We start from the raw sequence: 121896 nt of genomic DNA, 5'->3' as shown, positions 1-121896 counted from the left end.
CTCCGGGGAGGACCATCCTAACTGCTCCAGGCTGCCCTCTCCTGCCCTCTCCTGCCCTCTCCCGCGAAGTGTGCGGTACTGCGCGGGCCCGCGACAGGGACACGGGGGACTGCAGGGAAGCCTCCAGGCTGTCTGAGCCCCGAGCCGAACCCACCAACTCTGCGTTCCCCTTGGCTTTTCAGGACTACTCCCCACATGGAAGCAGACAGAGCCCCGTTTTCACATCCTCCAAAGTCCCCATCAGAAGCCAGAGCCCACCGGCCTTGTCCAGGCAGGGATCCAGGGGAGCCCCGGAGAGGAGGGGACAGTTCTGGAAGCTGAGTCCCTCCAGAGCCAGGTCCATACAGGACCGCAGCAGCTTGTCCACGGCGGCCCACAGACCCTGTGCCGGGGCCTGGACAGCCCTCTTCAGGGCCATTGTCTGCTCTCCCCCAGGTTCTGGGGAGGCTCCCGGTCCCCCGACTGTTTGGGTTTGGCTCCTGGGGGCATGGCAGGAGATGAGGTGGGGAGGAGAAAGATGGGCTACTCATCCCCCTGGCCCCCTGCAGGGGGGGCTCAAGGCTGCTCCCACCCCACCCCTTCCTCTCCCTCTCTTCTCTGCCTCTCCCCCTCTCTCTTCCCCAGTCCAGGAACCATCATCTCCTGTCCTTGCCCCTCAGGCCAGGTAACCCCCTGCCCCCTGTTCCTTGCTGGTTTGTGCTCACGTTCCCAGGTCTCCGGCAGCATGGGATGAACCGTCCTTGTCCCGCTGAGCGGCTGCTGTCCTCTCTGACCACCCTCCCATCACACAGCCCTGCTCTCCCTCAGGCACCCTCGCTCTAGACCAGTGGTCCCCAACTTGGCCTGGCGGGGGCGGGGGGGGCGGGGGGAGGAACCAGCATCCCCACTTGACCCCAGCGGGCGAGGCTGAGGTTGGGTTGCAGCCCGATGCTGCTGGGCTGACTCCCTCCCTGGAACGTGTTCCCATCTGAGCCTCTGAACCTAACCTGACCCGTCCCTCTGCCCCACGCCCCGGCATCCCACAAAACCCTATTTCTTCTTTTTCCAAACACCTGATAGCTTTTAAAATACTGCCCAACCACCTTTTCCTTTCCTGTGTCCCCATCCCACTGCTAGAATGTAAGCCCCAGGAGGGCAGAGATCTTGGTCTTGTCAGCTGTCCCTAGAGGTGCCTGGCGCCTAACCAGCCCCCGGGGTGCAGTTGCTGGAGGATTTCGGCAGCAGGGCCTTTCCCTTTCCTGGCCCCCGTGACAGGAGGGTTTTATGGTCTTGGGTGACTTGCTTATTGTTCTCTCTCCTTGCTCTGGATCAACAGAGACTTTGTGGGTCCTGCTTACTGTGTATCCACAGTGCCTAGAATACCGCCCCACCCCAAACTCACATTTGTTGACTCAACTCTGCACTTTGCACCCTCATTTGCGGCTCATAAGGTGTACTCTGCTGCCCTCTGCTGGGAAGACATGGGAAAGGCGTCATCCCAGAGGAGGTGGACGCATTCCGGGAAGGCAGGGGGTGGACCGAAAATTTGGTTTGGAAGATGATTGAGCCAAGGTCAGACCAAGTGGTTAAATATTTCCCTTTTGCCATTGTAACACTGTTGAACTCAGATAAAGCCGACTACATCTTCTCATTCTTCCCGCCCTTCTACAGTCTACAGCTGGGCAACAGTCCTTCTGGATGTCATCCCGTTATCTCCATGAATATACTTATCTTGCAGGTCATGGGTCTCGATTTTGGGGTTTGATTACTCATGGTCGCTAGACTTTTTGTCCTGGGGGATGGTAAATGTGGCCAGAAAGTGACTGCTACCACAAGGTCAGGTTGCTGCGAAGGGCTGGGGCAGCCAGGTGAGGGCATCCTGACAAGGCTTACTCCATCTTCTTCTAGTTCCTGGGACTGGGGAGAGGGGTGTGGGGGCCACTCAGCCCCTGTCCCCTCATCAGGGTGTGCCTGGTGCAGAGCATCGTGTGTCCAATTGTCTTTGACTTCTTCAGGAGGTTCCTCCCTCCAGATTGATCATTTCTCCTTTAGGCACAGATTTTAACATCATGGACCTCACACTCTCTGGCCCCGTAGCATCGTGGTGATTAAACTGGGGCGCGAAATTGTTGGGCTTGCACCTATTGGCGCAAGACTCTCCCAGTGGCAAATCCCACAGCACATTCATTTTGTGAAGTCACATTCACACCTAACCTCTCTATGGCACAAACAGATCTCTTAACACTTCCTTTAAAAACATTCTGCCCCGGTGACAGAATGTGGTTCAGCCAATGCATCCCCACTTCTTGGTGAGAAAATATGGTCATTGTTCCTGGCTTACTTTTTTTCATATTCTGTTATTACTCTGGTGACATGAGGTATTTGTGTGTGTGTCTCCCACTACTTGGCAGTCCTTGATAGAAAAGACTGTTCTTGTTCATCCCTGGTATCTAGTGGTTTAGAAGAGCTCAATAAAAGTTTCTTTAATAAATGACCTTTGGGGGGGCGCCTGGGTGGCTCAGTCGTTAAGCGTCTGCCTTCCGCTCAGGTCGCGGTCCCAGGGTCCTGGGATCGAGCCCCGCATCGGGCTCCCTGCTCCGCGGGGAGCCTGCTTCTCCCTCTCCCACTCCCCCTGCTTGTGTTCCCTCTCTCGCTGTGTCTCTCTCGGTCAAATAAATAAAATCTTTAAAATAAACAAATAAATGACCTTTGGTCCACTTTCCTCTGCTGTCCCCTCTCTCAAACCAGAAAGCAGCTGTTGGATTTTCTGAGTATTCCCATGAGCCCCAAGGGACGGCATGGAAGGCTGGGCCCCGAGGGTCAGTAATATAGATCTTGTCATCCATTCCCGGCTCTAAAGGGCCTTCTGTCTCCTTGTTGAAGAGTCTCTCCTCTTTCCCCGGTGCCTCCGCCCTTGTGATGTTTTGATGCAAAGGATCCACATCCCCCACCCCGCCTTGAGAGGAGATAAGAGTCCCCATGGGGCAGGGAGACTCGAGAGCCAGGATGCCGGAGAACAGAAAGGAAGAACCCAGGTACCAGGAGGAATGCCCCAGACTGTCCCCTCCGCACCGAGCGGGAAGTCAGGGAATGACTCTGGGGCTCACCAAAGTTCTGTGGGGAAAAGGGAGGAGGGGAGGGGCGGGGCGAGCGGAAACAAACTGAGGGTTGCTGCAGGGAGGGGGCGGGCGATGGGGGTCGCTAGGGGGCGCGTGACGTAACGAGCGCTGGGCGTTATATGCAACTGATGAACCACCGAACTCCACTCTGAAACTAATAATAATTAAAAAAAGAAAATTATTTTTGGCTTACAGAAGAACGTAAAGCATTGTCAGTATGTGCTGTGGTGTTTTAATTCTGATTTTGAGTTGAAAAGCACACACTTCTCCACATCTTTTTATTCCTCTGTAATGAAGTGTAAAAAGAACGCTGGAAAGTAGGACCTGACATTTTGCTCTACATTAAGATTTTCTATGTTGATGACAATTCCCACCCTCTGGTCTCGTAGCCTACTACCACCACAGCCAGAGTCGCAGGTGACCCTTTTGCTTTGTGGATGTCCCCACACATCCTAGCTCTCAATCACAAGCATTTTTCCTTGCCTCTCTCACTTTGCTCACGAGGACCCCCCTTCTGATGCTCACTCCAGTTTCATGCTTCCAATTCCAGAAGCTTCTGAAAAAGGGGAAGATGACGGGCAGTGGGGACGGCAGCGGCTGAGGGGGCACCAGGCTGCACAGTCCGGCCTCTGATGGTGGAGACCGTTTGATCCCACCTGCCCCCCCGACCCCAACATGAACAAGATGGGAGGGGGAGATAGGGAAGGGCCCCCATAGGAACACCCCCCTGACTTTCCCCAGGATCAGCAGCAGAGTTGAGAAGGCTCAGGTGTCCCCAAGACCTGCCATCCCTCTTTACCTTTGGGAGAATCCGTAGGGTGGGTTCGCCAGGCTTTGTCCAACTTCCGCTATTGTTCATGATGCTTTTCATGAATTTCCTTCATCATATCCTCCCGCCCCCAGAAGAAACCACCAGAGAGAAGCAAATGCAATATCTCTGATTGTATTTCAAAGTTGCTGACTATAGACAAACTTTGCTGAAGAAATAAAAATCACATGAGATACTGGAATTAAATCACGTCTATACGTATGTGTTATGTGTGTGTGTTTTTATGTATATGCCATACTTCATGTTTTAGAATTCAGAATTTAGCTCATGAGATACAAAATTTGTAAAAATTTATTGCAAGCATGTCTTAGTGTGAAATCAAAAACTTGACAGAAGGGTCGGCTTTATCTTCACCAAAGGGATGGGGCGTAGTCGTGTGAGATCCCGAGGGCTACAGAGGTGCGGTTCACGATAAGATTAAAATTTTGCTCCTGAAGATTCTTCACGGAAAACTGTAAGGAAAAGCAAGATAAGCGTGCAAAGAAATTTTCAAATAAAAATCTCAATCTTTCCAGATTCCTTGACACGGAGTTCGCTGTTTCTGATGGCAGCTATCCCTGAACTGGGAGGAAGTGGGAACCTCCATTTGAGAAAGAGGAAGAAGGAAGGCGAGCAGCTCGGAGCTGGGGGCATCCTCCAGAGAGAGGCAAGCGTCTTCACACTTGGGTTCCTTCTTCATCGCCAACAGCCTCTGCCCGGGAGCCGGGAGTCAGGGCTTGGCTTCATGGCTATCTTCGGCTCCTCTCGAGCAGGGATGTCTTGCTCAAGCCCACAGCCTGGGGTTAAGGCCACCTCCTGCCCACAGAACGCCCTCTGGGACCTTCCAATGTTGTGAGCTGCCTCTGGTGGAAGACATTCAGCAACGGGCAGAGTGGTCCCTGCTTTCTCTGGAGTCCTGTCCCAGTGTTGGGCAGCTCTAGACACTGGAAATCGCTCTCCCCTCGGAGCTGAAGCCTGACTCCTGGTGACATGCACCACGTGGAAAAGGGGACTAGGGAGTCTGGAGACAAACGCCACGTTCCCTCCTGAAGTCAGTGCTTCACCACCCAACTTAAGTCACCCCGTTTTCCCAATTGCCCCTACCATCTTATTTCTATGGGGACCCACTGTCCTCGACTCCAGGACCCCCTAACTGGTCGTCTCTTCTTGTAGGATGGTGGCCTGGCCTGGACTCATGCCTGGACTGGCACAGGATCGAGTGCAGCACTTGTTCCACTTTGGACACCGTACTTCTACTGATAAGTACTGGTAAGTACTGATAAGGGGACACACTGTAAAAAGCCACAATAAGCTATGTATGGCATTATGCTGAAATGGATGAAAGTGACTACAAAATGCTTCAATAAAACAATCCCAGAATCCCACAACTCCAGATCTTAAATTTACACTTAAAATATGTATGCAACTGTTCTGTTCTTTAACAGACACCACATACCCTGCATCCTTCTTTTGTTCATTCCTTCTACATTCTATTCACTGGGAGAAAGCTCTCAATTATGAAACTCAGTGCATTTTTATTTTTTTGTTATCAAACTAAAAAAAAAAAAAAAGTGGGGCGCTTGGGTGGCTCCGTCGTTAAGTGTCTGCCTTCGGCTCAGGTCATGATCCCAGGGTCCTGGGATCGAGCCCCGCATCGGGCTCCCTGCTCCGTGGGAAGCCTGCCTCTCCCTCTCCCACTCCCCCTGCTTGTGTTCCCTCTCTCGCTGTGTCTCTGTCAAATAAATAAAATCTTAAAAAAAAAAAAAAGCAGTTCACTCATTTCTCCCACTCCCCGTCCCCTATCTCCGGCAGCTACAAATCTGTTCTCTAGATCTATGAACTTAATTTATATATATATATATTTTTTTCTGGATTACACATATAAGAGATCATACAGTAATTTTTTTAATTTATTTTTATTATTTTTTATTTGAAAGAGAGCAAGCAGGGGGAGTAGCAGAGGGAGAGGCAGAACCAGGTCCCCCACCGAGCAGGAAGCCCTATGTGAGGCTCCATCCCAGGACCCCGGGATCACGACCTGAGCTGAAGGCACACGCTTAACCGACTGAGCCACCCAGGCGCCCCCAGTATTTTTCTCTTATTTCATTTAGCACTAACTCCCTCAAGGTCCATCCACATTGTCACAAAAGGCAGGATTTCATTCTTCTTAAAGGCTATATAATATTTTATCTGTTCATTCATCGATGGACACTCAGGTTGCTTCCATGTCTTGGCTGTTGTAAATCATGCTGCAGTGAACATGGGGCTGCACATACCTTTTCAAATTAGTGTTTTCATTTTCTTCGGATAAATACCCAGAAGTGGAATTGCTAGATCATATTGTAGTACAATTTTCTTTTAATCTCTATGCCCAACATAGGACTTGAACTCACGACCCTGAGATCAAGAGCTGCATGCTTTACTAATGGAGCCACCCAGGCACCCCCTGGTAGTACTGTTTTTAATTTTTTGAGGAATAGATGCACTTTAGAAAGACAGCCAAGGCTAGGGAAAGAGCTAAGAGCTAAAATCTCATCTTCCCAGTGAATGATTTTTTCTACCACTACTTTTGTTGAAGTCGTGACCCTTTCTTATTGAATGAGGTGGGACGTTTTAAGTTAACTGGGGACAAGCAAACCCTCACACCGGTTGTCAGGCTGGAGAAGGAGGTCAGTACCCTATTTCCTTGGAGAAAATAGAACCAAGTATAAGCCACAGGGAGAATGGAAGGAATAAAAATTTTGTAACCGCATGTTGGTATTTATAAGAAACTTTCTTTCTGCTGGGTTATGACTTCTGGGAGAGCTTTTGGGAAAGCAGAGCTTTCTGCTGGGTTATGACCTCTGGGAGAGGACCACTTTTTAACTTGTTCACACGTGGTGCCATGCTTTCCAGAAACATTCTGGAAAATGGGCACCTGTGCATAATTGGCACCAACATAATTGGCTCTCGGGGCAAGTGTTTTCCAAAGACACTTACATGTAATTGACTGCATGACAAATTGGCAGTTTTTGGTCAGATACAGTCTGGCTCCAGCCTTCTGAGGAGGCTGATTCTGTCCTTTCTGGAATATGCCAAAGCCATATCTGGTGTCTTTTCTGGAATATGCCACCCCTATACCAACCAAGGTGTCTCGTGCCTGCCAGGGTGAGTGCCCCAAATTTCAGAGAAGGCATGGGCTGCAATGCCAGCTGCCACCTCCATCTCGTGGGTGGGTCTGCCCGCTTCCCTCACTGCCCGATGCTGAGGCCAGGTTCCCGAGGACAGTGGCACTGCACGGCCATGCATGATGACCAGAGCCTCCCAGCTCCTGTCCTGGCGTCTGCGATCTTCTCTGCAACAACCGTAGAGTTCCTTCGATTCTGGTGGCTGGGCCTTGTCTGATGGAGCCAAGAAACCGGATGTCTTTGCCCAGAATGATCCAGACACCAAGGTTTTCCGATGTAACTCACCTGAGTTTTGAAATATGGCCTTAGTATTATAACGTTCCCCATTGACCACAGTCAGACCTTGTTCAAAACTGAGGCTTTGGGGGCAGCAGAAATGTGGGGAGAAGAAACAACGTGAATGAAATAAAGAAACTGATCAGGAAGGAGGCAAATAGAAGCTCACCCACGTTCCCTTCTCTGAAGGCTTCCCTTACCTAATTCTGAATATTGTCGCAGTCCTGGGACTGGGACTTAAACCACATGAAGCTCAGGGCATCTGGTCTAAGAGAGCTTTTCTTTGGAGAAGCATCTCGGCTTTTGTTGTTTTATTTTCCACAGGGATCAGGAAGCTCCTTATTCTGTTTTTTAGGCCCTGCAGCAAAGCGATCCCACAGGGGAGCGTGCGCCGCTGAGGCAGGCCCCAGGTAGGTCTCACCGGCCAGGGATGCACAGGTGCCCACCTGCTCCCGGCCTTTGCGGAGGCTGTGCCAGCACCCCCTCTGGTGACAGCCACTTCCTTCCCCCGGCACCAGCAGGCACCAGCTACTAAAGCAGCCAAGCTGAGGCCTTCAAACCCACGGGGATCCTGGAGCCAGGTGGATTTTAACTGGAGCGATTCCCCAAGGCTGTGAGCCTCACATCGGTGGGGCGAGGTCCCCCTGCTTGCAGGTTTTCCTAATAAGTACTCCACGTCACTTTTTCCTCCTTCCAGGACAGAAACTCTTCCCAACCCTGCAGGGGCTCCACTAGAAGTTTGCTGTCTGCTTCAAGCATTCATCTGAAAACAGGCATCTACCACTTAAAACCCAGAGCACTGAAATGGTATAAGTCCCCCCTCTAATTACTTGGTAACGCAGAGTCACCCACCCACCGTCCCAACGGTGCCTCTCTGGGAGGATGTGGAATGCAATGCCGACTAGAAGAAACAAGGAGGAATCCCGTTTGGCAGGCAGGTGGGGGTTTTCTCCCACACAGGCACCTAGAGTACAGCTGTGCTCACAGGGCTGGCTTGTGCACTTTCTCTCTGTCAAATAAATACATAGATGATTTTTGGAAGATTTATTTATTTGAGAGGGAGAGAGAAACAGCATGAGAGGGGTTGGAGAGGTAGAGAGAGAGGGAGAAGCGGACTCCCCGCCGAGCAGAGAGTCCTATGTGGGGCTCGATCCCAGCATCCTGGGGTCATGACTTGAGCCAAAGTCAGATGCTTCACCGACTGAGCCACCCAGGCGCCTCTAAATAAATAAAATCTTAAAAAAGAAAAAAGACTTAACCGATTTTTTTTTTTTTAACTGCTCAGGGGCATAGGATACTAAAAACAGTCCCAGATCCTACACACTAGATGATAGAACGAGAAGTCAAGTCTTAAAAGAGTAGCCCATACTTCTGTCCCTAACGTTGGAAAGAAATTCACATGTTAACAAAAGGGATCAGCATCTAAATAGACTTTTATTTTTTCCTTTACTTATTTGGACAGAAAAGAAAATTCATCAGCTTTCATCAGAGTCTCCCCAAGTGTTGGAAACACATTAGACTCAGAAAGAGTGGACCTCGTAGAAAAGCATCACAAATTAAAAATATATTTCTCCATGTGGTAAAAGTGCTTTCAATCCAATTAAAGGATACGGCGAAGGTGTTCTGAAACACAATTGAAAATGTGGCCTACAATCCGTGGCATCGAATTCAAACCACAGGGCGAGGGGGATCCTCATGAACCTAGGGTACGGAAATGACATGGAGCTGAGGAGCATGCTGCCGGCAACACCTGGAATCAACTGAGTGTGAACAAGGAAGAAAGTCCCAAAGCCTGAGTAGAATAGATTTTGCATTTGTAAAAAATGAGGGGGCTACATAAATTGGGGTGCGGGGGGGGTCGAGTAACTCCAGAAGTCACTCTTTCTCAGCTGTGGGGGATGGTCAGACCAGTGGGCGAGCCGGGCTCAGGCCTCCCCCGGAGACACTCCCAAGGAGCCCCGGATGCTGTGGGAAGTCAGCGGAGCCCTTGCTGCTGGCTGCTGGGTGTGCAGCTCTCAGTCCCCGGGCGCGCGAGCCCCCGACCCTGCGGGACATCACACCCGACGGAGCTGGGGGCCCCGGCCCATCGCAGGGCTCGGGTGTGCTGGCCACAGGGCCCCGAGGGTGGACACCGCCAGGTCACTGCACACGGGGCCGGGGCGGCGGGGGGTGGGGCGGAGCAAGCGTCCTCCCCAGACCTTTTGTTGTTTGCTTCAGCAATACTACACGTTTTCGAAACAAGGAATTCTACCAATGGCAATGTCTGTGACAAAGCATAAGGCCCACAGACCCCCCCCCCCCTCCCCAGGATCCTCAATGGAATGGAACCACGTCCGTTCTGGAAGCCAGCTGCCCCCTCCAGCCCGGTACAGTCACAGGGCCTGGAATGCCGAACTGTGCTCATGCAAGGAGTCACGGCTGGGGTGGGGGAGGGGGCGGTAAAGAAGGGGGATATTTTCCTTTTACAGAAGATCTTAAGCAACAGTAAGAAAATAACCTGAAGATATATTTAAAAATAAAAAATAGCATCACACATCACTGCGGTTCTGTTGGCATTTCCCCTTTCCCCCCACCCCCCGCCCCGGGCCACCAGCCAGAGAAATGAAATGAGTAGGGACGCCTCATTTATTAATCAGAATTGGCAACCGCTCCCCCCATTTCATCCCTGCATTTTCACGGCACCCAGTTTGTTTCTTGTTCTAGGAGACCCGTTCTAAGCGGCTTGCACGGGGCAAGTGCCAGAGAACGCTCCAGTCTCCTGCACACGCCCGACCGCCTTAGCATGACCTGCTCGCTTCTGGTCACCTGCAGACACGGCACGAGGTGGAACCCGGTCACACACGTCTTTACACCCTCACAGAGCAGGCCCTTCTAGCGGAACACACTACGGCACATCCCATCCCCGGTGCCTCTGGTGGCGACAGCCTTCCCGGGTCCCCCGTGCTGAGGTGAGCTCCATGGGTGTCCCGAGGATGCGGTGCCCCACTGGGCAAAGGCCACCGACAGCGCCCGGGCCCGCATGTAGAGTCTGGGTGCGGCGCCCATCCCGGCACCGGGTGGGCAGCTTCTGGAGGGAGGACGTGCTCTTCTTTGAAGGGGAACCGGGAGAGCAGCCGTCATCTGACCAGGCCCACCCTGGGCCCTGTGGAGGCCGGGCCCGCCCCCTTCCCCCCCCCACCCAGGGGCGCCCCAGGGCTCTGGCTGGGCAGGTCAGAACGGCAGGCTCTCTCCCTCCTCCTGCCTCCCGGACCTGGTCCTCACCTAAGCCTGGCCGCGGTGGCATCAGTGGGCTGGTGAGGCCTCCTCCAGGCCCAGCAGCTCCCTCACCAGTCTCTCGCCAAATTGCGCCCGGCTGTACCTCTTCACGTGGTAGGCATCGGACATCTTGTAGAGGATGTAGGCGTTGTTGATGGCGATGCTGACGGCGAACCAGAACACCTGCTGCCAGGTCTTGTTCGGTTTATGAGAAATGAAATACCTACGAGGACAGAGGGATAAGAGAGGCTGACCCCAGGGGTTCACGGGCACCCGTGTCGGGGGCGGTGGTCCCAAAGGGCCTCATCACGGTCAGTGCTGCTACCGAGGGGCCGCGGGGGTGGGAGGCAGGCTGGGGGCTGGCTCCCGCTGAGGCCCTGTCACACTGAACTTGACCTGAGACTAAGAAGATGAAAACCATTCCTATCAGAGGACTGGCTGGGAGTGGGGTCGCTGAAGGAGATGCTGGAACAGGGAGCCAGGCCTTCCGTGGTGAGGCTCAGAAGCTCCGACCCGAGCTTTTCCCAGAGCCCTCCTTGGCTGCCGTGTCCCGGGCACACTGAACTGCCTCCGCGTCCCAAGGGCAAGTTCACCCTCAGCTGCAGGCGTCTGCAATGTGTCCCCTCCTCCCGAGTGCACGTCTCTTTGCCACCCCCGCCTTCCCCTCAGGTCCAGGACGGATGTCACCTCAGGGAGGCCCTTCCAGGGCCAACCCAACTTAGGACTCATCCCTGCACTGTGTCCTCCATCGCATCTTTGTCTCTGCACCAGACTGAGGAGTGTTTGAGGGTCAGTATCTTCACCACCACCAGCCCAGAGCGGTCCTGAACGTGTTTATTAAATCGACGCGGATTTCTTTGTAGTAACCGCCTGGAATCAGCAGGTGCTGAGCACACAGCTGGCGTGCAATAAACATTTGCTCAAGGACTCCCAATGGAGTGGGGCTCCCCTCCGAACCTAGGCTCAGTTTTCCAGGGAGAACCGGGTCCTCGGTTTTCTCTCTTTGCCATGAAATCCAGCAGATTCCCCTCCAAGCGGACTGAGTAAACGCCCACCTGTCTTTGGGGTTACTCCAACTTTGTTCTAGGTTGTGAGGCTCGACCCTGGCAATTAATAGTCACATTCAGGTTCACTAGCAATCGCTTCTTGAGTTCCTGTTACGGCGCTGTGGGTGTGCACCTGCTACGGGCATCCAAAGTGGAAAGAGTTATGTAACCTATGCTGGAAACCAGGGCTCAATGTGATGGGGCCGCAGCTGTGAGGGACGGGCGGAGGGCAGTCTGGCCGGGGGACGGAGGGTGCAGGCTAGACCCGAGTGAGTGGAAGGAAGGGCCCCTCGGGGCAAGGGTGGTGGGGGAGGAGGCAGGGTGCCCGGACGGGAGGGGGCTGCACAGGTGAGCCCAGAGGCCAGGACGAGGGCTCAGGAGTTTGTCTCACAGGGGCTTGCTCCGTTCATTCTGAAGCTGGGGGGTTCCTGAGCACCCAGCAACCTCTAGTCCGCACCCGTGAGACCGCAGGAGGCCTCCCGTGGCTGCGAGCCGCCTGTTCACTCACTTGCTGTACTTGTCATCGTATTTGCAGATGTAGCTAAGGTGCGCAGCAAATGCCTCCACGGCCAAGGGGCAGGGGATCTCCCCACTCTTCCTCTTGATGATCACTCCTGCGGGGAAGAGAGAAGCTCACAACCCCTCCCGAACGGTCTCCTGCACACGCCCGCTGACGAAGGTGCCTAGCTCCACCCATGCAACAGGGACCCGAGGGGGAAGGGCAGATGGACCCCGGTCCCTAAAAGCTCCCGGGGACTTGAGGAGAACATAAAGTTAGGTGAGTGTGTAGGGGTGCTGCGGGCACGCGGGGTGATGGCAGGCCCAAAGGTGGCTTGAAGTGGCACCGGGGAGGGCGCTACACCTGGCAGGGCCTTCAGAGAGCAAAGGGGAGATGCAGGACTCACTCTCCCCGCCTTCTCCCCCCCCACACAAAGGCTGCCGAGGTCAGGGAGCGCTCGAGTCCTTTCTGTCTCCTCTGCCCGCCTCCATCACAGCAGAAGGGCGGAGTTACAGACCCAGAAGAACGAGGAGCCCCCCACCCAACGAGCCCCAGGTTCCCCCTTCCGTGCATCCCAGGACTTCTGGGGGGCCCCTGTGGACTAAGGGAGGGAAAGTGCCTTTTGCATCCTGCCGCTCCTGAAACTCTGCTCCCTACCCCCAACCCCAGGCCTTCAAATGCCTTTGCTCTACTAAATGCAAATGGGAAGGTGTCCAGGGGCACTGCCCACTGATCAGGGTGTGAAGAGCAGAAAGAGATCAGTTAGCCCTCCTCACCCTGCTGCCCAAACCACTGCGGGACCACCTCGTTTCCAGGACCCGCCCCACGGGACCACAGCTGCCCTCCAGACATGACGCGGAAGACATGGAAGAATGCTTTCGTCCAAGGAGCCGTGTGCGCTCAGGTTTGGCCGGGATTTGCCACCATCTCCTCTGACCAGCCTCCCCCCACAACATCAAGGGATTATGAGAACAGCACCGTTTTTTGGAGTGTGTTTTTTAAAAGGGATCAGTCTAAAGGACTGTGAAGTTTTCACGCTACTTGAATGGATACAGTTGAAGTACAAGAGGGGTGTCCCCTGCGGGCATAAGGGGCTTCACCTAGCATGTCTCCTGCCAGCTCACCAAGGGACCTACAGGAGACAGGAGTGTAGGGATCCATTTGCACAGACTGAGCCCTGAGCTGGGATCTTTCTGTTTCTTTTGGTCCCTGTCCCCCAGCCATGCCCCCAGATACTGGTTTTTCACACCAAGAAGTCCCTGGAGAACTTGAGGTTGGCAGGGCCCCACCCCTAGAGATGTGGTCTTGGGAGGCCTGGAGTGGGGCCCAGGCAATGCATCTAGCTCTTGGAGGGTCAGAGGGCCTCAAGGCCCAGGCTGGGGGCTTCCTCCTGTCCAGAGGGTTCTGGGACTCTGCACGGAGATGCTCTATTGTCTGGTGATCCAGCCACACAGGCGGGATGGGCATGTCCTGCAGCCTCCAAGGAGGGCTGTCCCTCTCCAACGGCACCCCTGAGTATGCCTGTTCCTGGTCCCTTATCTCAGCCCACCCCAGCCCAAGACCGATCAGGGAAGCATCCTAGTCTCACACATGAGCCCAGGCCTGGGCAGGTCTCCCAGCTCCGTTTTCGTTTGTCCGAAATTACAGTTTCCTCTGAGTCTAAAGAGGCTCGGGCCCCATGAGGGCTCCACGGAGTGCACGTGGATACGGACGCATCAGATCATCCCTATACAGGAAGAGAGTCCCCTCCGTTCTTCCCCAGATGCGGAGGGTGACTCGCTCTGAGTCACCCAGCTTTCCAGGCAGTCGGGCTCACGCGCCAAGGGGCTCAGGGTCGACCTCGTCCCTGGAGCTCCCACAGCCTACAGCTCCGGCCTCCTGGGTGACCGCCGGGGCCATAGTTCCTTGAACGCCAGGGGGGACGTGCTCCAGCCCTTCATTCCCTCATCCTCCTCATGGTTGTCAACTTACGAGGCTTTCTGCTGGAAATCTCAGCAGAGTGGCTTCAAAGCCCAGGTCTGCGCTCATCTGCTTGAGCATTTCCCCCATTTTATAAATCAACCTCATCCTTGGTGATATTTTGGATTTTGAGATACTATTCCAGCTAGAAATGTTCCGTAATATCCTTTTCTGAGGACCAACAAGCTTGGACATGGGACAGGTTGACAAGACGCTGATATTGACTGGCGTTGCTGACGTCATCTGTACGCGGCCCACAGGTGCCCTGGGCGAACCCTGCGCATTCACAGCTGTGTGGAATCTCCGTGCACACACGGAGGTACCTCTGCGGCACCAGAGATCGATCTGCCCGGGTGGGAGAAACACGTGTGCTCATGCGCAGTGGCAGCCCTGTCCACCGCCTCCCAAGGCTATTCGCGGCGTGGCTGATGTTCGTTCTGCCACTCCGTGAGGCTGAATGAGTCAAGCCCTGACTCAGTCCTACACCCGCATTCTGTGTGTGAATCGGTCTCGTGGAGCCTGAACCCCAGGTGGGCCAAGACTCTGGTAGGGAGAGGACAGATCCAAAACGGATTTCAGAAGGAAAGCAGAAGGGTTGGGTTCTCCATACGGATGTCCCTGGAAATGTGACTTTTAAGAAGCCTGTGCACATGCTCACGTTCTCTGAAAGAAGGGACGTTTTTCCTTAGAATCCAGAAGAAATAATAAACCGATTCCTAAAATGTTCCTCACCAGTTATATAGTTACTAAAATTGGAAATTCTACTCAACTTTTAGAAGAGCATGTATATATATAAATATAGGATCATAGCAGGAGAGAGTCTAAAGCTGAAAGGCAGTCTTTACAATATTTGAGACTTCATCCTCTGGGTGATATTTTTAAAAAGTAGAAAAAGAGTTTTTCTATAAATGGTTCAGGCACAGAGGCAGGCCTGCTTGGTCAGCCAACACTTGCCACTTAATAAAAAAAAAAAGAGTAAAAACCCAACTGATGCCAGAGGGTTACTGTAAAGAGCACAAAATCACACTATATGACAAGCAGGTGATCTTATTATACTCATTCAGCCTTGGCACAAAGCAGGGACTTTCAAAGCTCTTATAAGAACAAAGAACGTGACCAACAGATCTTGCCCGTGCAGAAGGAAAAACAACTTGAGGTTAAAAAATACTAATCATAAATAAAAGCAAAAGTAAAACAAATGCAGAAAAATACTTGCTATAGGCATAAAATTTGCTTTCAACAAGACAAGCGTCTCAAAGGACAAACTGAACACAACACGAAGAAATCACTGAAAATTGTCCAACAAATTCCCAAAGAGATGCTCAACCTCCCCAGCAGTCATGCAATTTAGATTTAAAATTCTGTAGCATTTTCACCCCCCAGACTGACAAATTTCGGGGAAAAAATGTGTTGGTAAACGCAGGAGGAGTACGGGTCCTCTCAGAGCCCGTCATAGTGTTAAGAATGGTCTTTCAACAACATGTCATCAAAAGCCTTCCAAATGTTCAGACCCTCTGGGCCAGCTACTCTACTCTCAGATTTATTTTGAGGAAATGATCAAAGATGTTCCCAAATGTATGGAGATATTCACTACATTATTCATATAAAAAATGGATCATTAATGAGGGGGCAGAGAAATTATGACATTAAAAAAAATGAAAGTACATTGAAAGGAAAAATATCTCCCTTCATTAAAAAAAAAAAACCAAAAAAAAAAAACACTGTAAGATGTAGACTAGTGAAAGGAATCCCCCGTGGGGAGGAGAGAGGGGCCAGCCTGGGCTCTTCACACCGCCTCCCTGCCTCTGGGTGCTCCCGCTCCCAAGCAGGCCTGGCTCATGGGCGTCTGGGCCACCCACCCTGGGGATGCTGCCAGAGGGGCTGAGGCATACTTCCTGGGAATTTTAAGGGAGTCTAAGATTTGGGAATTTGTGATTTTTTTAAAAAAGATTTTATTTGAGAGAGCACGAGAGAGAGAAAGAGAGAGAGCATGAGCCGGGGTAAGGGGCAGAAGTGAGGGGAGAAGCAGATTCTCCCACTGAGCAGGGAGCCCAACGTCAGGCTCGATTCCAGGACCCTGGGATCCTGACCTGAGCTGAAGGCAGACACTCCACCGACTGAGCCACCCAGGCGCCCAGGACTTTGTGATTTAGAGTACTTTAGAAATGGCAACTACAACTGAAGGAAACACAAACACTAAATTTTGGCATATTTAAAGATCAAGCCTACCAATTTTCTCTTCTTCCCCATCAATATCCTCTTTGCTGGTTCCCTTGGTGACAGATTTAAGGCTCTCAAACCTTGAGATTGGGGTTTTAAGGTTTTGTCATCTTCAATAGTATTGCATAATTTATAATTTGTTATGCACAATTTGGTGGGAGGGAGCTCCTACAACCTCTTCCTGAACTTTCTCTCCGTGAATGCTCTTGCCCAATCAGGAGAGTACAGAAGTCCAATTCAAAGTCTGGCCTTCAGCTTACAGGGTCAATTCCAAACATTTCCTCTAGGTGCCCTTCACACAGCCCTGGAGAAACTGGCAACTTTCCATAGCTCTCTACACATAAGTCCCATAGGCTTGCGTCGCTGGGTTCTAACCTCCACTGAAACATGATGACTTACGTGTGCGCGCGGGGGGGCGGGATGGAATAAATGAACGGCAGGCGTTAATTAAGCACCCCCCCACAAACGTACCCATCACACAGATACACCACACACACACCCACATACATGCCCCCACTCTCCTCCCCCACAACTGAGCCTCCTACAGAGTTCCTTCAGAAGAGGAAAGATGTCTTAATATAAAGGAATACAGGGGATTTTAAATACACTATGCAAACGCAAATATTTTTGTATAGTGCCCCGCTGTCATTTCCATTTCCCTTTTCAGCAGTTTACAAGTGTTTCAGCTGTAGCTACTTTAACTATAGACTCCTTGCTAAGTAAATCCCTTTGTCATGAATGGATTCTAAACCCCCAAGAAGATTAATGACAGAATCACCTGAACGCCCCAAAACACCAGTGGGTAACCTCTAAGGACGACACCGAAGTGATAAAACAGTGGATATTTTCCCCTCCCATCAGAACAGATTCTTCAAAGAATCCTAGATGATCAAGTGATCGGGGAAATGCCATTCGAACACGGCCAGTCACCACGGCCACGCACAAGCCAGGGGACCCACAAATCCCGCCGCCGTGGCTTCTCTCCCAGCTGACAAGCCACGCTGAGCTGGCGGCCCGCGGGCCCCGGCAGCTCCTGCACGCCCCCCGACCCCCGTCGGATGTGGCATGGTTGAGTGGTGGGCTCACATGCTGCCGGGGAACGGGGGCTACCCAACACCAGAGCTGCACAGAGTCCCCCCGGGGCCCCACCTTGCTGCACCGGCGAGTAGGCATTGGTCAGGAAGCGGAAGTGCCCTTTGTTGTACCAGCAGATCAGAGACATGTTCCCCTTCATCTTGATGCGGTGCTGGCCCCGGGCTGGGGGGGTGGCCGGGTTCGTCAGCATGGACAGGGGCAGGCCGGTGCAGTCACTCTTCCTGGAGCTGAGCAGGCCGCAGCAGTAAATGTCTGTGGGGAGAGGGACACAAATCCGTGTCCACACGGTCACGGACAGCCCACCGGCACGAAGGACGGGACCGCCCCGTTCTGAGGCTGATGCTTGGGAGACGGGCCCCCTAGAAGTCCCCGTAGAGGAGACTGCTACAGTTCGGGGACTTCTATTCCCAAAGGTGCTGTCTCTCCCAGGACTTCTGTAAGTACCTGTAAGATGACACGCGAGACCATCGCATGAGCAGTGAATTGGCAGTACCAACAGAAGTCTCGTCGTTAGAGCGCTCACAGTGCTGAGCATGTGCACCTATCATCCCATCTGCTTCTATAAACTTCTGGAAACTTCTACACTCAGGTTATCCTACCCACATTTCGGAAGAAGAACTACAGCTCCAAGAGGCCCCCAGGCTCCCAGCTAGGAGGGCAAAGGCAGGGATTAAGCACAGGTCTGTCTGCTGTCCAAGCCCCTGACCACAGTTATGACCCCCTAACACTCTGGCCAAGACTGGACCAGCCAGGGGCCCCGCCCTGTGCTTGCGTGCACAGTACCCAGGGGCAGCGTGCAGGATGGAGCCCCCGTTCCCTTGGAGCTAAGTTAAATGCAGAGGAAAGAATCACCAAGCAATATGTGCCAGGCCAGCATCCTGCCTCTCAACATAAAGCCTCTCGAGGGAGGGGTGACAGTGTGGGCTTTAATGCACAGAAGTTTCCATGGGGGCAGGAAGGATTATGAGCACAGGCCAGTGTGAACAAGGAGACCTTGCTAAACTCCGCCCTGGGCTCAAGGCCTTTCCTGGCCCTCCCCACGCACAGGCCTGCCCCACTGAGTGGGCCACGGGGAGCCTGCTCCTCCCTGCAGCCAGCTCCAGTCTGGATGCCTGCAGGGGGCGTGAAGTGGCCCTTTTGACTGAAGTCACTGGGGACGGTCTCATCCCCGGGTCTTCAGTGAAAGACTGAAGTTCACCGAAGACTGACACCCTATCGTCAGTAAACTGAAACATTCTGTAACCCGTGTGCATACTTCCTTCATCCCTGCATCTGCACCCCAAGGCAGTTCCAGGTACCCCAGGGCTTTATGGCCACGCACCCACCCCGGGACCGGACCAGGCGGGCAGGGATGGCAGCCCAGATTCTCACCACACCCTCATTCTTCCCGTGTGGCTGGTAACACACATGAGGGCCAATTGTCTCCACCTTGACTTCCACGGCCCCTCTTCGCATAGTCTGAGCTCTCCACCCTGAGTTCTCCCTGCCGGTAAACCCCGAGCCCTGTCGGGGCCTGGACCTCGCAGAGGAGTAAAACCCAGCAGGGCCAGCAGAGCACCAAGTCCAGGGGCTGCTTCATCCTTGCCGTGGCGGAGGTAAAGGTCAGAAGGTGTTGGCTCCCCCCCATGACTCGAGAGGATTTTAAGGCCAGATGTCTGATCCGTTGCTAAGCAATAGGTCTGCAATTCCAGGGGCTGCCATAGCAGAGCAGAGGCTTTTTATGTTTCTCCCGAGTGGACTAGATACAAATCCCCCAAAAATGGGAAAAGCAAAGGATAAGCAGTCTGCTCTCGGGCTCCCTAACTCAGTCCAGAGCTTTTTCTCCAGCCCCCATTTCTGCCAGAGCCACGAAGGTTTCCCGATCTTTCAACCGATGAACAAAGCATCTCAGCACCAAGGATACTAAGAATTTTGAGGCCCACTGCACTGCAGCCTGTATTAATCTACATAATTCTCTGTGACGTCCTTGTCAGCCGGAGGGCCCACATTACAGGTGGGGGCTGAGTCCAGACTTCCAGGCCTTCGTAGGAGCGGCATCTAGGCGCTACAGAGCAAATGTGTACGTTCCCCCCAAATTCCTCCGCTGAAAGCCTCATGCCCCAGGGGAGGCTGTTAGGAGGCGGGCCTTTGGGAGGGGCCTAGGTCATGAGGGTGGAGCCCTCGTGAATGCGAGGAGTGCCCTCAAGAAAAGGGACCCCAGAGAGCTTCCGGTCGCTTCTATCACGTCACGGGAGGTCTGCAACCTGGAAGAGGCCCTTCTAGCACTGGCGCCCTGATCTTGGACTTCTGGCCTCTAGAACTGCGAGGAATAAATACCTGCTGTTTATAAGCCGCCCAATCTGAGGTACTTTGTGAGAGCAGCCCGCATGGACTAAGACACCGGGAGAAGCCCTGGAATGGCCCCGGTCTTACAAGGAAGGACACAAAGGGGCCCCGGGCAGAGCGCAAGCCTGTGGCAGGCGTGCCTTCAGATCTCTGGGGCCCGGTAGGGTCCAGGTACGGGGCAGGCACAGCACGGGCTGAAACTGCTGTGTTCCCTCCTGGCCGTAGCGGTCTATGGGCCATGCTGGTTGCTACGCACCTGCACCCCCGAGGCCTCCCCACCACTTCTCCAGGGGGGCAGCGGCCACGCTGGGACCGGCTCGCCACACAACAAACCTTGCTTTTCCAGCTCCTCAAACAAGGTCAGGCTGGTGATGCTGGGCCCCGTGAAGATGATGTAGTTCTTGCCCGCTGCGTTACGGCACAGGCTTCGGGCCACCATGCTGTGCAGCTGGGGCTTATTCTTCAGTGCGTCCAGCCCATCGGGGCCCCCGCCTTCCTTCAGGTGGACGTAAATCTTGAACAGAAACACACAGGAGTCCGTGAGCTCATGGAGTGTCAGGCTGGGGCCCAAAGCTTCGGGAAGTACAGGCTGCCCTCACTGGGCCAAAAATGGGTGGGAAAGCCACCTCTCCCTTGAGCCACTGGTTCGGCAGCCCCTACCACCCCATCACCTCCTCAGCCCGCAGAGGCCCCAGGTCACTCCCAAGGCCACCCTGCAGCCTAGGCAGCTGGTGGCTCTGGCCAGGACTTCGAGGTTTGGACATGTCAAGGTAGAGAAGAAAAAGGTCAAACTATTACAAGTAATGAATCTGGCAGCTGAGGTCAGTGCAAACACACCCCCCAGTTCGGAAGCATGGAAGGGACTTCAGTTTGCAATAAATAAAAGTTTAAGACTACCTTACCTGTAGGGATAAACTGGTCCATGTACTTTCCATTTGAACACAGTTGTTTTTTTTGGGGGGGGGGGGGAGAGGGAGGAGCAGAGGGAAAGGGAGAGAGAGAATCTTAACCAGGCTCCACGCTCAGCACAGAGCCTCACGGGGCTCAATCCCACGATCCCGAGATCATGACCTGAGCCAAAACCAAGAGTCAGGCGCTTAACCAACTGAGCCACCCTGGCGCCCCTGAATACAGCTCTTTAATTCACAAAGTCCATCTGTATTTACTGTTGCCCTTATTCCTTACCGAAGCCACCACACGGGCAGAAGAGGAGTCAGGATCAGGGATTAAAAACTCACCTGAGGTGCTAAGGACCAGCAAAGAGGACGTGCTGGGATTAGCAAGCCATGTTTACACTCTTTGTCCCATGAACATCTTCTAGGAACATCACCAAAGGGGAAATCAACAGGTAATGGGAATGGATTCCAGAGTGCGGTCCTCCCAATGACTGACCGAGTCATGAAGAATTTATCATATGGGTACCAACTACCGTTCTCCTTAAGGAGAAGAGTTCTTCTTGTGGAATGTTCTAGATGCCTTTACTGGCAGCACTTCACGAGCTAATGGTGCTCACCTGTGCCTGTCAGGGGCCCCGGGGACAACAGAACTGCCCAGTGCAGGCCTGTCCATGCAGACAGCCCGTGATGCTCTGCTGTGAAAAACCAACATGGCCCCAGGGAGGACCCAGGCCTGTCCACAATACCCGTCCTTGGTCAGATGACTTGGATCATGTGCAAAATACAGGGTCTGATGTTCCTGAGCCAGATGAGGAGCAGGTGAATTTAAGTCTAATTCCAAAAGAAGCTCATCTTCTGAGGGCTGGTTCTGTCCCAAACACTCCCCTGAGATGTCCTCAGCGAGGACCCTACTTTCTTGCAGCCTCGCAGGCAATGGCTTGATGATATAGAACACCTTTTTAGGTAAGACTCTGACATTTCATTTTGGGATCTCGATGCCTTTTACTACCTCAATTCCCAGAAGAAATTTCTTTGATAGAGAAGCAAACACAGGGATAGAGAAGCCAAGCTCCGCCTCTGTCACACGTCACCCGTGATTCTGGCTGAGCCAGGACATTTCTCAGAACCGGTCTTCCCTCCTTCAGCAAGGCCCAATTCTTGTGGCTACTACCACGGGTTTCCGCACCCACTGCTCGGATTCATACCGACCTCTCCCAGATATCCTACCTGAAGCCCCACCGTACCCACACTGGGCGCTGTGTATCCTGAAGTCCACCGTAGGGACAGTTAGTTTTGTCCTACGTGTCATTCCAAAGGAAATCCTCCAACCAAACCCCAGGTTCTCACTAGGGAGTGGGATGTGTGTTGTGGGAATCCCTCAGGTCCAACCCTGATGACACCACACGTGGTTTCCAAGGGCTTCCCTGAGGCATGGGGGCGGTCACTGGCTTACTCAGCCCAAGGCAGGCAAAGTTTAACAGGACTACGCGTAAAATCCTGCAACCCAGTTCAAAAAACAACTGCATCGAGTACAGGATGCAAAAAGAGGGACTGAGCAAGAACAGTTTTAGAAAACAAACACGAAAGCCTTTGGAGATGGTCACTGGATACCATGACCAGCCAAGTTAACGGGATCTTGGTTTGTTAATAACATGGGTGCTGACCATCTTACTCTTCTCTGGCCCAATCATAATCAGTTCTTCTAGATGCCACTTTTTACAAGGTGTTAGGAGAGGGGTGGTGGGCTGGTGGCTCACTCTGCTGGGCAGCCATCACAAAGTACCACAGACCGGGCAGCTTCAACAACAGAAATGCACTTTCTCCCAGTTCTGGAGGCCGGAAGTTTGAGTTCGAGGTGCTGGCAGAAGCCTCTCTCCTTGGCTTGTAGATGGTCATCTTCTCCTCCATGTCCTCACATGGTCGTCCCTCTGGGTCCTAATCTCCTCTTCTTGGAAGGACACCAGTCACATCAGATTAGGGCCCACCCCAATGACATCTTTTTAACGTTAATTAGTTACCTCTTTCAAGGCCCTATCTCTAAATATAGTTACATTCCGCAGGACTGGGGGCGAGGACTAAAACACATGAATTTGAGGGACACAATCTGGCCCATAACAGAGGGGATGACGCTAAACTTGAAGGAGCACAGGAGTCCAAGAACCTCTTCTTTTGGCCAGAGAGCTGTCTTGTAAAATGACGATTAAGATCTTTCTAAGGCAGAACCCAGGTGATGACATAAAAATGGCTAGAGAACACTCCGTTCAAGCATCAGAGCCCCCGAACGGGTGGCTCAGAGAGGCTCCAGGCCAGGCCCAGTGGGAGGTTTGCACAGCTAACCAGGGCTGGGCTTGACAGCTGCCGAGGTCCCTCCCAACACTGAGATTTTCAGATTTCCTTCACACCCTTAGCGTTTAGCTGGGTCTGAGCTTCAGATGCAGGGACACATGTCGGGGTCAGAGAGAAGAGAGCCACACATGCACCAACCTCAGGTCCCCCAACAAAGCTGCATAGCAGACAAGGCCCTCCCCTCATACACGTGCAGCCCTTCATTCGTGACGGGATGAAAGACTGGCACAAGCAGGCTGAATCCTATGTCAGAACAACACTGCCCTGCTTGAGTCCTGACAGCAAAGAAAATACTGATTATCTCCTGGGTCTTATAATAACCTAGAGTGGATCACGTCTTCCTGATAGTTTCTTGCCGGGAGCTGTCCCGGCTGGGGCACTGGGTGAGCCAGAGACTCATCTCTGCATTTGCAGCACTAAAGTAAGTCCTTTGGGGGCGCCTGGGTAGCTCAGTCAGTTAAGCGTCAGCCTTCGGCTCAGGTCATGATCCCGGGGTCCTGGGATCGAGCCCCGCATCGGGCTCCCTGCTCAGCGGGGAGCCTGCTTTTCCTTCTGCACCCTGCTTGTGTTCTCTGTCAAATAAATAAAATAAAATCTTAAAAAAAAAAAAATAAAGTCCTTTGGAAGGCGGATCGTCCGGGTGCCTGGCTGACAGGCTTCAAAGCATGGTGTACCTTCAAAATGTCATCTCTTTGATTCCCAGACTAGGTTCAGTTGCTCAGACTGGTGTGCTCTCCCTTGCTCTTTGCATTCTGGAAGCGTGCACATCCTCGGGGTGGGGCGTGGGGTGGCACGCAGGGGCTGCCCGGCCCTGCCACGGTCCTGCCGGGGTGACACTCGGAATGGAACCAGAGGGCCTAACCAGGGAACCGAGGACCTCTCACATGCGCTCGAGGAACTGGCCACTTCTACTCATCGCAAGACAAGTAGGGAAACACGATGCAAGTCGCTGAAAGCGAGGGAGGTACTTCCCAGCCCAGCCAAGGCAGAGGCGGCCAAAGCATCACCAGCAATCTGCAACCCTTCCCAGTAACCAAAGCTGGAAGCCATCCATCCACTGAGATCACCTCGAAAAGCAGCTTCCCCACTTCCAGGGCCGAGGGTAAGGTGACGGGTGCCACCATCGGTACAAACGCCCGCTTCTCTAGAACCGAGGTGGTGTCACGGCTGTGTTGTAACTTTCACGGGCCCTTCTGCTTCCGTGGGAACTCTCTTCCTCCACACCAAAACTACATTTTACAACCGCACTGGCGTAAAGACAAGTACATTAATAGGATATGTTAAAGCACCTTCTTCAACTTGAAAAGTGGGTTTTTTTTCCCTTCTGATTTAAGGGAAACAGAAACGCTTTCACGTTTTCGTTTTCCCTGAAAGCATTAGGGGAGTAATTAGGAGAAGGTGTGCGCATACCAGGGACAGCAGTCTTTTGAGTGTCTTAGAGTCCTGCCTACTACCCACATACTGCTTCAAATGCATTTCTATGGACCCGAAGAACTCCAGCACCATCGCTGATAGATGGGAATGCTGCTCCATCTTATTAAAGCCAGCAGAGTGCTGACGATGTCAGCTGTAGTCCCCGGAAAACAGATGGATTTCAATGTACCACGTATGTGGACCAATAGCAGCACCATCTTCCCTACACCCGAACCCCCCATATCGGTGAGAGACCACTCATCACTGCTGGGAATGGTCAGCTGGTACAATCCTTTCTGTAGAGAAATTCTGTAGTATGAATGAAAAGCCTTAAACACACTTAGGCTATTTCACTGATGAGTTCCCCTTTCAGGGATTAAATCGAAGGTAACAATCAGAAATGCACCCAAGACCATATACATACATATACATACACACAGACACACACACACACACACACACACACACACACACACACACGAGACCATGTTTCTCTGATATTTTTTACAATGGCAAAAAATGAGCAACAATCTGGGGTGTCTGGGTGGTTCAGTTAAACATCTGACTCTTGATTTTGGCTTAGGTCATGATCTCAGGATCGTGAGACCAAGCCCTGCGTTGGGCTCTTCGTTTAGTGGAGTCTGCTTCTCTCCTTCTCCCTCTGCCCCTCCCTGTGCTCTCTCTCTCTCTCTCAAATAAATAAATCTTTTAAAAAAATTAGCAACGACCTAATTACCTCACATGAAAAGGAGGCTGATTAAAATTATCATATGCAGGTATAATGGAATACAGTGCAATGTTTTAGAAATCACAATCTAGAAAAATTATTTAGTAACATATTAAAAGGTTCATAATATCCTCCTAAGTGAAGTAATGAGATTATAAAATGGGGTGCTGTGTGTGTTTATATAGATATGTTGACTCTATCCTCAAGTGGCTATTTTTCTACGTTGGAATTATAGACATTTTGAAATGTTTGTTTTTAGATGCCCAACATGTAATACAATTTCATCACAAAATGACTAAGCATCACTACAAAAGAACTTCCCTATCAGGATTCTCAAGCACAGGTGCATTTGGAACCTGCGGTATTTGTTTCCCAAGACAACCCCAATCGAAGTCAGTGGCCGTTAAGAGACCCCGTGCTAATAAGCACACGCATGCAGAGGGTGACCGTTCTCGGTCACCAGGGGCCAGCTTCTTGCTCCCCTGGGAGACACACGTTTCCCCAAAGGCCAGTGGCATGCAGTCCTGTTACGCGGCCATCCTGGAGTTGCGGAGCTTAGTCTGTGCACACAGGCATATCCTCACATTCTGGCCAGTCTCCTCCCAAGGAGCAGGTGCTCGGCCGCTCCACCACAGGGGCAGGGGGGAGGTATGGAATCAAAGGTCTTCGCGGTCCTATTAGGAGATCTGGAGGAAGACTGAGGCCCCCAAGTGACAGGAATCCATATCCAAGGACGGTCCCAAATTTGGGGCACTCACTGCTATAAAGCTCACTTTTTGCTAGGTGTAATTTCTTAAAACATTTAATTAAAGTACAGTTGACATATAATACTATAATATTATAGCATAATATTATCTACTATATTATAATACATATTCTATGCTATACTTATACTATATATAATTACTTGTAATATACAATTATATATATTATACTATATTATACTGTTATATGTAACATACTATATATAATAACGTATTAACTTCAGGTGTCATGACCATCACAAGAAGTGTGGTCACCATCCGTCACCACACAAAGTTATTACAATATTCCTGACTATATTCCCTATGCTGTACTTTTTTCATCCCCCTGACTTATTTTATAACTGGAAGTTTGTCCCTTTTAATCCGCCTCACCTATTGCTCCTATCTCCCCACCCCCGCCCCTCTGGTGTGAGCTTATTTTTAAAGTGAATATGAAATAGGATCTACATTTCAATAAGTAACATATAAAGTTGTAACTTCCAAAGTCCCCATCAAGGGGCACAACTCAGAAGAACGGTTAGCTGGGCGGTCAAAACCTGGCCATGAAAGGGCTCAGCCTGACACGTGCGGCTCGTCTGCGGGTCGTGCTTAGATTGGGTGTGCTTCGATTGAATTACTTCAGCTGGTCGAAGATGTCAATTAGTGCTCCTTAGTTGAATAAGTCTATAATTCTATGAAAAACCCATCACCTTCAATGGACTCTTATCCCCAGTGACCGTTGTCACAACTGCGGCAGACGCACACATGAATCGTGTCCGGGTTCGAGAGCCTGCCCTAAAGAGCATGATGGGAGAAAGGCAGCATCGCTGGACATCCACACACGCGCTCGTACTCTGTGCGGGGCGCTCTCTGTAGAAACACCCTTCCTTAAGTCCTGTAATTCCTGGCTGGCGGGCCTCCCAAAAGTCCTGTCTCGCCTTACACGCATCTGGAGGGAGCATCCTTAGCCTAAAACAGTCCCACCAGCACGCAGAGGCAGAGGGCATCACCCACCCCGAGAATTCAGAATTTGCTGCCGAAACTGTACCAACTGAGCCACGAGCTTGTTTGACAAGTGTCTTTAGGGCAGAAAAATGTATCGTTCAATTGCCAAGCTTTTCCTTTAAAAAGGTTTTTCTTGCTCCTATGATTAACTTTTAAATATATAGATTTATTAAAAAAGAAAATTAATACACAGCATTACACTTTGCCCCAGAACGTTACTATTAATGTTGTGTATTTTAGAGACATCACAACAGAAAGGATCGTAGGAAAGATGGATTATAGAGGCACCTGGGTGGCTCAGTCGTTAAGCGTCTGCCTTCGGCTCGGGTCATGATCCCAGGGTCCTGGGATCGAGCCCCGCATCGGGCTCCCTGCTCAGCGCGAAGCCTGCTTCTCCCTCTCCCGCTCCCCCAAGTGTCCCCTCTCTTGCTGTGTCTGTCAAATAAATAAATAAAATCTTTTTAAAAAGAAGGCAGTATAGGTTATAGTAGTAACACGGGGGAACACAGGACTATGTCAGCCCACTTGTGCGAAGCCCCAAGACCTGCAGAGGTGGGGCCTAGTTCCTGTGCCCCTTCCCCACCCCACCCTCTCAAAAGAACATTGGTGACAGCTGCAGAAACTGATGGATTGAGAGCTCATTAAGATGCACCCATGAAGCTGTCACTGGGGTTTCGGCACTCTCCCTGTCTCGGGGAAAACCTGGTTCGGCGGTGCTGGTCTTGACCATCGGAACAGAAGAGAGTCCGGTTTCCCTGTTGCTGTCGTGCACCTGTCGGAGCACGGCAGATCTGGGGAGGGGGAAGTCATTCATCATTAGGGTCTGTGATCCTCTGCTTGAACCCTTTATTCACTAGCCATGCAGGAAGCAGGTGGAGGGTGGCGTCCTCACAGCGGGGAAGCAGGGCGCGCGTGCACGGTCTGTGCTCCCTGACACTAGGCAGAATGAGCTGCCGGTGATGTGGGAGGCTGTCCACTGGGGCATCTGGGGGCGGCCACTCATGAGAGCTGTAAGATGTAAGCAACGTTCACTCGCCACGAGAGGAATGGAGTCTGCCACAAGGAGGCAAGGAAGGCAACAGTGCTGGGTTCTGTGGGCAAGGGCTCTGCTGTTTACTGGCTTGTGTGATTTGGGGCACAGGACTTAACTGCTCTGAGCCGCGGTTTCCTGTTTGTAAGGATCATTTATACTCTATGCACCTCAGAAGGCCATTGTCTGTAAGTGAAGGCTGTGTGTAAAGGTGATTTCTTTTTAAAACAGCAAAGCTCTATACCCACGGTGTAGCCTCTGGACACACACGTGGCTGTTTTATTTTAACCAAAATTAAGTAAAATGAGAAATTCAATTCCTCAGTCATACCAGTTACATTTCAAGTACTCAACAGTCACACGGGCTAGTAGTTGCTATAATGAAAACTTCTACCGGACAGTGCCGCTTTATGCCACCCTTGGTTTATATTTTCCAGCAAAGTCTGCAAATCACCACCTGATTGCTGACTTCCTGCCACCAATTTTTCTCTCTCATTGCCTCCTACCTTGACTGTGGCCAAGGCTGTCTTCCTCTCTAGCTGGACCTTCAGCACGACTGACCCTTGCAAGAACGGGCTCAAATCTCGGTGAGGCATGGAGCAGGGATGGGTGCTAGCATTCTGGGGGCTCTTTGCACCCACTCACGTCAGTGCGGTTGTAGAGTCTAGGTTCCCTGGGGAGAAGGCCAGGGCTCGATCTGGTCCAGTTAGTGCCTGACTCAGTGCTTTATTGTCACCTTTGAAAAAGCTAAGAAACCCCACCCAAAGGACTGAGGAAGAGATGAGTTCTCAGTTACTTGCTTGAGGACACGCAGAGATGATGTGACAGATGTCTTGTTCCCCAGCCAACTCCATCCAACCCAGCCAGGATGGAAGCTTGCGTCCTCCCCGTGTGCAATTAAACATAGATGGACAAACGCCCCGTCCTGCCCATAAGCAAAAGCCACTCTAGTTAATTAATCCCACTCTGATCTTCGCATTTCAAGCTAATCCAGTTAGTGACAGGTCAGGAGACAAAAGATTTCATTCACTTAGAATAAAAAAAGATGAAAAATCAAATAAGGACAGAAACCAGTGCAAATTCCTCAAATTCTTTCAATATAAAAAGTAGGCCTCAAAATAAGAGAGATCCGCGACAGCCGAAGCTAAGACATCAAACAACAATCAAGTTGCGTAAGAAATAGATACGTGGTTTTTGTCTACAGTGAGGAAAATTCTCTCAAACAGCCTGGTGCTTAAGAGGGTGGGCCCTGGGGTCAAAAAGGCTGCGTTTAACTCCAGGTCTACGGCTTTACAGCTGACACCCTGGCAAGGGAGCTCACCTCACCGTGCCTCAGTTCCTCGCTGTGGAACAGGCGGGAGCTCACATGGTTTCTGTGAGGAGAAAACGAATAATGCACAGAAAGTGCCCAAGCACAGAGCCCGGCACGTAGCAGGCCCTCCGCCGATGCCAATTACCCTTTTCTGAACGCCAGAAGAAGCTGTCGAGACTCCACAGATTAGGCTGAAAGGAAGAGAGATGCTTCCAGATCAGCTAGTCCCCCCACAACATGGGGTGCAGGGACCTCAACGGCAGCACCCCTCACAGATGCACATCTGGGCTCTGCCTGGACATGGTGGGGGATGGGCAGGGTATGGGACTTGGTGGTCCTTAAGCCTAGGAGTTTCCATCCTGAGTTCTGGCTTCTGAAGCCCGACCACCTCCAGTGAATGTCAGTTCACTGAGCAGGAAACCACGGCTTTGCATTCAGAATGGTTCTGTCCCTGCTCAACACGGCAGCCATTCAAACCCCAAGAGTGCCCGGCCTCTCTTTTTGGGGGGCAGAGCATCGTACGTCCCTCACTAGGGCTGTGCTCATCTGTCACCCCCTTCTCGGGGCTCTACTGCCTGCCAACAGCCCTCGCTGGGAGCCCTGGGTCTCACACTGCACAGGCAGGTGGCCTAGTTCAACACATTCAAATAGGAGAAATCTGCTCTTTTTGACTGTACCGGTTTGGGGTTTTTTTTCCTCAAAGAATCTCAGGGCTCTATGGTCACCGTGGGTCAATATAACATTAACCAAACTGTTGGCCAATCTTTCCTACTGGATTCTTAATCTTTCTGACCCAGTAGAGACAGAACAACAGTCCCTATAGAGACTTCTGATCCCACAGAAAGGTCACAAGGCTTCCAAGATGAACTTAAGGTCTCAGAATAAGGAATTCCAACCCGTAAAGGACAGGACCTTCCCCCGAAACTGGAAGTCTCACCTTCTGTATAAATCTCTCCTTCCTGTCCTCCCCAGCTCACAAGGGAGGCTGCACACGAGGGGACAGGTAAGTCTGTCCCCTTGGCGGGTTCCCTTTCTCAGAGACCCTGTGCAAACGGCGTGAACTAGAGGGTGTGTTGAGGCTAGGGACAGCTCTTGGCAGACCTGTGACACAGGACACAGACGATACACTCGAGTGCACCATAAGTCCCTAATCAGGAAATGGCAGTGGTTCCACCAAAAAAGAAGGCATTAGCTCTGGTCTCATATGGTACAGAGCGTTTAGAGCCCAAGGAGCGACTGCGTCTCAGGATGTTCAGAGCCTCCTTTATGTGACTCCCTGCCTGCTCATTCCACTGCTAGGGAAGCCTGGAATCAAAGGCCTAAAGATCCTCTCTGAGTCTATGCCAGGCTGTGGGCACGGGAGGGGTAAAAGGGGCCTCCATTAGCCTTGACGACTTTCTACCGTAGATGTAAGTATACTACAATCCCCCTGATTCTCCTTAAATGGACATTTGAAAGGTGAGTCAGAGAAACACTTTCTATCTGGACACCCATGTCTGAGAGAAGAGAATGCCCGAGCTGGGTCGTTATTTCTTCCTCCCTTCCTGAGAGGGCCCTGGGGAAGCAGGAGGCGGGCTGCACAGAGACCGCAGAACAGGGAGCCCGCCAGCCTTTCGGCTCCCGTTTCTGCTCCACGGCCTCTCAGACTTGAATCTTGGGGTAAGTGACTTACTCTCTGGGAGCTTCTGTGTTCCCTGGTGTAAAGTAAGGACAGCAGTATACTGCTCAAAGGCTTGCGTCAGGCTCAGCGGGTGCGCCTCAGCGCCTGGCCTGCAGGGAGGGATGGGGACTCCTGTTTCAGCCCCCCACCCCCTGCTCCACAGATGCCTTCTGAGGGCCCTATTCTGTACACCTCGGGGAGCCTTTCTTAGCCCCCAGGTGCCCGCCTATGGTCCCGTTACACCGTACACACACTTCTAATGCTGCACCTGCTACACTGTATCTATGAATGGCTTAAATACATCTGTCTCTCCTATGAGAACACTTACTTCTAAGCCAGGTGAACTGCAGGAAAACCCTCTGCGGTAGAACCAATGTATATATATATTGATAGACATATAACAAATATATATATATGTATATAGAACCTATATATATATATATATAAAATCACTTCTATTAAGAGAGATGGATATTTATTTTGAGACCCACAAGATTATGGAGGCTTGGTAAGTCCAGCGAGACAGGCTGGTAGGCTAGAGACCCAGGTTGCAGGTCAAATCCAAACCCAAAGGCATTTTTCTAGCAGATTTCCCTCCTCTTCCAGGTAGATGAGTTTTTTTTTTTTCTATTAAGTCTACAGATTTGTTAATCTCATCCAGAAAACACCTTCACAAACACATCAAGAATAGTGTTTGACCAAATATCTGGGTACTGTGGCCCAGCCAAATCGACACACAAAATTAATCATCACAACCTCTGAGCCCTGCAGAGATCAGGCGGTAAAACCAGAAAGGCCGAGTCAGGAAGGGAGTGACATGGAGCAGGCACTCCCCAGCACCTTGCATCCTGCTGAGCCACCCGATGACAGAGTGACTGAGGTGCTGTCCCCGCATGGGATGCAGACAGATGGTGATGGGGCCCAGGACTGCAAAGCACATCCACTGTCCTGGTCACTCAACTATCTGTAACTGGGAGTCCACAGGCCCACAGCTGGAGCCTGGGGCAAGCCTGACCAGGGGGAGCGCGACAAGCTTGGAGGCACAGTGTTGAATACTCAACCAAACCAAGGCTCCGGGGACCCCACCTCCGGGTCCATCAGCATCCACAGTGTATGGGGAAAGTGCCTTTGCTCACGGGGAACTCACTCTTTCTACGTGCTAGTGTATCATCCCCCAGGCTAAGACCTATGCGCCCAGATGCCTGGGATGATGAAAAAGTTCTGGGAGTGGATGGTGGTACTGGCTGCACAACACTGTGAATAAACTTCATGCCACTGACTAGACGCTTACAAATGGCTAAAATGGTAAATTGTACATGCTGCGCATATTGTGCCACAATAAAAAAGATAATGCTCCTTGAGGACAGGCCCACGCCTTTCCTTAACCCCCACAATACACAATACATAATCCATTCCTCACCATTCCTTCTATTAGAGTTGACCAGATCGTCAAAGACGAAAGGCTTGGGGCCTACCGGCGGTAACTGACTTCACAGAGCAACGTGAATGGCCCGGAGCGTCACAGGCCGGTGTCTCCACATGCGGATTCACGGTCAAGTGATTGGTGCGTGGCAGAACACCGAGACAGACATTTTGGATGGAAGGACCTTTAAGGTGAGTGGACCTGCAGGACTGCTCCACGGAGGCCAAGTGGGAGCCCAGGTGCAGCAGCCTGAGCCAGCACCTCCATAAGAGCTCGCCGGAGGAAGGTTTGGAAGAGAGCCACCAACACAAGGGTCCCACCTGCTCTCTGCAGCTCCCAGAGCTCAGCGGCCTCATCCGCTGCTTCTTCCTCCTGAAAACTTTTTACCCCCACCTCCTGCACTCTCAGAAATGAACAATAGGAACCCCTTAACTTCCAGAATGAATCCACATAATCTCTCCTTCTACCTCCCTCCTATCACATCCTTCCCTACAGTCCTTTCCTGGGAAAATACTGAAAAATACCGGAGTTCTTCTAAACAGCCATCACCGTTAGCAGTAGTAGTAGTATTTAAAGATTTTATTTATTTGAAAGAGAGCGAGCACACAAGTGGGAGCGGCAGAGGGAGAGAGAATCTTAAGCAGACTCCCTGCTGAAGGTGGAGCCCGACATGGGGCTTGATCCCACGACCCTGAGATCACGACCTGAGCCGAAACCAAGAGCTGGATGCTCAACCCACTGCACCACCCAGGCGCCCCGTATTATTATTCTTGTCTAGCCATTGGCTCCCCCTCCTCACCCAGATGCCCTTGCGGGGAGAAAGGCCTCACATCTGAGGCACAGGATGAGCTGGCTGTGCTGAGCTCCTGATTCTTTCCCACCAACCTTTCCTGAGCCACAGAGAAATCACTGACCAATGTGGAACTTTCTTCCCCTCACTATCCCTTTACCCAGAATGTTTCAAGCGGAGCTAACCCTCAGCCTGACCGTGCTTCAAAAGGATGCAGTCCAGCCAACGAAAGTGGAGTCTTGGTGCAATGAAACAGCCAAGCCGAAGCAAGACCTTGGTTTCTGCTAGAAACCCACCTATACATCCACTGTTCCTTCAAGACATCAGCTCAGTCTGTGCCTCAGTACCTGGAAGAGAGCTGTCTGGCCAGCTCTGTGGGCCCAAAGTGGTAGGCCCTGGGTCGTTTATGTCAGTGCGTAATGAACCACCACAGAAGCTCAGTGGCATGTGGAAAAGGTCCCAAAGCTCGTGGGTTTTCAGGCCTCAGGGGTGGAGCCTGGACACTCTCTCATGGGCAGAGCGGAGAAGCCCAAGGAGAATCCTGCACGTCTGCTCTGGTTTCTCTATGCATCACTCCAGCTTGCATCCTGCTGGCCGCAGCAAAACATGCAGCCAACCTCAGAAAGCCATGGGTGGGCAGACTGCTACCGAGGGAAAGCAGCAGAACGGCAAAAGGCCTTCCATGCCGGAAGCTGGCCTCAGTCTCCCACAGGCTCAGCAACTGGGCTTCTCTGTCGACTAGTCATGGAGGAGAAGAGTGTCTTTGACAAACTAAAATGAAGACACTGTTCTTGTGTCTACAACCCCACATGGCATTTGCAAAGAGGGGAACCACAGGACCTTGCAGCAGCAGGGCCCTCGCTGGTGAGGGACCCTACCCCCTCCCTCTGTGGGGAGGATGCTCGGATCCAGAGCCATTCTGGAAACTGGCTGAGTTCATTCTGGAACTGGCAAGAGCTGGGACCCCTGCCAGCCCCTCAGGACGAGGAGGGCAGAGGCAGCCCAGGATCATGGGACAGAAGCAGCAAGAAGTGCCGACCCGGCACCGCCCAGCACGAACCTCAGCAGGCACCCCAAGTGGGCACTAGGGAGGACAACCACCCACCCTCCGGCGCTCGCGCCACAGGCTGTCGGGAGACACGGGGGATGGAGGCGAGCGAGCTCTTCCGGGGAAGGGGCTGCTCCACCCAGCTTTGCTCGCCCCACCTACCTGCCCAAGCTGCTGACTTTCAAAACTCATCAGACCAGGCTCAGGACGCGGAGAACCAAGGACAGGGGAACTAAAGAGAAATGTGAAACCAAAGAGAACCATGCCCAGGCCACATGGTGGCTCCCGTCTGTGCTCCGGCTTGTCACAGGCAAGGTGTCCTTCCCCGCTTGCTGCCAACCACAGGCCCCTCCCCCTGGACCGGGGAACAAAGAGAGGCACTGGGGATGGTTCTCGCTCTACCCATCATGGGACAGCCTGTGGCCGAAGGATAACCCCTTGTTGCCCCGGCCACGGCGCAGAGCCCGACTGCTGCTTGCTTCTGGCTTCTAAGTGCAGCCCCTCACCGGGCAGCAGAGTCTCCTAGAATCACAGCGTTCTAGAAACAAAAGGAAACTTCAAGGTACCCATCCAGCCTTCTTATAGATGGGGATTTTATAGAAGTCGGGCAAAGCCTGTCCCGGGGAAGATCTGTGGCCTTGCCAGGTAGTTAGTGGGCATGATTTCCGGCCACCGAGTGCTCCCAGTAAAAAGGCAGTGGTGTAGACGCACGCACGCACGCAGAACCCACGCGGGAGCATCTGTTCACAAGCCACACGGGCAGATGTCTGAGAACGCAGGGCTGTGTTTCCACGTCCCAGTGCCTGGCACAATGCTGCAGGGGACAGGTCCTCGGGAAGTACTTACTCAAAGGAGGACCAATGTTCCTTAGGAGGGTGAACCTCCCTCCCCTGTCCCCAGTGAGCGTCACTGCAAAGGACACTACTGAGGTGGCAGGAGCTGCTGGAGGCCGTGCAGGGACAGAGGGGCCCAGGCTGCAGATCCAGAGTAGATCCCGCTCTGGGACAGGTCCACTGTGGCAACTGCCTGAAGCCTATGCCCAAGCGGATTCAAATCTGGGCTCCAGCTGGGGACCAGCCCCAGCCCAAGCTGAAGGTCCCCCAGGCCTGCAGGGAGAGAATGGGATGCTCCTTCTTAGCAGCCACGTTTGCCTGAAGCACGTGCACTTTCCTTACTGTGGTGAGGAGATGCCCAACTGAGTCTTCCCACGACTCCTCCTCTGGCTCCGGGGGGAAGGGAATGCAGAACCCCTGTGCCTCGGGTCTGGGCCAGCAGCCGGGCGAGGGCGGTGAGGTGGGGTCAGCTGGGACCGCAGGGCTGGCAGGCCTGACAGACGGGAGAGGGTGTCGCAGGCGGCATGGCAGGAGAAAGCAGCCCGGGGCCAGGAGCTGTCACTTAGGTGCCACATTCTGGCGTTGGCCAGCCCCCAGCTTCTCCTTTTGTGCATGCCGCACCCTGGCTGATCCCGGCAGCCGAACACCTGACATTTCCCCCCTCTACTGAAAGCCACGCCCGTGTCTGCCTGGAGCGGAGCAGAGCCTGTGCTCCTGGTGGAGGCTAATTTAACCAGCTGGCTGTTGGTGGCCCCTGAAGAAGGCTTCCTCAGTACGGGATGGGGGGAACGGGGTTGGGAGGGGTCTTCTGGGACCACCACACAGCCTGTCCTCAGAGAGATGGTAGTCACCTCTTGTGACCGGCTCTTTTGGTGAAGCTTCTGGCTGACACGGTCAGGGCCTGAGCCTTGACTGGCGTTTACCGTTGTTATTGGACCACAAGGGCTGGACAGGACAGGAAGAACATGCGGGACAGTGTTGGCTGCCCCAGAGCCCCCGTGAGGAGCCCCAGCCCAGCCCCCGCCTCCGCGGCAGCTCCTGGGGAAAGCCCAGGGAAAGGGTGAGTGAGCCAGCTCAGCAGTTCCCAAATGAGCCGAGTCCCCTCGACTGGCCTCCCTGGGCCTGTCCCCGGGCTCACCTGGATAATGAAGCCAGTGGAGGAACACTGCCTGACCCAGAGGCTGAATTTCCGCTTTTTCCTCTTTCGGAGTTCCCTCTCCGTGCACGTGGCAATGAACACAGGGTCCTCGTCAATCAGGGGTTCATGTAGCACCTGCCAGGAACGAAACAGCAGAGATGCTCACAGAAGGCAGCGTGAGCTCGGGGGTGGGGTCATCAGATCTGCGCTCAAATCGAGTCCCTGCCTTTGACCAGCTGTGTGACCTAAGTCACTTTACCTCTCTGATCCTAAGTCTCCTCATCAGTAACAGGGTAACATCTCCATCAGTGTTTTGGGGAGGACAAAGCAAGAAACCATACGCAAGGGCCTGAGCATGGGCCCTGACATACAGCAGGTGTTTAGTAAATGGAAATTTAAAAAGTAATTTTATTTTTATTTTACGTATTTATAAAAGAATACATATTTAATGTATTATTTATATGTTTTAATGCATTTATAATTATCCTATTATGATTACAATAATAATTATCATTACCATTGCCCAAGGTCCCCAGTGCAAACTCTCACTTGGTAGAGGGATCTCCAGGGGTCCTGACTTCTGGCTGGGCATGCCCACTTCTTTTGAGGAAAGCCCTTTCTGACGGACAGCTGCAACTGCTAAAAAGTCCTTCCCCTCACGGATTCAAAATCTACCTACATTTACTCTGACTTCGGCCCCTGTAAGAAACAAAGGAAAACACACACTATTTCTTTAGGTATTCAAGACCACTCTCACACTGGCCTGCAACCTCCTTTCTCCACCAGGGCTGAACAATGTCTCCTTAAAATCTGCCCTGAGATGAACCCAGTGCCCTGTGGCCTTGTCGCCACGACCCGGCCTCCGGCCTTCGTCCACACTGTCATGTCCTTCCAGACACGGGATTCCCAAGACAATTTTTAAACTTATTTCACCTATTTCACTTTCTTTAAGGTAACGTGGTTGTAAGATGTTTTCAATGACAAGACTATAAAGTAAAAAGAAATGGCCTAACACAACCAGGCTCCACAGGGTGGTCAAAGTTTCGCTTCTTCAGGCTAAAGCTTTTCTGGGGAGACTTTTCGGTAAATTTAGGAATCTGCTGCACTTCTCCCCCTGGTCCTATTTCAAGCTTAATTATGAATTGGCATACGTGTCTGAATTTCATTGAAATGAAGAATATGGGAAATGATAGGGCTCCAAGAACCCTAACCTGACGCCCTAGAGCAAACGATGGTAGAGTCCGGCTCACCGCCCTGTTGTAACTAAGAGTCTTATTGAGATCTGACATTATTGTCAACGGCCACCCCTGGACTACAACAGCAAATCGGACAAGATGCAGCAGAGACCATCTGGCCATTGACAGAAAAAGTGTTCTAACCCCTGCTCTCCACCAGGGCTTTTGGAACTTTAATGAACCAACCAGGCACCCGGGATCTCCCTGAAAGGCGAATTCTGATCTAGTCTGTTTGGGGCAGGGCCCGAGCGTCTGCATTTCCAACAAGCTCCCAGGTGATGTCAGAACACGCTCTGACAGGGGCGGACTGGAGGACAATCCTTAGCAACCTGTGATTTGGACACTAGCCTCCCGTCCTTCCATTAGCACTCCCCTGAATTGCATTCAAAAAACAACAGACTCACAGTGTTCAGTCTGGGCCCCAGACTGTTCTGTTGTTGGAAGCATGCGGATATGAAGCCTAGCCTCCCCGTCGTATGCTCATGAAGGGAGGCCAGAGAAGCTGTCTGACCGCAGTGCCTTGCTGACTCTGTGGGCTCATAAAACATTCAAAGCCCCATCTGGAACCACTGTAGAAAAATGGACAAGTCCCACACAGTGTGGGGACATTGAGCTGGGGGGGGGGGTGGCGATGGTAGAAAGAAGCCCTTTGGCTGCCTGCCTGTTCCCTGCTCAAGTCCCCCAGCTCAAGAAGCAGGTCCTACTCAGCCCCCTGTGAAGGACAGTACATAAAACTGCCCTTGCTCCCTCCTTCTTCTTCAGGAAGCCAACATGCCTCTAGTCCGTGCATATTTATGCAGAATCAGCCGCACATTTATGTTTCATCACCTGCCTCACCAAAGCAAACTGCATGAAAGCGTTCCTGCCAGAAAACCACTCCCTTCTCCTCCAGGCTGCAGGCCGGCCCACAGCTCTGTTACCCAGCTGTGTTTCCTGAGTCCTCTTCTCCATATGACAACCTCATTTTGGGGTGTGGAGTGGTTATGGTAGAGGAAAGGCAAAGCATCCATTTACCTACTTGCATAATCCCTTCCCGAAAATATTCTTCTAATGAATCTGCCCCCAGTTTTGAGGAAATGCGGTGTCTCCCCTGCATTTGTGTATAAACATGCACGTGGGCACACACAGGACACCAGGCCATGTGGGTTACTATTAGACTCTGAGAACCATCAGGTTTCTGAAGGCTCTGTGAAAGTTCTAAACTCATCCCAGAGGGTCACATTTGCTGGAACAGAAAGGCTCCGGAGATGGCAGGGCAGAGGGGGTGTGTGGTTTGCCTGGCAAGTGCACCGTGTGTTTCGAGGGTGGAATGTGTGTGAGAGTGCAGGATGCAGAGCGATGCCCGGGAGCCTGGAGCAGATCCAGCCACACATGATGGAGAACCCTGCCAACGGCCTGTGGCAGGCAGAGTGAAGACCTTTCACGGGGGCCCTGAGGCTCCGGTGTGGCAGATGGCCACTCTCAACTGAACGCACTGGTCAATCCCCTTCTACTTGAATGAATGATCCAGAGTCTAATCAGGGGCTTTTCACAGAGGAGGAAAGGTGGAAAACCAGGAAACCTTTAGAATTTCCGGCTTCCCCATCAAGGATCAGAACAGGAACCTTTTCTACGAGGCAGAAGCATCTTTGAGAAGAAGAGTAAGTGTAGGAACCAAGCACAATGTGGCTGATGCTGGGGGCCGAAGGAAAGCGCCCCCACCCCAGGGCAAGCTCACAGGAGGCTACGGTCCAGTTCCACATGGAAAGGCTAGTGCTTTCCGGTGCGCACGGGGTCAAGCTGCTTATCTGCAAAGGAAGGGGTACAAGCACTTATAGGAACCCCTGGCTAACAGGAAGGCCTAATCATGTTCAAAATCAATCATACACTGCAGTTCATGAGTGCATCTCCTTTGGTTGACCCTGCTCCTGTCTGCTGATCCAGGGCTGGCCCAGCGGGGCCCACAGTCAGGAGGGAAATGGAAGAAGAGGAGAATTCTGTGTGATTATCAGCCAACTGGAAAACTGGTCCAAGGGATCTTTTACTTTCCTGCTGCCTCATGTCCCTGTCTGTGGGGTGGTATCCCGGATATTGTGTTTGCCCGGGTAAGATGCACTTACCACCCTTCCCACCCCACTGCAGCCTGGACGCCAACCTCTTACAAACATCACCACCCAGGCCCCTGGCCCAGTGTTGGACTTGTTTTGGCCAACCTGGAGGCAGGAGCAAGACATGGAAGAGGCCGCCCGCCTGCCTGCACCGTCACCTCCGTGTTCCTACGCACACCCCCTCTCTCCCCAGCCCACGGCTGACCTGGGTTTCCCACTGTTGCTACCAGCCCAGTGATGTCCCCCCAACCCTGACCCCACGGCCGTTCACGGTCCCCGCATCCAATCCTCTCCAACTGCCCATCTAGAACACAGGACTTGCTTCCTCCTGGGGTCCTGACCAACAGAGGGCACCGGATACAAATGGTAGCAAAAAGAAAACATAACTTCACAAATACAAAGGTAAAAATAAAAATGAAATACAAAGTCTATTAAAAAAAAAAAAAGTAAAGAGGAAAAAAACCCCCAACATGATGAGGGAGCCCTTCCCCAAACTGAGACTTATCTTAGGACCTTCTCTCAGCCTCGTCAACTGGATGCAAAAAGATGTGGGGTAAGAATAAAGAAAGTGTGTCTCCAGGCTCTTGGCGGTCCTCGCTGCACATCTGAGCCATAAAAGGGAGGAGGGCAGAACTGCCCATGCGCGCTGCAGTCCAGCCACTGCTGGCTCGGGAAGGTGCTGGGCCCCCTCGGGGCACCCATGCCCAAGCTGGGAAGGGACAGGCTTACAATCTCCGATTTTGCTAGCAGGCACTGCCTTGTGCCCACAGGCTACCCCAGGCTCCAGACACACACATGCATGGTGATCAGCCTGGGTATGGGTCTCAGGTATCCGACACCACAGTTTCTGAAGGCAGGCAGCACAAGGCCAGCTCACCACACCACAAACAGGAGTATAACCCTGGATAAGCCTGGCCTAGTCGAGAGGCTAGAAGATCCTCAGCAACCTCATCTTTACGCTGTTAAGTATCAATCATCCAAGCAGCTGGTTGTTTGATTCTTAAGAGATACTCAGCCGGAGCGAGCCCACAGCCTCTTCCAGGAACTGTTCAAAGGTCTGGCCCCGAGGATGGTCAGAATACTGTTCTTTTCCCCTTGCATCCAGCCGGCAGGGCTCTGATTTGGTTCATTGTCAACCAAGCAAATATTCAGTGAAACAAAAAAATAACGTGCCCGGCCCTGTATTTGGTCCTGCGGGGGGGGCCTGTGTAAGGCAGGGCTTGTGTCCCGAAAAGAGCCCACCTCCTGTTTGGAAGGTAAGAGACACACCTGGGGACAAGGAAGGATGGGAGTCAGCTGCCCTATAAATAGTGGGGGAGTTCGGGAAAGCGGGACCAGCATGAGAACGCGGGCCTCGCACTGGGCCCTGAAGACTGGGTACATCTGCTAAGGCAGAGAGAAGAGAGAAAAGCTTCCGGTAGTCAGAAAGAGCATCCACCTGCAAATCGTAATGAGCCCAGTATATTCACAGAACAGCACGGGGGGACGCTTCCAAAGATTGTTGAAAGGCTCCCACAGCCCTGAAATAGGGCGCTATCTTCCCCCACAGAAACCCTGTGATTTTTAGCTGTGCAGGGAAAAAGGCAAGACACAGAGTCAGGGGAAGGGAGAACATCAAAAAGAATGTGAGGGTTATGAAGAAGGCCCTTAGAGGAAGAGTAGGCGGGCCGATGGCTCTTCAAATGTACAAATAAAAATGATGTCGACTTTTGTTTCCACACTGAACGGGTCAAATGGAATTGGGCTCCAGTGGGCCAAAAACTTCCTCAGGTTTTAGTTAGAGGCATCCCAGAAATAAGCCACCTCTTGAGTTTGCTAGACCAGTAGAGAGCAGTTTTGAGGACAGTTCTGAACCTCGTATCTCCCCGCAGCCAAGGGTACTAGCCACCTGTCAACACCAGAAGGCAGGGTCTCAGGAGCTGAGAGCAAACAGAGCCTTCTAGAACCAGGGAGGGGAGCTGGGAAGGGGGCCATCACAGCTAGGTGGGGGGCTCTAACAAACCGTGGTCCAAAAGCCCCGCCTGTGCCACGTGGACCCCAGGACCTGAGTGACTGCCAGTTACCTGAAGAGTGGGTTGAGATTCTGGCCTCCTTCCCTTAGGCACCTGCAATGCTTCAGCCCGTCACCACCAACAGGGGACTACATACTCATAGAACACAGGAAAGTTACTATTAGAGGTTCTTCATAGAAGAAAATTCACCTTAGTCTGGAAAACATATCATCTGGAAAGCCAGCGCCACTAAGCGGAGGGAGGATGCAGGCAAGGAGGAGGGAAACGGGTCAGAGCAGAACCCCGCTTTCTGACCTCTCTGTGGCGGGGAGCTGTGAGTCTGGGGTGGGGCAGGAGAGGGGCAGGAGCGCCCTCCAGGTGAGCGCTGCCGTGGGGGCGGGGGGCCCGGGGCACCCGCACACGGGCCTCACCTGGGTTTGGGAGGGCCTGAAGGCAGAGTCGAAGCCGTTCTGCAGGGAGTCGAGGAAGGGCTGGACCTTGTAGAGGCCGTGCGTGGTCTGGCTGGAGCGGAAGGCCACCACGTGGAAGTACTTGAGGATCTTCTCGAAGCGGGCCTGGCTCATGACAAGGGCGAGGCTCCGGTTGCTGTAGAAGCCTCCGCTCCAGATGCTGAGGACCGACTCGCAGTGGGAGATGCTGGTGGAGATCATGTAGCCCAGGAACGCCTTCATCTCTGTCAGCGTCACCTCGGCCCAGGCGCCGTCGCTGCCAAAGCGCTCCTGGAACTTCTTGGCATACATGTTTGTCTGCACCACCATGTTCTTGAGCACGTTGTCCGGGACGAAGAGCTGGAAGAAGTCCATGGCACTGGCGCCGGGGGGCATCTTTCGGGTTGGACCTAAAACAGATGTGGGCGGGGGTGGTTCGTGGCGACAAGCAGGGCAAGCAGCCGGGGCGGGCGCTGGGGGCTCCGCGGGGTGCACCTCCCCCTGCGAGCCGGGGTCCCGGGGTCCCCCCGCCACCGCGCACCCCGCGCTCTCGCCCGGCCCACACAGACACCACTCCGCAGGGAAAGGGACGCGCGAGGGGCGGAAAGGCACTGACGCAAAGACACACCAATCCAGCCCAGGAGCCTGGCCGTGGCTTTCAAGCTTAAACTTTCTTGTAAGGCAAGGTGACTTCTCTAAGGAGGCTTTCACCCCTTAGGGCCTGAAATGCCCACCCAGGTGAGGCTGCCATCTTTCTGTCCTGGAACTGGACACATGGCAACTTGAAATTTATTGCTGAATCAATCTGAAGGGGCTCCTTTAGATAATTTCACCAATGTAATAAAAACCTCACAATTCTTGACTAATGCAGGGACAGCCATTTGAAATACACACACACACACACACACACACACACACACACACACACACACACACACACACACACACACACACACACCCCCTTAAGAGATACGGCTTTCAATTCCATATAGTGACTTAAGCCAGGCTAACAGTATGGAGGGACAAGTGTTTTTTTTTTATTTTTTGTTTTAAATCTCTTTTACGTAATCTCTATACCCAACCTGGGGCTCGAACTCATGACCCGAGACCCAGAGTCACATGCTCCACCGACTGAGCCAGCCAGATAACCCTTCAGGAGACAAACTTTGCAATTTCTAATAAAAGCTATGCGCGTTCTTCAGAACTTTAACCATCCCCCACTCCCAACCCTCTTCTAGTACTGATTTAGGCACTCTGAAAAACAAGTTTTTCACAGCAAAATAAGAGAATGACAAGGCAGTCCAGGTTTTAGATGGGATAGAGTCGGGAGCCGAAACCCTGAATTTACTCGTAGCTAACTGCACAGTCTTAGATAAATACTTCATCTGCCCCACGTAGAAAATGGAACACCTGCTTTGCAAGGTTGTTTTGGAAACTTGGAAACCTTTCCTGACACATTAGCAACAGAAATCCTGTGACTTGGGCTGAGGGCTTTCGAATGCTCTAACTGCCCTCATTTTATAGAAGAAAAAACTGAGGTCCAGAGAACCAAGTGGTCACCATACTCACGGTCACCAACAATTTTTTGGAAGAGCATTGCTCTTGGCCGAGAGCTGCCGTGACACTGAGGCCAGGATCTAGAGGGGCCCCGGGTAGCAAGAACAGCCTGCGGCCCCACACCCACTCTTAGTGGAAATCATTGTATTTCAGCGAAGACTTACAGCCTCCGATGGGTGAAGCCATAAATTATTCAGGGATGGCTCTCAAAGAGGAGGAAAACCAGCATTTTAATTGCTCCATCATGCTGAGTAAGCAGAATGGAATTTTCTCTTCCAAAAGTTATCTTTAAAGTAATTCTGCCTCCCAGGCTATTTCAAAATCAATTCTCACAGCAAACGCTGCCCTGGCCAACTGGTTCAGGAAGCAACTGGGAAGTAGCCGGCTCCCGCTTATCTGTTTAGTTTGGATTTACAAGCATCCTCCACAGTCCCCTTCGGCTGTTGTGATGCTTCATATTTGAGAAGTGTTGGCACAGGCCAGTCACTGGGAAGGAAGGAGCCGGGGGGAGAAAATGCCATTCAGGAGATTCAATCTGTAGCACCAACTTTGTAATATGACCATTTAATAATACGGCCCTGGGGGTGGACAGCACCCCCAGCCAAGATAAGCCTCTCTTACATTTGATTCATTTATAGGAGCTTTTCCAGATATTACCCCATGTGATCCTCACAACATCCACGTGAAGCATCATCCCCTTCTGCAGGTGAGGAACTAGAAGCTCAGAAGTCCAGGGACACAGCCCCAGGTCACTCACATCTAAGCGCCTTACAGTTACGGTGACCTTCATCCCACCTGGCCCAGAGCCAGTCCAAGAGCACCTGCTGCCTGTTGTAATTATTTAATAGTGTCCCTTCTGCTCTCACGAGCGGACAAGGAGGCACGTGGCTGTATATACACTGTGCACAGTGTATATACACAACTTAAGCCACCGAGTCTTCAAACCCCACCAGCTCCCTCCACCTCTGCCGTGCACACATTTCACAGTGGGTGATGTAGGGTTACAGTGCACAGCCAGAAGAAACTCTGAAGGGATAGGGAGGAGCTGCATTGTAAAAAATGCAAAGGCAGCACGGGACCAGGGGTGGGCATGGGGGGCAGGCTGGTAGGGAGGACCCAGAGGAGGAAGAGCAGTGCCCTTGGTGTCTGGGCTGGGGATACAGGGCTCTGCATGTTGATGGTGTCGACGATGCATTGCCAGGTCATAAATTCATATGATCGTCTCCCTCCTCTCCCCCCGTCCACCCCCCTCCCCACCCCACCATGTCACCCCTCAAGGCCCCATCACCAACACCCATCTGGTTCCCTCAGCCTACAGGGGATCCCCTGCCCCCCAATCCCAGGATGTCACAGCAGGCCCACAGACCCGGGGTAGCGTTAAGAATGGTTCAGTAAGGGGCAACTGGGTGGCTCAGTTGGTCGAGCACCCGGCTCTTGGTTTCGGCTCAGGCCATGATCTCAGAGCGGTGGGATGGAACCCCGAGTCGGTCTCGGTGCTCAGTGAAGAGTCTGCTTGCAATTCTCTCTCTCCCTCTGCCCTTCCTCCCCACCCCCTCTTCTCGTTAAAATAAATAAATAAATCTTGAAGGAAGGAAGGAAGGAAGGAAGGAAGGAAGGAAGGAAGGAAGGAAGGAAGGAAGGAAGAAAGAAAGAAAGAAAGAAAGAAAGAAAGAAAGAAAGAAAGAAAGAAAGAAAGAAAGAAAGAAAGAAAGAAAGAAAGAAAGAAAGAAATAAAGAAAGAATTGGTTCCCTAACACTCAGATCCTGCAGAGATTCCTCCCACCACCCCAAGCTAGGAACCGACCCCTCTTCTCAGGAGTGACTACAAACGCAGGTGACCTGTGTAGAAAGGGGACTGTAACACAAGGGCAGCTGTCAGTGAACACCTGAGTGTCATACTGATCCTGGGAACAGAAAGGGGTAAGAGCCGATATTTTCTTCCCGGGAGTCCTCGGTGTAAAGACGGGAGCAGGCGGCAGGCAGTGACCCAGGGATGTCGGGTGGGGGGGGGGAGGGTGCCCACAAGAGGGACCTGAGTCCAGATCCTGGGGAGGTGGGGTCCGAGAGGCTCCCTGGAAGAGCCACACAGTTGGCTGCCAAGTCATCAGCCCCCCATGTGGTAGGGCAGGGAGGCTACAGACTATCTCAGGCAGTGAGAACCTCTCCTGCAAAGGCCCTGTGACCAGAGCAAACGCCCCGCGTTTAGCAGACTGTGCAAGGGAGAAGCCCGGCTGCAGACACGGAGGGGCACAGGGCCGCCGCCCCCCCCCCCCCCCGCCATGGAGCGTGCAGGGCTGTGAGCGCCGGCGGTCACGCTCATGCTGTAGGAGGAACCGCTCACTGCTGCATGCGCCATGTGGGGAGGGCCTGGACTGTTCCTGCAGCCAGCGAGCTCAGGCGGGGTCCTAACTGAGGGGCGACCACAGCAGCTCCCTCACCTCTGTAAGTGTGATGGGCAGGGGAACAGACCAGAGGTGAGCCGCGGTGCTGCAGGTGACCCGAACCCTGGGGCCAGGGCCTCCACCGGCCAGCGACCCTCATCAATGTATCCTTTCCATTTGCACCAGGACAAGAACTAGGCTGGTATCTTAAACCACACGTGTCCACACTGCAACTCCAGATGCCTCACAGTCCTCTCCCTTTTTGCTCCTCCCCACCAGCCCCCGCCAGTGACTTCAGCCAGAAACCTGAACCACCGTGGATCCCTCTCCTCGCCGCACCCCCACATCCAGCCCCTCAGCACGTCCTGCCACCTCCACCTCTACAGTGTGTCACCAACCACCCACTGTAGTGCTCTGGCCCAGGCGGCCACCACCTCTGGCCTAGAAGACAAACACGACCTCTCCCAAATGAGTCATAGCAACGAGAAATTTTTTTTTTTTAAAGAATATAAACCAGATCACAACGCTCCCCTGCTTAATTAAAACACTCCTGTGACTTCCCACTGTGCTTAAAAAAGCAAATGCACATTCCTTATCAAGGGCTCAGGGCCCTGCATCCCAGGCCACTCTCCAAGGCCAGGCAAGCAGAAGGTGTGCAGCCAGAGCTGGGGGCAGGCCCGGGCCCTGGCAAGACCCCTCCACCCCAGGGCCTGCATCCACGCAGACCCATCTGCGGGACACAAGCCCTCCTGGGGCTCTGGCTTCCTCAAGTGATGAAGCCCACCCAACCACAAGCAGACACCCCTGCCGGTCCTGTCAATCTCCATCCCAAGAGGGCTTCCTTCCTCGCATTTATCATAGTCTAGGATTGTTTCACCAAGGACTTACATACTTGTCTGGGTCTGCCTCTGCTGTCCCACCCTCTGGCCCAGCTGAAGTGGGATGGCCAAGGTAAAGGCTGTTGTGCTGCCCCCAGCCCAGCTCACGGTAGGTTGGACACACCCACTGACAAGGTGGATAGAGAGTGGGGGAGTGGGGAGGGCAGACACCCTGGCCCATTCAGGAGGAAGGGCATCTTTGCTGAGCCCCATGGGAAGGATCTGGTTCCTGGGACAGAAGCCCATGTTAATGCCTGGTAAAAAGAACAGCTAGAAACATCTGTATTGAAGAGGAAGCGGACAGCGCCGGGGTGGGTGAGGCTGGAAGGAGTACAATACAGTGAGGCAGGGCTCACCTCCGCTAGCTGGGCAGGAAGCTGGTGCACCTGCCCACACCTCCCTGCGGACACACGGGAGGTCTAGGGAGCCAGGAAGGGGCAGCGTGCTAAGTCCTGGGGAGGGAGACCACCTGGGAATTGGGAACAGATGATCAGTGGGCAGGACATGGGAGGGGGAGCATCACAGACGACTTCTGGGTCCCCAACTCAGGTGGCTGGCTCTGGGTCTTGTTTTGTTCGGTTTCCTGAACTAGTGGAAACCACTTCGGAACTCCTTCTGGCCCTCCCTCTCTGTCTACAGCTGCTGGTTATGTGACCTTGGGCAGGCCACACAACCTCTCTGCACCTTGGTTTGTTCACCCATCGAATGGGAGTATAAGAAGCAGCCTGGAGTGAGTGAAAGCTGCAGGACCTCGAACACAGGCCATGGCCCATCCTGGCTGGTCCACCATGAGTCCCCCTGGGTGTGAGTGAGGGTCCTGCGGTAGTGGCCCCCAACCGCCTTCCCTGTGCCCACTTCAGGAACACAGCCACCTGGGGCCCTGATCCCCACCTTCACATGCTCTGGAAGAAAAGTGTGGCTTTCGAAAGTCCAACCTGCTAGAGACAGAAGCATTCACTTTAAGAGGAGAATGGCGTTTTGCATAAACTGGCATTTTGGGGCATCAACTGTCTGCAGTCTTGTGACACAGATAAGGATCGCTTAATGTTCTGAATTAAGGGTTTTAAAATAATGAAATAATTATCTCCAGGCAAAATCAAGCAGATATAAAAATATAAAAGAACATCCCGCATTATCACAAAAATATTCCTCTCAGTTGAGATGTAAAAAAAAAAAAAAAAATTGAGACATTACATTCTATAAAAGGGTAACACAGAACATAGTCAAACCATTGTCCTCAGTGCCGGCCGCAGCTGGGCTTTATCTTCTGCTAAACGAATCCTCACTTCTCTCCATTTCTTTCCTTCCCCCCACCCCCTAATGGCTAACGAACGTGCAGGAGAAGCAGTCTATCTGATGAACTGTGCAGAGAACGGGTCTCAGCTGCAGAATCTAGCCACACGGCCACTCCAGAACTCCAAGGCTTCTTTCCTCGTTTAACTTCGTGGCCCACAGGTAAAGGACCAGTTACAAGTTCGATTCGCAGCCAGATCAAGGAAGTCTGCACACAGGGGTGGGTGGGAGCCTCGGGCATGGCTCCTGGCCGTGCTCCTGACCTCCTTGGGCCTCGGCCCCTCATCTGTGTGGCCCCATGGCGTTACCCCCACCTGTCTCACTGGGCAGCTGTGAGCAGCGCCCAGCACCCCGTCCTATTTCGGTCTGACCTGCAATGCTTACCAACCTACCAACGGAGGCTCAGATTACAGTCAGTCCTCTACATGGTGTCTTCCCACGGAGCCCATGTGACGCTCCGAACCATTCTCCGGAGCCCTTAGGAAACACACAGACACTTGGCCAGACAACCCCCCAGGGCAGCACCAGGTATGTTCCTGCCTGCAGGGCCCCCCTGTCAGGAACACAGAGGAGTGCACTCCGCATGTGCACCTGTGTGGTCTTCCTCAAGCGAACACAGCACAGTGGCTGGCAAACAAACCGGCAACACAAAGAAACAATTCTGGAATCGGACCCCCGAGTTGATGCTGTTCACAGGAAACCCGGGCCCCAGAACAGGGGTATGCGGTTCTTCCAGAAGAGAGCTAGTTTGTTGGCTAATGCAGACATTAAATCTACAGCCTTGACTAGATGTCACGTGACAAAGAGCTGCTTTACAGAGAAGGGGTGACATGCACCTGAGCCTGACACATGAAAACTTCCCAAGACAGCTCACCTTCAAAACCATTCGCCACACAAGGCACCTATACACGTACAAGAAATAGTCTAACTTACACGAAACATACAATTCCATTCATGTGCGAGAGCCGACTCCAGTCCCTGCCACCTGCAGCTGACCACTGTAAAGCGTCTTGCGGGGGGTGCTGCGCTGGGCAGAGGTAACCCTGACCACCTCCACATGCAATGAGCTAACGGGGAGCCGCTGAAACAGAAAGGGTCAGCTCTCGCTGCCACACACCTGGGCCCGAGGACCCTGCAGTGTCCTCTCTATGCAGAGCAGTGGTACTCTACATTCCAGGCCAGGACTTTGTTAGTGAACAGAGATCAGCTCACACGTGCTTGGACAGACAGAACAAGGGTCTTTTATCCCTCCCACCAGATCGGTTTTGATTTAAGTAGCAAGGTGACAACACAGGAAGGGTTATTAACAGAGTGCCTAGCACAGACGTGGCTACAAAGCAACAGCTCAGATGTTGAAGGAATGAATAAACACTGGCAGGTACACAGCTTCATGGTGACTCGGATTCCCTTAGTGGCAGGAGCCTAAAGGCCAGGTGACAAGGCTATTCCATGACCATTCGTGAGTTTGTGAGTCCTCCCACAGCTAAGTGTGCTGCACCCCTCTTCAGTCCATGTGGCCTGTGAGAGCGGCTGGTCCAGGCTCAGGCCCCACGCCCAGGACCACACTCGTCCCCTGTGCCCTGGACCAGGCTCAGCCCGTCCACCTAGGACCAGGCTTATCCACTCCCCCACCCCCCCAAAAAATCACAGATTTCACTTTTCCTTAGAGCTGAGCTAAAACACAGTTGAGAGGTGTTCGTTAAGGATGAGAGGCAGAGTCACCTGCAGCTGGGGTCGGGGGGGTGGGGAGGTGGGGAGCTGGTTCTGTTCCTGGTTCGTTCACCATCTAACTGAACCACTGTGAAACTGAAGTTTCTCTGGGTTTCAGTTTTTCACTGGTGACTTGCCTCATCTCTCTCCCAAGACTGATAAAACAGTAAAGACAATGATGGAAGTATTCTGAGGAATGGAAAGAATTATATGAAAGTCTCCTATCACGATGCTGAAATAGTTGCTTTCCAGCAAAGTCAAGGACCTGGACCGGGCTCCAGCTCCCTAACTCATGAGGTGAGTGGCCCGGGGCAAGTTACTTAATCTCTTAATCTTCATGCACGTGGAATGCCGCGACAGAAGAGCACAGGCTGGGTGGCTTGAACAACAGAAATGTGCTACCTACCCACAGTTCTGGAGGTGAAGTCCAAGATCAGGGCGTTGACAGACTTGGTGTCTGGTGAAGGCCACTCCCTGGCTCACAAAGGGCTGTCTTCTTGTGGTGTTTCCACACAAGGGAGGGTCCAGGGAGGTCTTGTGTGCGGGGGTCTCTCTTCTAAGACACCTATCCCATCAGGAGACCCCTTACCCTCATGACCAAAGGCCCACCGCCTCCTACCATCATCTTGGGGATTAGGTTTGAGCACGCGAATTCTAGGGCGGACACGAACATGCAGTCTATAGTACTTGTCGAGCCACAGTGTCCGTGGTGGTAAAGCGAAGCCAACAATACCATGAAATTCACAGTCCGGGTGCGGATGAAGTGGGAGGTGCCTCACTCAGCGCCTGCTTCTAGGTGGGTGCCCCGTAATGGAGTGAATCGCACGCACAACAAACAGTACCCACCGGGCCCGTACCCCAGGCTTCTGTCCCACTTCCCAGAGCTGACTTACCAGATGGCTATTACAGAACAGCAGCCTTAGCAACCACAGTTTATATTTCACTCAGACACTGTGTCTCTTTTTCACAAGAGGCTGTATTTTTAAAGCCTCTGCTTGGATACAGAAAGGACAGCGGGAGCGTGTTTCCCACTTGGGAGGAAGACGATGGGGAAGGGACGCAGTGCTGAGGGGCCACTGGGCCACTGTCTGGGGCCAGCCCGCCTCAAAGGCCCCATCTCGTGCACAGTGACCGGTGGGGAAGGGCCACGCAATTTGCTCATTTCCTCCATGACTTCACAGCTTTTTCTTGCTCCCTTCTTGCTGCGCCAAGCACGCCCACTGCAGTTCTTCATCCCTAACTAAACCAGGCTCGTGTCTGGTTTCTATCTGGGGTGCTCCTCCTTCCTCAGACTCCTTCCCAGACATACATCCTCCCCTGCACTGGGCCTTAGCTGAGCCCACTGACTGAGCCCAGCCCCGACTTGCGGCCAGCTCTGGTCAGTTCCATGTGACGTGGTGCATGTTCCCCAGGATGACCCTAGTCCTTCCTCCAAGAAAGGCAACAGAGAAAGGGACCATGTCCCAGGTACTCAGGGAGAGTGTGAGCGATGAAAAGGATGGGCAGTCACCCTTGGCTTTAAGAGGTGTACTCCAAATATGCACCTGACAGAACAGAAAACTCCGGTGTGACTGACAGGAGGATCTTCTTTGCATCAAGCACGACAACAAGCAGTTACCTGACCCCATTTAATTCTCACAGCAGCCAACCAGAGAGAGACTGGGACACCCATTCAGCAGCTGTGGAAGCACGTGCTCATGAAGAACCTGCTCAGGGTCACACTAGCTGGTGAATGAAGGTGCTGACATCCTCCTTCCCCCGCCACGTGCATCCCACACATGCGGGCATAAAGATGGTGGAGTCTTTCTAGCTTTGCGCTCGCTTCCGACTTTCCACGTGTGTGATGGAGTTCTGACCGTGAGAACGGCTGTGAGGGAAGGCAGAGGAGAAGCATCAGAAAGGAGAAAAGGCTTAGGGAAAGAGGGTAAGAGCTGAAAACTGACTAAATATATATGGACTTGGGAGTTGTTTTCTTGACTGAAATAAATTCTTAGAAAGAACTGTGGGCTGAGGCACAATGCCCCCAACCCCTGAAAACGAGTGGGGATGGGGACCATGGGGGCCCAGCAGAGCACACACCACCGATGGGTCTGGCTGCTGGAGTACAAACAGAAAATCCTGGATGATTCTGGAAGAAGTCAGTAGGGACCATATCATTTATGGCAAATCCCTAGGGGTACATGTGAGGTCAACATGGATGGGCAGTTTTGTCTGTTGGGTTCCCTGCTGTATCTTTAGTGCCTAGAAGAGTGTCTGGCCCACTGAGTGCTTGGGAGATATCTTGCCGAGTGAGTGAAAAGTATTCAGAGGCTAATGACTCTTCAGATTCCAGGGTTACCAGCAGCATCCTGCAGCTCTCAGAGATAGACAGCACTGAGGGGCTCATGGGAAAATAATGAGGGAGAGAGGAAGAGACTGACAGGGTCAGCTCCATGCCAGCTGCCCCGGGTCTGGGTCCCGGGATCCCTTGCAGGTAGCCTGAGGCACTGGCAGGACCACAGGGTGCGTGCGTGCACACGTGTATGCTGGGGGGCGGGGGGCATGCGCATACGTGAGCCTGAAGAAGGGGGCAGGGGTGTGGGCGGGACCCACGCTTCTACACCACACAGTCCTCGAGACCCTGGATTTAGACTTTTGTGCTTATCTACACATGAGATTAAACACAGAGTTACAGAGATGCACAGACAGGGTTGGGCATATAAAATGTGCCATTTTTGTAATCCAGTCTTAGCACTGAAAAAATACTGGGAGCCCAAGGAAGCAGACAAAAGGCAATTGGCACCGGCCCATCGTGACCTCCGCAACGCCTGGGCCCCAGGCCAGAGAGAATGACAGGGTCTGTGGAGAAGCCAGAAGGCCCTGTGAGGCCCAGGAGGAAACTGCCTGGCCCTTTCCAACCCGAAAGAGAAGGTACTGGTCACACCGCCACCTGAACCCAGTCAGTGGCATCAGAAGGGCGAAAGCCAGGGTCTGTGCTGACGACGGTGGTTAGGTCAATAATGCACAGGAGATCAAAGACGACTGCAGGGAATTGGGCCTACGGGCAGGTGCGAGTGGGGACGGCTCCTCCGCCGGTGGGCCCTACAGTCCAGGGCGGCCTGGCTCCTGGGCTCCCCTCCCCATGCAGGCAGCTGGTTCTGCGGGGTCCCTGCGCAGAGGCAGGGGCATGGTACCGGCCTTCCTCCCCAGAAAAACCTATCAGGACTTGTGGTGGTAGCTCCCCTCCTGGCTTGGCATCACCGGCACAGCCCACTGCCACCTTTCACAGCCCAGCCCAGGTCTGAGACCCACACCATGCTCCTTTTCTCCGTTCGTCGGGCCATCTGCATTTGCTGTGTGTCTGTGTGTGCGCTGGGGGCACCGGGGGAAGGGCACTGCCGGATCACCAGGGTCAGGAGGGAGAGCAAAGGGCGTGGCTTCCAGGGGCGTTCCCATCCCCCGTTCTACCACCCTGGGCCACCCATGGCACCCTGTGCAGGGACAGATGGTACCAGGTCCTGTCTCAGCACAGCTGGTCCAAGAAGAACGAAGGCAAGCTGGACGGGCTTTATCCCCGCACGCTAAATATATCCCTCTAATTCCCTGCACAGCCACCCACGCCCTGGGAGAGGGAATGCGGAATGAGAGGAGAAGACAAGACAAAGGGGAGCTGGGATGGAGAAAGAGACACGAGGGTGATGGGAAGAAAGGAGCGCATCCGGTAATGGTTGTCCCCAGGCGAAGAAGCAAGAAGGAGCCCAGGCCTTGGTGTCCTTGTCCTAAAATGAGGGTAGGGCTGATGCCAGACCAGGGCAAAGGACGAGGAGAGAGGTGGCCAGTTAGCACGAGGGTATGCATTCACGCTACAACTCACGGAGTTAAGCCAGTGGGGGGAGCGCTGGAGGCTGACCCCGTCCCACCAGTCACCCTGCAGCCTCCAGGACAGGTGGCGCCCGCAGCTCACCTTCCCGGGAAGAAATAAGGACGGGAGAAGGTCAACGTTATGGTGACTGAGTGGAGGCAATTCTGGCCTCCAGGCTCCTACCATCCCCTGCTTCCTGGAGCCTTTCCTTTCTCAGGGTCACACGTCCCGAGTCCAGCTCCACAAGGGTTACTGAGGTGGGGATTTTATTTATCTGCCAGTAAATATGAAAGAATGTTTATTTTCCTTAGCATACACATATACCACACTTATGTTTTATGCGTGTTCTGCTTTATAAATGATAACTTGGTTCGCTTATTCCTTGATGACAGCTCTGAGAGATCTGTACCATCACTGACCCCCGCTTGTCCAATGAGGAAACTGGTTAAGGGACTTGCCTGAGGTCACACAACTAGCCAGGGGCGGAACCAGAATCCACGCCCAATGGCCCAGCCTGAGTCCACGCCCTTGACCACCACACTGTGGTACATCTTCCAGGAAGATTCTCCCAGTTCCAATGCCCCCTACGACAAGACCCAACACACACACAGCTAACAGCAGCGGAGGCCTCTACAGAAACCAGGCAGGGGAAACCAAGAGCCTCCCCCCAAACTGCCCATCTGTGATCTGACCCCATGAATTAGCTGGAATGCAAGCCCCACAGAGATGCAGGGGCTCATTTTACTTCTTTTCCAGAATAGGTGCTCCATAACTGTGGGCTGGATAACATTTGCTGGTGTATCACGGGGACCTTCTTTCCCCATCCGGGTATGGATGGGACCAGGCACTCACACTGTCCAGAGTCACAGCCCAGCTCAGATCAGCAAGACCTGCGGCTGTCTCAACAGCACACGCTCTGAGGCTCACCTGTGCGTCTTCTAAACTGCAGTTGATACCTGTTAACACAAAAGCCATTCTAATTGCCCTATCTTGTGACAATGTTATTTTTCCTAAACTTCAAAGTATACAGCTTCAGGATGAGGTTCTTACAAAAATGCAAGCATCAACAGAGGAAAAAATACCCCTGGATGAGCTGGATGAGACCCAACTCCAGGCCAAGAGTGGCAGCTTTCATTTGGGCCAGTCAGGGCCATCACTGAATCAGTCCTGGGGGCCCGCTTCTGGCTGCTGGAGAGAACTGGCTGGGACATAAATTCTGAATAATTCAGGGATGTTTAAGAAACACCTGCTCTTTGATGATGACACAGAGGTGACTGCCACCTAGCCCCGGGCCACTGCATCAAAGAACTTAAGAGCAGAAACCCAGAGTGTGTTGTGCCATGCCCAACAGATTCGTTCAAGTTGGACAAAAGGCAGATGATTCCTTCAGGAAGGAAGCCTCTGAGGTACGTTCTTTAATTCCACGAGGTACCGAAGTTTGAGGTGTCCAGTGTGGGGTGGGGACACTAACCTTAAATCAGAGATGATGATGTGCCTATAGGGATTTATGTATGTTGACACCGCATTTTACGGACACATACCACCCAGTGCAGTTCCCCAAGTGCCAATCACAGGTACAAAGCAGCTGCCAGAGCAGGAAGGATGAGGCGGGCGACGGGGTAAGGCAGGCAGGAGCAGGACACGTTTCCCACTGGGGGGCAACCCTACCCAGCCAAGGTGCGGACAGATGCACAGCAAGTGGGAAGACTGCCCATGAAGCAGAGGCAGCTGCATTTCCAAGGTCCTAAGTCAGGAAAGAACAAGCCGAAGGCGCTTATGATGGAAAAAGCAGGGTCCTCAGCTGCTCAGCACTCACCTTCTGACAAATCAGATTACCCACATTAGATTGCACTGTGACCACGTTTAGACAGTTTTGTAGCTCTTGGGTTTCTCCACGTTCCCGTCCCGAGCAAGGCGACCCCACGCCAGAAAGGTCAATTGCAAAAGCATGTACACGACCGATCCTAAGCTTCATGCATAAAGACAAAGAAACCAGAGTGACTCGTCAGCAGTGAAAGCTGTAAGGAGACACAGAACACTACACCGTACCTAGCAAATGCCGTAAACGTCTTCCCCACCATCAGCCCACAAATGTTCTGTTATTTGATAAACAGGTTGCTTCTGGAGAGTAACCCATGGAAACGCTAAGAACACAGAACGCGCCTCTCAACCGAAACCCTTCAAATCAGGGTGGATGCAGGAAAGCTGGCATGCTTCCGTATAAACCCTAATTTCACATCTTCCTTAAAGAGGGATGTTCTCTGCAATGGACTGTGAGCTAAGGGGTGATGGAGACAGAAATTACTATCCCACTCACTCTGGTTGTACCACACGTGCTGGACGGAAGCCGATCAGCACACGTGAGATGTGGGTCCCTTCCAGAGAGCCTCACTGTGGCCAAATGAGGTGTCAACTGAGGCGGGGGCAAGGAGGTTTCAGGGCCCTGGAACAGGTGGCTTTGGTCCTCCTGCCGCCTCCTGCTGGGGCTTTCTCCAGGGCGCACCGCACGCCCCCCCCCCCCCCCCCCCCCCCCCCCGCCAACTGCTCCCTATGACCCAAACTCTGCAGCACTGCCAGGATCTTGACTGAGAACTGAAGTACCAGCGGGTCATGCCTTCACGTATGACCCTTCCCAAGGGAGTTTTCATTTTAATAAAGGCTTCAGTGAATATCAAAGGCTTCAATTTCCTAAATCACTCCAGTGGTAGAGAACAGAGTGGCTACCAAATGACAGTGATTGGGGTGAAGACTGGTAGATTTTGGACTCGCTGAGATGCCTGTGGAAGTATCGCCCATGGTGCTTCCCCACCCCCAGCCCCTACACAAACCCACTCACCTCTCTAGGAATGAATAAAACCGAGGACTGTGCACACCTCTTCAGAATAGGTGTCAATCTCTGATTCAGAGATGGCAAATAGGTTTTGGCTCTTGTGTCAATTTGAATAGTCAGTAGCTGCCTCTATACATGCTAAGGAGGATTGTGAAGTCTGTGCCCAGGGGAAGGGTGGTGCTGGGACTGATGAGCAGTGCCCACAGCGGGTGGAGCTGACCAGGGTGCAAGGGGCCATGTACCTATCACACTTAGCGGGGAAGGGCAAAACAAGACGACAACCTCCCCTAAACATTTGAGCAAACTTCAAAGACCAGCCCCCAGTATTATTTAGAGCTCACAGAAACATACTGTTTATGCAAGTATAAAAAGGCATAACATTTCATTTATTAATTTATTTGAGAGAGAGCGCGCGCACATGCACCCAGGCAGGAGGGAGGGGGAGGAGGAGAGGGAGAGAATCCTCAACCAGACTCCCCACTGAGCGCGGAGCCCGACATGGGGCACGATTCCAGGACCCTGAGATCATGACCTGAGCCGAAATCAAGAGTCACCCAGGCACCTCAAAGGCATAAAAGTTCTAAGGAGAAATGTGCTTTTACAAAGCGTTCACAAGCTTTGACGTTATTCTAAGGAAATATTCAGAGATGTACGTGTGTTTTGTAATGAAAAAACAGTCCAGATAAACTAAATGTCCCCAAATAGGGAACATTCATGGTATGCAATTCTCTAGACATTAAAAAGTAATGTTCTTGAGGAATATTTAAGGGCATAAAAAAACTGTCATGAGACCAAAAGATTAAAAAGCAGTACAAATGGTATGGTCAAAACTTAAAAAAGTGCCTGAAAACTCTAAATGACTGAAAACATTTCAGTCAAAGGGTTCCCATGATCATCTTGGGGTGGTAAGATTACAAGTGATTTCCATTTTTTTCTTTATGCTTGTCTGAATATGATTTCTGCAAACAAATGATATAATTCAAAGTATGGCCTTTAGAAGCAGAAAAAGAACAGTGGGTAAGACTGTACAGACGGCTACTTGAGGTCCTGATGTCCTTCTAACCTCCCTTTCAACGTCAAGGGAGGTTCCATTTGCAAAACTAGAAAGAGGGCCTCAGAGATTTCCAGACCCTTCCTAGCAGTGATATCCCGTGTGCTGTGGCCTTGCTCCCTCAAGCATCACCCTCCATTCCTTACACAGGAGGCCGCAAGAGTCCATGAGAAGCAGGAGGGACCTCTGGTCCCAGGTCACCTTTCCAGAGCCTGCAGCCCCAGCCCCATGCCCGGAGTGTCCCCAGCCTGAGCCCCCGTGCTGAGGGGCCTGCAGGCTTCTTTGGAATTTCCTCCTCCCCCTACCTACGTTTCTAAGAAGGCCTACAAAAACACCCCAAACTTATGGAGACTGAAAGCAGTACAGACCTTGGGGATGAGTTTTTAATGAGGCTACAAAAAAATAAAAAAATCCCCCCAAATGTTAGTAAGGCAGTCAAATACATGTTCGTGCTTCCCGCTGGTGATAAATATTCCTCTTTGTGACCAGGGGTATTGTTTGTCAAGACTCTGGGACGGAAACACAGCTGTTAGCAGCTGCTGGCCAAAGGCAAGGAGATGTGCAGGGGTGTGGGTGCTAACGAGCCAGCAGAAGGGAGGAGGGGGCGGCCAAACGCCAAAGAGGCAGGGAAGCTCCTCCTACACCCTGGGCCAACTGTGCGTGGGTCCTAAATGCAGAGAGCAGGTGGGCAGGCTGAAATTTCTTCCCTGGATGCTTGAGATGTACCGAGGAAGGTTAACTCCCCCTCTTCTTAATCTCTTACGTGTGAGATAAGTAGATGGCCAGGCCAGACTTCAAGTGTTCAGAAACACAAGCTCATCTGAGCTCTCTCTCTCCCTCTGTGTGTGTGTGTGTCTCTGACTCTCAATAGATGGCAGAACCTCACAATGATAGAAAAATATCCAGGAGGACGTGGGCAGATAGCAGGAAGGAGCGTCTCTCCTCCCTCCGCAAACACGTACCCGTGTCGGGAGCTGCTGTGGACACTTCCGTACTGTGTGTTTTGTTTGTGTGAATCCTGCCATCCTCCCATGACTGCTGGTGGCTCAGAGTGTGGATTCCAGCCCCAAGAGCCTGGCTGTGCATCGGCTGCTTGTGAGCTATGTGACCTGGAGCCTCGGGCTACCTGCCTGGCAGAGCGGCTGGGAGGGTTAAGTGAGTTAGGACACATCAGCGCCCACTCAGTCACATCAACTCCTTTACAGGAATTATAATAAAAGGATCATCAGGTGGTTCTTTCATTAATAAGATTTGCTGTCAAGTTGATGCTGAGTGCAAAGGAGGCAAGGTGTCCCTTCACTGCCCACCCACCATGGTCATACCTGCCATTCCTTTTCTCTCTGCAATCACAAACCTCCCAGCCACCTGGAGCCAAATGGCTAGATCATACATGCTCACCTACATGCCCTCATGCATTCTTTAGAGTCCAGGAAGAAACAGCACTCGGGGTACAGCCTGGAGTTGGTGGAGCTGGGTTATCTCCCTACTATGTGTGGTTCCCCACACGGAGGGGCTGCTTCTCTCTTCACCTCCATTTGAACCACCTACCTGCTCCCTGTCTGCTTTATATAAACCTTGCAGGGACAAATGTCCCCGTAAAAGCTCTTCTTGAGCTGCCACACAACCCTGAGCATGGAGGCTTCCCCTGCAGCCCAACAGATCTCGGCCTGACCCAGAACTCTGTGTAAATAAGGAGCCCACATTCCCTTGGCCTTCTCTGTAACTGTGAGTCGGGCTGATTTTGTCCTCCTTTATGGATAAAGACACTGCTGACAATCGACCTAAGACAGCTGTTGTCTGGGTTCCTTTGTGACATACGCACAAGACGGGAAGGACCTGCCTGCCCAGCCACCCGGGGGTCCTGTTTCTGGTCCATAAAGCCACCCAAGGAGGGGCAGGACCCTGAAGGGCCCCCTGTGCTGCCTCACCACCAAACACAGCCCACGCTCTGTGACTTCCGCCTCTTACCCCAGCTCCAGCTGCCCTCTGGGCTGACCACCTACAAGCCGCCTCCGGATGGCTTCACGGGCGACACGTTCCACCCTCACTAGTGCCAGAGTTCAAGTGTTACAACGTGACCCTCATCATGCCACAGCCCTGCGGGGAGTGGCCCTCGGCCCCACGCTGCCTACAGCAGAAAGGCTGCCTCCCTCTGGAAGGCCCTGCAGGTCTGCTCTGCTCCTCCCCGCCGTGCTCCTACCCTCACTCTCTGTACCCGTTATCGCAGCAGCCCCCCACACTAGCTGCTCCTGCCGCGCACTCCAGGCCTCCTGCTCTTGCACTGCTAGCCTGCCGCCTTCCACGTATTCCTACGGTCCCCCCCAGTCCTTCAGCCCGGCCAGCCCCTACTGCTCCATCTGCATTCGGCTCCTCTCCTGTGATCATCAAAAGAGCTAGCACAGGAAGTCAAAGGCACAGACTTCCAGTTACAAAATAAGTCAGTCCTGGGGATGTTAACGGGCAGCATGGTGACCATAGTTAATAACACTGTATCACATACTGCAAAGCTGCTAAGACAGTAGGTATTAGCAATTCTCATGGCAAGAAAAGAAATTGTAACACTGTATGGTGGATGTCAACTACACTTAAGCTGATCATTTCACGATATATGCAAATATCAAATCATTATCTTGTACACCTGAAACTAATCTTACATGCCAATGATACCTCAATTTAAAAAAAAAAAAAAAAAGCTAGCAGTTCCTTAGCATCTCCTAATAGTAGCCGGTGCTAAGCACTGATACATGTTAGCTCATTTAGTCTTCACTCTACCCTTTAAGAACTTACTGTCCCCATTTTATAGATGCAAGAAACTAAAGCAGGAGACTCGGTGACTTGTCGAAGAAGCTGGATCTGAACCCAGAAAGTCTGGCTCCCGCACACTTGACTAATTACCGATTTCCTGTTCATCTGCTGCCGGGGCTGGCCAGTCCGGCAGGGCACGGGGCATGTGCTACTGATGATGTGGACCCAGGAGCCTCTATTCCAGGGCAGACAGGAACCCACTGCCAGACAGGTGGGTGTGCTTTATGCCTCCCAAGATAATTAAACCAAATGGCCCTCCCTTGTAATAAGGCATGGAAAACAAAGCCCCATGTGGGCACATGCCATGTGGAGGAAACGAGCAGTATTTTCAAGCCGTTTTCTTTTACTTCATTATACAGAGAAATTAACCTTGCTGCAAGTTCCTAATTCAGACCAAACCAGTGTCCCGGGCAGTGGCCAGGAGCTGCGCCTCCCTGAGCTGGGCCCTCAGGGCAGCGGAGGTCAGGCACACATAGGCCAGGCCTGCACCCTGCAGCACCCCTCCAGGCCAGAACTCCACCCAGCCCCCAACCCCAGCCCTCCCTCTTACTCTTGTTGCCAAGATTCTGTGCATCAGCAGAAAGGAGAAAGGAGAGGACATGCCCATGCCGAGCTTGGGCAATGACTTTAGGGTTCCCAAAGACCATCCTGTAAGCAAACACACACCCCGTGAGGTGGGAGGCTGTGCAAATCAGCACCTTACCCCCGTACCCAAGACCCAGGGGCGCAGCCTCTGTTTGTACAAAGGGCTTCGTTGCTAGGAAGGAGAGAGAGTTTAAGTGGAATAAATGTCAGAGCACTGAAGGGGCCCAAGAGAACAATGGGCTGAATCAAGCCAGGAATAGAAGAAAGAAAAGTAAGAAAGAGCACGAGGCCCACAGATACAGATGGCTCTGCACAGAGCTGCAGGTGGGTGGCTCCGGGGGGGTGGGGGGGCGTCTCCTGCCAGAACAGCCCCTGCGGGGTTCTTGCAGAGAGGTGCGACAAAGAGGAAAACACCCTCTGTGCACACAGTGCTTTACAGTTTATAAACTGCTGCCACACACATTGTCTCTTCCCACTTTCACACGGAACCCTCTGAAACAGCTATTCCTTTGCCCATGTTACAGAAAAGGAAACTGAAGGCTGAATGACATTGAGGAATTTACATGAACTATAAAGTCAGAACCCCAGCTGATCCCAAAGTTTCTGTCTCCAAGCACCAAGAGTGTTTCCCTTCTCAACTCGTCCCCCGGTCAGGCTGTGAACACACTCGGCCACAGTATGATCCTACTGCTCACAAGTGCTCCTAATACATCGCAGGGCCAGCAGGTGCCACCAGTCTCCCCGCTGAGTGTCCCTGGGGAAAGGGGCCGATCTGTAACATGGGCAAAGGAATAGCTGTTTCAGAGGTTCCATGTGAAAAGGGGAGGAGACAATGTGTGGGAGCAACTCTCCTCCCCGCGTCTTTCCTGGGGCTGCTGAGGTCACTGCCACCTTCCTGATGGCCACTGCAGGGGGGCGGCACTTCTCGGGTGCATCCAGTCTCTCATCTTTGCCAGGGGGCTGGCAGTGGATGTGCCGGGCACCCCCAGCCCCAAGCAGAGGCCGCCCCCCTCCCCAGCCCGGGCTCACCTATCCCTGCGCCAGCACACTGCCCAGCCGGCCTGCACGGAGCCTGCCCTACAGCACTTCGCAGTGCGGCAGGCGCCTCAACCATCACTTACTTCTGTATTAGCGGCACCCTGATTGCTAACCTGGGTGAATCCCTGGCTGTGTGAGCCCAGGAAGCCTTCTGTGCCAGTCCAAAACCCACCAGCCTTCAAACCCAGGCCTCCTGGGGGCCTCCCTGCTCCCCAGAGCTCAGCACCCAGTTCAGAGCGCCAGCCGCCCCTTCCTACCTCACCCATCTCTTTCCCCACCTCCACTTCACCTTCACCGACCCCAGTGTGAGGAATGACCCGGGTTTCCAACTCCAGGCCCATGCCGTTCCCTCAGGAGACAGCGTGCCCATTCCGGCACCCTCCGGCCCCACACGTCCATTCTCTACACTGCTTGCAAAATCGAGCTCAGCTGGGACCTTCCTCAGGATGCTTTTCCTATTGTCTTCATCTTCAAACAAAATGCACTCCTTCCTCTGGATTCCCAAGCACTTTATACCTTTCTTGTACAAATTTTAGCTTTTCACTGCCACCTACTCTTATTTACTTGGACAGTATGGGCCTCTGTCCTGCCCACTTCTTCTTTGGGAGTCCTCAGCACGTCACGAGGAAATGCTCAGAGTCAGCCCTGTATGTTTCGGTGCAGAAAGACCCTCTGGGTGTTCAAGAAGGTGCTGGAAGCACATCCTGTTCACAGGCTCTGTGAGTCCCAGAGCAGGTGGAAAATACTGCAGAGGGCTCCTTTCCTGCCAAAAAGGTGAGCTTCTTTCTCCCCACCAGCCCCCACTTCAGCCACCTGGCCCGAGGGCCCAGCTGAGCGTGCCAGCACAGCCTTCTGGTGGCCCTGCATGCACACCGCCAGCCTGCTGGGCTCCGTGAAGTTAGGGGTTCCTCCCCGAGTCCAGGGGCCATCTGGGGTCAGCTTGGATTCTGCCTGTTTCGTCCTTTATTCTAATTCTGAATCTAAACCACAGCAGCTCCTTAAAAAGCAACTAAATCAGGGTCGAGAGAGAAAGGTACTTTCAGTCAGGCTAATTTATTGTTGGCTCAGAAATAATGAATACTGGAAATGAGGTTATAAGTAAGGTCATTTAGAAACATGAATGTCTTCAGAGCACATTTCTGGTCCATGTCCCTACCTGCTCTCCAGTTAGAAATTTTATGATTTTATAGAAATGACACTCTATACACACAGACATATACTACCACGCGTCTGCTAGGCTATTTATTCAAGGTTTATTTAAAAAGTTAAGGTTTATTTAAAAAATTAAAAGTTCTTCCAGCTCCGTGTTCTAAAAAAAAATCCAGCATCAAGAAATAAAAGAAACTGGGACATGCTCCTTGGCCAAGTTCAGTGAGGTTCTCTGGGCCCCTAAAGTAGCAGGGACACAACGTCTTGGCTTAGGTTTGTTCAGTGAGAACCCTGAACTCACTTTTTCCATAAGCTATGATTTCCATGTTGGTTGAAGAGGAAAGGCTCTATAGTTATATGGCACTTACTATTCAGGCTTCCTTCCCCAAAATCTCTTCCTGCTTTTGGAACACAAATGCTGGGACAAAACACCATATTGGAAATTTGAACTATATTTGTAACACATTTCAAAGACATAATATCTAAATATACCAAGAGTTCTTACCAAATCAAGTAGAAAAACGACAAACCACCTCAAGGAAAAACAAAGGACCTAAACCATTTACATAATCAAAACAAAAGGCTAATAAGTAAATGAATTCATGTTTAACCACACAAGCAGCAGACAAATTTACCCCTGGTGATGAAGTACCATTTATTTTTATCAAACTATCAAAGATTTTTTTTTTTAAACAGGAGAAAAGGCAAACAATTTTCGTTGATGCTAACATTCACATGTGCATGAAGACTTCATGAAGAAGAGGAATGAGGATGAGAAGGAAGAGGAGGAAGAGGAGGGGAAAGAAGAGAAAGAAGATTTGAAAAACCAAAAAAAAAAGAGCAAAGGTTTTTTATAAAGGGTAACTGCCAGCATCGGCATATGGAAAAATGGACACTCCTACTGCTGATGGGAGGGAAATCTGGCAACTTTCTTTCATCAAAGATCTTCAGAGGGCAGTCTTCAACTACATGTATCCCAGGCAGATAATCAGACAGGGAGACAAGGACATTTGGTATAAGGATGTTCATCACAGTACTAACAATAAAAGTGAAAATTCGTATAAAATCTACATGTGCAGATAATATGACGTTAGTTATCTAAATTAGAGCACATTTATAAAAGGGAGTATTAGGCAGCTATTTAAAATGATGTGGTTCAGTATTCCTTAAGCTCAAAAGTGCACCAACATCTCTGGGATCTTGTGAAAAATGCTGAGTCTGGGGCCTGAGAATCTGCATTTCCAGTAAGCTCCCAGGTGATGCTGCTGGTCCAAGCACCACAGCTTTGAGGAGTAAGGATGATATATATTTACTGAAAAACATTTCATTACTATATGATTTCAATGGGGGGAAATCGGCTTACAAAAAGTAGAGTACAAGTTCATCTTTAAATTAAACACACACACACACACACACACACACACACCATCTAGAAAGATATCTACCAAAACACAAACTGTGCTTAGTTCAGAGCAGTGGGAAATTTGGGTATTTTTCCTTTTGTTTATTTATATTTTCTAACTTCTCACACACACAAAAAAAGAAGAGTCTTCCTTGTATACCCTGAAAGAGGTGGGGCAGAAACTGACTCTGACTCAGCACACTTGCAACACGTGGTGTCCATCCAAGATGACCCTGATAGTCGCTCGGGCCTTTCCTGTCCTGCCCTTTGCTTCAATGGAATCTCAGTCAAGCTTCCTTTTCCAAAATCCCTTTTGCCTCTGAAGGGAGGTGGAAATATTTCAAGGGTTCACTTCATTTTTCCTGTCACGTAAAAGCTGTGGGTCTGGCTCTTTAAAATGCTGCTTAAATTTCTCCCTTAAAAAACAAAGCAATTACTTGCCAATACTGCAGGACGGAAACCTTGTAATTACCAAGCATCTGTCTCTCTATTCAAAGTCAAGGCCCCACAGCCAGAAGACACTGTGATTCAGCTAACAGGAGGGCAGAGTAAGCTATGGGGGAATCTGCATCCAAATCCTAAAGCCCCATGTGCAGGAGACTAAAACTTCAAACTCAAAGCTGGGCATGAATATATCATGAGAAAAAAGAAAGCCCATTTCACTTGCAGTGCTAGGCTGATGGGCAAAATAAAGTGCAGCAATTTTAACTGTCACCTTTGCAAAAAGCAAAGTTGAGTGAAGTGTCTAAAAACATATTTACTTAACAGTCCTTTAACCAGGGTCCCGACTACGGCTCAGGGAAGAGTAACTAAGCCATGACACTGGAAAGGCTCTGGGTCCACACCGGTATTTCTGGAAACAGCATTTTTAAAAATTATTATTGAGGTAAAACTGACATATAACATTGGTTTCAGGTGTGTAATATGATTCCATATTTGTATACACTGCAAAATGATTACAATAAATCTAGCTTCCCCATTTCCATATACCATATAGTTACATAATATACAATACGATATTATCAACTCTAGTCACCATGATGTACACTACATCCCCATGACTTATTGATGACTGGAAGTTTGTACTTCTTGACTCCCTTTTCCCATTTCTCCAGCCCCACAATATCCCCTCCCCTCAAGCAACCACCAATCACCTGTCTGCATCTACGAGGCAGATTTTGTTTTGTTTTTTAGAATCCGTGTGTAAGAGAGATCATACAGCATTTTTCTTTCTATGGCTGACTTATTTCACTGAGCATAATACCTTAAAGGTCCATCCATGTTGTTGCAAATGGCAAGATTTCATTGTTTTTGATGGCTGGGGGGTATTCCATTGTATATATATACCACAACTTTATCCATTCATGCATCGATGGACACTTAGGTTGCTTCCCTGTCTTGGCTATTGTAAATAATGCTGCAAAGAACATAGGGGTGGCATGTATTTTCTCAAATTAGTGTTTTCATTTTCCTCAGAAAAATTACCCAGAACTGAAATTGCTGGATCATACAGGAGTTGTATTTTTAGTTTTCTGAGGAACCTCCGTACAGTTTCCCACAGTAGCTGTGCCAATTTACATTCCCACCAACAGTGCATGAAGGTTCCCTTCTCTCCACATCCTCCCTAACACTTATTTCTTGCTTTTTGATAATAGCCATGCTGACAAGTGTAAGATGATATCTCATTGTGGTTTTGATTGGCACTGCCCTGACAATTAGAGATGTTGAGCATCTTCCCTGTTCCTGTTGGTCATTTGTGTGCCCATTCAGATGCTCTGCCCGTTTCTATATCAGATTGGTTTTTGTTATTGATTTCTAGGAGTTCTTTATATATTTTGAATGTTAACCCCTTATTGGATATATGATTTGCAAAGATCTTCTCCCATTCAGTAAGTTTTCTTGATGGTTTCCTTTGCTGTGCAGAAGCTTTATAGTTTGATACAGGCCACATGTTTGTGCTCATTGCCATTGCCTCTGGAGTCAGACCCTAAAAAATACTGCCAAGGGGCACCTGGGTGGCTCAGATGGTTAAGCGTCTGCCTTCACCTCAGGTCATGAGGTCCGGGTCCTGGGATCGAGTCCCACGTCAGGCTCCCTGGTCACTGGAGAGTCTGCTTCTCCCTCTCTCTTGCTCGTGCGCACTCTCTCTCTCCAATGAATATATAAAATCTTTTCTAAAATTTTTTAAAAATATTGCCAAGAACAACGTCAAGGAGCTTCATGCCTATGTTTTCTTCTAGGGGTTTTATGGTTTCTGGTATTATATTCAAATCTTTAATCCATTTTGAGTTAATTTTTGCGTATGGAATAAAATAGTGGCCCAGATTTCCCAACATCATTTATTGAAGGGACTGTCCTCTCCCCAGTGCATATTCTCAGCTTCTCCGTTGTAAATTAATGGACCATACATGCTTGGATTTCTTTCTGGGCTCTTTATTCTGTTCCACTGATCTATGCATCTGATTTTATGGCAAAACCATACTGTTTTGATTATTATAGCTTTGTATTACACTTTAAAATCAGTGTGATGCCTCCAGCTTTCCTGTTCTTTTTTTTTTTTTAAAGATTTTATTTATTTGACAGAGGGAGAGAGACAAAGCAAGAGAAGGAACACAAGCAGGGGGAGTGGGAGAGGGAGAAGCAGGCTTCCCACAGAGCTAGGAGCCCAATGCGGGGCTCGATCCCAGGACCCTGGGATCATGACCTGAGCCGAAAGCAGACACTTAACGACTGAGCCACCCAGGCGCCCCTTTGCTGTTGTTTCTTAAGATTATTTCCATATTCAGGATCTTTTTGCAGTTCCATACAGATTTTAGGTTTGTTCTATTTCTGTGAAAAATGTTATTGGAATTTTGATAGGGACCGCATCAAATGTATAGATTGCTTTGGGTAATATGGATACTTAACAACATGAATCTCCCAAGCCATGAGCATAGAGTATCCTTCCATGTATTTGTATCTTCAATTTCGTTCATCATCTTGTGGCTTACAATGTATTAAGTCTTTCCTGGTTAAATTTTTTCCCAGGTATTTTATTGTTTGATGCAATTGTAAATGGAATTGTTTTCTTAATTTCCCTTTCTAATAGTTCATTTTTACTGCATAAAAAAGTGCAACAGCTTTTTGTATAATGATTTTGTATCCTCCAACTTCACTGAATTCATTAGTTCTAATGGTTTGTTGGTGGAGTCTTTAGGCTTTTCTCTATATAAAATCATGTTATCTACATATACCAACAGTTTTACTTTCTCCTTTCCAGCATGGATGCTTTTTATTCTTTTCTTACCTAAATGTTCTGGCCAAAACTTCCAATACTATGTTGAATAAAAGTGGCAAGAGTGGGCATCTTTGTCTTCTTTTTTTTAATAATTTTTTTATTGTTATGTTAATCACCATACATTACATCATTAGTTTTTGATATAGTGTTCCATGATTCATTGTTTGTCCATAACACCCAGTGCTCCATACAGAATGTGCCCTCTTTAATACCCATCACCAGGCTAACCCATCACCCCACCCCCCTCCCCTCTAGAACCCTCAGTTTCTTTTTCAGAGTCCATCGTCTCTAATGGTTCGTCTCCCCCTCCAACTTACTCCCCTTCATTCTTCCCCTCCTGCTATCTTTTTTTTTTCTTAACATATATTGCATTATTTGTTTCGGAAGTACAGATCTGTGATTCATCAGTCTTATACAATTCATAGCGCTCACCATAGCACATGCCCTCCCCAATGTCTATCACCCAGCCACCCCGTCCCTCCCACCCCCCACCACTCCAGCAACCCTCAGTTTGTTTCCTGAGATTAAGAATTCCTCATATCAGTGAGATCATATGATACATGTCTTTCTCTGATTGACTTACTTCATTCAGCATAACACTCTCCAGTTCCATCCACGTCGTTGCAAATGGCAAGATCTCATTCCTTTTGATGGCTGCATAATATTCCATTGTGTATATATACCACTTCTTCTTTATCCATTCACCTGTCGATGGACATCTTGGCTCTTTCCACAGTTTGGCTATTGTAGACATTGCTGCTATAAACATTGGGGTGCACGTACCCCTTCGGATCCCTACATTTGTATCTTTGGGGTAAATACCCACTAGTGCAATTGCTGGATCGTATGGTAGCTCTATTTTCAACTGTTTGAGGAACCTCTATACTGTTTTCCAGAGGGGTTGCACCAGCTTGCATTCCCACCAACAGTGTAGGAGGGTTCTCCTTTCTCCGCATCCCCGCCAACATCTGTCGTTTCCTGACTTGTTAATTTTAGCCATTCTGACTGGTGTGAGGTGGTATCTCATTGAGGTTGTGATTTGGATTTCCCTGATGCCGAGTGATGTGGAGCACTTTTTCATGTGTCTGTTGGCCATTTGGATGTCTTCTTTGGAAAAATGTCTGTTCATGTCTTCTGCCCATTTCTTGATTGGATTATTTGTTCTTTGGGTGTTGAGTTTTCCTTCCATTTCTATTTTTTGGAACAGTTTCAGGAAAATAGGTATTCATTCTTCTTTAAATGTCTGATAGAATTCCCCTGGGAAGACATCTGGCCCTGGGCTTTTGTTTGCTGGGAGATTTTTGATGACTGCTTCAGTTTCCTTAGTGGTTATAGGTCTGTTCAGGTTTTCTATTTCTTCCTGCTTCAATTTTGGTAGTTCATACATCTCTAGGAATGCACCCATTTCTTCCAGGTTATCTAATTTGCTGGCATAGAGTTGCTCATAATATGTTCTTATAATTGTTTGTATTTCTTTGGTGTTGGTTGTGATCTCTCCTCTTTCATTCATAATTTTGTTGATTTGGGTCATTTCTCTTTTCTTTTTGATAAGTCTGGCCAGGGGTTTATCAATCTTATTAATTCTTTCAAAGAACCACCTCCTAGTTTCGTTGATCTGTTCTACTGTTCTTTTGGTTTCTATTTCATTGATTTCTGCTCCGATCTTTATTATTTCTCTTCTCCTGCTGGGTTTAGGCTTTTTTTGCTGTTTTTTCTCTAGCTCCTTTAGGTGTAGGGTTAGGTTGTGTATTTGAGACCTTTCTTGTTTCTTGAGAAAGGCTTGTATTGCTATATATTTTCCTCTCAGGACTGCCTTTGCTGCATCCCAAAGATTTTGAGCAGTTGTGTTTTCATTTTCATTGGTTTCCATGTATTTTTTTAATTCTTTAATTTCCTGGTTGACCCATTCATTCTTTAGTAGGATGCTCTTTAGCCTCCATGTATTTGAGTTCTTTCCGATTTTCCTCTTGTGATTGAGTTCTAGTTTCAAAGCATTGTGGTCTAAAAATATGCACAGAATAATCCCAATCTTTTGGTACCAGTTGAGACCTGATTTGTGGCCTAGGATGTGATCAATTCTGGAGAATGTTCCATGGGCACTAGAGAAGAATGTGTATTCCGTTGCTTTGGGATGGAATGTTCTGAATATGTCTGTAAAGTCCATTTGGTCCAGTGTTTCATTTAAAGGCTTTATTTCCTTGTTGATCTTTTGCTTAGATGATCTGTCCATTTCAGTCAGGGGGGTGTTAAAGTCCCCCATTATTATTGTATTGTTGTCAATGTGTTTCTTTGCTTTTGTTATTAATTGCCTTATATAATTGGCTGCTCCCATGTTAGGGGCATAGATATTTACAATCGTTAGACCTTCTTGTTGGATAGACCCTTTAAGTAGGATATAGTGTCCTTCTTCATCTCTTATTACCGTCTTTGTTTTAAAATCTAATTTGTCTGATAGAAGGATTGCCACCCCAGCTTTCTTTTGGTGTCCATTAGCATGGTAAATGGTTTTCCACCCCCTCACTTTCAATCTGGGGGTGTCTTTGGGTCTAAAATGAGTCTCTTGCAGACAGTATATTGATGGGTTTTGTTTTTTAATCCAATCTGATAGCCTGTGTCTTTTGATTGGGGCATTTAGCCCATTTACATTCAGGGTAACTATTGAAAGGTATGAATTTAGTGCCACTGTATCGCCTGTAAGGTGATTGTGACTGTATATTGTCTGTGTTCCTTTCTGATCTATGCTGCTTTTAGGCTCTCTTTTTGCTTAGAGGACCCCTTTCAATAGTTCTTGTAGGGCTGGTTTCGTGTTTGCAAATTCCTTTAGTTTTTGTTTGTCCTGGAAGCTTTTTATCTCTCCTTCTATTTTCAATGACAGCCTAGCTGGATATAGTATTCTTGGCTGCCTATTTTTCTCGTTTAGTGCTCTGAAGATCTCATGCCAGTCCTTTCTGGCCTGCCAGGTCTCTGTGGATAGGTCTGTTGCCAGTCTAATGTTTCCACCACTGTAGGTTACATATCTCTTCTCCCAAGCTGCTTTCAGGATTTTCTCTTTGTCTCTGAGACTCATAAGTTTTACTATTAGATGTCAGGGTGTTGACCTATTTTTATTGATTTTGAGAGGGGTTGTCTGTGCCTCCTGGATTTTGATGCCTGTTTCCTTCCTCACATTAGGAAAGTTCTCTGCTATTATTTGCTCCAATATACCTTCTACCCCTCTCTTTCTTCTTCTTCTGGGATCCCAATTATTCTAATGTTGTTTCGTCTTATCGTATCGCTTATCTCTCGAATTCTGCCCTCGTGATCCTGTAGTTGTTTCTCTCTCTTTTTCTCAGCCTCTTTATTTTCCATCATTTGGTCTTCTATATCACTGATTCTCTCTTCTGCCTCATTTATCCTAGCAGTTAGTGCCCCCATTTTTGATTGCACCTCATTAATAGCCTTTTTGATTTCGACTTGGTTAGATTTTAGTTTTTATTTCTCCAGAAAGGGTTTCTCTAATAACTTCCACAGTTTTTTCAAGCCCAGCTAGTATCTTTAAAGTCATGGTTCTGAACTATAGGTCCGACATCGTACTAATGTCAGTATTGAGTAGGTCCCTAGCAGACGGTACTACTTCTTGTTCTTTTTGCTGAGGTGATTTTTTTCATCTTGTCATTTTGTCCAGAGAATAGATGAATGAGAGAACAGAATGCTAACAGGTTAACGTCTCCAGCAAATATACTCTATACAAATCAGAAAAGACCTGAAACCAGGGGACAAGAAAGAGAAAAAAAAAGGAAAAAGAAAAAGATAAAAACAAACAAAAACAGAACAAAACAAAACAAAACAAAACAGAATATGATCAATATGATCAGGCTAGTGCATAGATCAGCGCTACACACTAGATTTGGGGCATATTTTGGTCTGTTAGAAGAAAGTGCCTGCTAAAATTTTAAAGGAAGAAAGACTTATATATGTACAAAATAAGGGTTGATACAATGAAGGGATGGATGATGAATGTAAAGATGAAAATTATAAAAGATTTTATAAAAGGAATTGATAAGAAGTTGGTTTTAAAAAGAAAGAAGAGGATTTAAAAAGAAAAAGAAAAAAGAAAAAAAAGGGAGAGAATGTGATCAGGCAGGAGACTAGAACAAAGCCATACACTAGTGATTTAGGGTATATTTTGATCTGTTAGAAGAAGCTGTATCTCAAAATTCTAAAGAGAGAACTTATATATATATATATATATGCCAAAAATAAGGGTAACTACTATGAAGGGATAAAAATATGACTCTAAAAGTGAAAAATAAAAAACTTTTTTTTTTTAAAAAAAGGGACTGATAAGATGTTGGTTGAAAAAGGGAAAAAGAAAAATTAAAAAAAAGTTAAAAAAACTAACTTTGAAAAACTAATGAATCGGTAAAAAAGCCATGAATTCTATGTGCAGTATTCCCCTAGCGCTGGAGTTCTCCCGTTCTCCTTGATCGGTAAACTTGGTCTTGGCTTGCTGGCTGTTGGTGCTGATCTTCTGGGGGAGGGGCCTGTTGCCGTGGTTCCCAAATGTCTTTGCGGAGGCGGAATTGCCCCGCCCTTGTGAGTCCGGGCTAAGGAAGCTGCTCGGGTTTGCTCTCAGGAGATTTTGTTCCCTGCAAGCTCCCGGTACAGCTTTGGAGGACCAGGGTGACAATGGTGGCCTCCCAATCTCCACCCGGAGGAGCTGAGAACTCGGGGCCCCGCTCCTCAGTGCGCCCCCAGAGAAAAGCAGTCACTCCCGTGTCCCCGGTCTCCGGCTGCACTCCGTGCTCACCCGGCCTGTGACCGAGCGTTTCTCTCTCTGGCACCCGACCCCGTGTGGAGTCTCCAAACCCAGCAGATCCCTGCGGTGCGCTCCCGCACCGCTCCTCCCAGGGGAGGAAGGGGAGTCTCCCCGGCTCTGCTGCTTGTTGGGTCCCTGCTGGAGGAGCAGTGGCCCGACTGGGCCGCGGATCACAGTTTATGGCCACCCCGAGCTGAGAGCCCGCGCCTCGGCTCCGTCTCTGCAGCCGGCTTCCCCGCTCCAATCCCTGGGAGCTCTGGCGCACTCAGGCACCCCCGGTCTTTCTGTGACCCCGAGGGTCCTGAGACCACACTGTCCCGGGAGGGTTCCACCCCCCGCTTAGCCACTGGAGCGACGTCCCTCAGCAGAGCCGGCTTCTAAAAGGTCCGATTTTGTGCTCCGCGGCTCTAGCACTTGCCAGAAGCGGCCGATGGAGGCCCCCTCCCCCGCCGTCCATTCTCCCGAATATCGCCTCGGACTCACTTCTCCGCACGTCCTACCTTCCAGTAAGTGGTCGCTTTTCTGTTCAGAGAGTTGTTACTATTCTTCTCTTCGATCTCCTGTTGAGTTCGTAGGTGTTCAGAATGGTCTGATCCCTATTCAGCTGAATTCCTGAGACCAGACGAAATCCAGGTCTCCTACTCCTCCGCCATCTTGCTCCGCCCCCCCCCATTTTATTCTTGATCTTAGTGGAAAAGCTTTTAGCTTTTCACCACTAAACAGAACATTAGCTGTGGGCTTGTCACATACGGCTGTTATTATGTTGAGGTACAGTCCCTCTATACCTGCCTCGCTGACAGTTTTTATCATAAATGGATACTGGATTTTGTCAGATGCCCTTCCTTCCTTCCTCCCTCCCTCCCTCTCTTCCTCTCTCTCTTTTCCTTTCTGAGAGCAAGGAAGCATGAGTGGGCAGGGTGGGGTGGGAGGAGCAGACTAGATGCCGAGCATGGAGCCCAACACAGGGCTCGCTGTCTCTCCCAGGCTCAAAAGAGTGGTCACTGAAAGACTGGGGTATGTTTCAGTTGGCTGTCTATGCAGTGTCCTGGAGGTGGTAGCCTGCCAAGAACTGCCTCTCTGTTTCAGTTCTATGGGGCCCAGAACACAAGCCCCCTGGGCACCAGAGCCACATGTTCAAGGGGGCGGTCCCGTGTGGGCTGCATGCACTTGCTGGCTTTGGCAGGGATGCGGGGGGCACTGGGCTGGGGCATGCCTGCCTGACAGGCTTAGCAGCGTGGGGCCATAGGGAAGCACTGGGCCAGCACAGGCCACACAAGCAAGATAGAGGAACAGTGTGAAAGTGGTATTCACCAGCGCCTCCCTCCCTGGAGAGTTACACTACAGTCCTGCCCCTCTAGCAGATGCTTTAAAATTAGTCAATGAATTTCCTTCACATATGGTCTAGGCACTTTTCAATGGGCTCCTTTTGTGCTGCATCCCAGGAGAGGGGTCTGTGCATGGGTCCTTTAAGAGCGGAGTCTCAGATTCCCACAGCCCTGTGGGTCTCCTGGGTGTAAGCCCCACTGGTTTTCAAAGCCAGAAGTTCTGGGGGCTCATCTCCCCAGTGCAGGTCCCAAGAGTTGGGGGGCCTGATGTGGGGCTTGAACTCTTCACTCCTCGGGGAAATGATCTGTTGTCTGTGAGACCCCTCCTGCTTACGGATCACTGTGCTGGGGGTGAGGTTTTTGGCAAGACTGTGTCTCCTAGCCATCTTGATGTGCCCTTTTATCCTCTTGTGGAAGAGCTGTTCAGCTAGCTTTCGAGTCTTTTTCAGAGGGAATGTTCCATACATAGCTGTAGATTTGGTGTACTCATGAGAGGAGGTGAGCTCAGGGTCTTCTTATGCCTCTATTTTGAACTGCCCTCCTGGAAACAGCTTTTCAAAGGACTGATTAAACACAAAAAGAACAAACATAAGAGAACTACTTTCCATACGTGTGAAGCTGAATTGAGTGCACACAGGGTGATTTTCTGGCAGAGCACCTAGCATGGGTGTGTTCAGCAGAGGGAAAGCACTAATAGGAGGGTTTATACTTTGCCCGAGGACCCCAGATCTGCATGCCAGAGGCAGGATTTGAACCGGGGTCCATCTCTCTCCAGGATCTCCTGCACACAATCTCATTGCATGATGCATACAAGCTCGGCCAAGTCTCCAAAACATACAATCCTCAGAACTCTTCTTCTTCCCCCATCTCCCACCCATGCAGTCAGGAACCTCCGTTTCACCGAACTATCCAAAGTCAAAACATCAAAAGTATTAACATACATCCCCTCTTATAACTACTCTGTTTCCTGTTTTGATTAACATGACATTCAATAATTATCTTAAACCGGATCTAAGTGGCGGAAATATGTGATCCAATACCTCCCCAGTGGTCATTTCCATTTCCCCCACCCTCTTTCCAAAAAGTATTCCCCAAAGAAATCTGCAATCTTCCTGCCCATAAAGCAAACTGGCTCCTTTTAAGTCAGGAAGCTTTTCAACTGCTTGATGGGACACAAAGGTACTTTTGGCTAGAATAGACAACTACGCCTCCATTTCCCCAAGCTCCATCACCAGCACTGTTTATTTCTGACCTCACAGGGGGGCTGAGCCCGCTCTGCCCATCTCCACATTGGCTTCTCACGCCCATCTCTGCTCACGAAGCCTCTTGTCCACAAGGCAGGAGCACAGAATGCCTTCCCCTAGAATGTGTTTTGTCTGAGAAGCCGGGAATGGAGGCAAAAGCCAGGAAAAGCCAGCTGATGGCCAAGGGCCTACAGCTTTGCCAGGCTCTGAGTAGCGGAGTTCTCAAATATCCACAGAGCTCAGACCTCTTCAAAGGCCCTCTGGCCCCAGACACTGCCTCTGTGTCACTCTCAAGCTCAAGCACCGTGAGTCTCCCAAGAGACAATGAGCTAGCACAGAAGGGCTGGCCTGACAGCGCCCCACCACACTGCCATCAGATCAAGTTTAAACAGAAGGCCAGAATCCTTGCAGTGAGGCAGTACCGACACCTGACATTTACAGGGCCCTTAACACCTAGCACATGTTTTCAAAACATCTCTCACTCTCTGGTGACCAGCCACCCCATTCTGTCTACAACTGGCCGAGTTTTAGGGCTGTGAGTCCTGCATCCCAGGAAACCCCTCAGTCTCATGCAAAACTGGACGGCTGCTCACCCTCTCACCCTCAAGGCAACAAATGAATGAACAAACTCTGAGATCAGGGGTGTCTCGATGATGAAGGCAGAGCTTCACCTGACGTCATCAGCCGGGCCTGTTCAGTCTTATTCAGATGCCCACAGGTAGTAAACTATGAGCCTGGCACTCACAGCCCTTCTCTTTACCATGGAAAGTTTCTCACCAGTAGAAATTCTAGAAGTTCCATCATTACAATTTTTTTTAAAGATTTTATTTATTTATCTGACAGAGAGAGACACGGCGAGAGAGGGAACACAAGCAGGGGGAGTGGGAGAGGGAGAAGCAGGCTTCCCGTGGAGCGGGGAACCTGATGCGGGGCTCGATCCCAGGACCCTGGGATCATGACCTGAGCTGAGGGCAGACGCTTAACGACTGAGCCATCCAGGCGCCCCCATCGTTAGAATTTCACTCCTTTGGATCAAGAGCCTTGTATCTGGCTAAAAATTAAAATACCCCAGAGAGCCTAGGTAGGGAAATAAATCATTAGCACGAACATCTTAGCATAATGACTTTATTAGATCCTTCTTAAGTGTCAAGACAAGTTTTTTGTAGGGAGAAACGGCTCATAAGAGGGCGAGGTCAGCATGGGACCTGGGCTCCCAACACAAACCCTACCTACCTCACAGTAATACAATTTTACATACCACCAGCTTTAAGCGGAATGGCTGAGACACTCCTCATTTATTTTATGTATGCCATCTTATCTTGAAGTGGCACCAGGAGAAATTTAGGACAGCCTTTAGACAGTGCCTCTTTGCCAAGATGACTGCCGTTCCTCAGATCCATTCCCTTCACTGAACACACAAACGCAGATGAGCTGTGTTGCTCAAATGTACGTGCCTAGAAACCTCTGCAGGACTCACTATGCTGCTGCTGATCCAGTGGGCCTGGTGTGGGCCCAGATCTGCCCTAGAGCTGGATTTCTGACCAGCCCCAGGGATTCACCCCTACCCCTGTTGTAAAGAAGGGAGCTGGTGTCCAGAGGTGGGAGGGTGAGAAAATCAAGCAGAGGCCAGAAACTGCTGACAGCCAGGCTGGGATATTCGCCACTGAACTTAGGATGCCCTAGAATGTAACCATCATCAGATGAGGCCAGCCCATCGTGTGGGGGGACACCCGGCGGAAGGGCACTCTGCAACCATCAGAATAACTAAGCATCTCTTGCTCCATCTACCACCGGAGCTTTGCCCGTACCGGCCCAGCCCCACGCCAGTCCTCCACCTTCTAGACAAATGACCAGGACGCTCTATCACTGACGGGTCCGGACACCCTCCAATGCAGAACTGGCCTCGGCTGCCTCAAACCTGTCTGAAAACCACCCAGGAGAAGCCCAATCCCTGTACAGAGCTCCTCCCAACCCCCTCCTCCAAGCCATCCAGTCTGGTGCACGTTCTCACTGCAGCAAACTCAATCAACCCTCATTTATTTGACAACAGTTGCGTTCCTGTCTGTCTTTGCTACTGGGCTTCGACAAGAGTGAGGGTGAACCAAGTCTAAGGCTAGGGGGTATCTTGCCCAGAGCAGGGATCTGGGCTCAGAACTGTCAGAGCATTTCCCAACTCCACCCCCCCTCACCCCCCCGCCAACCTGCCCGTTCCAGGGAGGCCGGCTTGCACCTGCTGCTCACAGGGGCTGGAAGGCTGACTCAGCGGATGTGGGTTTTGGCAGGGGCTCGGGGTCAGCTTCTCCACCTCCACTTCCTACTGACTGGCCAGGGTGACCGGCTTAGTAGGCCATCAGGAAAGCAGGGGCTCATCGCCAAGGACAGGGTTTGCCCAAGTGTGTGTGCTGGAGGGGGTGGAGTGAGGAGCTGTTGCCAGCCCATCAGTCACTGTCAGCAGACATCTGGAACCAAGCAGATGGGGGTTAACTCACAACAGCGCAAAGGGAGGGTCTCATACAGGGTCCTGACTCACTCTCTTATTTAGTCATCAAAACATTTAGGAAAGATTCAGAAACTGCACATGGTACTACAATTTAGCAATTTTCCAATTTTGCCCCCTCATTTTCTCTCCTAGGAAAAAGATGTGCTTGCTCTGTCCTTCCCCCACAGGGATGTAACGGAGTGTTTACAGAGAGACTTCTCAAATGGCATCATTATAAAATGGCATATACTATGGCGTGACCCACATAGGACGCCGGCATCCACGAAAAGCATAACACCCCATACAAATGTAACATCAGCCCCCTCCCCTCCAGGTCAACGCCTTACGTGCTAAGTTACAACATGCTTTTCTCTTTGAACTAGAACAACTTCTAGGACCAAACCGTGCGCTCCTGTGCGGACAGAGGAGCAACAGCCATCCACAGAACACAGCTCCTGCGGTACTTTTGGTGCACTTAAGAGAGTGTGCTATTTTCAAGAGAAATAAACCTCACCCTCACCATTTCTAATAGCTAATAAATAAAATGGGCCTTACAATTATTAAGCAGCACCAAACACCTGGCACTGATCTTCATGATACCATTAGATAAAACTAAAGCCACAAACTGCATGCCTTTCTTCCAGGCTCAGCGGCAGCCCCAGCCTGCCCCAGAGAAGGGGACCACAGGGAGCCAGATGCAGGCGTCCTGCTGGGCATTCGCTCATTTAATGATGTGGTTAGAAAAGAGCAGAGATGAAATGAACTTTTTACAGGAAAAGGCAGGATTGATGCTTACCAGGACTGTGAAGCTTCATACCCAGATCTCAAAACCCAAATGAAAATCTTACTTCCTTTGAATTTTTTCTTTTATGGTGCCTTGGTGAACTTCCAAGGTGCTGATCCCAGGCAAAGAGCGGGCCCTCCTCAGGCTTCGGAGAAGCTCCCCTGTGGAATGAGGCCAGGAGGCACCGAGCCTCCTGGAGACGGTGAGTGAGCATGTTCCCAGTTCTGGCCAAGAGAGGACCCTTCCTGATCAGTGGCAGGGAGGAGGCTGCTGAAGGCATTCATGTTCATGGGCTTTTCAATTTCACACATGAGTGACAATTTAAAAAACAGAAGGGAACCCAAAGGGCTTCCAAAGGTTATTTTGCCGTGAGTGCCCTCCCCCCGCAAACCTCAATCATGATTTTAATCATTTTAACATAAAAAAATAAAAAGAATGGAATTGCAATCAAAAACACACTTAGCCTTACGCAGCACCCCAGGGTCCTTATTTTTCCTCTTAACTGTGGACCAACAGTAACTTGACCGTAGACCAGCAGCGGTTTGCTTGGGAATCCCCGCAGGAACCAACACGTGGCCTTCTGGACAGTGTGCACACACCCACACACGGATCCAGCAAGGAGCTGTGGTATTAGGCTCGGCTCTGCATCTAGAGCTTAACCTCTCTGGGTATCTGCTCCCTTCTTATCTGTAAACCGAGGGGTTTCTATCTCTAATGCAGTGAATGCTGAACACCTGATTCCAGGCTGAGCAGGCAAACAATAGTTCTTCTTCTTCTTGGTGGTGCCCAATCCCCCCACCTGCTCCCTCACCTAGGAGTGCAGGGTGGCACCCTAGCTGGTGCCAGCTAACAAGATGACTTTCAGGTGCAGAGGACCACATATGCATCAGCATCAAACACTGTTTCTGCATCTGCATCCTGCTCCCTTCACATGCCCTGGGTCCCAAAGGCTGGAGCAGAGAAGGTAATTGCCACTTAGATTTCTACCAGGGCCTTCCATCGCAGGGCTTGAGGCATCACTGAGAAAAGTCTACACCCGCAGTATGTGCTGACTGCCGCAAGACGGAGAGAAGAGACAACTCAGAAAGGACAGAAGACACGACTTGGGGCTTGGTCTCGGACACCCATTCCAGTTGGCTTCCTGGCCCCCATTCCACACAGGGGCTGCGCTGAGAGATGTGGAGAGCCCCGTGTCACAGGGAGGGGGGTGGCCCCGAAGAGGAAGCCCCAGGGTATCAGGATGCCCGGGCCCACCTCTGCTGGGCACCAGAGTCTCGGGCTGGGATGACTCTGCAGTCTTTCCCACCGGGTGGGAACAAGCAAGCAGCCAGGGAAGGCCAAAGCCCAGCCATGGAGGCGGAAGGCTTTGACGACAGGCCACCCTCTGAGCCTGTTTTAAGTTAAAACTTCAAAAGTCTTTTACTTCCAGGCAGCTCTTCCCCCATCCAAAGTTCAATTAAAAAGCACCCAGAGCTCTGTCATTGTATCTCTCACTCACAAGAGCCCTGGAGCGCAGCACCATGGCATGGCCCCCAGGGCAGCCACCTCAGGACTCTGTCCTACCCTTTCATTCTCTCGTCCACCCTTTCAGAGCTCCTCGGAAACCCATCCTCTATCAGAGCATTATCGAGATTTCCAGCGCCAACACCTTTGCTCCGTGGCCCCTAGGGCCCTCACCTCTTACTGGGTCCACATGGCCCCTGTGTCCATGACCTGTGTCCCCAGGGTCTGAATGGCTCCTCAGGAGCTCCTGTCCCCCTGACCATGCTCCTGTTCCAGCTTGGGATCTCATCAATGGAAATCCCCCAGCAAGCCTCGCCATCCACCCCACGGGGCCTGGGGAACAATGCACCAGACTCCACGGAGCTTAACCAAAGAGCCTGGAGCAGCAGGTGGGTGGTGAGACACAGCTGGACCCTCAGTTTGAAGGGAGGTGGCGAGGAGCGGGTGTGTGGCCGGGGGCGGGGGTGAAGGAAGGCAGTGCTGGGGAATAAGAGAGGGATGGGGGAAGAAGAGGGAGGAGGGGTGTGTGTGCTCTGGCACAGGTGCCAGGCCAATGCTGTGACGGGACACCAGGACTCAGGAGACCGCAGGGTGCAGAGAAGGAAAGGAGGAACCCACTCTGCGACATCCCACCCAGGCAGGTCTGTCCATCCGAGAGCATGGACCACACCTGCTCCACAAGGCTCTGGCCCAATCCCAGCATCCATGACAGGCCAAGAACCAGAGTTCAGAAAAGAGGAGCTTTCCCCCGGGGGCCCCACCTAGCCCACACTCTGCTTAGAAGCCCAGGTGGCTTTTAAAGGGTCTGCTCGGCCCCTCTGCAGGCTCCCGGCTGCAGAGCCCACCAGTGCAGGCCCCAGAGGCCGCCCACGGGCCCCATCCCCACACCCTTGGCTTCCACCCGCTTCTTCCTCTCTTACTCATTCAGTCTCCCTGGCTGGACTGTAAATCTTCCATAATCCCAGACTTCTCTTATTCAAGCCCCACCTGTGGCTCCTCAAAAGAACAAGTCCCATATACCTCACCCAAGTTTTCAATAAAATATGCTACTATCTTTTTATCTCCCTGGAGACCACTGACCCCTTGGTCAGGACTATTTCCACAGCACAACAGGTAAGGTGCCCCTCCCCCAATGATGCACCTGTGACCCGGGACAGCCTGCCTGGTGAACTCTGCCAACGGCCTCACCAGCCTCCACGTACTTTCCCGTAAAACTTTCACTGGGACTGAAGGGACCCTGTTCTTCCACTGCACTCAGGAACGGTGCTCCTGGGTGCCAGGAGGGCAGACGCTCCACCCCTCAGCTCCCATGGCTCCTGCTTCTCCTCCCTCTTCCCCCTCTTCCTCCTCCCAACTCCTCTGGTCTCCTCACTCCTGCCCTTCTCTCCCCAAGCTCCTCCACCACACCCTAAGCTCCTGCCCTTATGAGGGTCTCCAGCCTGGGGCTTGCAGGACTGTTTTTACAATAGGGGGTGATGAAGGGCACCTGGGTGGCTCAGCCAGTTAAGCATCTGACTCCTGGTTTCCGCTCAGGTCATGATCTCAGGGTCATGGATCGAGCCAGAGCCCCACATTGTCAAGCTCCCCACTCAGCGGGGAGTTGCTTCCCCTCTCTTTCCCTCTGCCCCTCCTCCTGCTCGTGCATTCTCCCTCCCTCCCTCCCTCCCTCTCTCTCTAATAAATAATCCTTAAAAAAAAAAATAGAGGGTGGTGAGCCTCCATAGCTAAGGCATGCCTGGGACACAGCGGTACACACTCATTCATACTGAGTTAGTAACCTTCCACACGTACTCCAAGACGCTCCATGGAGGCAGAGGACAGCACGCACGAGGGGCGTCACAGATGACCCTGGGCTTCAGGGCTGCAAAACCCAGGGTGCGCCTGACTTGCCCGTGGCCCATGTGAGCCACCATCTTTTAGGCCAGGAGCACAGCCTTCCCACGGCGGCACGGTTGTGAGGATCAGACAGATGAGTGTAACAAGCCTGCTCATTAGGTACTATGCAAAACAGTCACTCAGCTTTTAAAATCAGTAAATCAGACGGGGCATCTTGAAACTTCATGTACCTACAGACCATTTCTAGGGGTGTGGAGTCACACTCCAGGGTCCTTTCTAAGACGATGGCTGGGAGGCACATTGGTGCTCCTGGACACAGAGTTCCATTTTGATGTATGCCAAATCCTCAGCTCTCTCTGGCCAAGAGAGGGAATCCAGAATACTGAGGTCTACCCACACACGTGCACACACGTGCACGCCTGCATGCTCACATGAAACCTTCAACCTAGCCTCTGCAGGCGAAACGCCCTCCTGTCATGTTGGATCAGGCCCCTAGGGCTGGGGGGCGGGAGTGGGCGGAGCCAGGCTTCAAGCTGCACTGATGTGCTGAGTGGAACTACCATTTGGCTTTGCTAACCTCACCAGCTAACTTCTCCAATTTAAATTCAGGAGACTGTTTCCCTAACTCCAGAATCTAAAGCAAAAACTCCCCAATACCATTCACATGGAAAAAGTAGAGACTCTATAATTTGAAGTTCTAGAGCATAACAAAACCAATAACCTAGAATCAAGTTTTGCTGTTCCTCCCTTCAATTAACCCAAGTCTTCAAATTCCCAGTTTTTTTTAAAGATTTTATTTATTTGAGAGAGAGAGAGAGCACAAGTGGGGGGAAGGACAGAGGCAGAGGGAGAAGCAGACTCCCCACTGAGCAGGGGGCCCGACACAGGGCTCAATCCCAGGACCCTGGGATCATGACCTGAGACGAAGGCAGACGCTTAACGACTGAGCCACCCAGGTGCCCCTCAAATTCCTAGTTTTTGACTGGGTGGACGTATTTATGAATTATAATTACTGAAAGATGTCATTGCCATAAAAATAGCTCTAGGATAATATTATTTTCAAAACCTCCTCCAGGAACACATGGGCATATACATATGCAAAAATCCATCGAGCTGTGACTTAAGATCGTACACTCTTCTGCAGGGATATTACAGCTAAAACACATAAGGCAGTTAGATCTCCTCAAGGAAGATCAACCGTCTCAGAGCTTCTGAGCTGGCTGACATTTTCCTTATGTGACTTGCCTTCTGTAGAGCTTACACAGAGGCTGCCAGGAAGAACCCAGCTCTAAAGCTGTGAGCCCGTGAAAACACAGAGCTGGCTCTGGGGGCAGAGTCCCCAGCATGGGCACCAGGTCCTGCTGGTCAGGAACCACCAATGCCCAGGCCAGGGGCAGCACGCTGCAGAGGAAGTCCTTCACCTCCCCATGCTTCACCTTCACATCGGACATGGCGCTTCTGGTCCCGGAAATCCCACAGGCTCCTGAGAGTCCCAAATGGCAAAGGGCTGAATAGCACACAGAACTGAGACCGCCTCCCTTCAACCCCTGGAGTCCAGCCTGCCTGCCTCGGTGACTCACGTGTCTTGTCACACTTCCTTGTACAATGGTCTGCTGTCTGCCGGAGCTGCTCTAACAAAGTCCCACAGACCGGGGGACTTAAACAACAGGACTGTATTGTCCCTCGGTTCTGGAAGCTAGAAGTCTAAGATCAAGGTGTGGGCAGGGGTAGTTTCTCCTGAGGCCTCTCTCCTTGGCTTGTAAATGGTTATCTGTTCCCTGGGTCTTCACATGGTCTCCCTTCTGTGTGTATCTGTACCCTAATCTCTTCTTATGAGGACACGAGTTGTATTGGATTAGGGCCCACCCTAATGACTTCATTATTTAACTTTATCAACTCTTTAAAGACCCTATCTCCAAATACAGACACATTCTGAGGTTCTGGGAATGGGGACTTCAACATGCAGATATGGGGGGATGCGGGCATAATCAGCTCATACAGATGGGCGGTGGTATCTAGCGGAGTGGATGCTCAGGATAGGGCTGGAAGCACAGGTATCCCCAGAACAGACCATAAGCCCTTCGAGAACAGAGCCAGCCCAAGGCGTCTGTGCTCCCGGCACCCGACTCCACCCCTACCGTTCCCAGTCCTGGGTTTACAGCAGCTGGAAGACCTCCCTCACGGCCAGCACTGTCACACCTGATACAACTTAAAACCCAGCAGTGGGCGTGCACTCCATCCCCTGGAGCAACTCGTCTGGGAAAAACAAGAGGAAGGGCAGGACACACAGGGTGTTCTGATCAGAGCTCAGGACGAGGCCCTCCCTCGCAGCCCAGACAATGGAGACCGACTGAGCCAGGAACCCGGCAGAGCCTTTTCCCCACAACAGTAAATGGTTCTTTCAAAGTCAAGTCCTGTTACTTGGCAACCCTGACAGGTTACTAAGGTGGCAGACTCAGGCTCAGGTGCAGCCCATCAATTAGCAAGAACACGCCAAGAGAGAGTAGCCAGATTTAGCAAAATAATATACAGGATGCCTAGCTCAATGTGAATTTCCCATAAAGAACCAACAGCTCTTGGATATGCCCACTCAAACATTATTTATTATCTGAAATTCACATTGAATTGGCAGCCTGTATTCTATCTGGCAACCCTAATCCCACAAAAAAAAAAAAAAAAAATCCCTCCCTGTCTTGCTGATGCCCATTTGGTATCTCCCCAGGGAGCCGACTACTCAGTGAGCAGAAGGTTTTGCCTGGAGGTGCCCAGGGGAGGCCTTCTTTTCAGGAGGGGTCCTTCGGCAGAGCTAAACACCCTCCTTGGCCTTGGCCTCCCATTGGTCCAGCGACTCCAGCATGTGCTCCCCTTACAGGTCAAAGTGGTTAGGCCCACCTCTTCGACGCCTAGGAGCTCAGCCACTACCGGCAACGTCCAGCAGGCCAGACAGCGGCTGCGGGTACCGTTAACACTGTCGCTGGTGATAATCATCCGGAAGGTGCTGCTAACGGCATCTTCACTGGATACTAAATCTAAACTTGTAGCAAAATGATGCATATTTCCTCTGTCAACACTGGTGGAGATTCCTCCAACCTTCGGTTCCCAAGGTCGAATCAGCCGACCCATGTGAGTACCCAGCTGCATCTAGTTCCAACCCACAGCTGGAATCTGCACACCTCACAGCGTCCACTCCTCCACCATCTCCTGTCAGACTGTGGCGGGGGCCACGGCCTATGCTTGCCCCCCGCCCCCTGCCCCGTGCTCTGTTCTCACCCTGTGCTCAGAGCAGCTCTTCAAAAGTTACATTGGGCCACACTACCCTTTGCTAAAAAACACTCCAAAGGCTCTCGTTTCACTCAAAGGAAAAAGCCATGTCCTTAAGATGGCCTGGAAGGCCCCCCACATGACCCCCCTCCACCCTTTACCCTTGTGACCTCCTCCTCTCCTCCCCCCTCTCTTCGTCCTCAGCCACCTGCCCCTCCTGGCACCCGCCCTCCAGACACACTGCCACCATGGGCCTCATACGCTGGCTACTCACCCATCGCGATGGGAGGAACCCCCACTCCCCAGGTATCCACTTGGCCAACTCCCGCACCTCCTGACAGCTTTCGCTCAGATCTTATCTTCTCAATGGGGCCTAACTTGTCTGCCCTATCTAATTCCACGACTAAGCCCCCTCCCCTGCTCCATCATTCCCAAGCCCCCCAGTCCTGTCTACTGTTCCCGTCCTCTGAAACACCTCCATTTGAATAGGCCATCTGTTTGTCCCGATTGGTGCTTGTTGTCTGCTTCCCCCTCTAGAACGCAAGGATCGGCTTTGTCCACTGACGAGCCTGAACTGAATAAGTGCTCGATAAGTACGTGTTTGGTTCACCGTCCACTGCGAGGATACAGAGCAACAGGGCGAGCGCCAGCCCTCACTGGGGACCTCGTCTGTGCCAGGCGCTAGGAAAGGGACTTATAAATGTTAGACACATTAATTCTCCTAACCATCCTCTGAGTTCCGTTGATCTTTCTCCACTTTATGAGAAAAGGGACTCAGAGAGGTCACTCAACTAGGAGGACACAGGGTCAGGGCTCTGACACAGCCATTAAGACCCCGGCTATTTTATCATGATGTCTACACTTACCCTGGAAGCACCACCGTCCCCTTCAGCACTCTGTCCCTCCCACCGACGCCTGGCATCTCCCAGGAGGGACTGCTCCATGCAGACCGTCAGACAGGGATGGGCCACACTCACTTTTAGGGAGGTTGTGTGGTCTGAGGAAGGGACGTTGGCCTTGGCCCCGGGGTCACAGGAGCCCCCCGGGTCACAGACACCCTAGGTGGCGAGCATCCCCGTGCGTCACCCCTCCCGCACCGTGGGGTGCAGACAGTGCACGTCAGACATGGCGATGCTCATGGCCAGTGGGGGTGCGTGAAGGTGCGGGCCAGTGCTCAGCAGGCAGACATGCTCAGTGACTGCTGCTGACAGCAGGTGGCTCTTCCCACAGGGGACTCCTGACTGTCCCACGGAGGACCTCAGGACCAAAGGCCCGCTCTTGGGGCGAGAGAGAAGGGCGAGCAGCAAAGGGCCCCGAGCAAGGCTCTGAGAAAGCCCCGAGAGCAGAGCCCTGTCACACGGCCAGGTCAAAGAGCAGAACGAGCCGCAAGGGCTCGGTCCCCGCCACGGTCAGGCTGGGGAGCTGCCTGCATGGTCAAGCTCGGCGAGCCCACGGCTGCAGCACTGGGCCCTTCCTTCTGAAGGTGGAACGGGCAGCAGAAGGAAAACACTCCATGAGAGTCTCACTCTCCTCTCATCTGCAGAGGGTAAAAGGGACTGAAAACATGCTGGCATTTGTAAGTAATCGGGTTTCACACTTCCTCAGTCCGCTGACCTGGGATTTCTGCTGCCTGGCATCTCCCAGACTAGAGACCTCAGGCCTCTGGCCACATTTTTTGCCGCCAGTCACTGGCATTTCACCCCTGCGCTGGGGGCCCCCTGTGCGTGGGCCTGTGTGGGGCCCCTGGGTCCAGTTTGCTCGCCTCACCCCCACTGCACAGCACTAACACCTGCCAGCCCCCAACAAGACAGGAGGTGACCTGCACAGGAACGTGGTGCAGAGCTGGGGGGGGGGCATGGGCTCCCAAACTGTCTCACACTGTAAGACAGTAGGACCCCAGCCCCAGAAGCCCCTGCCAGGAGCGATGGCTGATCGCTGATGGGGGATCTGCCTTTGGGTCCAGCTAAAACCTCCGATTTCTCAGATTTCCCCAGTCTTTCCTGGAAAAAAGGAATGATCGATGCCAACCATTACTAGTCATATTCTATAACCAAACCTCATGAGCAACAGATTCCCTGAGAATTGATTCTAAGTGACACCAACATCCACATACAGACATGAGTAATCACCTCAAAGGGAGTGAGCCTGGGGTGCTCACGGACCAAGCAAGCCCCACACAAACTGTTTACATGGCCCAGCATCTCCCCTCTTTATCCTTAAGAAAAGCCCAGAAGGGTTCAAGCAGCAGACAGAGGGGAGGGACAGGGACTCATATTCACGGAGGATTTGCTATGGGCTTGACATTACACATGCTTTACAAACATGTGATCCCTTCCAAAAAGGCAGTGAGGTAGCTACTATTCCCCCATTTTACAAATTAGAAAACTGAGGCTCAGGTTAGGTTACTTTGCCAAGCAAAATTGGTAGAGACTGGAAAGTCGGAGAATTCAAGATTTGGCTGGACTCAAAGGAGACTCAGGAATTTTGACTCAAAAGTCTGTTGTTCTTCATACTCTCAAACTTAACCCAACATTACGTCAGAAACGGTCCAGGTCCCCTCAGATCTGGCACCGGCTAAGCTCTTTGGCAGATGCTGACATGGGCCGGGCAAAGGTCTCGGGACCCGGCTGAGCCCGCACCGGAAAACCGTGCCTGCCTCCTCTTGGCTCTCAGGATCTGCTCTTTTAATCTCTACGTAGACAGTGAGGAAAATAGGTCAAGCTATCCTAAAAGACCAAACCCAAAGCCTTTTGTGATAGCAACAGCAACATTTTAATATGCCTCAATTATGTAATATTCAGCCTAAGCAGAACTCATGCAAGGCCCTGCCAATGGCAGCTTCAGGCATCTGCTTACATGGTCATTGAACCTGGTATTCAAGAATAAGGTTCTATGGGGCAACTTCAGCCCTCAGTGGCTTCTTGTATTCATCCAAGCAACTACTAGACCAAGTCCTTGTTAAAAAGTTTGAATAATGGAAGCTCTGGACATAAATCCCGTTGGAAAGAAATCCACCACTCCAGCATTTTCCCCAATGCACCCATAGGCTTGTAACCGCAAGGACGGCAGAGTGCCACGTAGCAGCAAAAACTAACCTTAAGCGCTTCCTTCAGGCCAGGCACCCCCTGGCCTCTCCTCTCAGAAAGAGATGGGGGGAGCAGAAAAAGTACAGCGGGTTCACTCCCTGGTTCCACCACTATGCCTTACTGGGTCAATCACTTAATCTCCCAGGCTGCTTCACTGGTATAATGGGACAACAATACTTATTCAAGTGTGAAATAAAGGCATTTCAGTGACACACTGCCCAATAAACCTTCATTCTTTTCCTCGAGATCACATCTTTCACATTTCTCTTTGAAAGAAGATGGTGGTGACCCTAGCATTGCCTTCTCCCCACTTCCGCCCCAACTCTGCTGGTCCAGCACTGAGAACCGCAGGTGCCTGGGTGCACAGACGGTGGCTCCAGGCAGGAGGGACTGCAGGCTTTTTCTGCCTCGAGCTGGAGGGACCGGCCCTGGAGCGCCCAGGGCAGGAGGCCCGAAGACACCTGTGGACCCAGCAGGAAGGTCAGCGCTGGCCTGCGTGCTCTGCCCGGATCCCCAGGCTCCCAAGGCAGAGGGACAACTGCAAGAAGAGGCTGTGCTTCCTGCCCCGGAGCCTCAGAGAATGCGTGGGGTGGGGGCAGGAGGGTGCTGCAGTGTCAGCTGTGGACACAGGGACGGCTGCTTTCTACTCCACCGGCCCCAGCCCCCTGGGCCCCCAAAGAAAGATAAGCCCCCTTCCAAGGGTCTCATGGCAGAGAGAACGATGGCTCAGAAGAAACAGATCACACACCCAAGAAGAGAGAGCTATGGACAATTTCAATTTTAATTAAATAATAATAACAGTACTCAAAGAGATTCAATTGTAACACACGAGGAAAAAAAGATTTCCTGTAACTAAAAAAAAAAAAAAAAAAAAATACAAAAGAAAACCAGAAAGACCAGGAACTTCCAACTAACCTCTTCACACAAAGAGAAGGTGAAGGTAGTCACACATGATTCTTGAAGCACTGACTCAGAAGATCAAGGCCAAGAAAGCACAAAGCAGAGATTACCAGTGTGAAGCGATGGGAATCTTAAAGGAGCAGATATGAGACTCTAAGTCTGCATCCTGAGACTGAGAAAAAGGACAGACGAAGCGGGGGCAACAAAGGGGACCAGCTCTGGACAGATCGATAAGAAAAGACACACTGAGGCAAATGCTAGTAATGTTTCTGAACCTAAGGAGAAAGGGGGGAAAAAGACAACCCGTCAGGCAGAATGAACTGGGACCCGAGATGGAAATGGACACAGACAGGCTGTGGACGGCACAGTGACGCTGTGGGGTCAGCCCTGGATGCTGAGACAGCTCTGTGCTCCACAGAACGTGGGAACAGCTCCCCCACGTAAGATCTCATCCTGCTATCCAGAAAAAGAGAGAAGATATTTGAAGAATTCAGAGCATCTACTACTAGGCACCTCACACCACAGCAGAGAAAAATAAGAAAGAAAAGGCTCTACAAAAAGACCAAAACCAAGACTCTGTGGAGAGAAAACTCATGGCTGATGACCCAACACTGGCCTTGGCAAGGTTGAATGGGGGATGCCTACCTCAGTGTTATTTCTGACACCCCTGAATTGATGACTGATCACTGGCATCTGAGCACATAGATTCCCACCACGCCTAAGCAGCATCACTCTCTCAGTGATATGCACAAGACCTGTAATTCAGATTTGTTATGAATACCTGAGCATCCACTTTCACATTCAATTCAGCATTCTAGGCATAACTCAGGCTGGAAATAGAACCTTATGTACTTTCCATGTTGAAGTCCCAGAAGTTAAAATATAAATGTGTAATTTTTATAGGAAGGGTAAAATGTTGCAATGAAGATTGGAAGAGCTGATAATTTTACACACAAAAAGTAAGATTAAGAGCTTTCAAATACTTAAAATGAGAAACAGAATGACAGTAAGTCCAAATATTACAAATATTAAGAGTATGTTGTCCAGATAACTTTAGAAAGAGTATCTTTCCTTTTAGAACTGACAGTTGTGGGCGGTCCAAGATGGAAACACAGGAGGACCACGAACTCACCTCCTCCCACAGACACTCTGGATCTACAGATAGGTATAAAAAAAACTCCCTTGAAAAAGACTTGAAAACTAGCTGAACAGCTCTTCCACAATAGTGGAGAAAAGACCACATGGAGGTGGGTAGGAGAGGCAGAGGTGTGGTCTTGCCCCAAACCCCACCCCAGTGCAATAACCCACAACCAGGAGGGCTCTCATAAAGCTGGAGCTTCTCCCCGGGGGGCCAGGGGTGTGTGCCCCACAGCAAGCACCCCAACCCTTGGGACTTGCACCAGAGAGATGAGCCCCCAAAATGCCTGGCTTTGAAAAACAACAGGGCTTAAGTCTAGAGGACCCAAAGTAGAGAACAGAGACTGCACTCTTGAAGGGCTTGTGCACAGACTCGCTCATCCTGGGGACCAGGGCAAAAGCAGCAGTTTGGAAAGTGTCTAGATTATTTGTGGAAAAGATCTGGTTGGGTTTTTTTTTTTAAGATTTTATTTATTTATTTGAGAGAGAGCATGTACACGTGCAAGCTGGGGGAAGGGCAGAGGGAGAGGGACAAGCAGACTCCATGCTGAGTGCAGAACCTGATGCGGGACTTGATCAAACGACCCTGAGATCACTACCTGAGCAGAAATCAAGAGTTGACACCCAACCAACCGAGCCACCCTGGTGCCCCGTGAAAAAGATCTGTTTGCTAATCTTAAAGAGTCTGCCAGAGGGGCAGGGGCCTGTTGGGACTCTCCTGGATGGAGGCACTGGTGGGCACCGTTTTTGCACTGTCCTTCTGCTTTGCTGGTGCTGCCAGGGCAGGCACTTGCAATCTCCCTGAGCCCTGCTAAACTGGGCGTGTACGTGGTTCTTGCAACCTCTCGCTGTGCCGAAGTGGGGGGCATGCCCACCCCTGCACTCTCCAGCTGCTTCACTAAAGCAAGAGAGTGAGCACGGACCACACAGGGGACTCTCCTCGATGGCCTGGCTCTAGTGGCACGTGGGGGCTTATATTCCTGATTCCCACCAGACTGAAACAATCAGAGAGACAGCTCTTGGCAGGCTACCAAACCCAGGGCACTGCACAGACAACCGACTGAAACACACCACCAGACTGCCTGTGAAAAAAAGCCTATATACTCGTCCCAGAGCTTCAGCCTGAGAAGCAGCCTTCAGGTTTGCCACACGTCTAGAGGCAATGAAAGTGCTCCCAGGAAACACAGGCCAGGAGACACCATGGAGGTGGGTAGGAGAGGCAGAGGCGTGGTCTTGCCCCAAACCCACCAAACAGCATTCACTACAGCTTTGCTCTAGCTCGCCGGTACCTCCCAGAGAGGAGCTGACACATTCATCCAGAGCCCTGATTTTTGCAACTGCTGCCCAGGGTCTGTTTGCAGGTTCCAAGGGATGGGGTGCCTGCTGTGGAGCACAAACCCCTCACCCCTCAGGGAGAAACTCCTGCTTTGTAAACCTCCAGCTTGCCCGCCTGGTCTGGAAGCCAGCAGGGTTCACAACTGCAGTCCCATGGGGACTGTCTGTATTTCCTTACTTTAGGAGGTATGGTCTGAGGTTCTAATCAGCCTGAAATTAGAGCTGAGATCCCACCCTCCAGCTTTGGAACACTAGCGGGTCCTGCCCGACGCTCAACAGCTGAGACCTATCAAGTACAAAACGGATTGCTTAGGCAATCACAAAAGTTCACTAGACAACCAAGAGCTAGGGCAAAGCTGACCCATTAGATTCATCTCCTACAGAAGCCCGCTCCTTCAAGATTAGGAGAAGAGCTGTTTTGCCTAAGACATAAAAACAGCCAAGCAAATGAGGAAACAGAGGAATATGTTCCAAACAAAAAACAAGAAAAAACCCAGAAAAAAACCTTAATAAAACTAAAATGAGTAATTTACCTGATAAAGAGTTCAACAGTCATAAAGATGCTCACGGAAATCAGAAGAATGGATGAACACGGGGCCCCTGGGTGGCTCAGTAAGTTAAGCAACCAACTCTTGATTTCAGCTCAGGTTGTGACCTCAGGGTCATGAGATCAACCCTGCACTGGGGCTCCGTGCTCAGCGGGGAGTCTGCTTCTCTCACTCTCCCTTTGCCCCTCCCCTGACTCGTACTCACTTGCTCTCTCTCATCTCTAAAATAAATAAACCTATAAAAAAAAAAAGAAAAGACAAATACAGGAACACAGTGAGAACTTCAATAAGGAGATAGAAAATATAAAAAGTACCGAATAGAAGTCACAAACCGAAGAATAAAATAAGTCAACTGAAAAATACACTAGAATGTTCAACAGCAGACTAGATGAGGCAGAAGGAAGGATCAGCAACCTGGAAGACAGGGCAGTGGAACTCATCCACAGAGCAGCAAAAAGGAAAAATAATCTTAAAAAGTGAAGAGAGGTTGAGAGACCAATGGGACAACATCAAATGGAATAACATTCACATTACAGGAGTCCTAGAAGGAAAAGAGAGAGAAAAGGGGACAGAAAACTTATTTGAATAAATAACAGCTAAACACTTCTCTACCCTCAGGAAGGAAACAGATGTCCAGATTCAGGAAGCCTAGAGAGTTCCAAAAAAGATGAACCCCAAAGAGATCCACACCAAGACATATTATAATTAAAACCTCAGAAGTTAGAACTGACAGGGGCCCCTGGGTGGCTCAGATGTTAAGTGTCTGCCTTCAGCTCAGGTCGTGATCCCAGGGTCCTAGGATCGAGCCCCGCATCGGGCTCCCCGCTCCGTGGGAAGCCTGCTTCTCCCTCTCCCACTCCCCCTGCTTGTGTTCCCTCTCTTGCTGTGTCTCTCTGTCAAATGAATAAATAAAATCTTAAAAAAAAAAGAATAGTTTAAGAAGTTAGAACTGACAGAAAATTTAAGTAATGACACAAGGCAGAGTAACAGAGTTTGGATTATATCACAATTATAATCTTTGTAGAATTACTTCATGTATTAGCTTTCATCATACTAAAGCAAATAGCCCCAAAGAATTTAATGTGATAGTCACTTAATTCAGGCTATGTGTATTTTTTTTTTTAAGATTTTTAAAATTTATTTGCTTGAGAGAGAGTGAGAAACAGCAAGAGAGCAGGAGAAGCAGACTCCCCACTGAGCAGGGAATCCAACTCGGGGGGCGGGGGGGGGCTCAAACCCAGGACCCTGAAATCGTGACCTGAGCCAAAGGCAGACACTTAAATGAATGAGCCACCCAGGCACCCCCCAGGCTATGAGTATTTCAAGAAAAAGTCCTATTTGGAATTCTTCATCTAGTGAAGATAAATTAAAATCAGAAAGTCAACTCTGTCACCTTAAAAATCCAGGAGCAGAAAAAAATTCCACAATCATGTGTAACACCATCCACAATAAATCACTTTCAATCCAGCCCTGAAAACTAATATATAGAGTAGGAAGAAAGCATTACAGAAAAATTTTGCTTTCGTTAATCAAGCTGGAAAATAACAGTCTTTACAAGAATGCCCTTTAGGAAGACAAATCCTTGTAGTTTTAAGTCTACGGAAAATAATGCTACACTCAAAACGCATGTTAAAACCATTACTGTAGACTAACTACTACTTTTCAGTTGTCGGAAGATGAAAAATTGTCAAGTGCCACCCAAACTGTGAATCCCGGTTACAATGTTACTCTTGAAAAATGTGTTACTGAAAAATTCTCCCCCTGAACTAATGTGCTTTCTGTATCTTGTACAGCAGACACCTGGATGCACAAACACATCGAGAAGGCCTTTGAGGGCTGACAGCCTGCTGGAGTAATGAGGAATTCATCCATGTTTCTGCCTTTGTGCCGGGCCCAGAGAATTCTGAGTAACCAAGCTGACATGTCATGAGAATACAAGTGTTCCTTACATGGTATGTAACGTCTCCTCAGGGTAGACACCAAAATCCATGTTCGTATACCAAAATCTGAGATGCATACAGAAATTCAGAAATGATTTTATCATCTTGAAAGTAAAACACACTATTTCAATGCCACATTCCTAGTTTTTCCTCAAGTGACTGCAGGAAGTAACAACTGCAGTCAGAAATATCAGAAATTAAAAATTAAAGTGAGGGCAACCTCTGAAGTTGACTCCTGAAAATATTTAGAGAACGTCTGTGAGCAATAAACCAGGGTTTAGTTCGTGGGACTATGTCAATGAAATTACATCATCCCACGTACTGGTCAAATCCTTGAGTATGGGAGAGGGAGGGAAGTCTTCACCTTCCAGAGCTACTATTAAGGAAAAAGGTGCAGACAACACTAACAGAAGTCCTTACGTTGGCAGGAGAGCCAAAAACACCTTGTCCCTCCATAACCCCAACTGGAAGATAACATCTCATTTCTCAAATGGGCAGCAAAGTGACTGTGGTTACAGAACAGTCAATAGCAGCCGGAGAAATTATTATTCCTATACTATACTGTCAACCTTTTGAATTCTGACACCTAAAATTTTTAAGAAAATACAAAGGCTTTTTTTAAAGAACAAAAACTTCAGACATTGTATCTTTATCCTTGAGGTTCACCCTACAACTGGCTTCAGTCTTAAGCAAAGATTTAGTCATTTAGACATTTAGACAAAATCTGTATTTGGTGCTTTGTGTGTGTGCATGTGTAAAATAAAAGGATAGTAATAAATTTTTTTTTAAGATTTTATTTATTTGAGAGAGAGAGAATGAGAGATAGCACGAGAGGGAAGAGGGTCAGAGGGAGAAGCAGACTCCCCGCTGAGCAGGGAGCCCGAGGCGGGGCTCGATCCCCGGACTCCAGGATCATGACCTGAGCCGAAGGCAGATGCTTAACCAACTGAGCCACCCAGGCGCCCTATTATACACAATCTTAAAGATTTATTACTATCCTGGGCGCCTGGGTGGCTCAGTTGGTTAAGCGTCTGCCTTCGGCTCAGGTCATGATCCCGGGGTCCTGGGATTGAGCCCCACACTGGGTTGCCTGCTCAGCGGGGAGCCTGCTTCTCCCTCTCCCACTCCCCCTGCTTGTGTTCCCTCTCTCGCTGTCTAATAAATAAATAAAATCTTTAAAAGAAAGAAAAAGAAAATAGTTGGGAGAACAGTATGTTGTTTTCAAATGATGGTGGAGAAATATGCATTCAATTATAAGAGAGGGAAGGAGAATGAGACAAAATATTATTAAAAGGGAAAATAAGCTTTTTCTGCCATCTTTCCATGAGGCCATAATGGTGTGTATGAACATCCCAGCAGATGCTCTCAGGTTCTTATATAGCCAGCACATGCACCAAAGTCATTGCCCAGTTTCTCACTGTGATGCTGAAGCATGATTACACTGGCAAATTTGAAATTATTGATGATCACAGAGCTGGGAAAATTGTTGTGAACCTCACGGGCAGGTTAAACAAGTGTGGAGCGATCAGCCCCAGATTTGATGTACAACTGAAAGATTCAGAAAAATGGCAGAATAACCTGCTCCCGTCCCCCCAGTCTGGTTTCACTCTACTGACAACCTCAGCTGACATCTTGGACCAGGAACAAGCAAGACAAAAACACACAGGAGGGAAAATCCTGGGATTCCTTTTCGAGGAATGCAATACATACGTGCAAATAAAATGCCTCGATGGACCAAAAAAAAAAAAAAAAAAGGAAAATAAATTACAGTCAACTGATATTCGACAAGGGTGCCAAATGATAAAATGGGAAAAGAACAGTATTTTCAACAAGTGGCGCTGAGACAACTCAGCATCCACATGCCAATGAGTGAAATTGGAGCCCTACCTTACACCATATAGAGAAAATAACTCAAAATGCATCAAAGACATAAATGTAAGAATTAAAATGATAAAGTTCTTAGAAGAAAACGTAGGCATAAATGTTAGTGGTCTTGAACTTGTCAATAGCTCCTCAGCTATGACACCAAAGTACAAGCAATTAAAATTAATTAATGGGACTCCATCAAAATGTCCAGGTTTTGTGCTTCCAAGGAACCCAGTGACAAAGTCAAAAGACAAGCCCCTAAATGGGAGAAAATATTTGCAAATCATATATAAGGAACACATATGCAGACTGTATAAAGAATTCTTACGACTCAAATAAAAAGACAACCCAATTTAAGAAATGGGCAAAGGACTTGAATACACATTTCTCCAATATACATGTATATATATACATGGCCAATAAGCACATGAAAATATGCCCAACATCACTAGCCATTAGGGAAATGCAAATCAAAACCACAATGAGATACCACCTCCCATCCACATGGATGGCTTACTATACAGAAAACCCAAAACAAGTCTTGGCAGGGATACGAAAATTTGGAACGGCTGCACATTGCTGGTGGGCTTGTAAAATGGTGCAGCCACATTAGAAACAGTCTAGTAGTTCCCCCAAATTTTGAACACAGAGTTACCATATGACACACCAATATCACTCCTGCGTACATACCCAAGAAAAATGAAAACTATGTCCACACAAAAACTTATACGTGAAGGTTTGGGGTTTATTCATAATAGCCAAAAGGCAAGAACAACCCAAATGTTCATCAGCTGATGAACAGATAAAAAAAATATGATCTATCCAGTCGATGGAATATTATTCAGCCTTAAAAACGAATAGAATTGTGTTATGTGCAACAACACAGATGAGCCTTGAAAACATTCTGCTAATTGAGAGAAGCCAGTCACAACAGACCACATATTGCATAATTTAATTTATATGGAATTTCCAGAATAGATACATCTATGGAGACCAAAAGTACATTAGTGGTTGCCTAGGGCTGGGGGTGATGGCTAAAGGTTTCTTTTGGGGATGATGAAAATGTGCTAATGGTTTAGCATAGTATAGTTAACTATACTAACAGCCATTAAATTGTACACATCAGACAGGTGAGTGGTATGGCATGTGAATTATATCTCAATTAAGCTGTTATCCAAAAGATACAAAGAACTTCTATATTTATCAAGTAGAAAAAGAATGAACTTGTTTAAAAACATCAAAATGGGGAAGAGAAAAAAGCAAAATAAAATAGGATGGGGGGAATAAAAAATCATGCCTGTTTGTCATTACTTTAAATGTACACAGATTGACTTCTCCAACTAAATTAAAGTGCCTATCGGGGGGCGGGGGGTGGTTACATATCCATGCTGTTCAAGAAACGTACTTAAAATGGCAAAAGGGTTTGAAAAAAATGTACCAGGCGAAGAGATACCAGGCAAAAGAGGAAGTAGGAATGGCAAAATTAGTAGCAGACAAGTTGGATCTAAGGTTATAGGTACTAAGATGAAGAGGGACATTATTACAGACACAGTTTGGAGAGAATATATAAAAGGCATAAGTAGGTATTATACATGTAACAACATGATACCTAAAGACTCTAAAAATGCAAGAACATGGTAAAATTTTAGCTCTTCAAATGGGAATATCTACTAGAGAGGGAAAAACAAGGATACACAGAAAATAGAAAGACACCCTTACTTCCCTCAAAAAACATACTTTTTTTTTCTTACACCTATGAAATGCCACATTTGTAAAGATTAACTGCATACTTGGCAACAAAGAAAACCTTTACAAGTCTTCCAAATTAAAGATTTAAAGGACAGTTCTCTGATCACAATCCAGTAAAATCAGAATTACATAACTAGATAACAAAAAAATTGTAACAACATAGAGATTAAGAAATATATTCTTTGATCAAAGAAGAAATCAAAAAAAGGACTGAAGAAAATCTTGAAAGCAATGGAAAGGAGATTTTTTCATACCAAAACTTACAGAAACACCACACGTTATACTCTAAGGAGATTTTAGTGTTAACTGCTTTCAATTTCAAACATTTTTTTAATAAAAGAAACTTTGTACTCATTTAACCCCATCAGAGAAGGACAGTTCAATAAATCAAAAAAAGGAAGTAATTATAATACAGATAAAATTTAAAACTAATATAAAATGTAAGAGGGGCAAATAAACTCAAAGTGTTTCTTTGAAAAGACTAATAATAAAAGACTTCACATGTCCTATTAAGGATAAGAGAGAGGGAAAATGTGGGGGGAGAGAGAGGGGAAGGGGGAGGGGAGGGGGGTTTCAGGGAGTAGGGGTGAAAGAGAGAGAGAGATGCAAAACAGATAAGCATTACGAACAGAGATATAAAAGCAAATGCATAATATAAAAGCAAATAAAAGAATCATTAAACTGCAAGGCATTTTATGTTGACAAATTTCATAACCTAGAAGAAATGATGATTTCCTAGAAAAACAAAATCATCAAAATGATTCAAGAAGTGGAAAATTCAGAATTACCAAGACCAGACAGCTTTGCAGCTGAATAACCCGTCATCTACTGTTAAATGACGACAGGCAATTAAAAAATAATAACCCAATTCATTTTATAAAGCTGAGCATAATTTTAATACCCAGACCTGTGAGGGATGAGAGGTGAAACTATTAACGAATCTGGCTTATGACAGATTAGTTACAGAAACTGAACTCATGTTAGCAAATAACAGAAGTCAGCCATCTACCAAAGGGACATATCCTGAGACCAACTTGGATTTATTCCAGGAACATACAGGGAGCTCAAGACCAGAAAATCAGTAAGATGTACCTCATCACTAAATTAACTGTGAAAAAACTCTGAAGACCATAGCAATAAATGCATTTGATAAAAACAAAGGCATCTGAGAAAAGTTGAGCAGCAATTCCTTATAAAAATTAAGAGAACAGAAGGAAGTTATTCATGAAGTATTACCAAACGAGAAGCACTTGATCAAGAGGTAGATAAAATGAGCCCGTATTCATTAAACAGCGACAAAACCCCATGCGTGCGTGGGTACGGACAAACGCATTCACGGATGAGCATCAAGTTGTCAACAGGGATTATAGGGACAAAGGCAGCGGTGAGGAGGAGAATTTTAACAAACAGGGAAGGTAAAACAAGGACTGCAGTTAAAAATGGTGTATGATACCAATGCATGCAAATAAGACTGGATCCTTTCACGTGTATAATTTTTAAAACACTGCTACACAGTATTAGAATTACCAAGAAAAAAGGTACTCTTGTTTTCAACTGCACAGCCTTCACGGGCTTTCCCAGTACCAACGTGCCCGGGAAGATACTCTGTTGGTGACATTACATTTTCGTTGTACTCCTTAATGAACATGGGAATCAGCCCATAGGCCGCAGGTCAGAGCTCAGGCATGGCCACGCCCACCCCCATCCAGAACAAAACTCCCGGCTTCCATTCTGTCGGGGGCGGGGGGGGGGGGGGGCACTTGGAGCTGTTAAGGAGCAGGGATTTGAGCAGTCCTTTGGTTTCCCCTGAAGCCATCTGCATCCATCATGTTTACCATGGCTCTACAGAAGTGTCGGGGCTTGGCTCCCCCGGGGTATTCCCTCAGCTCCTAGGACATCCTTCTTATGAGAGCACCTATTACTCAGCGTCACGATGATCTGAGGGCCACCTGTGTTCATCACTAGACTCCATGCTGGCTGAGCTGGAATCCTTTCTTGTTAACTTCTCAAGTCAGAGTTTCTAATGCAGCGCTGGGCGCATCGTAAGCACTCTGTCAGTATCTGCCAAATGAATGAAACGTATTCAAAACATGGTATGAAGTCTGCATTCTGAAACTTCTTTAAAAGGAGCCGTTTGCTTTAGTTTCCTGGGCGATTTAAAAATCTTCCAACCTTGCTGCCAATAACCTGATATAGTGAAGGAATGTTGGCATGCCCCATGGGGCATGTGACTCTGGTTGGTCCTTTGGCAGCAGGGATGTCAGGGACGTTGATACCACTCTTCCAAACCCAGCAAGATGTTGGAAGGGGTAGGTTGCTGAGTGCCTCCTGTGACTGACCCTGTGTGACATCACCCGGTGCCTGCAGCTGCCCTCTGGGAAATGTCACTTTAGAGGCAGGGCTGGGATGGGCACCCAAGCATGTGTCTGTCTAAAAAGCCCTGGGCACCACATCACAATGCCTTCCCGAGAAAGAGAATCAAAGACAGTTGCAGATCTTCAGTCCTTCCCACCAAAGTATCTCACACACCATCTTCGAAGTTTGGGCAGGGAGCGCCTGGGTGGTTCAGTCGGTTAGGCATCTGCCTTCAGCTCAAGTCATGATCCCAGGGGTCCTGGGATCAAGCCCCACATCATACTCTCTGCTAAGCAGGGAGCCTGCTTCTCCTTCTCCCTCTGCCATTCCCCCCACTTAGGCTCTTTGGCTCTCTCTCTCTCTCTCTCCGCCAAAAAAATGAATAAAATCTTAAAAAAAAAAAGTTTGGGTCATACTCTTTAGCCGTTCGGTTTCCCTGGGGTAATTTGCCATCTCCCTGAATTTACCTGCATCTTTCCCAGAAACTATTTCTTATCTGCCAGCCTTCTTGAAGATAATGAGTCTATAAATTTTCGATAGATAGTGTGAACTTACGCTTGCTCATGTTTGTATAACATGCACCTCTTTCTATCTTAAAGAAAAGCTTCTCACTGCAAAGGTCTCTGATCTCCAATTAGGTTCTGTTCCAGAATCCCACTGGAATTCTGCATGCATGTCCCCTAAGATGCCATAAATCGTGGTCCAGCTTCCCAGCCAGTCAAGGAAAACACACTGGAAATCCTGCTGAAATATTAGTAAGAGCCAACGAAAGGGAACATGTTTATCTGCCTCAAACGCTGGGACCTGAGGAAAGCAAGTTTTATTAGAGGCAAAAGAGGAAGGAGGTGTGGACTGTTTTTTATGTGACTCTGGAGCGGAGGTCTGCTCACTCACAGAAGCTCAGAATCGTCACATAGGACACGCCCCCCCCCCCCCAAGTCAGCTGGGGATTCTCAGGAAAACTTAAATTGAAGATGTTACGTGTTCTCCACCTTCCCCAAACGCAGGAGTAACATCTACAAGCAAGACTCTCACCACTCTTTAGACAATTCCACTGATTTACATTTTTTCTTTCCAGAAAATCATCCTTTATCCCAATCCCTGATCTTCTCTTTGTAAGCTTCCTAAACAAGAAAACAGGTGTCCTCCCTCTCCGATGCCATCCAAAATAATTCAATTTTTAATCGCTTTTGCCATGGACGCTTTTGGGCGGCTTTGAAATGTCAGAATTTGACCTATCTGTATCCTCTTCACCATCTTGGAAAGGATGGGGCACTTCTCAGCGGCCTCAGTCACCTGCGCCCGGGGTCGCTCTCCCCGCCTGACCGGGGTTCCAGCTGAAGGCCCTTAACATTAGAGTATGAGGTGGATTCTCAGCCAGTGGTGCCTCACAGGGCGCCTCAGGAACTGAGGGGCTGCCAAGGGGCGGGAGGCACCTGGGGGTGGGGTGGGCTCTGAGGCCCTCCCACTCCCGACTTCAAAGACAGTGCCCACTTTCCACTGGCTGATAATACGTACCCTGGGTTTGTCCTAAGGTCCCTGGTTGCTAAAAAGTTTTGAAAATCTTCTAAGTAGCACAATATCCATCATGCGCATTTTGGTCACACAGGACAAAAGCTTAAAGGAAGAAAGATAAAGCTGCCTGTAATGAAGCACCAGCTCTGTGCTCCCCCACACATCTTTACTGATTCTCAGAACTCTGGGAAGGAGCTCCTACATAGATGATGGACTCTGCTGAGCCACTTACCCAAAATCACAGGATGAGCACAGGGCACAGCCCAGGCCTTCCGCCCCGGATCCTCTCCAGCCATAAACTGACCACCAAGCCCTTTTAAACCATCTACAGCCTCAAACCATCGATGTGCAATTAAACATCTGCATCTAGAACGCCCTATGCACATTGCTTACCTGCATTATCTTACCTGTCCACTCCCAGGGCTGCTGCGGGAATTTCCCTGAGAGAATACAAAGAATTCATTTTTATTCTCCGGGTTGTTTTCCATGGTTTCCCCTCACGAATCCTCACAGAGTGATTCGGCCTGTGGCCCTACTGATCTGAATCTGCTTTTCCCCCATCAATCCTCTCTTCTTTAGCTTCTGTGCCAGTTAAGCTGGCTGTTCCAACAACACCCCCACCAGATGTATGATGAATCAAACAGGAAAGAAGTTCATTTCTTGCCGACATAAATTTAGTCCACGATAAATATGATTGATGTGGGACGCCTGGGTGGCTCAGTCGTTAAGCGTCTGCCTTTGGCTCAGGTCATGATCCCAGGGTCCTGGGATCGAGCCCCGCCTCGGGCTCCCTGCTCAGCGGGGACTCTGCTTCTCCCTCTCCCACTCCCCCTGCTTGTGTTCCTGCTCTCATGCACTCTCTCTTTCTGTGTCAAATAAATAAATAAAATAAAATCTTAAAAAAAAATATATGACTGATGTGTGAGTGGCTTTTCTCCAAACGGTGATTTAGATACAAGGTCCCCCAACATCTCTGACGTGTGGCTCAGAGGAGCCTCCACGTGGCCAGGCCTGAGAGTGGAGTCCACACTTTGGCTCATTTTCCACTGTCCTGAATCCAGGCAGTGTCCCCGTCTCACGGCAAGGGGTGCTGGGAAACGAGGAGCAGCCACTGCTCGGGAAGACAGGCAATAGGCAAAACAGGTTTGGAGAATGACACTGGTCTTCAAGGGCCCCTTGCAAGGGACTTATCATTAATTAGTTGATCTGACCAGCATATACTGTGTTCCGTACTCACGCTCTAAGTATGATGCTTCCTTGTCCCCTAATCAAAGGAACTAGTTCACCTGAGGTCATTTAACCTCTCTGTGACTCAGTTTCCTTATGTTAAAAATAGGGATAATAATACCTCACAAGATTGTTTTGAGGATTACACACATTACAAAGTGCTTAGGGGCGCCTGGGTGGCTCAGTCGGTTAAGCGTCTAACTTCAGCTCACGTCATGATCTCAGGGTCCTGGGATGGAGTCCCACATTGGGCTCCCTGTTCAGCAGGGAGTCTGCTTCTCCCTCTCCCTCCCTCTGCCCCTCCCCCTGCCTGTGCCCTCTCTTTCTCTCTAATAAATAAAATCTTAAAAAAAAAAAAAAAGGAAGTGCTTGGGACACTATCTGGCACAAAGTACTTGACATACAAGCACCTGTTAAATAAAGGGGTGCAAGAAGCTGGCTCCCCTGCAAGTTTCTAACAGACTCCTGTCTGGGGGTCTCTAGCTCTTACGAGGTGGGCAGGTGGCAGGAGCCCAATGCTTGGACAGTTCCTCCGAGGCCAAGTTCATTTTTCTATACAGGACAGAAAACCCTGTAAAATACATCCCAGACTTTGCTTCAGTACCTTCCTAGTGAGGAATCCGTTCCCCTCAAGAGCTGCCCCGACCTCTCTTCCACCATTTGGGATGTAGAAAATGCTTAGCTCCTTGTAGACATTTCTTTATTGGTGCTGATTCCCACCCTCACTTTTAACAACCTAGCTCTGTGTCCATCTATTCTTCTGTTCATCCCTTTATTCAACAAACGTCGAGGACTCACCATGTCCTAACTGTGACCAAGACATCCAAGGTCTCATCCCACATGGGAAATGCATTAGCTTATGGGGCTGCGAAGAGGGATGGGGGAAGGTAGTGATTTTATATTCTTGGAGACAGTGACATCCGAACCAAGACCAAACTAACAAGCAAGGGCTTCCATGAAGAACATTCCAGGTACAGGCCCTGCAGGCACGAAGGCTCTGAAATGGATAGATTTTGTGTTGATGGCAGGACAGGGGACAAAAGGGGACACTGGAAATGAAGGCTATGGAGGAGGCCTTGCAAAGGACTCTGGAATTCCCTTTGGCTTCAGTTGGAAGGTTTAAGCAGAAGAGTCAGTGGATGGGCTTATGTTTGTAAAGATCGCTCTTCTTCCACAGAAGAAATGGGGATGGGGCAGGAGTGCCAAATCCCCCTCTGCATGGGCTCCAGCATTTGCAGGTAACATCTATACCCATGCCTGAACTTGGGAGCTCAGATTCCAGCTACAGTTACTTGCAATATGATAAAAATTACATCATGTCACATTTCAAGACATTTTCACTGAAAAGGCTTCAGGTCAGGATGCTCAGTTTAGGAAAAGAGTGGGGCCACTCATGGGCCAAGTAGCATACCTTCTCCCCTCCTGGCCTTTGCCCAAGTTTGAGATGCCCCGTTCCTTCCTCTTCACCCGACTAATCTTTATTTGTTCTTCAAGATGCAGCTTAGGGGCCGCCTCCATCAGAGGTGCCGCTTCTTCCCCAACCCAGCTGGATCAGGTGGCGCACCTCCGGAATCCCATATAAATCCATGTTTACCGGATCACACTGTTCACCAGAGACTCTTCCTCCTTTTCTTCACTTTGTCTCTCCTACCGGACCCCAGGAGACAGGTTTTATTTATCGTTTTATCCCAGCAGGGTTCAATATGCTTGCTGAATTAATACGTGGCACGTCTCGTACATCGCTGGTGGGTGTATCCCCTGGAACACTGTTTGGCAGTATGTACTAAAGCGGTGGTTCTTGGGGCACCGGGGGGCTCAGTTGGCTAAGTGTCTGCCTTCGGCTCAGGTCATGATCCCAGGGTCCTGGGATCGAGCCCCACATCCGGCTCCCTGCTCAGCAGGGAGCCTCCTTCTCCCTCTCCCTCTGCTTCTCCCCTCTGCTCGTGCTCTCTCTCGCTCTCAAATAAATAAATATATAAATCTTTTCAAAAAATAAATTAAAAAAAATAAAGCAGTGGTTCTCAACTGCAGGTGATGTGGCAATGCCTGGAGAAATGTCTGGTTGCCGTAACTGGAGGAAAGGGTGCCACCAGGCGTTCAGTGGGTAGGGGCCAGGGACGCTGCTAAACATCTGGCAACACACAACACGGGCCTCCTCAACAAAACGTCACCCAGCCCATAAGGACAACAGTGCCGAGGGTGAGACCTGCATCTAATCTATGACCCCGCAAACCTACTCCTCGGTTTATGTGCTCAACGGAAATGACGTATACGTCCATCAAAAACAGAAGAATGTCTGAAGCAGCTGTACCCACAGAAGCCCCAACTGGACACAATGTAAAACACCATTAACAGGATAATGGATAACCAACTACAGTACTTATATGGTGGAATACTACACGCGATACAAAATTAAAGACTGTGACATGCAATAATAAGAATGAATCGCACAGATATATTGATGAACTGAACCACCAGACCAAAGTAACAGGCAAACTTAATCGATGGTGATGGAATAGAAGTCGGAATAATGATCACCCCTGGAGGCAGAGAGTGACTGACTGGGAAGGAGCAGGAGGGAATCTTTGGGGTGCTGGGAACGTTCCTGATCTTCATCTGGGTCTCAGTTGTACGCACTGAGCTGTGCACTACGACTCATGAGCTCTATGTGTGTTACACCTCAAGAAGCTTTATTAAATGCATCGGTCCTCTAAGAGCACCCTACCAGCAGGAGTCACGCACTTTAGTGGGTCCTCTAAGCAAGACCTTCTAAGCCTTTTTGGTGTACTGCCGGCAGGAGTGTGCATTTCTGGAAGGTTATTTCACCACAGATATCAAAAACCTTACAGTGTGCCCTGATTCAATTCTGTTTTGATCATTTTATGCTAAGGAATGTGCTAAGGATGTGCACACAAACCCCTAAGCTTCAGGAATATTTATCGTAGCATAATAAATATAAGGGGCAAGGGGCAATGAACTCAACACCTATCCAGAGGGAACTTGTGTAACATCATGGACTCATTAAAATTGACACTTGAAAATTTAAATGGAAAACGTCTACAATATATTAATTACAATTAAAAAGCAGGTCACCCAACAAGATGTAATCTAAGATACATGAACGATATACTCAATATAATTAACTATGATTATCTAGGGTAATGAGAGATTATGGGATTTCTTAAAATTTTATCATTTTTTCCCTAACATGTACATATATTACTTGTTAATAAGAAAAAAAATATACAATCACACTTCTTAAAAATAAAGGTGAATTTTCTACTTTAAAACTGAGTACCAGACCCCACACAACCCCCAGATTCCCAATGTATTCAAAGCCCTGCTACCTGCAGAAACACTCTAAACTCTCATCACAATGGCTGAGGTGTAGCAGGGATTAAATAAAGAGATAAAATTCTAGATTTTCTGTCTCCTGACTGTGGGGATTGGTTACACAAATCCATACATGCCTTAAACCGCACAGAACTGCATATCGCCCAAAAAAAGTTAAAAGCAATTCCACGTAAAAATATGGAAGTATTTCCGACTGAAAAAGGTTTTAGATGCTGTAAAGAAAAAAATAAAAAGGCACGACCTTCCTTGAACGATCAAGTCTGCTTAGTTAGAAGGCTACCACTTCACCAGGTAATCTCATCGCCCGAGACCCTGACTGAAAAGACCTATCTGTGTTTCTCTGTAAAGTGGAGGTGATACTGGCTCTCTCAGAGTACTCTCGAAGGTTCGGCACGATGAGGAAAAGCATGCTATGAATGGGACCGCTGGTTATAATCAGCGTCATGCCCACCACCTGAACAGAACCTCTCTCCAGGAAGCTCCCTTCTCTGAATTCTGTGTGGTGGTGGCACATGCTTGATTATTTTGCAGCACTGCATAAGATGTACCTTGTAGCTCGCCCAGACTCCCAGTTCCTCCTGGAGCCACAGAACGTGGTACAGAGCTAAAGGTGCAGCTGCTTATCCTGGACAACGACAGGGGCCCAGGTACCTCCACTCACAAATCCATTATGAGAGTATCCGTTTAACTCTGGCTTTAAGAGAAAGATTTTTCTCCTCTTACTTGTTAGTCAAAAAAGACTTCAGGCCAAATAAATCAACAACAAACTCTAAGATAAAACATTTCACAATGTTAATTTTCAGAGCCCTGTGGTCCTCTCCAGCTTCTCAAGGTCATACCTCCCGAGGGTTCCTGACATGTACACATGTACACGGAGAACACACTCCTGTGAAGTCTAGCCTCTAATAGAAAAAGCAAACAGCTCAGATCCCAGCCAGCCACGACAAAGGACCGACAAAGCCGAACACACGGGAGCCCCTGAGCATCTGTGAATCTGCCTGTTCCTTTGCCTCCTCAGAGAGCACGAATCACAAGACTGCTCAGAATAAGAAACCAAAAGGGCAGAAGCCCAAAAAGCAGCCGGCCTGAATTTCATGCTGCTTCCAAAGAGTGAGCTTACATGCTGTGTCGGTTATTTGCACAGTGGGCAGGCGAGGCTGACAGCTTGAGGGGGCTATTTTAGAGAGAGAGCTGCAAGTCTGATGAGAAGGTTCTGGGCCCTGGGCTCCCAGCAAGCATCTCCAGCTCCCAGGCTGACCCTCCATTCACACAGGGGTTAAGAGCCCGTCAGCCAGCCCCGCAAGCATGGTCTTTGTATTTAAATCATCTCAAGGGGACCCATATCTCCAAGCACAACCAGAACCCGGGGAGGTGAAAGAAGGGGGTGAAGGAGAGGACCCCTCTACCAATAACTGTTGGCGGCACTTCTGGAGCGCCTGATCCAGGAAGCTAAATACATGGACAAAACAGAAGGAAGAGTCTGGGAAGACTAGAAGAACAGCTAGCGGAGGAGTCTCAACCTGAACCACAGAAATGCCTCTGCCTGTCTGCCCTCCTCCCCTCCCCTCAGCTGGGCACCAAGTGTCTCCCTACTATGTGCACTCCAAGTGCAGATCAAAGCTCAGTGGTGCCCAATGCCTCCACCTCTCTCACACACAGGGACTCTAGATCATCAGAGGGCTCCCAGACAGCAGCTGTAATCTCTAATTAAAAAAAAAAAAAAACACAAAACCCAAAAAGCCCCAACCAGCCCAAACCAGCACAAGCAATAGAGATTTACCCATAAGACACAGTCACACACATACATATTCACTTATTTACACACATACACCTGCTTTTACAGCAGAAGGCAGGCAGGAAGCCTGTTCCCTAAGTGTAGAATCCTTTGCTTTCCTCATCTGATTCTAGCAGCAACAGCCATTTCTGCTACAGATTTGCTTTTATGAGGGCTGATTACAGATCAAAATGCCACCCTCCTGCTTGCCTCCCTATCCTACCCCACTGGCCAAGTGAGGTCTGTCAACAAACCAGGGAACAAAGATGGAAGAAAGGCCCAAGCTGCATTCCTTCAAAGTGGGGTTAGATTCTACACTTTGAAAAAAACCTCAGAGCCTGAACCTCTTTGCTCTCAGAGTGGCCAGGGTGCAGCTCTCAGCCTCTTAATAAACGTGTCCATCTCTTCCCCCCGCCCCCCCCACCAGGCACAAGGGTTTTCTCTGCCCAGCATCTATTTTCAGCCCCCATAAATCATATCCCATTGTTTCAGGCAATCTGAACTCACACTTAATAAGCCATCAACCTCACCCCTCCACCACCATCCCAAATTTCCCTCAGGGAACGACTGTTTCAAGGAAGAAAGGAAATTCTTCATCAGGGCTGGATATTAAAAGCAAGCTTCCACACAAAACCGGAAAACAAAATTGGGTATAGATACCATCAAATAACCACTAATGTCTTCGGTTAAAGCGCTTGCCTGTGATTCTCAGGTCCAGGTGTGAGCTCAGTGAACATCCGAAGGAAGCAGAATTTGAACCTAATGCTAAATGACATATGATCCTGCACTTCATGAACATTTAAGTGCTGCAGTGGCTAGGTTAAATTGCTCTGATGCAGAATTTCTCCGAAGTATAGGTTACTAAGAGACATTATATTGCTTGAAAATTTATTTAGGTGCGTTCATCCTTCTCACACCAACACACTCATGGATCTTATTCATAATCAGGCTTAAGCTAACACAATTCTCCTATTTTCCCGGGAGAGGTAGGGAAACAAGAGGACATGCATCTCATGTTCCAAGATCAAAAACTGGATCACAGCACTCATAGCATCAAGTCTGCCAAACCAGAGCTCTGGGTATGTACAATTCTTAAAGAGCTAATTTAATGGAAAACAGCCATCTGGGGCTGGAAACCCTTATGACATTCTGGAAAATGTAGGAGGTTTAAAAGGATTATGCAGAGTGACTTTGAAAATTCCCAAACTCTTAACCAAAGCCTAAATGAGAACATGTTGTTAAATTTAACCATTCCAAAACACTGCACAGTTAACTTGGACCCTGCGAGCCCAGCTGTAGCTCAGGGTGTCCACACTGCAGCCTGCCTGTGGGAGGTTGGCAGACCACTCCCTGCTGAGAGAGTCCAGCCAACCCAAGCAGCCTACCAGCAGGCTGCAGCACCATGTCCAGATCCAAGCCCAGGCACCAGCCAGGGGTCCCTTGGGCCTGCCCTCCTGCGGCTGAACAACAGTCAGGGAGAGCCACAGGAAAAGCCGCATCATGCCCAGTACGGCCACTCCCTGGTCCTCAACAACACCGGTTGCACACTCTTCCACACACAAAAATGGTGTGCAGAAACAAGGGCCTGCCACAGAAGGCTGCTGAGCAAGGAACAAAAATCATCAAGGGACAGGTGGAAACTGCTCCACCTCTCCCAGAGGGCAGAGGCCACAGAGGCCACAGAGCTTCTGCAGGGTTAAGTAGAGACGTTTTAGAACCACCTCCGGAAAAAGGAGGCAGTAAAAGAGGACCTCCAGCAGCCTCAGCTGCCAGCACTCCTGCGACCTCCAGATATCAGGGGCTTGACCATGACCGTGTCGGTAAGCTGAACACACATGAAAGTGCCTTCTGACGCAAGAGCCTCCTCCTTAACGCTGCTAAACTTGTCCTTTCACTCTTCCCTGCTCTTAGCAAGTGATCCTGAAAGGCACGGACAAAGTTTCTCAGATTAACTAGAGAAAACACGAGCCAGTGAAGACGCCCTGGGGTGGCCTCTCCAGAGGCTCTCACGGGGCCTCCCTCCAAAGGCTACCTGCCCCACCCCTGGCACCTGGGTAAAGCTGCTCTGGGGCCATCAATACAGGATGATTTACGCGCCCCCCCCACCCCCCGCAACACACACACAAGCCGCGTCAGGTTTGCAGAATCCCTTCAACTAGTAAACCCTAACTCAAACGCACCCCTAAGTGCGACCCCACAGGTGTGACTGGCTTGGACACTCCTGGCACGTGAGGGAAGCCCCCCCCCCGCCAGGTCTTTGCCAGCGGCAGGGTGCTGGCCCCGGCCTCCGCCTCATCCTCTCCACCCGCGGGCAAGTCGGAGGCCCCCCCCCCCCACGCAGTCAGACTGATTCTCGCACTTCAAATCCCCGCTGCCGCGACCCCATTTGTGTGCTGATACGAACAACCGACCGGCCGGCCCACCGAGCGTCTGGAGTTCTCCCGGCCCCGCGTTCCCGCCTCCCCGGGCCGCCCCCGCCCCCGTGGGCCGCGCCTTACCGCCGGTGTCCTCGAAGCGCGGGGGCGGGCGGTCCCGCAGCGTGGCACTCCAGCCCGCGCCAGCCTCGTCCTCCTCCGGCTCCTGCGCGTCCGGGGCGCCGGGCGGCGGCGGGGGGCCGGGGCGCTCGTGTTCGTCGTCCGAGGAGGCGGCCGAGGAGGAGCGCGAGGCGGCAGACGTGCTGTAGAAGGGGTTCCCGCCGCTGTCCGGGCCCGACTCGCCGAACACGTCGTCGGAGATGTGCAGGCTCTCGTAGCGCGCGCGGGCCGCCTCGAGCAGCGCCGGCGCCCTCCTCCGCGCGCCCCCGCCGCCCTCGGCCATAGCCCCGGCCGCCGCCCGCGCGCCCGCCCCCCACAGCGCCTCCCAGCCGCACGCGCCGGGCCCCGGGCCCGCGCCGCGGCCCGCCGCCCCCCACCAGCGCAGCCCGCAGCACAGCGCCCGCCGCCCCGCGCCCGGCCGGCCCGCCGTCTTGGCCGCCTCGGGCCCAGCGCCCGGGGAAGCGCCCTCGGAGCTCGGGCGCCGCAGGCTGCGGGCCGCGGCGGGACGCAGGGTGCGCGGGCGGGAGGCAGGGGCTGCGGCCGGGCCCAGGCGCCGCCGCTACTGCCGCCGCTACTGCCGCCGCTGCGTCTCCTCGGCGCCCGCCGCGTCCCCGCGCGCCCTCCCGCGGCACCCCGCGCTCCCCGGCCGACCTTCCCGGGCGCGAGCCGCCAGAGGCGAGCCCCGCCTCCTCGCACCTCCGGCCCGCCGGCCAATGGGGAGCCAAGCCGGGGCGGGGCCGGCGCGGGGCTCGCCCCACCTCCCTCAACGGGGCGGGGCGAGGAGAGCGGCGGCGGCGGCGGCGGCGGGAAGGGGGAGGGTGGCCTTTGGCTTCCTCGCCTGCAGGGACGTGCGGCCTGGGACGGACACCCGCAGGCCCCGCGCTGCCCCACAGGGGGAAGGGAGGAACCGAGTGGGTGTCGGGTGGGGTGGGGGGAGGGGACGCAGCCGATTCTTCTTGCCGCCGAATACGGCTCACGGAGCGTGAACGCCGCGCTCACCGTACCCTTCCGCAGTCGGCGCCCGGCGCCGGGGAGCTGTCCGCCCCGGTGGTTCTGAACCAGGCGCTGCGGTAACTCCAGGTAGGCGGCGGGCCCGAGGGTCACAATTCCCGCGGCTGTTGCTGCTGCTGCGGCTTCCGTGGTCCACAGCGAGCTGCGCCGCGAGCTCTTATAAGCACAAGGGCTGTCTGGCTTCCGGTAATCTTGCTCTAATAAGGAGCCGGCCTCGCTGGTCCATTTCTGGGGTCAGATGTTAACTCAGTCTCGCTTCAGTACCCCTGTAATTTGAGGGAGGGCAGTATCTGGTTTTAGTCATTCCTCTCGTCTTTGACGTTTGACATCTTTTAAACTCAAAATATTCATTACCTCCGAAATACTGATTACTCTAACACCAGTATTGCAACATCTTCACTCATACATTTGACGCACTCGTCTATTAAATTATAGCACAATCACCCAGGCTTCAGCGCTCTGATAAACAATAGAACAGAAAGATTTCACCCACCCCTCTGCCTTGGCCAGGAGTGTGTGGCACTCATTCTGTTGATGGCGATACATATGATCAGTCTGTTTCTTGCTCCTCTCTCCCTCCCACAATAGTGCAATAAGTCACAATGATGGTAATTGGGCCATAAAGTCACTTGCACTCTGAAATAAAATAAATCCACAGAGATGTGAAGGGCTTACAAATCCTACTGGGTATTAACTAAATAATGATTACACGAAAGGGAAAGGCATGTTGCTATTTCTAAGCATGCATAAAGGATGGAGATGTTAGGACCACCAGCTAACCACCAACTAAGGTCTACAGCAGGCGGGCAGCTTCCGTTCTTGCCCTCCCCTCTCGAGCCCCTGTTTCCTCCTCCCAAACCAGAGCCTCTGTACCGGCAAGAATTCGTGATAATCACTGAAAGACAATATAAAAAAAAAGGAAGGGGTTCACATGACATTGCTTTTTATATGGATTGGCTGATAATATGTGAAATTGTTTGCAAAGCATTTCAACTCTCTTGGAAGAATTATGCCACAGAAAAGAACTGGTTTTCAACATATCTATATACAGTGCTAACCAGCGAAAAATTTTGAAGAAGAGTACATGCAGATAATCAGACTTGGAAAGGTCAATGACACACAGATTGAAGATGCAAAATAAGACTCCATTGCTCAAGTTCAAATTCTGCAATTAGGAATTCTGTAATACTCCTGTAAAATGTAATGATATCTACTAAAGAAAATTGAATGGGATCTAGAGAGTGAAATCTATAGGCAAGAATTCTGTCTCTTCTCCAGGTAGCCAATGAAAAAGTCAGCAGCTAAACTGAGTGTATATTTTAAAAAACAAAGGCTTGCTTTGTTACCCATAGAAGGCACAAAGTAGAGCAGTAACATTTACAAGGATGGACATAGTCTTCCATTATCCCAAATTTGCATTTGTATGGTGCTAATCCCAGAGAAACGGTAGAGCCTTTGTGCTTATGAGCTCCCAGTGCTTGTAGCTCAACAGAATGCAACATTGGGGAGAGGATTATATGGTCACAAAAGAAACAGACTGAGAAATCAAATTGTTATCCAAACCCTTGCCAAACAAAAATTAGATGGCTATGTCAGTTTAGAATCAAGTGTTTAGCAACCAAGTGTTACTTTGTTTAAGCAAGTGTTTCCAACCAAGAGCAGTAAAAATACTTAAGCCTTTTAGAAACAGGTGGCTGATTTTCCTTGTGGAAAGAGGGGAGGAAAGGGAAGAAAACAATTGGAAAACAAAAAACCAAAAAATTTTCCCATCTGCTTGGCAACCTCATACTTGATGCTACCATTGTGGTTCTACATCGTTAATTCTTATAAGTAATGTTATCTGTGAGGATAATTCTAGAACCAGTATTATACTGAGATCTTTTAACTTTGAGTCATTCAAATACATCTTCCAAATAATATAACTTTGTAATATAATTAAATAATTTTAGATTAATATTGAGCTTTTGGTTCATAGTCTGCACAAAAAGCTCCAGGGTAGTAAGAGCAATCCATTTCTGTAGTAGATTCCTTAGGTTTTGTTAAGCCAGAGGTTCATGCTTTTATGAAACTGTGGCTAATAGCCATATTTCACTGAGTTTTGGCCTCCTTTCCTGGTATGTTTTAATAAGAAAGAAAAAATGCTACCATTCAAACTATGATACAATGTTTTCTTTTCATTAATATTTTAATTTAAATGTATTGAAAAAGTTCTTTGGTAAGTATTTAGACGGATTTTTTTTTAAGGTTTTATTTATTTATTTGACAGAGAGAGACACAGAGAAAGAGGGAACACAAGCAGGGGGAGTGGGAAAGGGAGAAGCAGGTTCCCTACCGAACAGGGAGCCAGATGAATCCCAGGACCCTGGGATCATGACTGGAGTGGAAGGCAGACACTCAACGACTGAGCCACCCAGGCGCCCCATATTTAGACAGATTTTTATCATGTATCGCCTTAATGCATACATAAAAATAAGTAAAATAGCTGGTTAATGTTTTTCCAGAACTTCACGTTCGGAATCTCATTATTCTTATTTACTTTCTAACTGAGAGTTTTCAGTGCCCAGATTTTTCCCACAATATGTTCCTCTGAGCCACCCAGAGCTTCTGTCATGCTACACTTAAAAAATTTTTATTATTGACATATAGCTGACATTCAGCGTTAAATTAGTTTCAGGTGTACAACATAGTGATTTGACAATTCTATACATTACTCAGTGCTTACCACCGTAAGTGTATCGTTGCCTGTCACCATACAAACTTATTACAATATTATTGACTATATTCCCAGTGCTGTACTTTTCATCTCCAGATGAGAACAGGAAATTATTTTATTTATTTTATAACAGGAAATTTGTGCCTCTTAATCCCCTTCACCTATTTCACCCATCCCCCATCCACCTTCCCTCCCACAACAACCAGTTTGTTCTTTGTTTTTTAAGTCTGTTTCTGCTTTTTTCTTTGTTCACTTGTTTCATTTTTTAGATTCCATATAGAAGTGAAATCATATGGTATTTGCCTTTCTTGGTCTGACTTATTTCACTTAGCATAATATCTTCTAGATCCACCCATGTTGTCACAAATGGCAAGATCTCATTCTTTTTTATAGCTGGGTAATATTCCATTACATATATATATATATATATATATATACCATATCTTTATCCATTCATCCACTGATGGGCACTTGGATTGCTTCCATATCTTGGTTATTGTAAATAATGCTGCAATAAACCTAGGAGTGCATATATCTTTTTGAATCAAGAGTTTTTATTTCTTTTGGGTAAATACCAAATAGTAGAATTATTGAAGCATATGGTTGTTCTATTTTTAATTTTTTGAGGAACCTCCATATTGTTTTCCACAGTGGTTGCATTCCTACTAGCAGGGCACAGGGGTTCCTTTTTCTCCACATCCTGGCCAACACTTGTTCTTTCTTGTCTTTTCAATACTAGCCATTCTGACAGGTATAAGGTTATAGATGTCCCGGTGGTTCTGATTTTATTTTCCTGATGACTAGTGATATTGAGCATCTTCTCACGTGTCTGTTGGACCTCTGTATGTATTTTCTGGAAAAATGTCTATTTAGGTCCTCTGCCCATTTTTCAATTGGATTATATGTTGGGTTTTTTTTGGGGGGGGTTGGTGTTCTTTACATATTTTGGCTATTAATCCTTTATTAGATTTATCATTCACAACTATCTTCTCCCATTCCGTATGTTCCCTTTTGGTTTTGTTGTTGGTTTCCTTTACTGTGCAAAAGCTTTTTATTTTGATCTAGTCCTAATAGTTTATTTTTGCTTTTGTTTCTTTTGGCTGAGCAGACATATCCACGATTATGTTGCTAAAGCCAATCTCCAAGAGATTACTGCCTATTCTCTTTTAGGAGTTTTATGGTTTCACATCTCATATTTATTTATTTTTTTAAGTAAGCTCTACAACCAACGTGGGACTTGAACTCACCACCTCAAGATCAAGAGTCTCATGCTCTATGGACTGAGCCAGCCAGGCATCCCTCAGATCTCACATTTAGATATTTAATCCATTTTGAGTGTCTTTATGTGTATGGTGAAAGAATGTGGTCTAGTTTCATTCTTTTGCATGTAGCTGTCCAGTTTTCCCAACACCGCTTTTGAAAAGACTTTTTCCCGTTACATATTCTTGCCTCCTTTGTCGAAGATTAATTGACCATGTAATTGTGTATTTATTTCTGGGCTCTCTATCCTGTTTCCATTGATTTATGTGTCTATTTTTCTGCCAGTACCCTCCTGTTTTGATTCCTATAGCTTTGTAGTATAGCTTAAAATCTGAGATAGTGATACCTCCAGCTTTGTTGTTCTTTCTCAAGATTGCTTTGCATGCTACCCTTATAAAAGTACTCTGAGGTCATCCAAGTTGCTGCCCCTCCATTCTGCATGGTTTGATGCTGGTGGGGCTTTGTTTTTATTTTCTTGCCTTATCCAAGATTTACATATAATAACCAGTTTATTTTCCTTCTTCAAATGGTCCTCAAAAGGCCTGTGGCCTGGCATGCCAAGGGATACAGACGGTCAGGCGTGCCCTCGGAATAGTAACCAAATGGCACAGAATCAGGCTATAGTAACTTTATAGGGACTTCCACCTGCTCAGCACCAACTATAAGACAGTTCCTGACATTGGAGATGTGAAAGAAAATGGGAGGGGAGGGGCATCTTAGAATCCATAAAATATGGTGTATTGCTTCCTGTTGGTACTTTTACAGTTTTTGATTTTGCAAATGGCCAAGCTGCTGCAGGGAACAAAAATGAACAAAAGTCCTAAGGTGGCAGAGACTGACCTGGCCAGTCCTGTACCACACAGGCTATGTGTTGCTGGACCACTATGAATGGAGAAGGCAGAGGTGAGTCAGGACTGCTGCTCCTTCTCCCTCTTTGCCTTCATCACCCCCATGGAGGGGGCCAGAGCCGAGGAGAATCTCCTGGAACTGAGACAGGAGGAGAAAAGAAAGAGCTGAACCATGCCACAGCAGCTGAACCATGACCAACATATGGGGAAGAAGGTTGGAGGCAAATGTGCTTGGCACACTGTGACTCAGGAGTCCTATCTGACATAGAAGCTTAAGGATCCAACCTTGCTCAAACTGATTTTATATGATGAATTTATCTACTAGTCAACCCAGAAATGCAGAGAATGAAATAAGGCAATGCTATAGAATACTCTTGGGAAAAAATCTCTCTTAGGATTGAGATACCCTGATATTTCCATTGATTGATTGATTGATTCATTCATTCATTCAACAATTATGTACTGAGTACCTATTATGTGTGTCAAATGCTCTTTTGGGCACTGAGAATAAATCAGAAAATACAACCCGCAAATACTGTTTTTATAGCACCTACCTCCAAGTAGAGGAGACAGAATAGACCAAAAAAAAAAAAATAATAAACAAATAAATATGTAATGTGTCAGCTGTTGATAAGGGGTAAAAAGTAGAGGGACAGAAATTGTGTTGATTGTGATGGTGCTGGTGCTGGTTGTGTGTACCCTGATAGGACATTGGCAGATCCTTGAGTGGATTCAGAGAGCAAGGCAGGTGCATTTAGGAAGAGGGAACAAGTTCAACCCCCCCAGGGGAGGCACACACTCGCTGTACTCTATTAAACACTAAGAAGGCTGGTGAGTGGAGGCAGAGAGAGCTGAGTGAAGTGGTAGGAGATGAATTGAGAAGGAAGTTGCGTGTTAAATTTTCTAAGACTCCAGACACTGGAGTTCTTAGAGCAGAGAAATAACAAGATCTGACTTATGTCTTAAATGGGTCGCTTTCACAGCTGAGAGGAAAATAAATTAGAACAGAGCAAAGATGGAATCCAGAAGGCCAGATAGGATATTATTACAATAACCCAGGCTATGGAAGATGGTGTTTTGGACCAGAATGGAAGTAACTGAAGTGATGAGAACTGGTCAGATTTAGAATATATTTTGAAGGTAGAATCCACAGCTTTTACCAAAGAATTAAATGTGGGCAGTGAGAGAAAGAGATGAATCAAGAATGACTCTATAGTTTTCTGTTTGAGCTGCAAACAGAACAGCAGAGTTGGAGAAGAATAAGAGCTAGGTTTTGAACATGTTAGGTTTAACACATCTAGGTGGATCTAGAAAGCAGGCAGTAGAAGAAAGTTCAAGATCCAGATCTGGCCTGGAGGTAGAAATGTGGAGTCATCAGCAGGTAGATGGTAGAAAATGGATAGTCACCAAGGACTTAGTAGAGACAGAGGAGAGGTCTGAGGATGGGTCCTGGAGTACATTCATATTTAGAGATCAGGGAAATGAGAAGAAACCCCAAGTGGAAGGGCTTGTCCTCACTCAGAAAGGATTGGAGTAAGGGGCCCAAGCAGATAAATTTAGTGGGAGTCTGTGGGTCTTCTTTCCCTACTGATTTGATTTTCTTTTAAAGATTTATTTGAGAGAGAGAGAGTATGCACACACACCTATGCACAGGGGGAGGGGCAGAAGGAGAGGGAGAGAGAGAATCTCAAGCAGACTCCCCGCTGAGCATGGAGCTTGACATGGGGTTTGATCCCATGACCCTGAGCTCATGACCAAAGCCAAGAGTCAGATGCTTAACCACTGAGCCACCCAGCCGGCCCCCCATTTGCTTTTCTCAGTGAAGTCATCAGAAGGTCATCAAGGTGTCTGATGGAAGGTGTTCAGCTCTCACTCTGCACAAAATGGCTGCACATTAGAATCACCTGGAGGATTTTAAAAGCACACTCATATCCAGGCCCTGTTGTACCTCAATTAAATCAGATTCTCTGGAGGTGGGCCTGGGCACTGCTGTGTTTTAAAGGCTTCCAGGTGATTCGAAAGTGTGGCCAGAGTTGAGAATTCCTGGCTTAAAGGTTTGAGAAAAGAAGATGTGAAATAGTCAAAATATTTCATGAGGAGAGTGGAGACTCAGTCGGTTAGAGAAGCATACTTAGATTTGTGGTTGAGAACTTAATATGAAACCTGACAGCATGGTTGCTTTTTTCTCCATCTCTGTTCAGCTGTCAGGAGCAGACACGTGGGGTGGACAGAGGGTTGGGTTCTACCAAGGTGGGGCTTTATCAGGTATGTATGATGGGGGTTAGAGTACCAGGCAGTGATTATAATGATGGGACTGGACTCTGTGTCAGCTAAGGAGGCATGTGAGAATTTGGGGGAAGGATTAAGGGCCATTGAAAAGGAAGTAGGTAGGGGCGCCTGGGTGGCTCAGTCGGTTAAACATCTGCCTTCGTTCGGCTCAGGTCATGATCCCAGGGTCCTGGGATGGAGCCCCACATCGGGCTCTCTGCTCAGCAGAGAGCCTGCTTCTTCCTCTCCCATTCCCCCTGCTTGTGTTCCCTCTCTCACTGTCTCTCTCTCTGTCAAATAAATAAAATCTTTAAAAAAAGGAAGTAAGTAAATGGCTTCTTCTGAGTGGTTTCTATAATTAATATTTCCTTGAAATAATTTAGTGCAGCCAGACCCCTGCAAAGCAGCACAAAAACTCTGATTAGTGCTTCAACCTACCTTTTCTTCCCAGGGTTTCAATCAATTGCTTTCAACAAGTAAACATTGTGAGATATTTAGAGCAAAGAAAAAAGTACATATTGGAAGTTAGCTTTTTACATTCTTAGAAAATGGGATTTTGCACATTTGTATCCTTTTTCTGTCCCCTTGCAGACATTTTCCCTCTTGAAGCACACCCAACCCCCACTCCACTGTTCTCCAATAAAAGAAAGGGATCTGAGTACCATCCCTAAAGTTCATTCGCATTTAAAGGAGAAACCCAGGCAGTTGTTTTACACAAAAGAATGGATTGCTCAGTGGTAGAAACTCAGGTATTCTAAGAAACCGGGTTAGATATTCCCTGCTAGAAGGGGGACCTTCTCAGCATTTCTAAATTCACATTCCTATAGCTGGCACTGACAGAAATAAAGTATCAATCAGACTTTCAGAATTGAATTCTATGTAGATTGTTGAACTGATACACTGTTGTAGGCTTAGTGTTAAAGCCACATCTGTCCCTCAGTTTTCTTACAGTGACAATGATGGTTCTTCCAAGATTGTCTGTGAAAGCCTGGGCACCTGCAAAACCACGTAGCATACCTGAACCATCATCTAAGTAGAATGTAATCTGCCCTCCAATAGGAGAGAAAAATAGAGAATCACAAGAAGAAACACTCATGTCAGGGTTTTCATCAAATTTACTGCAACCTCTCACCATTTATCTTCATTTGCAGTAATTTTTTTATAAACACTAATGTTGAAGTGCCCTGGGTTACGATGAGCAACTCAATTATCAGAAAACCATTAGTTTCTAACATTTGTTCTAATTACTAAAGCAGAAGAGTGAGCAGACAGTTTAAGAAAGTTTTCAACAAGGCTTAAACAAGAAAGATTTTCCACTTTATTCTAATCAGGGCAACAAGATACCACTTTCCCATAACATTGGAAGTAGTTGGTATTTTTCAGAGATATCATTTGGTTCTTTATAGAAGGCTAAAAGTTGGAGGTCCATAAAAATGATAATCAACTTTTATGTGTGCCTTCTATTTGCCAGGAACTGTGCTAAATGGGCAGTATCTAATTTAATCCTCCAAACAAGCCCTGTGGGGTCAGTATTACTCACTGTTTTCACTCTAAGAGTGGTAAAGCTGACGCTTCAAGAGGTGAGCTCAGTTTTCCAAGTTCATACAGCTCATATGTGATGGAATCAGGACTCGAACTCAGTCTAATACCAGGTTGGACCCTTAATGGCAGCTACCATAGTTTTTTGACTGTCACCTGCTCTCCTCCCTCCACCCCCACCTCCCCCCACCACTCCCATCTCATTCCCATTTAGGGATAATCAACAATACCTAAAGCACAGTGGCTGTGCATGAAGGGTAGCTACTGGGTTTAATTATTTATATCCAGGGAGGAAGGGCCGCCTCATACATTCTGCTTCAGCTCCTTCCCCTGCCCAGGAAAGTATCCATCCTTCAAACCATCAGTATTAATTGTTGTTCAGGGATGAATTAAGCTGCAGGGGTCATGTACAGTTTACTATGTCATCCATATTTCTTTCAGAACACCTAAGTACCATTCACTTGGAGATAAGAAGAAATGATGGGAGGGATGTTAAGAGGGACTCCCAGAAATATTTTTGGACCAATCATGATCACTATCCTTTATGTTACTCTTGGAGTCATCTTATTGGTTCTTGAAGTGTATGCATTTGCCCTAGGATGACTTGGCCCCTCATAATTATCAAAAGCTCCCAGGATGGGTCAACATGTTATCTCATTTGCTATAATTCTGCAGGTTGAATGTGTTTATCAGCCTTTTCCTGAGAATGCTATATGGGGAGGGAGTAGGGGGATGACTAGTGGACAGAAATGTATCAGGTGAGGGGGAGCCTGTACCATTTGTATGAAGGAGAAGCTCATTCTCCTTGGTGATGGGAGTTTTTCCTTCTGTTCTCAGACTCCTGCCCAGCCAGGACCCATGGGGTGCCTCCTCCTTTGGGAAATAGGACTCTTTCTAAATCCTCTTTTTGGGGCCAAAAAGAAAGACTAATCAAGACTTCCCTTCTTTTCATCTTCCAGCTTTGTCTCTCTGGCCAAAGACACTCAACCCCCACTCCTCCATTTGGGCTGCTGGACTGTGGCAAAAGGCCACGTGCTGGGTGTATAACCTCAGGCACGGTGATTGGATTTCACTGAACTTTAACTGTAACACCTGAAAGGGGGGTGTTGTGAGGATTAATTAAGACAATGTTAAATTGTTATCATGAAGTTGAGGAAAATCTCTTGATGGAAATGTGTTCCATCTTACCAAAATAAAGGGCAAAACAGCATTTTAAATAATATTTTAATTTTATATGCATATGTGTAAACATAGAATTCAATGTATACACATAAATATAATATATAAACACATTTGACGTATATTTATATTTATCCTAGGATGCAGCACTACCCTCCTGAGCAATGAATGCAAGAGGGGTGGGTTTTTACAGAGAATCACCAAACAGCTTGACCCAGTTGAAAGGCCAGCCTTGCACTGCTTTTTAAGAGAAAGCCTCGAGTTGGGAGGAGTTTGACAAATACTGAGAAGAAGCAGTCAATTAATATTGAAAAAACACTATCCAACCACAGCTATAAACCAATTAGACATATTTCTTTAATTTTGACTTTAGTCTCCAAAGCCTAAAGGTCCCTGGGGAAAGGGAGCAGAGGGAGAGACAGGGCCAGCTTCACTATGGGCCCGCTTTGCAGGTGCGCTCAGCCCTGCCTGCGGAGGGACCGCCCCCCCGCAAGGCTTTGCTCCCAGAAGGCCCCGCCCCCAGGGGCGCCCCAATCCCATAAGGCCCTGCCCTCAAGAGCCCCACCCCCAGGAGGTCCCACCGCCAGGAGGTCCCACCCCCAGGAGGCCCCGCCCCCAGAAGGCTCCACCCTCAGAAGGGTCCCAGGGTGAATTTAACTGTTTAGTAATTCTTAAATTTTATTTTGGAGCTTGTGTTTTGTGAGTGAAGTGGATGGGACAGTGGAGCACGTGCATGAGCGGAGGAGACAGCCCTCTATGTGTATGCACCGTTCCTTGCCTCCTCATTTTCATATACTGCTCACCCTGCGTGGTGAGCACAGCATTAAAGTGGACACCCCGTGCCTGGGGTTCAGCAAG

The 121896-nt window shown here is 49.6% G+C and overlaps 1 protein-coding gene across 4 annotated transcripts; it reads right to left on the bottom strand.

Moving 5' to 3' along the window:
- Window positions 1-4130: 4130 nt before the first annotated feature.
- Window positions 4131-110536, bottom strand: PGBD5 (piggyBac transposable element derived 5). 4 transcript variants are annotated; one of them, XM_027596901.2, is made up of 8 exons: window positions 110185-110536; window positions 41856-42283; window positions 36112-36246; window positions 20082-20262; window positions 17478-17675; window positions 12159-12264; window positions 10611-10827; window positions 4131-4379 (listed from the first exon to the last, which is right to left on the bottom strand). In XM_027596901.2, exons 1-7 carry the CDS (start codon window positions 110501-110503, stop codon window positions 10632-10634), a joined length of 1563 nt encoding a protein of 520 aa, XP_027452702.1. In that variant the 5' UTR covers window positions 110504-110536; the 3' UTR covers window positions 4131-4379; window positions 10611-10631. The 4 variants fall into 4 exon arrangements, with proteins under 4 accessions (XP_027452702.1, XP_027452701.1, XP_027452699.1 ...); XM_027596900.2 differs by lacking the exon at window positions 4131-4379 and adding an exon at window positions 8531-9050; XM_027596898.2 differs by lacking the exon at window positions 4131-4379 and adding an exon at window positions 8765-10437.
- Window positions 110537-121896: the final 11360 nt, after the last annotated feature.

This window comes from Zalophus californianus, chromosome 15 (genome assembly GCF_009762305.2).
Source record: "Zalophus californianus isolate mZalCal1 chromosome 15, mZalCal1.pri.v2, whole genome shotgun sequence".
Classification (NCBI taxonomy): domain Eukaryota; kingdom Metazoa; phylum Chordata; class Mammalia; order Carnivora; family Otariidae; genus Zalophus; species Zalophus californianus.
The sequence above is the reverse complement of the archived record's forward strand: the minus strand, read 5'-3'. Positions and strand labels throughout refer to the sequence as shown.

What these genes read in the sequence shown, in the direction of transcription:
- PGBD5 (XM_027596901.2), bottom strand. Translation starts at nt 110,503, where the DNA reads ATGGCCGAGGGCGGCGGGGGCGCGCGGAGGAGGGCGCCGGCGCTGCTC. An exon ending in GCGCTTCGAGGACACCGGCG is followed by an intron (nt 42,284 to 110,184) that starts GTAAGGCGCGGC and finishes CATCTGTTTTAG; the next exon opens with GTCCAACCCGAAAGATGCCC. An exon ending in CTACTCGCCGGTGCAGCAAG is followed by an intron (nt 12,265 to 17,477) that starts GTGGGGCCCCGG and finishes TCTTCCCCGCAG; the next exon opens with GAGTGATCATCAAGAGGAAG.